The following is a 137,719-nucleotide window of genomic DNA, read 5'->3' as shown; positions in this document are numbered from 1 at the left end:
TTCCAACAAATTCAATTAATAAAAACATATTTCATTAAATAAAATAAAATTACAACTTAAAGTTCTAAAAAAAATAAAAAAACCACATTAATAAAATCCTAAAAAAATGGATCCGTGAATAGATTAAATTTGGGAGAAGAATGTAGAGTGTTTGAGTGAGAATAGAGAGTTTTTTTTGTGGATTAATTTATGGGAATGATTTGATATTTATAGAAGTGATTGAGGGCTTAAAAAAATAATAAAAAATAAAAAAATTGTAAAAAATGGCTATAAACTGCTAGTATAATTTTGGAATTTTTTTATTTTTTTCTGAATTTAAAAAAAATACATTTTTCAACGGAAATAAACGACGCCCACTCGCGGGCCAGCGAGTGGGCGTCACGGACGAACCACAGCTCGCCACGTCGCCAACGCGGGTGGCGAGCTGTCTCGCGGACTGTCTCTCCGCGACGAGACATGCGACGGGCTGGGGACGAGACGGTTCCCACAACGCCGTCTCGCTGGCGTCTCGTCTCTCCGAGACGCGTTGCGGATGCCCTTAGGAAGGTTGTCTTGTTTCCTTTTTTTTTAAATGTTTTTTGGGGGGCTTTAGCTTTTGTATTTTTGTAACAAAGTTATCATACTTACATGTTTAATTTTCTTTGGAATAATTGGAAGAGAAAAGACTACTTTTCTTCTCCCTATTAAAATCCAATACCGTCGAGATAGCAAAGTGGGGAAGAAGATAGAGACACTTGTCAACATCTCCATGTGTGAACTAATTTTCTTATAGAATTACGAAACAGAACAAATATAAATAATTAAATTGAACAGCATACATGTGTGAGCTAAGCTAGCGATCAAGTATGAATGCATGTTAGAGCATCCGCTGCGGCATCTCGCTGCGGGCTCGGTCTCGTCCCGGCGAGACGAGACTGCGGCGAGACGCCGCTGCAAGTGTTCCGTCTCGTCGCGTGTCTGGGGGAGGGGAGGCGTTGATTTTTTGATATATATTTTTTTAATTCTGAATAATAATAAAAAAAAAATTACCGTTTTTTTTGCCCGTTTTTTTTACCGTTTTTTTCCCACATTCATCTATAAATAACACTACACACAATTCCCCCACCATTTTTTCCACACACAAACACTACACTCTCACAAACACCATCTCTATTTCCTCTCCAATTTCTGCAAAAATATCCGGTGACGGAAACTCCGGCGACGAGGGCGGCGGCTACGACTTGAACGCGTTTGCCGATTGGGGGGCATGTACAATGTTTTGGGTGCTTCCGGTTCGTCGCTGAGCATCCAAGGCTCGGCGACGCTTGCGTACCAAACACCATCTTTTCCAATTGATGCATACTATCGTCCTCCCCCTCCCTTGGGTCTGAGGAGCTCGCAAACGCAGGGATTATCCCAAATTAGGGAGGATATTCCGGAGAAACCCACTCCGGAGGCGGTGCCGGACGATGGCTCTGTTCGACGCTTGAATCAGTACGTCGAACGATCACATCCTCGGGAATCAACAAAACCGCAAGGTTTTTTGGATAAAGTCACCATCGTATACAACGCAAATAAGCCGAGGGGGGCCTTCCGCCGCAACCTGAAGATGCTTCGCGTTCATTTTGAGTGAGCCGACATAGATGTCAAAAGATTTTGTGGGATCTACAAGAGGGAAGTGGAGCAATACCAAATGCGGAGCCAGTGGATCCGGCATTCTGAAAGCGGCTTTGCGAATCTTCAAATCCGACACCGATAGGTGAGCTGGCGGTGTCGATTCCTCAACGGGCTCGAGCTCGAAACGCACGAAGCATACGGCTAGTGGCCAATACTCGTCTAGTGAGGGCGAGGAAGCCAACGCCTCACAAGAGGTTGAGTTCTTGAAATCCGATGCAGGGGGCTCCTCCGGTACACGACGTCGGCCGCAAGGGAACAAGGCGGCGAAGGCGGCTAGAGGGAGGGGAGGGGCCGAGGCGAATCAAGCCAGGCGGGCTCCCAAGGGCCGCCGTCCTCCCTAATGTCCATATACTTGACTCGTGCTAATTTTGCATTAAAAAACGTCACCCACAAGTGTACGGGCTAAGTAGCATATGACAAGCTAAAATTATCGATCCTCGAAGACTAAAAGCCGATTTGAGTATTACGATGCAACTTTGAACACTATTTAGACTACTAAAAGGGGTTTTTGGCTTTCTATAACTAAGATCAAAGAACAATTAATCAAGTAAAGACAAATAACTAAGCAAGACAAATAAATGATGATTTTTTACACAAATTTGGAAAGGTAGGGATATAGATCTGTTAGTATGGATCACAGGTTTCACCTAGGGATCATGCTCATCTATTAGTTCTCATGTGTGGCTAGGAAGGTCGGGTTAATTGGTTAGACCCTCTCGGGTGCATCTAACTCGTGGATTACTCCCTAGTGTAGGAGTCTCCTCCATACAATTCAAGATTAACTCCCTAGAACAACGGACCCAAGTCCTCTCTCTAGCTCATGCATCTCTCGATTACATGTAACGCGCGTAGTTGTTGATTACCTACCCATTTTAATCATGCATCTCTCAATGTCATTAATTAGAACACGATATATCAAATTGTTAGCTAGACAATTGGATAATAAGAGCTCAATAATCAACAAAAACCAACACAAGAGATAGATAGCATAAATCAAGGATCAACCCATGGATTCCATACAAACATCACAACATCCCTAAGGAAAATCTAGTTACTCGTGTTCAAAGATGAAACAAAAGGAAAAACAAAGGAAATGGAAAAATAACATAATAGAAAGATAAACTAGAATTCCCTATAAGTGGGATTCATGGTGGGGAGTCTTCTCCTTCAATCTCTTGAGAGGAGAAGCTCATTGGCCTTTAAATCCTCTTCATTCTCTTGTTTCAGCTCTTGATTTGGTAGTGTGGAAGTTAGGGCTCCTAGAATTTAAATATTTTTTTAATGAATTTGAAGTTTTTAATTTATTAATCAATTATTATATTAATAAAAATTCAATATATAGTTTGTATATTTAATATAAATTCGAAAGTTATTTTTTTAGTTATCTATATTATAAAATTAATCTATTAAGTGTCGAATTAGGAGTAAAAAAAATAGAATAATAGAAATTTTATCGGGTTTTCGGGCCAGCCCATCGGGTTTTCGGGTCTGGCCCTAACGGGTTGCGAGTTAATAGGGTGCGGGCTAATCGGGTTTTGATTTTATCGGGCTATAAATTTCCAGCCCTAACCCTATAAATTTGGCGGGCTATTCGGACCAACCCACGAGTTACGGGCTATATTGACATCCCTACATGCACATGCACATGTTACTTACACTTTTCATTTTAGGCCATAAATTTTGGATTGATTTTTTAGCCTAATTAAATTAAAATTTAAAGTGTAATGAGATGTCGCTTAATAAGAAGCTTTTAACTTAATCTAATATATTAATTAAATACATTAACTCTAACTTCAACTAGAAATAGTGTAAGTAGTTTGTGACGAGTTGAAATGGAACAATGCAAGTAACGTGAGATAGAGAGAGTACTAAGTATACTATTTTTGAGTTTTTGTCGTTGTTACATATGAGGAGTAGTATATGTTGTTAAGTTTAAAAAATAAAAGGATTAGTGTAAATGAATCAATCAAAAAGTGGAGGATTGGAGAGTAATGCAGTCTGTGCTTGGGAGGCAAGATATCAGTGGAGCAATAATTATTATGGGGCAAGTGAAGTGAGTGAGCACGAAGCCATAAAATTGGGAATTTGTATTTCGAATTAGGGCCATGTCTTTGTTCCCACTTCCCACCAAATGGTCTTGCCCTCTTACAATTACAGTAAGATATTTTATCCATATTACAATTAAATATCCCCATCTACAAAGTGTCCATTAAAAAGTTTTGTTGTTTCGAAATACTTAAGATTTACAATATAACAAATTTGAAATAAACACAATCATTTTAAATGATTGCTAGTTGGATAACCTTTGTTAAAAAATCAATTAAAGATTACATTTGACAGACCCCTTTGGACGTGCTATTTGCATACATTATATATTTTTATTTATATTTTGTAATATTAATAATAATTAGTTTAATTGTATTTATTGTAGGTGGTTTAAATATAAAAATATTACCACTATTATTTGATTTGAAAAAAGCGTAAGCGCATGGATTTATTTTTAAAAATAATTTTTTTAAAGGTATTTATAGCATTTGTTTTTTAAGGGTAAAATGACAATTATATTTATACTGTTCGCATGAATTATGCTTTGTAACGTCCTTTATTGATAATTATTAAAATACATTGGAAATAAAGATTACATATTGTAAATTGTAAATAAAGGAAAATTGATAGAATTAGAGATGGATATAACAAAAAACTGGATAATTATCGAAATAATTTAAAATGAGTGGCTTCGCCCGGGTCCAAACCGGAGACCTTCAGTGTGTTAGATTGACATGATAACCAACTACACCACGAAACCAATGATGTTAAGTAGCCCTCCGATTCGAATATTTTCTTTGGTAAATTGATCTCTTCATAGAAAATATATTCCAAGCCTACAACTAAGTAATGAACCTGACGTTTAGAAGAGCAAAGCCAAAAACCCAAGGGAGGGGAAGCATAGCACAGTAGTACTAAATAATTTAAAATATACTCCCTCCTCATTCCACGAAAAATAGGGCACTTTCATTTTCTGCACTCGTTTTAAAAAAATGATACTAATAAATAGTTAAAGTGGAGAGAAAGAAAAGTAAGAGAGAGAATAATATAGATAAGAGACTTCTCTATATTATTCTCTCTCGTACTTTACTTTCGTTCAATCTTGTCCAATATTCGTTTTAAACGGTTACTAAATCGTTGCAAATTCTTAATTTTAAATCTAGATTAAATTATTTTAATTGGACGTCAAAACCTTATATGAACCTTTTCTTCTCAACGAAACTTTAATCAAACCTTGTTGTTATATACAGAAAACCTTTAATCAGGCCTTTTTCAGTTGGGAACCTTAATCAAACCAGTTTTAGAAGGAAATCATAACTAAAAATTTTTGTCTTAAAGAAAACATTAATCAAACCTTTTATTCATAGAAGGGGCACTTCAATAAATTAAACCTTATTAATCAAGTTTTCTCGACAGTCTAATCATAGTTAATCTTCAAATGGGAAGGGTTAAAGAGAATATATATATAGAATGAGAGTGGAACGAAGGGATAGTGGAATAAGGGCATCCACAATGGGGCGCCCTAAGGCGCACCCTATGAGGCGCTACGTCAGCAGTTTTATCCTTCTACCTCCACCTGCAATGGGGCGCCCTAAGGCCCGCCCTATGCATTTTATTTTATTTGAATATTTAAATAACAAAAAATTGGGAAAAAACTTCATTTCATATATAAAAATTAATACATTACAATACGAATTAAAAAAAATACGCAAACTCAACGACGGCGGTTACGGACCCACACTTCTTCAATCATGTCGTTCATGAGTTGCATTTTGGTATGTGAGATAGGTAGAAATGTGAGAGAGGAGCGAAACGAGAGAGGCGAGATGTTCGTATGAACAAGTGAATGAGAAACGAGGTTTAAATAGAAAAAAAAATAAAAAACGCGTGGCATCGCCCGCGACCATCGTCCCTCGATCCCGCAATGGGGCGCCCGATGGCGCGGACGATGGCCTATCGTTCGCGCCCATCGTCCGTCGAGCCCACAATGGCGCGGGCGATGGCGCGAACGATAGGCCATCGTCCGCGCTTCAACCGCAGACGATGCATCGGGCGTGGGCGTAGGACGCGGACGATGGCGGACACCCACAATGGGGCGGACGATGGCACGCATCGGGCGTGCCATCGGGCTTCCCATTGTGGATGCCCTAAGGTGAGAATTAAACAATGGTATTTATAGATAAAATAATATACTTCTCACAAAATGCGACGAGCAGCTTAGACAACGGCTGAAAATGGACAGTGGAGAAATATGATGCATGTTGGCAAATACGGCCTTATTGAGAATGCTCTTACTATGATAGATATTTTATTACTCCTATATTACAATCAAATATCCCCATTAAAAATTACTACATGCCATTTCGAAATAAGTTTTATTAGCATAAAATATCACGAAAGCGAACCAATCACAATCATTTTAAATGATTTCAAGTTGGATACAAAGTTTTATACAACCATTATTAGAAAGAGTTCGACAAAAGATATTACGTTTGACAGACCCTTTGGACGTGCTACTTACATATGGAGCATTATTTTTTTATAGTATTTTGTAATTAATACTAGTAATAATTAGTTTGATATAGGAGTATTATATTTATTTTAGGCGGTCCGCTTGTGTATCTAAACATATTTCATTTCAAAAAAGCGTAAGACATCTAGTTATCTTAAGATGAAGACTGCAGATAATATATTTATAGATTTATTTTTGAAAATAAAAAAAAGACAATATTTATGTCATAAACGTATTTATATATTTAATTTTCAAGAATAAAGGGCAATATATATTGTAATTAATTCACATGAATTATGCTTTGTAACGTCTGCGCAGATGCATTACTTTATTACTGATAATTATGGAGTATATTGGAAATAAATGAGACTTGAGAAAAATTGAGATGAGATTCGCAAGTGGCCAAGTATCATACTCCTATTATGTTAAAAAAATATCTACTCCTTCCACTCCGGCTCTAGTATATAGGTTAAACATGAGAACTAAGAATATTGAATATTAAAAAAATTAGAAGCAAATTAAAAATTGGCTTCGCCCGGAACCGGAGACCTTCAGTGTGTTAGACTGACGTGATAACCAACTACACCACGAAACCAAGCTTGTTTATTGGCCTCCGGTCTATTAAATCAAAGAAAATTGGTATATTTGATGATATCAGGACGAGGCCAATTATGCAGATGAAATAATCTATTCATGGAAAAAAGAAACTGCATCTAAACAATTGACGTTTACAAAACCAAGCCCAAGGCCCAAGGGAGGGGAAGCAAAGCATAGCACTAAAGTAATTAAAATGGAAATAAAGTAGAAAATCGAGCAAAATTCAAAACAAACAACATTAAATGTGATTCGAACTCAGTGTAATGTGTAGTATATCATTTTCCCATATAATGATTTATTTAAACTTATAATATCACAAAAGCTACAAGTTGGAAATCTACATTTTCAATATCACTAATAATGATTATTCAATTTTGTCCATTCATTTTAAACTATCACTAAATCTTCAGAAAATTTATAATTTTAAATTTGGATTAAAATTTGAAGTTGGACGTCAAAACCTTATTATATAAACCTTTTTTCTCTAATAGAAACTTAATCAGACCTTTTTTTACACAAAGGAAACTGATACGAGTAAGGAGGCAACTTTATCCACCGATGTGGCACACGAGGGAAGGGACAAAGACTTGGAGGTGAACAAGGAGACGGGACCACCGAAAGAGAGACAAGGAAGACGAAGGACCGACCCAAACGCGAATACCCGGAAACCCGACAGATACCAAGACCATGTCTCGCGTTGACTTAGTTATTTTAAATATTTTACGTTATTTCTTTTTGAACTATTTTAATTCAAGTATTTCGATTTGAGCATAATTATAAGCTCCGTTTCTCTTTGTTGGTTCTTTCCCAAGATACTTAGAAGGTCGAACCTTAGTTATTATAAATAGGAATTATGTACAATGAGATCAATATTAATATACAACAAAAGTAACCTAATTTTTTCAGAAGGAAGCCATAATCAAACCTTTTATTCATAGAAAGGATACATTAATCAATTGAACATTATAAATCAAGGTTTCTCAACAGTCCAATCATAATTAATCTTCCCCAAACTACTGGGAGGAGTTTTTAGTTGATGGCCGGTGGCCGGTTTGGCTTAACTTAATGAGCCACACGGTGGCAAAGCCAGAAATTTTAAAATGGGGCCCAAATTATCGTTAATATTTATAGGATTTTTTTATGTTCCTGACGTCAGAAGTTCGAAATAATCAATATTTTTAATTTTTACATATATATTATACTATAATGGATAGAAACAAATTTTTTATGATGTTTAAATGTCACAATAGAAAACATCAACAAAAATATAAATTATTAACAAATACTAGAATACAATAATTATTTTCAATTTTTTTATTATAAGTATAATGATGGAAGAAAAATTACGAAGTGACAAAGAATTAAAATTGGCATAATTAGTGTAAAAGAGAACAAATAAAAATTATGTTAAGCAAAACAAAAATATTCACGTATAAACAGAAAGAAAAATAACAAAGTTTTATAAGTTGAAAGATAAAAAGAAGAACAAAAGAGCTGTAGTCTTATAGAAAAAAGAAATGGATAAAAAAACGTCACAACACGGAAATTGAAGACGGGACATATTGGATAGCAGACTATATATCCCACCAACCAAGCTACTGAATACACATGTTAGTTTTTATTTGCATATATAATAATACTTAATAGAGAAATTGATGGGGGGACCTGGGCCCCCCGGCCCCACGCCACTGGAGGAGCCACATAATCAAAATATAACGTGATTACTTTAATCTAACATGATGTTACTAAATCAACCAAAATATTGCATGACTTATCTAATCTTTAAGTGGTTATATTAGTCTGTCTATTAATTATGATTAGTTTATTTTAACGACTTTAGTTATAGGAGTATTTTATACTAACAATATTTCAACCATTTTCTCTCTTCTTTATCTGAAATTTAAAATGGAGTTATGTATAGAATGATTAACAGTCATGCATAGGGCTGGGAAAGTATAACGAAATACCGCACTTACCGTACCGAAAAAATATCGAAAATACCGAATTTTCGGTATACCGTACTTTTCGGTACGGTTGCATACCGTACCGACAGTTTTAGGTACGGTAAAGGTATGCAGTTTGCATATACCATGGTATACCGCATCATACCGCACCATACCGCAATTGCGGTATATACCGTAAATTTGCAGTATATACCGCAATTGTGGTATGGTTCGGTATGATGCGGTATACCGCAAATACGGTATATACCGCAGATATATACCTGGGTTTTTAATTTTTATTTGGATTTTTCTTTAATCGAGAAATTAGGATTAAGAGTTAATCTGCTGACGTGGGTGATTACTCATTCTTTAGTCATACGCGCGCTATATAGATTATCGAATAGTAGTAATTATTTTTCTTAATAACTCGATTTGTTTAATACAGTAAGTTGTACAAAAGTATCATTTTATCATTTGAAACTATCATTTTATCCCGTCAAAGTAACATTTTATGATGCAAAAGTATCATTTTATCATCCAAAAATCTAAAACTATCATTATTAAACAAAAGTATCATTTTATCATTTGAAACTATCATTTTATCCCGTCAAAGATTCATTTTATGATGCAAAAGTATCATTTTATCATCCAAAAATCTAAAACTATCATTATAAAATAAAAGTATCATTTTATCATTTGAAACTATCATTTTATCCCCTCAAACTATCATTTTATGATGCAAAAGTATCATATTATCATCCAAAGAACTAAAACTATCATTATGAAACAAAAATATCATTTTATCATTTGAAACTATCATTTTGTCCCCTCATACTATCAATTTATGATGCAAAAGTATCATTTTATCCAACCAAAGAACTCAAACAATCAATTTATCATGCAAAAGTATCATTTTATCATTTGAAACTATCATTTTTTGATGCAAAAGTATTATTTTATCATCCAAAATTCTAAAACTATCATTATGAAACAAAAGTATCATTTTATCATTTGAAACTATCATTTTATCCCCTCAAACTATCATTTTATGATGCAAAAGTATCATATTATCATCCAAAGAACTAAAAGTATCATTATGAAACAAAAATATCATTTTATCATTTGAAACTATCATTTTATCCCGTTAAACTATCATTTTATGATGCAAAAGTATCATTTTATCATCCAAAAATCTAAAACTATCATTATAAAACAAAAGTATCATTTTATCATTTGAAACTATCATTTTATCCCCTCAAACTAACATTTTATGATGCAAAAGTATCATATTATCATCCAAAAATCTAAAACTATCATTATAAAACAAAAGTATCATTTTATCATTTGAAACTATCATTTTATCCCCTCAAACTATCATTTTATGATGCAAAAGTATCATATTATAATCCAAAGAACTAAAACTATCATTATGAAACAAAAATATCATTTTATCATTTGAAACTATCATTTTGTCCTCTCAAACTATCATTTTATGATGCAAAAGTATCATTTTATCCAACCAAAGAACTCAAACAATCAATTTATCATGCAAAAGTATCATTTTATCATTTGAAACTATCATTTTTTCCCCTCAAACTATCATTTTATGATGCAAAAGTATTATTTTATCATCCAAAATTCTAAAACTATCATTATGAAACAAAAGTATCATTTTATCATTTGAAACTATCATTTTATCCCCTCAAACTATCATTTTATGATGCAAAAGTATCATTTTATCATCCAAAAATCTAACTATCATTATGAAACAAAAGTATCATTTTATCATTTGAAACTATCATTTTATCCTCTCAAACTATCATTTTATGATGCAAAAGTATCATTTTATCATCCAAAGAACTAAAACTATCATTATAAAACAAAAATATCATTTTATCATTTGAAACTATCATTTTGTCCCCTCAAACTATCATTTTATGATGTAAAAATATCATTTTATCCAACCAAATAACTCAAACAATCAATTTATCATGCAAAAGTATCATTTTATCATTTGAAACTATCATTTTGTCCCCCTCAAACTATCATTTTATGATGCAAAAGTATCATTTTATCATCCAAAATTCTAAAACTATCATTATGGAACAAAAGTATCATTTTATCATTTGAAACTATCATTTTATCCCCTCAAACTATCATTTTATGATGCAAAAGTATCATTTTATCATCCAAAAATCTAAAACTATCATTATGAAACAAAAGTATCATTTAATCAGATTATCCATAGTGTTTAAGAACGAATTAATCAATGTCAATATCACTCTCATCTCATGTATTAAATCATTCCACAATAAGAACACAAATCTAACCATTCAACACTAGCTACTGAGCTAAAATATAGAACTCCATTCTATAAGAAAAAATATATGTTTAAAATATAGGGATTAAATGTTTTTTTTCATAAATAAAAATTTGAATATTCGCCTTCAATATATTCTATTGTAAATATGTAAAGCCCGAATTCAGAAATGATTGTCATTATCTTTATAAAATATATTATTATATACTTTTATTAAACATAATACATAATATAAAATATATTATTATATAATTTTATTAAACATAATACATAATTGGGGAGGAATTCGGTATTCGGTATAACGTACCGTGATTTCGGTATACCGCATATTGCGGTATACCGAAATCACGGTACGGTATACCGAAATGTCGGTAAGGTATCGGTATCGGAATTTTGGTATACCGACTTTTCGGTATACCGGTATGCGGTATACCGAAAAAAACGGTACGGTAAATGTATGCATTTTGGTCATACCGCACTTTTCGGTACGGTATGCGGTATGGCCATTTCGGCGCGGTATACCGTACCGTTCCAACCCTAGTCATGCAAATTGAAAATGTAGCACACAACTCACATTGTGCACCGACTAAACGAATCCACCAAATATAATGCAAAGCAATTCCAGTAATCCAAAACAAGGGTGAAGAGATGAAGCAATTAATTAGGCACGTGGCAGTGGGAATGACGGTGATAGTAGTGCTATCGGCAATTCCGGCGGATTCGTCGACGGACTGCAGCACAGTGACGGCGTTGGTGTCGTCGTGCTCGAGCTTCGTGAAAGACGGGACGCCCGATCCGATGCCCGGATCCCCCTGCTGTATGGCCATGACCACCCTCAACAACGTCGCTGACTCAGCCGACAACCGCCGCAGCGTCTGCCGCTGCTTGATGGACTTGATTACCCAAAACAACCCTAACGCCACCGCAATCGCCACCTTGCCTGGCTTCTGCGGTGTTTCTCTCGGATTCACCATTGATCCTAATACCGACTGCGAATAGTACTCTCTCTCTCGATCTCGATCTGGATTCGCTGTTAATTAATGGAGTAGTATGTGTGTGTAATTAAATTCAATTTTGTGTAGCATCGACCAATATGCTGAGCTTGAAGGAAGGTGATGGGCAATGCCGTGGATGGACGCAGGGAAACTGCAAATATGTTTTCTGGTTTTTTTCTTATTTCAAAAAATGGAACAATGTATCGAGTTTTCAATTTTTAGTGGAGTATTGAAATAAAATGGGCTAAGTAACTTGAATTCGAATGTATTTGAAAGATTTTCTAATTTGGGCTAAAAGCCAACAAATATACTACCAATTTTTGATCAATTAACGTTTTTATCATAAACTTTAAATATGGTCATAAAATACATTAACTTTTAATTTGTGGTCAGTTTTCCAAAAAATTCAATACGTGGTGTACCGGGATGTCTGCTTTATGACCGTCGGTAGTTCATATAACGAACTTATAATGTATTACAAAAAAAATACAAACTTCAAAATACACTCTTAAATTTGCTGGAAAATTTAATCGTGGGAAATTTACTATAATAAATTATAAGTTTGTGGGAAATTTACTTATAAGTTAAAATTCGTTATAAAAACAGAGTGTATATTTTGCTATTAAGTTTATAATTTCAACAATCATGCGTTGTAGATTTCATTAGAGTAATTCATAAGAAAGATGAATCTGAGAGAGTGTAACTGTAAATAGTAACACAGACGTAATAGATACTCCTTATTTATTTGAGTATTTCACCTTATGGCTTATGAGCATGTGACAGAATTTAAAAAAACATCCCGTGAGCTAATAATTCAAGACTCACTTTCAAGAAATGACAAATCTCAACCCTTTAAAAAAAGTAAAAAAAAAAAAGACAAAGGAATGAACGTCTTGTCATTTTGAAATTTGGTTCCATGCTTTTTTAGCAATTGTTGTTTAATGGAGGAAAATAGATGGGAGATTTGAATTGTATTCTATATAAAAACTAGAAAATGGGATTTCATTGTATAGAGTGAATTTTTCCAACGACCCCCTAAATAGGCACGGTAAATTTCAAGAAAAAACTCGCAGTGTCCAAAACAATTTGATGGAATTTTGAATTCAGATTTACTATCTATTTGTGGGGTATGTATTATCATGTTTTAACTTATTGTTATAATTGTCATTGAAATCATCATGGATTGTTACTCAAGTCAAAAGTGAAATTTTGTGTGATTGAAGTAATTAGTAATCCAAGTGGTCACAGCCTTTGTGACTTACTTCATTTTGTTTTAAATATTTAATTTTGAAATCCTTGTCCAACTTCACTAGCTTTTGTAGCATGCCAATTGAGAGAGTAAGACCATCCCCAATAGGAATAGCCCAGCAATAGCTCAGCCATAGCCTAGCCACTGCCACATCATCAGCACTAAAAATCCTCCTGTCATATCATCAAAACAAGCAAATAGCCCAGCCATAGCCTAGCCACATAATATCCACATCACTATTAACAAATATATACAAAATGAAATAATTAACAATCACACAATATACGAAATTTAATTTACGAGACATATACGGGAAAAGTTTAATAATAATATTAAAATTTTAAAAAGTACAATAATTTAAAAAAATACATTAATTTAAAAAAAATACAATACTAAAAAGGAGTGCCAATTCACTCCTCGTCTCCGTCGTCGCCGCCTCCGTCGCTGTCGCCGCCGCCGCCGCCGCCGGTCTCCCTCCGTGCCGCCTCCAACTCGTCCTGCAGGCTCATGAGCAAGGTTTGAAGCACGCTCTTCTCCACGGGATCCGTCGCCACCCGCCATTCGGCCATCGTCTTGATCAACTGAGCGCGCGTTTGGGCGCGAGCGAAGAATTTGAGATCTTCGGTGGATTGGCCAAGGGGGGATGCCGACTGGACCTCCTGGGAAGCCCCGACGTTCCCCCTCGCCTCCCGCTGAGCGCGCTTGCGCCCTATCTGGCGAGGTCGGCCACCGACCGAACGCGGCGTGGGGAACTCCTGTGTCGTCTCGGGGAGGTCGTGGGAACCACCGCTGCTGCCGCTGAAATCGTCGGTGTAGCTCAGTCGTTGCTTCTTCGGCCAGCCAGAGTCGACACCTACTCGGAACTTCTCGGACTCGTTTAGCACAAGATAGCAGTTCCAGTAGGTGAAGTCTTGTATACCCCCTTCAGTGGGAAGGCTTTCTCAGCTATTCTCCTGCAGTCCTCCTCCGTTTGGCCACTGCTCATCATGCGGAGTGCGTTGGTGTACAAACCCGAAAATCGGGAGACCGCACTCCTGATTCGGTTCCAGGCCTTCCGGCAATCCTCCCCGTTGCGTGGCCTCCCCTCCGGGCAAAATCTCATGTAGGCTGCTGCTATCTTGCCCCACATGTTGACGATCCTCTGCTCGTTCGAAACGAGAGGATCGTCGCAAACACTCACCACGCCTTGCAGAGCGCGACGTTCTCCTCGTCCGTCCACCTCCTCCGTACCTCCTCCTCACCCGGCTGCGACGACTCGCCGACCTTCTTCTTGCCCTTCTTCGCGGGGGCGCCACGCACCCGCTCTGCCCCTCCCCCTTCAACGAGAGTTTCCGGAGCTCCCGGAGTATCAAACACCAAGTCATCTAAGGAGAAACTATCAAACCCCAAGGGCGTTTGGGTCGATGTGTGCGATGAACCAGTCGAAAAATCTAAACTGGGGCGATAGACATCCCCCGCCGTCGCCGGGGACCCCCCATAAGTCCACTGTGTAGCCGGTACTACCCCCGGAGTCCCCTGTGTCGGCGGTACCCCCCCGGGCATCATCTGCATCCCGGGTGCCCATCCCGGTGGTGCCCACCCCGGTACCGCCGGAAACCCCCCGGCGGACTCCCCCCCGTTGGCATCCCGGAATACATCTGCTGCCACTGGTACATGTTGTATTACCCGGGCATCTGACCCCATCCACTTCCCACGGGGATCGACGGAGTTTGTGACCCGCTACTCCCGGAACTAGGCTCGTTGTTGAGATCTATTTCCCTTGTTGATCTTGTACAGAGATTAAGATAGAGAGAGTACTCGTTAAAACAAGTGGTGCGAATGAAAATGACGAGCAAAGCGCGTATATATAGTGTTTCGGAAAAAAAAAAATTAAATTTCGCGCTAGGCGGTGCGCTGGGCGATCCGGGCGCTGCAATAGCGTCGAGCGGACCGCCCAGCGCTGCGCGGTTTCTCTCTCCATTCGCCCGCTGGGCGACTGCAATAGACCGCCCAGCGAACCGCCCAGCGCCGGCGGTCGGCTGGGCGGCATTGTGGATGGTCTAAGAGAGAAGTGAGAACATTCATCAAATCACAAATCATAATACAGCAAATTATCAATCTTCTACAATAGTATGTTATAAACAACAGCACAAAATACAAATCAAATATGTGCAATATTGTTTATTATGGTTGGAAATAAACACGAGCTCAATCTATTCTTACAAACAATTTCTGATCACAAACAAAACACACTTACGAAGCCAACTTCAAGAAACAAGAAAATCATGAGCTCTTTTCTCCAAACTACTCCTTAGTTCTTACCATAAGTTCTACCAACAATTTTCATGCCTTACAATACGTGAATCTTCTGCACACACAGACTTTTATGATGTAGCTCAGACAAAAATCATGGCAAAGAAATTTATCTGTAGGCCCTACTACTGTAGCCAGCATTGTTTCTGGGGGTCCCCGGCCTCTTTAAAAGACCAGAGTACATATATGTGTTGCTAAATGCAGATCCCCTTTCTGAGATAGTGTCCATATTCCAAGGATCACAGCCATGTGTAGCGTTCAAGGCGAGCTCCTCCTGCTTTGTTGTTCTCTGCTTGGGCGCGCTATGAGACCTGACTTTAGCACGAGATGACTCGGTATTTGCCATGTAACTGGGGTGGCTAAGATAATCACCAAAAACACTTCTTGAGCACTCGCTCCGCGCAGGAGTGAATGGGCCCCTTAGGTTGCTGGTTCGTCTGGACGAAGCTGAGTGTACTCTTGGGCTGTTGTCAGCAGTCCTTGCTTCCTCGGATGATATGCTAGGATTCGGTTTTTGAAGCTTTGAGAAAACTCTCTTTGAATAGTCATGTCCTAAGTCATTATTCTTCCATGCTGAGAAATTGTGGGAGTTAGGAATTGCTCTGTTGTCACCACCGGTTTTCTGGCGAGGCTTCCATGTATCTATCTCCAGTATCTTGTCATTTCTCTCATCATCAGCATTCCCACTCTCTAGGGAGGCCTCATCATGAAGGTTGTTCCGCGCGTTTTGTTCCATCCAGTGATTTAACCATCTTGAAGCTTGATGTGGCTTCTCTTTGTTGACGTTGTTTCCAATATGTGATCTTGAATGCTGTTGCTGCATTTTCAGTAAGCCACAAGGCACAATAAACGAATGTTCTTTGCTTGATTTCTTTAATATCGTGAGTAAGTAGAATCGGGATTATCATCAGTAAACTACCTTAATAAGAGATCCACCATGTTTCAAAGTATTTGACATCTCTGCGTTTTTTCCAATGCTTCCCACGCCCTGCAAGTATTTTGAACACAAGAACAGAATGTTAATGAACAGCACACTCCGAGTCATAGAAGTTCATTAAAGCAGATGTCTTTTGCAACTCACTAATTCTTGAACTGAACAAAACATGTCCCTACTTAAGCACTGAAAAGTAGACTCACTGTATGACTAGAACTACTGAAGAAGTTAATTCTGGCATCTGTGTAAGATCGATGTGCAGAGGCTCGAGCCTGGATCTTGGCCATTGTTTGCATGCGGTAGAGCATATCTGTGCTTTGCTTTCTCACAATGTGCCCTCTCACCAGGGCTTGAAGCTTTACTAATCCCTTAAGGGCCTTCAACGCTCTCTTAGCCTACAAACACGCATTAGACATCATACCATCTTTGCTTTGTCACACGACAAATATGACATAAATAATTTGTAACAACTAACAAGAATTGACCTTATAGATGCTTAAAAAGATAGTAGCCACAAAAGAGCAACAGAGTTAAGCCAAACGCTTATGAATCAAGTATTTTCAGGAGTTTCTCGCTTGCTCTGCAACGGGATTCCTAGAACTGTATATCAAGCTTATCACCAGGTCCTTACAAGAAAGTCTTAAGATTTTCATTACAAGATTCTTGAGATGTATCTAGTAAACAGTCTTAGTCAATTCAATAAGCAGCAGCAACTGTTTAGATCAGGTGATCGTCCATTGTTGCGTCATTCAACTTAAAATTGGTCACTAATGACATCTAAGTCTCACTCGCCACTGTTTTACACGCACAAAGGTAAGAAAACTTGTGATTCAAAATAGTGGGTCGTTAACTGGTAAGCCTAAAGAATGCTACCAAAACTGTAAAGTTGTTTCGCCTGTGCACAGAAAAAGTTCAACTTCACATGTTATGCATCACATGGAAGTTATCCTAAAAACTATGCCTTCATGTCTCATACTGGCCAAATAAAAGGACATTTACAAACTTCACCATCAAAGTAAAACACAGAAGCCCCTATTCCATTACCAAAGGATAAACCACAGACAATAACAGGCATCGAAAACTCCCAAAAGAAAAACGGAAATATTCATCACAGCTCAGAATTGCTGCAACATCTGTGTTAGAAGACAAAGGAACTAATTGTTGGCGATTGTGAAATGTCACGGCCACTAGCTTGGTGGAATTGAGTCCCTCTTTTTCTCTACCACTCCTTTACTTGATGACCTATAACATCAACTAGTACTTCCCCCAAAATCACATACCGTATTTGTTTATTAGAGGTGAAAGTCGAAGAGCATCTACTAATATGGTGCATGTTGTCAGCATGTGTGAATCGAACTAGTGGTATATGATTTGCTGTCATTCCCCACAAAATATATACTCGTATGACAAAGACTGCATCACATAATCCAAGAAACGGAAGAGGGACTCCCATCCCCCCAAACTTCCTGGCCACAAATTGAAGTCCACAACCACAACTCAGTTATTGCTTCCACCCTCTTCGGATTCATTTCCATAATCAAACAAATCACGCACTTTTTTAACTAAAAGAGAATACCAGAAACATAAATTGAGTAAAAGACACAATTTTTATAGTTAGAGGTGAAAAAAAAAGCAAAATTACGAACCAAATAAGCTCGGAAAGCAGACTGAATCTTGACTGCGGCCAATACAGACCTCCGATCAGCAATGTTTGGTGCAGTTCTCCCACTCCCACTGCCGCTGGTCAACCGAACCACCTGAGCGGCGGCCTGGGCTGCAGCCAGCGCCGCCTCGGCGACAGCCGCCGTGGCAGCGGCCACCGCTATTGCATGCTTGTTGGCGTCTATTCCGTCAATGTAGGGACTGGCCATGGGGTCCTCGGCGTAATTCTTGAAGTTGAGGGAAGCATCGAGGGAATCGGAGGGATTCCACTTATTCTTCTTGTTTCCCTTCGCCGGGGGCTTTTTGGAGGTGAAAAGCGAACGGAACCACCTAGCAGCCTTACCCATGGCGCATTATAGGAATTGGAGATGAAGAGATGGATTGAGGTTGAGATGCGGAGAGCATTTTGGTGGAGAGGGCATAGGAATTTGGATGAGAAGATCAATCGGTGGTATTTAATGAAGTGGGGAAGGTTTAAACTTTTTGACAGAGAGGGAGAGAGTGATCATCACGCACGATGCTGGTGCTGTGGTGTTAATATGAAAATTTAAAGTGTTTTTTTATTGAAAAAATAACTTGAAAGTTGAACTTTTTGTAGGTAAAAAAGTCCAGTGAGAACTCATTTTAATTTTGACTCTTTTAACTAAGGAGATGAAATTTTTTTAGCTCTATGAATTGATAGTGAACGATAACTTCTCCCACTGCTACATGCATTAATTTTTCTCGGTTCTTGGTATAGAGATCAGCAAGTTTTATACATGGACCAAGTTTTAATGCAAGGATTTAATAAATCGATATGAAAGTGCTAAAGTTTTGGTGCAAGTCAAAGTGCAAGTTAATGTTATAACTAAGTTAAGGACACAATTTTGAATAATTTAAAAATGTGAGACTCAAAACAGAATTTTACTACAAACTAAAATATTACTTTACTCTAGCCGAGTGAATTTGAATCGTATTCGCATAAAACTTTATATGAAAATGAAGTGCTCCCAATATCATTTCATGATTTTAGTTTCGAACTTTTGGACACAATACTTTATAATCCTCATATCTTAAGATTATCTGGTCATGAGCCGGAAAGATTAAAGATTTAAAAATAAAATAAAATAAAATAGTATATCTCTTTTATTTACACAAAGTGCGTAAACTATTGTTTTCTAGTACTCCTAGTATTTTTTTTGAAGTACACTTTACAGACGTGTTATCTTTGCTCTTAAAAAATAAAATTATTTTTATGTGTCAAAGTACTAACTTTAGTTTCTTGCTCAAGTCTTTATGATAAACCGAATTAGCCGGCGTGAGGCTTTAGTTTGTAGTAGTATTTATTAATTGATTTTATTTGAGAGCGAGGTTTTAGGTGTTTCATTCTTTTGAACGAACAAACTGGTACTTGCAAAAGGGCTTGATATGTCAATTTTAAAAAAGAAAAGAGGTGTTTTTCAAAACAATTGGCGAAGAAATCCCATAATTAGTTTGGTTGGCAAAAATCTTGCACTTGAAGAAGTACCAAGAGTGATGATGATTGGAACAAATAAATGGGATGATTATGAAAACAATTTCACACGTTAAGAATTAGGTAATATATTTTGGTGTTAAAAATGATTCCAATTTCCCACTCGTCTCATCCACAGTAATAAAAGAAAGGTAATGGGCACACAAGACCCAAAGATGGGTAAAGCTAACAAGAGCCACTAACTAGTCCTAGTAAGTAACCCATAGGCCCCCCCACCCCCACCCCCACCCCTACTTATGAAAGTGAAATCACACATTACTGCACCACCTAACCAAATCTCCTTCAAGGCTTCAACACACAACAAACACAAACATCTACTCCCCATGTTATGCAACAACAAATTGAAAATCATAGATTCCACCATCACAACCTCAGATGATTGAAGTGGGCCGAGTTGATATACAATAACTCTACACCAACTCTCTAAGCTCAGGATTTATTTACTACGTACACTTACTTGACACAGTCATCAATTTGCACAACTGTGAATTGCATTTCTGAATAGTTTTATCCAATGGCTGATCCATAAATTAAAAATGGTGGGGTCAGATAAGGAGTAATATTTAAATATATAAAATATTAATAAAATACATTGCAAATGAAATATATCTATTTTATATTAAGCGCGATAATTGACTTCTACGAGTATTCATGTTTTGAAGCTAACTTAAAGTTATTTCATCGGAAATAGCTACGAATATATCTTTTAGTCGTTGTTCGTGTTCAACATTAGTACTAGAAGAATATACGAAAGCGCAAAATCTTTATAAAAGAAATGTATCCATTAATCTAAATGAAAAGTAATTAAAATCAAAGATCAAAAGTAATTATTATATTTATTAAAACTAGATAAAAATTTTATTAGTTACTACTCCTACTAGTTTAAAATAAAAGTAAAATATAATAAAACAAGATTAAAAGATAATCAACAAACTACTAAAAAATAAAACTAAAAAGTAATAAATCATGATTAAAAGATGATCAATAAACTAGAAACCGAGAATTCTTATTTATAAATAAAGTTTAAACACTTATATAAAGATAAAATTGTTAAAAAGAAAAGTATAGATTGTATTTTTTTAATTAATAAAAATCCCAAACCTAAGCCAAATACATAAAAACAAGAAGGGAAAATGAATCGTGGGGCGGAGTTCCGGATGCCGTGGGGTCGGGGGCTGTTGAGAGGAGTCTTCCGGCGGTTCTCCGGGGACGGCGACCCCACCTGCATCCGCAGCTGGTTTTATCCTTTCATATTGATGGTGTACAACATGGGCCGCCGAAAACACCATCAGATAAATTAACCAGCATCGAGTCCGGTCCCTTGATCATCAGAAACAGAGAAACTCGGGCTTTCAAATGCAAAAAAAATTATAGGGAAAAATTAAGATAACCTTTAATTACACCCAGGACGAGCAGAGCCAAGCTAAGCTCCTCAATAAGGCATTTCCGCTGTCTTGACTCCTGTTAGCAGTATGTCATCTCCTGGCCCCTACCTCACTCGGGGAAGACTGACTCGATATCAGTTGGGAATACTGAACCATGTACTAGGACCAAGGAAAAATTTCCCAATTTATATCCTAAACACCAGCAGCTTGAAAGAAGAAGAAGACGGATGTAGGTGCTGGCTGTCAACCATTACCTACACATGGATCAGGAGAAGTGAATCTTGTCAAAAAAGCATCACTCCCATGAGATATAAAAGTTCCATGCCGTCTTAGCAGCTATACCTACCTGTTTCAATTGATCACCATTTGACATGGGATCCTCAAACTGGCTATGAATCAATGAGTCCTGCATCACAGAAGTACATAGCAGGTTACTGAAAGCATTTATGAAGAGTATGCAATAGATGGCAGGCGTAAATGTACTTACTTGAAGGAATCGAGCATGGCTAGGAGAATAATGTTGGTTAGTGTAAATATTGGAAGGTTCATAAATGTTAGGATTAGATTGTGGGTTAATGGTCAAATTAGATGCTTCATACATACTCTGCTCCATATGAATGGATTCAATGGTGTATAAGCCCTTCAATACAAATAAAAATACACAGTAAAACATCTGGTTTTAATAGGAAGGACACAAACAGCCAATCAAGAAGTTTTTCAAAATCCAACCTATATACCTGTGTAAGGGGGGAGTCAGTGAAGGTGCTGGATTTAGAGAAGAAATATACGAGGGAAGAGCACATGCAACAGATAGAACCGTCCCAGTGGTTCCCGTTGAACGGATATTTGGATTGCCACTCACACCAGGGATTTGTTCACCACAGTGATTCAGTTGATCTTTATCAGGTACTCCTATACATTCTGCTCCAGTGGTTCCTTTAATCACATCCACATCCTCATCCTCAAAGTCATTTCTATCAAGGCCAACATCTGCTAATTCGTTGTCTGAAGCACGAGGACCTTTCAGAGCATGGCTTCGCAAAAGCCCAACATGCTCAAACTTCATGCAGTTGCAAGAAACAGTGCCATCGAAAGAATTATATGCAACCAAGAAGTCTTTAATCAAGGACTTTTAGAGCATGACTTTCCATATGTTTTGGCTTTGTAATCAGTTCTTGTATCATGCTCACCACGCTTATCAATGATGACATTTAAACATTTCTCGTATTCTCTCTGAAATACTTCAAAAGCCTTAGGGGTATACGTCTCACTAGGATGCTTGAGTAAGATTGCATTAGCCATTAAAACCGGAGCATGGCTTCCCATGTCAAGGGTTGACTCTAGCTCTCTGTATCTTTGTTCATTGACTACATTCTCAAAATGTTTAAAAAACTGAAGAACATCAATATCCGGCGATAAGCAGCTTCTGAGTTTATCAGACACAAGCTCCACTAGGTGTGTGCCATTTCTCTCAACAAAGAAAGTATTTCTACCATATGCTACAGCCCATTTCTCCTTCTCTCTATACATCCATCTCAACCATGCATTATTACACAAGCCATGTCTCACCAACATAGAGTCCCACGCTTGGATGAAATCTTCCACTTGGTCATGACCAAAGATACAACTTCTAAGATCAATCACTAAAGAATCATATTCCTTAACCACATGGCGAAGATGTTTAAGGGCAATCAGATACATCTGCCAGGCACAAATGCAGTGGCTTGTTTCCGGTAATACTGCATGAATAGCTTGAACAACCATTGCATCCTGATCTGACATAATGAACTTAGGTTTCTTACCAGACATCGCTTCAACAAAAGTATGAACAAGCCGTGTGTGTGAGTTGGTCAAGCGGTAGAGAGGTTAATAATGCCTGAGGCCAAAGGTCTCGGGTTCGAGTCCTCCATGGCACGGTCTTTAAGTATATGTTCGTTTAACCATCAAAAAAAGAAAAAAGTATGAACAAACCACTTGAAGGAATTAACACTATCATTATATAAGAAGGCAGCACCAAAAATGCCGACTTGCTTATGATTATTTAGTCCAACAAACTGAACAAGAGGACAGAAGCTTTAGTTTCTTATGCACGACGTATCTAGACAGACAACATCCCCAAAATGGCCATATTCCATTATCATATTGTCATCGGCAAAAAATATATTGCTAACCTTATCATCAATGTTAAGTTGTAATTGGTAGAAGAATGAAGGGTTTACAAAATGCTCTCTGGAAATAATACATCAGGCATGCAGCATCTCCTTCCTTCATATCTCTTGTTCGTTTGGAGCTCAAGAAAATCGCATCATCTATTTGAAGGCCATTGAATTTTTCTGGAGGGCAAAACCGTATACCAAACGTCTAAAAGGACAGTTTTGACTGAATCTCGGAGTTCTTCAATGAGTCAGTTTCAGAAACTTCAGTAGATTCCCCCTTACCTGATAGAGATTCCAGTAACATCTCAGCTTGAGTCAGATTCACATCCTCATGAGCTTCAAATTGAGTAACAAGGTATTTTCCATCAGTTTGACGAGTTACTACCATGTAAGCCAACCAACCTGTTCTTGTTTCCTTGCGATGTTTCTTCACATTAACATCCCTCGGTGACCTTGTCTGGAACAAGTAAACTTTCTTGACATCACCCGTCCATGGACCTTGCTCCTATTGACCCAGTCTTTTCTTACACTGAACCCTACCAACTCAGCATATGTATGGTAAAATCTATATGCTTGCTCATCAGAATCAAACTCAGTGCCCAGTTTGAGTACATCATGTTTCAAAGAACGACGAGAACAAACCCCATTGACATTGGATGATTTTGGACTAGGACAGTCATGATCCACATTCAAGTCCAAATTATTTGAGATGCCAACATCTGCATCATTATCATGGTTCATAACTTCCTCGCATTCATTTACATCCATGGCCCTGCAAAAGGCGAGAATGAACAATCAAATTTTGTTTTCAATCAAAAAGCTCCCTAGTAGACTTTCTGTTTATTTCCTTCTGTTCCCCTCTGGTTCCTTCAAATAGAAAAGGACGGAAATCAATTAAACGGAAGCAAAGACTGAATCATAGTAAACAATAAATGAGATAATATAATGAGTTCAGGGCAGCTAAAGATCTCGTATTCTTTCCCTAGAACCGGATTTGTCTCTCAACAAACATGATATATTAGGAAACTGACAAGAATACGAAAAAAGACATGAAACCTTATGATGATAATTTATTTATTTGCAGTACATACTGGACAGTGCAATATATAATGCCACCAACTGCGTCATTTTTAATTGAAATGAAACCACGAATGAATCAAATTCCAGCAGTGTATAAAGGGTTCTATTCTGCTCTGCTCTGCGCTTGTTAGTATGTTAATCCTATATAAAATTTACACTTTTCAGTCTATAACCATATATCATGAGAACACACATCTTGACACAACCAAATAAGTATGGATTTTCACTAAACAGTTGTAGTTTGAAGATTCCTTCTGAACATATCGAATAATATTTGAAAAAGATGGGGAAGGTTCCTTCATGACAAACACAAGACCATTCGAAAGTAAAGTTCATAAAGTTTTGGGGAAATGGTGACAATCGATAGTGCTAAATAAAATCCAACCGTGCATGTTTTTTGGGTCAGTTGCTGTCTCTTGGATACGAGTATACGACCCTGACCCGCTCGTTCGTTCGATTTTTTTTTTTTTAATTTGTATACAAGATTTCATTTTATTTTATGCATAATATTATTGTTTAAACATAATTATCTTACCAAAAAATGGTAGATGAAACTTTGATAATTATAGGTTGTTTTCTTGTAGAATATTTTCTATCAATACTTCCTAAGAATCGACTGTGTTTCTAGTTAAAAATTGATGAAACTTTGCTATCATAGTTTGTTGGTGTCTCATCTTAGGTTAATTGTGAAAGCATTCGAACTTAAATTTTTTAATTAATTTTTTGTTAAGAAGATGGGGTAGCATTTATAAGAAAGGAGCGTTTATTTCACTATTCAAATTGGAGTTAATAAGGAAATTCATGTAATAGATAGTAGTACTTTTGAAAATAACAGAATCTGCAAACTCTGAAGATAAAATAGTTTTATTCCTGGAAAAAGGAAGCCATGTTTATTTGTTATCTGATCACAATGGATCTTGCATGACCGAACATTACACGAGGAGAAAAGGATATAAAAGGAGATTGCTATGATCGAAATCTGTAGAGCATTATTGTTGATGATCGAAATCCCAGGGTCAGTTTGCTGTTGCACGAGAAACAATTTATAAGTATTAATCAAGCAATATATTTAATTTTACATGTGTTCAACTTTTACGATATAACAGTTTTCGACGAGTCGCCATGTTTTGTAATGTCTGTTTTCGTCTTGTCGGGTCACTATTTATGTTTTCCGCGATAGATTCGACACTTGCAACATTAATTCTTTCTTGATTTATAATCGGATTCGGAATTGAAATACTACTATCATTTGGAGCACTTGTAGTTGAATCATTCCTTTGTATTTTGGAAAAATATCGATGTATAACTATAATTAATAACAATAAGATTAATTAGTGTAAGATAGTAGTATATATTAATTCAGATGCTAATAAATTCACTAACTACAACAAGATTAATTATTGTTAAATAGTAGTTTATATTAATTCAGATGCTAGTAAATTCACTAACTACTACAATACTACTTGCACAATACAGTTCTAATTTAATTAAAAAACTATCAAGTGGTTCAAATATAAAGACCAATTAAATTAATAAGAATTGAGGCAAACAAAGTACTTATCAAAAATCACGTACTGCACTACGCTATTGCTGCAAATAAGATAGTAAATTATTTTTACAATTCTTTCAAATAGTGAATTACTGAATTACATAGTCATGATACATACATATAGTTCTTACCTGAATCAGCGAATAGCTGCAAAATCTCCTGCGGACGACAACCGTGCGTTAAGAATTTCTGACTTGTGAGGATTTGGGCATATTATGTCAACGACTTACATTATTTTATTATAGCCCAAAAGGCAAAATGGCAAAAATAAAAACAGCCCAACAATAAATTATTCAGCCCAAAACTAATAAGCCCAAAGTTGTCTTCTTCCCTAGTTCTAATTCAATTTTCAATTCAGAAGAACGGCGCAGCAGCTGGAGTGCAGGGCTGCTCTAGGGCGGAGGGCGGCTGTATAGGCGGGGGTCGGGGTTTGGTGCCGGCCAAGCCCCCGCTGGCCCTATGTAGTTCCGTCACTGGATGCGAGAGGCGATGAGGAGAGTGCTGCACAAGCAGTCACGGTCAATGGAGCTGGGGTTGCCCACTGCGCCTGGCACCACAAATGGCGTGCACACGTTCAGTGTCGACAGCGCCGTGGAGCACGTGCTCTGTGGCTGTGCCCAGCTTCCACTCATCATACCCACCACACAAACACACTTCACTATCTCCATCTTCTTTATATGTTTGATTGTGTTAAACTAGGTTTGAGATCGGTAGAGAGGAAAAGATCTTATTCATTCATATTGAATTGTCATACATAAGGTACTATTATATAGGCCTATGGTAAGCTATACAAGGAAAATAATAAATTTACATTAATTGGTATCTTCTATGTTTGGCAGGGTATATTCTTGCACATCTTCCGTGATCTTCCGTAATTGGGAGCCGATTCTTCGTGATCCTCCAAGATCTTCTCCAACCCTCCCCCTCAAGTTAAGTAACGGGATTCCCGATACTCAACTTGCACAATACTTCTCGAAATGACTTTGAGTTCACCGCCTTAGTCAATATGTCCGCCAACTGGTCTTCGGATTTGACATAAGGCATCTCTACTATCTTTGCTTCAATATTGTCCTTTATAAAATGCCTATCCACTTCCATATGTTTAGTACGATCATGTTGAACCGGATTCTCCGAGATACTTATCGCAGCCTTATTGTCGCAGAATAACTTGCAAGTTTGAGATGAAAACATCTCCAACTCCCTCATAAGTTTCCGAAGCCACAATAGTTCAGTCAGTCCACTCTTAATACCACGAAACTCGGCTTCTGCACTAGATAGTGCCACTACCTTTTGTTTCTTGCTTCTCCTTGTTACAAGATTTCCTCCCACAAACGTGAAGTATCCCGCGGTGGATTTCCTATCATTCGGATTTCCAGCCCAATCAGCATCAGTAAATCCATGGATCTGTAGGTGCCCGTGTTTCTCAAATAGTAGTCCGTGTTTGACAATCCCCTTTAAGTAACGAACAATCCGTAGAACTGCCTCCCAGTGTTCTTCTTGGGGTGCGTGCATAAACTGACTCACCACTCCTACAGCATAAGCTATGTCTGGTCTTGTATGCGACAGATAGATCAACCTTCCGAACAATCGTTGGTACTTTCCTCTGTCAGTCAGCTTTGCCCCTTCCTTCATCTGAAGTCCATGATTTTGGATCATTGGAGTGTCGACTGGTCTACAATCTAACATCCCAATTTCGGCTAACAAATCCAGCACATACTTTTTCTGATTGATGAAAATTCCCTTTCTCGATCTCAGAACTTCTATTCCCAAGAAATACTTTAACGGTCCCAAGTCTTTCATCTCGAACTCACTAAATAGATTCTTTCTTAGTTCGGCCATCTCGTCTGTGTCATCCCCGGTAAGTATCATGTCATCCACATATATGATTAAACATGTAATTTTGTCTCATCTCTTCTTCATAAACAGTGTGTGGTCAGAGTTACTCTGCTTATATCCATACTTTTTCATCACCTCTGTGAACCTCCCAAACCACGCTCTCGGGGACTGTTTTAGCCCATAAAGCGTCTTCTGCAGCTTACACACCTCTCCACTTCCAAACTCACCCGTGAACCCCCCGGGGGGGGGGATCCATAAACACAGGCTTTGGCAGCTCCCCATGCAGAAATGCATTCGTTACATCGAACTGATGAAGGGGCCAATCCTTGTTGGTAGCAATCGAGAATAGTACCCTCACAGTATTAATCTTTGCCACGGGTGAAAACGTCTCGGCATAGTCGACCCATACGTCTGGGTGTATCCTTTTGCCACAAGTCTGGCTTTATACCTCTCTATAGTGTCGTCTGGCCTCCTTTTGATAGTGAACACCTATCTACACCCAACAGTTCTTCCTCCTTCCGGTAGCTTGTCCTTGATCCAAGTATTGTTTCTTATCAGTGCCTTCATTTCAGTAAGCATAGCCTCCTTCCAGTGCTTATGCTTCATTGCTTCCTCGGCTGTCTGCGGGATCTCTTCTTCTTCTTCGTATAAGGCAGCTTCAAATGCCCTTGCCATTTTTGCTAGATTTCCTTGCACGAAATTCGTCACTCCGTACCGGCTGTTCTTCCCAATTTTCTCAGGTGAATACCTTTTTGGGGGAACTCCTCGTGTGCTCCGGGGAGGAAGAACGTACCTCCCCGTGTCACTGTCGACTGTATTGTCTTCTTCCAATGGTTTTGCACTTATTGGATCAGTGGAAACTCTATAGAGATTCGGATCAGTAATTACCTCGGATATCGGTGAAGGAGGATCGAGGGGCGGATGAGATGACTCACTGGCCGAGGACAAGACATGCTCGGCAGTAGTGACAACTGGTTCTGGTGGATCCTCAATCGAAGAGTTTGGAAGTGGCACAACCCAACTTAGATAGTCCACGGAATTATCGGGATTACTCTCCCCCTGACTACTAAGGTGGGTGTGATAGAAGTACTCGGTTTCTAAGAAGTTACAGTTCATGGTGGTGGTAATTTTCCGGGTATAGGGATCGAAGCAGCGGTAGCCCTTTTGGTTTACCCCGTACCCCACAAAGACACATTTGGTAGCACATGGGGATAACTTGGTCCTCTCATGTTCAACAATATGGAAGTAGACAGTGCATCCAAAGACTTTTGGTTGAAGGTTCAGGTGTTGAGGGATGTTGGACTGGGAGGATAGTATATCAAGGGGGTTTTTTTGTTTAGTATTTTCGTGGGTAAACGGTTCATAAGATAGACGGAAGTGGCTATGGCTTCGGGCCAAAAATGTTGTGGAACTTTTGATTCAATCATTAGGGCTCAGGCGATTTCTAGGATTGTCCTATTTTTTCGTTCGGCTGCCCCATTCTGTTCTGGTGTATACGCACAAGAATTTTGATGAACCATTCCCTGGTTTTGGAAAAACTGAGTCATGGGGCTATTGATAAATTCCCTCCCGTTATCGGATCAAAGGATTTTGATCGAGGTATGAAATTGGGGTTGAACCATTTTACAAAACAAAACGAACTTATCAACAACCTCAGATTTATGCTTCATAAAATAGATCCAAATCATTCATGTGCAATCATCAACAAATATAATAAAGTAACGGAAACCATTCCCCTCGGCAAAAGGTGCCGGACCCCACACATCAGAGTGAACCAACGAAAACATAGATTGCATACGAGTGTTTGAGGTTTAAACGATTGTCGATGGCTTTTTGCCAAAACACAAGTCTCACAAAAAAAATCCGCAGGAATAGAAAGGTTTGGAAAAAGTAATTTAAAATAACCAGGGGAAGGATGTCCTAGTCTTCGGTGCCACAGCCAAATTTCTTGTCTCGTGGATCCGTGAGCCAGCATTGCACTACCATGTTGAGCTATCTCGTCCACGTAGTAGAGTCCACAGTGCTCAGTGACATGCCCAAGTATCCTCTTCGTCTGAATATCCTGTAGAATGCAGAAAGTGGGATGCATCAGAAGAGTACAGTTCAATTCCTTTGTCACATAACTAATTGACATCAAACACTGAGATAAGGTCGGAACATATAAGCAGTTTTGGAGACGGAGTGTGGGAGAAATTCTATAGTACCCGACCCTTCAACTGTAATCAATTCCCCATTGGCGGTTTTAATATAGGTTTTAGTAATTCTACTCATGCTAATAAAATCACTTCGGTTTGGGGTCATAGTGTCAGTGGCCCCACAGTAAAAAATTCATCCCTTCGTCATATTCGTTCCCGTGTTTACATGGAATACAATGGGCATTTTTCCTAAGGGAGCAAAGGGGTTTTTTGTTACATATTCACAAATATATGGGCTAATTTCGGAATTTTCAGCAAGATATGGGCCAAAACATAAATTAGAACAGTCTTGGGGTCTGCCTTGCAAACAATGGGGTTGAATGTCTAATTTTCGAAAATTGAGGGGAGGATTATCTAAATAGAGAGAGTTGCTAGGGCTTGGTGTATAACCAAGCCCAATACCTCATTTGTCCGGCGCCGTCCCCTCTCTTCCAGCAAAATTTCCGGCCCCCCCTGATGCTGCCGCCGCCGCCGGTTGAGACCTCTGTGCTCACCGTGGGTCCATTCTGGGTTGTTCCCCCACGCCCTCCGTTCTGATTTCGGGGTTGATCGTCTTCGGCGATTCCGACCGCGATTTTCACCGCCCTTATCTTCTGCCTCTCCTCCCACCATTCGGGGTAACCTAGCCGTTTAAAACACGTCTCATACGTGTGTTTGGGTTTCTGGCAGTGAGTGCACCACAGCCCTGATTTGTCTGGTCGGTTTCCCGGTCGGCCGGTAGCGGTGGGGCGCGGTGGTCCTCCACTCCGATATGCTGGACGTTGGCTTTGTGCAGCCAACCCACTCCCGATGCTATCCCCAGATGATGTATCCCCGGTATTCACGCTGACGGTTTCGGGGTTTGGGGAAGACGATGTCGGTGCCATGATCTGTCGTCGAGCCGCCTCCGTCTTTACCCACCCATAAGCCGACTCTACTGATGGGTAAGGCTCCTCCTTGAGGATGTCCCTCTTGATCGAATCATACTCTGGGTTTAGCCCGGCCAGGAACTTGAACAACCGTTTCTCGTTCAAGTGGATTCGGTATTGGTCGACCCCCTTATCACAACATGTGATTGGCTTCTTCTGGCAGCGGTCAACATTGATCCATAACCCATGGATCCTTCGGTAATACGTCTCCAAGTCCATATTTCCCTGCTTAATCGTTATAATTTTCTCCTCCAGGTCGTATATTAGGTATTTGTCCGCCTTGTTCTCGAACGTCACGGCGAGACTATCCCACAGTGCCTTGGATGTTTGATGGTGAGCGAAATCGGCGATAATTTCATCTTCAATGTTGTCGACGATCCACGAGAATACCACCAAATCGTCCTCCTCCCAATCATCGTACCCCTTGCTCCCTGGCTCTGGGGGTTCTTTTCGGATGTGCGAATATGCACCTCGGCCGCCTATCTTGACTTTCATAAGTCTCGACCACAGCGGGTAATTTTTCCCGTCGAGTTTGAACGCCACAATGACATTCTTACTATTCTTCAATCTTGATGGTTGTTCTGGATCAATTTTGTTTTCGACTGTATCTGACATTTTCTGTAGGATTGGTTATTCTGGTTTCTTGGCTAGAAAGGGTCGGGATTGGTATTTCTTCGGCTATGATGAGATTTCTCTGAGCCGACATCTAACCTGCTCGGATGCCATGTCAAACTAGGTTTGAGATCGGTAGAGAGGAAAAGATCTTATTCATTCATATTGAATTGTCATACATAAGGTACTATTATATATGCCTAAGGTAAGCTATACAAGGAAAATAATAAATTTACATTAATTGGTATCTTCTATGTTTGGCAGGGTATATTCCTGCACATCTTCCGTGATCTTCCGTAATTGGGAGTCGATTCTTCGTGATCCTCCGAGATCTTCTCCAACAGATTGCAATGCACTTATGTTTCTCTTTTCTACCTCCAATCCTTGTAATATATTTATAGACATAAGAATTGCTCAACTTTTGCATGGCCAACCTAATTGCAATCTATGTGTCATCACATCTGTGCCTTTTGATTTTGGAACTAGGAGTATCAAGCAACACACAACTAACAAAATAAAATTAGCAGAATATACAAATAATTTAGGATTAATATGTGGAGACTATATTTTTGATAGAAAGACAAAATAAAAGAGATAGATATGTCCCTGTAGAGTGTAAATACTGGATCAGCATGTATTAGATCATGTGTTGAGGCCGGGCTGGAGAGGATCCAGTGCCCGCCCGGCCTCAAAATATTACAAGCACTAAGTAAGTTTCTAGATATAGAAGATGCATTTATGAGCCCAGGGAATGAGCAGCCATGTCAAAAGCTGTGGATGCATGGGTAAGGAAGCCTTTTTGCTCCAAACGCGAACTGCACCCTCCCAACCTACACCATGTGTATACATGAATGTGTTCCTCTAACTTGAGGTTGTTTATGGCTTAATCTTTATATCATTAACACCTTCTCCAGTTTCCCCAATCTCAGATGCACTGCCTTTTATGCATCCTCATAATTCAGACCATCTCTCAGTTCATTATCTCATCTTCGACTTCTTGAATTTTTGGCGTGTTCGTTTCTCATTAGGTTCAATCAGTCAATGATAATCAAAAATATTAAACAACGCTATGCGAAATAAAGCCAAATGAAAACCATTAAAAAGACGAGAATAATAATTCTTCTGTCCATGCAGACACAGGTAGAAATTCTTACACCAACAAAAATGATACTGATTCGTATCATCGGTCTACATTAGCCAAAGGCCTTTGTAAGAAAACCATAAGCCAAACAAACACCTCAGACTGGAACGAGCAAGCTCTACAGGATCAAGGAACATCCAAAAGAAAAAAAACTAAAGTAAAACCAGCCTACACAAACACATACGTAATGTATACACATAAATGAAAGGTTATCCCTTCCAACTGAAGTTCATGCTTTCATCGAGATCATTGTTAAAAAAGCCATTTTCGATGAATTGGTGGGCAATGTCTGGAACCATCTCAGCAGAAGAATGAAGGCTCTCTGGAATATATGCTGATTTCTGGCCATATCCCATATGACCAACAGATGCCGTAGATTCACTGTTGAATGAACCCGCTTTTAAACTATTGCTTCTGCTTGGTGGCTGTGCTTGAGCATTCCCAGCTGCGGATGTTGGTGGAGAATTTCTGATGCCAACCCCACCAGGAATTTGAATGGAGTAGGTCTGCTGCATGGCTGCTCCCTCATTATTCTTTTTGTTCATATCATGTAGAAACTGATGAATCATCTGATGGTGTAATGTTTGGTTGTTTTGAGAAAGCAGAGGCTGACTTTGCTTTCTTTGATGTTGTTGTGGTGCTTGGCTACTAGAAAAGCCACTCATCTGCGGATTCTGAAACATTCCCGCCAAAGCGCCTGAAGACCCTGGAGTTGTGCGCGGAGGATGACTGGAAGTATTGAAGGGAGAAGAGCCGTCATACTGATTTACACTATTAGCTGAGTTCATTGAGTTCTGCCTCATCAGCAAATTTTGGTAGTCATTCATTGCAAGACCACCATGTGTCGATCCAGTCAAAGCTCCTCCACGACTCCCCGCAGGTTGGCTATTGCTATTGAGCCCGGGATGCAATGCCATGAGCTTGTTGAGTGTGTTCTGATCAGTTGGAAGACACTGAAGGCCTCCCATCTGATGTGTTTCATGCATCTGGACCCGGGGTGCAGAAGAACATATGGGGAAACTGTTCAAGCCCTCTGCAAAGAGAATGCATTGGTGATCGCCAAATGACTATTCAATCTTACATGGGTTTAAGCTAGTAAATCTGGTATTAGGCAACAATGTCAACATTATAACACAGAGAATGGCATGCACATAAACGTTACTACTAAGAAATTTGTTACAACTACACAGGATAGGCATACATGAATATACATATAGGGTTGTGATCAATTGAGTTTTTTTAACCTAATTGAGAATTGAGATGCATTATCAGCCACACATTTTTATTAAATGAGTGGTCTAGAATTTGCCACATAGAAAATATTTTTAGATTAATTAATTATGAAATGGCAGAATGGTAATTTCATGGTACATTTTATTCCATAAATATTTTTTTAAAAATTTTAATTTTTTTTAATTTTTTTTTGAATTTTTTTATTTTTTTGTCAACTTCATATACAATTCATGTCAACTACACACATATAATGTCAACTACATATACAATTCATGTCAACTATACACATGTAATGTCAACTATAAGTTGTTGACATTTGATGAGCAGGCTATTGACATTTGATGTGCAAGCTATTGACAATAATACCCTGAGTTGACATAATCTACTTGCAGTTGACATTTCGAAAATGTTGTGGATGAGTGACTGAAAATGCATCTCAATTCTCAATTAAGCTAAAAAATCTCAACCTAACAGGACCCTATATATATATATATATGTCCTTACCTATAGGTCCTTTCTTCTGGTCTCTGCAAAAATCCATCAAATCTTTTATGCTATTCACAACATCAGCTATCTGCTAACAGAAGACAAATATAAAAAACTGGATGAAAGGGATTGTTAGCCTTAAAAAGTGGTATGTAATGGTTAAGACATGCCTGTAGGCAACGGACATATCTTTTGGAGAAGCCGAGATCATTTAGTGACTGTAACTCCACACTTATAGCAAGTTGGCGCCCAGCTGCTAACACCCTGCAATAATGTAGCATTAAATTAGTACCCAAGCACAATCCCATATGGAAGTCAGTACCACCAGACCAAGATGAAAGAAATCTACACCAATCAAAGTCCTTAATTTTGACTCACATAGCACTGTTTGCCTGTAAATCTGGCTGAGAAACATTGTCTGCCCCACTCTCAGATAATGTGCTCTGACATTTCTGGGCAACCTGGAGCAATTGATTAACCTGCAGCAGATTTTTGTCCTATAAGCTCCATGATCTAAATGTAACACTGTCCTCATGCAAGATCTTTTCTATAAGTTAAATGTATACTGTTTCTCTCTATTCTCAAGAGTGCACAACAATGTCGAACAACTCATTGAGATGTTAGATGACATGAAAATTCAAGATGAATGAACTTGCTGCTATAGCATAGCAAATACCCAAGTGAGTACTGTTGAAATGTGTGGGAGATGAAACTAATTGCCATAATGGTATTGCAATTTCAAAACACTTTAATAATTAAACAGGTCATCACTGTAGTACAGGATTCAAGTACATACAACATGATGCACAAGAGACGTGTAAAAGATTGTGCACAACTCATGAGCTAGTAACAAACCCACTTATCACTGTTATTATTGTTAAAACTCTTAATTCTTGTCCCATATCGACTTGGTGATGATCTTAGCTCCTCTATATAAGTGTGGATAACTCTCCCTCTTATAAGGCCTTTTAAAGGGTGAGTGGCTCATTTCTAATATAGTATCAGAGCAGGCCCAAGTCGATGATGGATTTATCTCTTCTCTTGCCTACCCACGTGATGGAAGTCCGATGTGTCATCCCCTATGTGTCATTCCCTCCCAAACGTGAGGGGGCGTGGGAGTTGGGACGGAGTATTACTTATTATAGAAGATTAGGTAAATATGTTGTCTTCTGCTGGCAACAAGACTGTAGGGCTCAGCCCATGTAAACTCAATCAAAAGATGTCTACCTGCAGCGCAACAACCCGACGTGGAAGAAGTTCTTCATGATGCCGTGCACAAAACTCCCAAGACAAAATCTAAAAAAGTTTTGGTGAGGTAAGTGTTAATCAAATTGAAAACAAGAACAATAAATCCCAACCAAACTTTCAAGTCAACTAATATTGCAGTTTACCTTTAAATCAGGAGTGAAAAAAATGCGAAGATGACCCTCACGAACCACGTGAAGTTGCTCATATACACTTTCTTGAACTGCCTTTGCATACTCAAGCATCATTACTCCCGAAGGGAATCTACACTCACGAGGCAAGTCGAGGAATAGAAGCTCATCGATTACACCACTGGCAAATTTGATCTCATTGAGTCTAGGGAGCACTTCAAAAGTTGCCTCTGATAAAACCACAAAAGCAGGCCAAATTTTCAGAGCGGTAAAAGTTATCTCACTCACAAGTTAGTTAGCCAACTATGCATGTTAGATGGTGTATGATATGGGTAGAATATTATTTTAACAATTAATTAACTCAAGCAACATCTACAGGTTGCGATTAACACGCACCAAACCCCCTTCCAGATTTTGAGCCACAAATGTCACATTGCCATGCATCCTGTGGAACAAAAGCAAACAAATTTCATGATCAGCTTTGAAGGACACCAAAAGACAGAATAGCAGAAGCAGGCACAGGAATAGGTCACAGACAGAAAATAGGAAGTACATGAATTTCATTTCATGGGGATGCTGTGTTTCTTTGTAGGCCAATAACAAAATAGTCAACAGAATTATAATAAAAAAACAATACCATTGCAGCCTGTGGAAACACCCCAAGTGAATGGTGCCCAACATTATTATACAAGGATAGACACCATCTCTTCTTCGCCCGTGGAGAGTAATACTCTGCCACAAATTTTCTCCAATAGGCAATAGGATTGAAAGGAAGCAAGTAAGTCCAGCCATCATAACAGGGTATGTACAAGGCTTCTGACACAGGTCAAAAAAGATGAAATTTTTTAAATCAACTAGCAATGACATGAGACCTGTATATCAATACGAATAGGAGAACAGTAGACAACTAAAATACATGGTCCGCCATATGTAATCAAATGGGATTAAAGTTCTCACAGTAGGACGTTGTCTTTGATGATACAAATATTGCATTAAACGACGCGAGCATACACCACCATCATAAGGCCGTTTAACTGCAGTTCCAGATGGCATTCCCTGCATATGAAGCTGCTGGCTTAACTGCAACTGCTGCTGTTGCTGCAATAGCTGAGCCCGCTGCAGTGGTGGCATAGCCTGTAGAATCTGTTGCTCTTGCTGCTGCCTTAATCTCTGTTGCTGGATCAACCCTTGCAATTGAGGATTAGAGTTCTGTAAATGCATGGAATCTTGTCTCTGCAATAGCTGTTGCAAAACCTGTTGTTGTACAATATCTTCCTGCTTGATATCCAAACGGGGTTTTTTCTGTAGCTGAGACATAGCAGTTTGGTCCTGGGCAAAAGAATTTCGCATCCTTGCACCACCAGGAAATTGAATTTGCCCCATGCGTGGCAAAGACGTGGCACTGGAAACTCCATGATCTTGATTAGAGCTTTGGTGTACAACTGAGGATCCATCCATGACAGAAGAGCCTGAGATGCTAATATTATTAGATGAGAATGACATGGGCGAGGCAGGCAAGCGCATGTAAGATTCTGTATTAACACTAGCACTTCTTTGAAGTCCTGAGTTGGCATCAGTAACCAAAGAACTTGCCCCAACACTGGGGCCAGAGCTAGAAAAGGGGCCTGTTTGTGCATGTGCACGCCCAGGTAGAGAGCTTGAACTGAACTGGGAATTTCCTGGAATCTGGCCCCGCCCATCCCCTTGAAAGAAAATTCCCGAGCTTGAAGACGATTGTGCCGTTCCTCCTGCCACCTTTGAAGGCACCATCCGTGACAGGGATCTGAGTTCGAGTACTTATAAATTAGAGGCTAACAACAATTCACACATATCCGGCCATCATATATGCCAGTTTTTTCAGCGGTAACCCACTCAACCAAGGAATCTCAAAATGGTTTGTTTTGCAGCTGTCAGCAAGCAGAGTATCAGTATACAACAAATACAGCTAAAAGTAGCACGGAACATGAGTAACAAGCCATCTACACAACAAACGGAAACTTCGCCACAGCCACCTTGACTACACACCCATAAAAGATAAAACCATACCCTAATTTCCAAACCCTGAACTTCAACATAAATTTACACACATCTTAAAAGTAAAAGCACCAACTGATTCCGCACTCAACTGAGCTACAACAGCAAACCCACCTTACAGCCCAGGAATTCCAATCAGAAAAGCAAAGGAGAATTTTAAGTTAATTAATTCGGGTTCCTCACGCAACAATATTTATTAGATAAAACTACTCCATATTAAGCTTAACCTCGGACGAGACAGATTATAACCAGAGATCAACAATTCACAATCAATCCAGCTTCGGGAAGGCAACAAAATTCAGAGATCTGCACCTAGAAATGTTCACCTTAGAAATTTCTAAAAACTTACTTCTGATTTCTGATATATATAGAGAGAGTTTTCACATAGTAGAAAGGGAAAGCAAGTTGAGCTGGTGATCGGTGCTCAGCTCAGCAGCTACCTTGCGGGAAACAAAAGGGAGAATTATCGGCTGCAGCCAGTCGAAAATCATGAATCACCGGTTGCAGGCGGTAAGATACACGTGTCAAACAATTTGTCGTAGGAATACGCGGCAATATGTCATTGGATGTCATTAGAGCTAAAAACGAAATTTGGATGCATTCACAACCAGTCGTATATGAGTATATCATAATGTTCTGTACAAGCAGACCTACAAATTTTTATTTAGCTATGAGTATTGTATTTAATTTGGTTTCCTTAAAATATCTTTCAATAAATGTCCTATATGAGTATGAAAATAAATGGAAAAAGAAAACCACATTTGTTAAAAGAGTACTGTATTTAATTGTAAATGTTAGAACACTGCACGAAGCATATTGTTATTACTAGTATACTACTATTACCTACAAACATATTGGACATTAGACAAAATGCTTCACCTTTTGTTATTTATTTAGCGCATCATTTTCAACGCATGCTTTCCATACACACAAAATTTATTAATGGGGAATTGTTTTACATTTTACATCTCAAACACTAGAATTCCTCGTTAATACTTCCAAATATTAATTCGATCTTTGTATCAAATTATCAATCGATTTCTTGAATTAAAAGCCACATAACATCAATTGTTATTAGGAGGCCCATATATTTTTTCGGATCCTGCTTTAAGAAACGGTTAAGGCCCATCAATCAATCCACATTCGGGCTTATCCCACTTTGAGTTTGGGCTAAGGTCATTTTCAACCCAGCAACAAATTTGTGTTGAATTAAACCCACACACCCCACCAAATATAAGCTCTAATAAAACCCACACCCCCCACCTAAAAATAAGCTCTAATAAAACCCACCCACCCCACCAAATATTGCTCTAAAATTGGTCTACATTTAAATTTAATTTGGGAACCATTTGATAAACATTAATAAGAACACAATTAAAATAAATTAAATTAGGTAATGCATAATTTAAAGCCACATTACAATTTACTAGTAAAAATTATTCTTAAAAACACTAATAATACCATAAAATAAAGGAGTTTAACTATTAATCGCATTTAAAATTTTTGTAAATTACATCACAGGTACAATACATTACTATAATGTCTGTAATATACCCTAGCGCACACACTCAAAATATGTCCTTTACGAGTGTCTGTTGGTTCCTCAGTTATCACTTAGTCTAGGCTTCTTACTTAAATTTAAACGTAAAGGTTGGAGAAGTAGTTACTATTTTCCTCGTGAGTGAAACATTGTTATCTATTACATCCAAATCTCATTCAAACAGGTTGGTTAAATATGCTAGAAGGTAGAACTGAAATCGACAAGATTGATAAAATAAAATTAAAAAAAAAGGCACAGTTGAACTCCAATATACAAGTACTATGTTTTTCATTAATCACCAAATTTGTGTATATGATGTAGTAGTACTATAGACAATTAATTTTGAAACTTAATTTAGTTATGCATTTATTTTTCTCGTGCACTATTATAGACAATAAGATATTGGAACATATTTTATTTATTTAGTAAAGGAACAAAAAAAGTGACCAAAATAAAATAAATACCGGCAGTATAAAGTTTGTTTCATACTCCCTTCGTTTCTTCATAGTTGAGTCATTTTTCCATTTCGAGAAGTTTCTTCATAGTTGAGTCATTTCTATATATAGTAATTATTTTCTCTTTCTTACTTTTTTTCTCTCTACTTTATTCTCTCCACCTTTTTCTCTCTCTTACTTATCTTATCTTATCTATTTATTCAACACACTCAACATTCCGTTCTTAAACTCTGTGCCGAAAAGTTTCGTCTCAACCATGGTGAAACAGAGGGAGTATATTATTTCTTCTAAAAGAATATTATACGCCTCACCTGAAATAGTAAATGATGTAACAATAGTTTCCAAAGTTGGCAAGTAAATAATTCTGCAACCGACGGTAGTGTCGGTGGATGAGATGTTATAGGATTTCAGCTTTTCAACTTCAATTACTCCTATTATTATCATCTAAACTTATACTAGCATCGTGAAATTTTTTATCCAAACCTTAATTAGTTATTTCATATTTGGAATAATAGTTAGAATTTAATAATGTACAATTGTGCTCTAGTACTGAACATAATCGCGATTTAATAAGCCATAGTTATAATTTAATTAAACTCTTAATGATGTACGTATAAGATTACAATTGGTGCATACCTTTCAATTAGTATAAGGCGGGAACGATATTGATTCATTTAAATAGGTAATTTTATGTGATAATTATTAATTAGTACTTCTTCCCTCCAGTGTAATTGAGTCACTTCTTCTTTACTCTCAGTTTAAAAAAATAACAATAAATAAGGAGTACTTAAAATTAAGAAAGAATAAAATAAAAGAAAAAATAATATAAAGAATGATCTTAGTTACATTATCTTTCTTTTATTTTACTTAATTTACCATTTTCTCAAAACGTGAATAAAAAGAATGTAGCAATTACTTTTGGACGATATTTTAATTTACAACACTTTATTGTCAATTAGTTATTCATTATTATCAACAGATAGCATACAATTAATTAAAGAATGAAATACCATTACAAAAACATTCGAAGACTTTAGATTCTGTTTATTTATTAGGCTTTTTGGCTACTGACAATATTATTTGTATTGCCTATTTAATAGTAGTACTGTAGTTTTGTTACCGTATCTGTGCTCTATGAATTTAATTTGAAATATAACTTATATTTTCACATTAATAATTTTCTAGTCGGTTTCTTCTTCTTCTTCTTTTTATTTCTTTCTCTTGTTGAACAGACCAAAAATACACATAATTGGACCATGGAGGCATGGACTTTGGAGTATTTTCTTAGATGTACATTTGTTTCTGAAAGGGATGTTTAAATTCATCTATAATATGTCATAATTACATTTATATAATGATTAAAATATCTGCCAGTAATGATGTATCCCGTCAGCGACATTCCGCGGTAAAATATAGGTTGAAAACTTGAAATCATTAACAACTTTTAATTGATTAATAACTAACAACCGACAATGCAAATTTTGTTTTCTACCTCTGTTTTGTCTCCTTTCTTTATTAAACTCATCGTCATGTACTCTTATTATTTTGATATGTTGATAAAAAATAATCTATTTCTAGTTATAAACTTTATTGTGCAAGAGATTATTTTTAATATATTAAGTTATTTTCATATTTTCTATCAAGGTATAGTTATAAACTTTATTGTGCAACAGATTATTTTTAATATACTTATTAAGTTATTTTCATATTTTCTAACATACCTTGATAGGACCACGATCTATTAAATCACATCACAAGACAGGCATATTTTTTATTTTAGTCAACTATTTTTAGGTAATTTTTATATTTATAAAGTCTAGTTCGTATTTTATAAATTGGAAGTCAATGTAGTTCTTTATTTATTGCAAAATAAAACACAAATTATTCTAATTCACGGTTCAGGCAGAAAGCGCCCTAGACCTTCAACTAGGGTTATTCTATTTTCTCTCTACAAAGCTCACGTTAATTAATTCTCTTTACAAATTGGTGTTTTCATTGTGTTCCAATTAACGCAATTTAGATTTTCACTCTAGAATTTCAATCATGGAATCGACTAAGATATGGTTGGTGTTCCCCATCACTTTGATAAATCTAATAATTGCCATGAAGAATCTTGTGGAGACAATTGACACACAAACTTTAATAATCGAGTCCATGAACCCCGGTCCGTGTTAATGCGCCTTCAAAGGGCTGACTTTACCGATGATTTAACCAAGCTTGTTGGCGATAGTCCCACGATCTCACTTGTTGAAGAGTATGCTCCATCTTTGTTCCTTCAATCTCGATGTCAATACAACACTTGATATCACAAAGGATGGCGTCATCAACATGGAGCCAACGACACAAATGAACAAAAAACCATTTGGGGAAAAAAACAATGGTCGTTCCCAGCTACATTGTTTTTGTTGATGACGATGTTTGCAGCAACGATGTTGTTCCCGATGATGACATCGCTCTTTCTGTTCCCTCGGTCCAACAGCCCGCTGCCTTTGAGATAGGTGAACCAAAGGATCTCCTTCTTAATGAGTTTTCTGTGGATGCACCACACTATGTGTTCCTTTTTCTTTTGATTTCACACAAATCATAAATCCATCATAAGAGTCCACCCCTAACCCAACTTATATGGAGTTTTGTCCAAAGACACAAAAATTTGTTTAGTTTTGATATATGTAAATTGTTTCGAAGGGAACAACCAACCACACACCATTGGTTAATAGTGCTTGCAGCTGATGGACGCTCGATCTCACCTCTTGATGATGTCACCAACATGAACCAAGATGCTATGAGAGCAGGAAATTGAACATATTCATGATAGGTGGAAAGGTTTCGGCTAGCCAAAGTCTGGTCAAATTAAAGCAGCGTCTAAGGTACTTGAAGAAATATCCGAGAGAGATATGGCTTTATTCATTACACGCTACCTTGAGGACAAGATGATTTTCGTCTGTGGTGGAGTTGATAGGGCCCTCGATTTATCAAATCTTGTCCAAGATAGCATCACAATAATCTCCATTTTGTCTTTCATGATTTTATTTGATTTACCATATAATTGAAAGTCAATGTAGATCTTTATTCATTGAGTAATGCTCCCTCCGTTCCATTCTAAGTGGAGCATTTCTAATTCGGCATGAGATTTTATGTAGTGTAGTTTTGTGAGTAAAGTGGAGAGAATAAAGTAAGAGAGCGGAAAAAATAATAAGAATGATGTTTCTATATTTAGAAATGAATCAGTTAGAGTGGGACATAATAAAAAGAAAAATGTATCACTTAGAGTGGGACGGAGGGAGCACAAATTATTCGCTTTCACGGGTATGGCGGAGATCACCCCTAGAACTTCAACAAGGTTTTTCTTTCTTTTTCCTACCAAATTCACGTCAAACTCTCTTTTCTACACAAATAATGGCTTGTTAGGAAATAATCTCATATTAATTCCTATTAATTGGCGCTTTCATTGATTTACTCTTCTCCATCATCTCTGTCATGCTCTCAAGCTCCCCTCGTGCCCCTTGGTTCCTTGGTATTAACCTAGTAAGATGGACTTTAGATAGTAAAGAATATTTTGATTATTTCGAGTTATCGGAGACCAATCGGTTGTTCTTCATTGGGATATTTTTTGACCATCTAGTATTTGAATGGTTCCACTACTATCGAAGCTCGAATCTTGATTGTTCATTCTAAGAATTTTTGGAAGCTGTGTATCGGTAATTTGATCCATCTGTCATCATCTTCAGCCAGATGACTCAAATTCTCAATAAAATGATAGATGTAATTACGTATTTAGCAAAAAACCAACGTCAAGTTTGATCCCATCATCTAAGAGACGGTCAAGAATGACGACGAATTGCCACAAGCAAAGGACAAGACAGTGGCTATGGTGGAAACTAAATTTCCTCCGAAATTACATTGCCCAAAACTCTTTGTCGTCGTCATTGGTTATGTTACTAAAGAAGTCTCACGTCAGCTCAATGATGCAATATGATTGCAAACAATGATCAAAACAACGATAATGAGATGGAAGATTATTTTTCTAACTTCCACCTTGAGGGCAATGTGGTTTTCAATTGTGGGGAGTTGATAGGGACTTAAACTTTTATTTTATTCTAGAAGTGAGCTGATATTCTCCGTATAATTATTTTGCTTATTTTATGATTTATTGTTATACTTTTACGATTTGATTTGATTTGATTTTCATAGTAGTTACAATTTGATTTGTTTTTCGAATTTATTGCAGAACTTTTTTTTTATCTCACATATATTATAAATATGTTCAAGAGTATTATAATTATTAAGGAGAATAAATTAAATAAAATATTTATCGTTTTTCTCCCTAAACGAAATCACTTTGGATCTTCTACTTCACTCCTCCTACTCCATTCCGACTCCACCTACTCACAATAAAATAAAATAATATTATAATTTTAATAAGTGATGGTGAATTATTTTATTTTGATATGAGTGTGGTGTAGGAGTGGAGTAGGAGAAGTGGATTAGGAATTCCGCTCCAGAAGGAAACTGATTTCTCTCTTTCTCTAATCAAATTCACGCCTATTCCTTCTTTTTGCTCTCTCGTCAAATACTTTATCCGATATGTGTTAGTTCATAATTAATATCCTATCCATACCTCTTTTACAGTTTTTTCCATTTATATTTTAAAAACTTACCATAAATGTACTATTTCCTTAACAAAATAGTGAAAAACAAACATTTAGTAATGCATATCTTAAAATGACAATATAGACATTTAATATATTACCAAGTATTTAAAAGATTGACTCTACTAAATATCGTTACTAGTATTTGAAAGATAATACATAGTAGTATTAAACAAATTTAAGTTATCAAATTAGTGACTTCAGTTTTAATTTTGCCAATTCAATTTTAATTTGGTCGGGATTTTAAAATGGAGAAATTGATTACAACGTCATAATTCATAATTTTCCATATTCTTAAGTTTATGAAAGATATTAGAATTCAACCATGCAAAGTTAATTATTTTAGCGACAAATACCTCTTATTTTCTTTATAAAAATTGGCACATAATCACTTTTTAAGCAAGCATGATTTGAAATTAGAGCTATAACATTGAAATCACCATGGTCAGTTGGCAAAATATTTAACGCTTTTCGATAAAAGTGAACCAAGTAGTTAAATTAACTTCAAGGCAAGAGTTAAATAATTAATTAGCCTTTTGAACTCACAAAATAATTATAATTATATAGTAACAACACAATACCTAGCTACCCTCCCCATCTATTAGTTCTTGTGATTTATTATTAGGCAGTTGCATTTTCGTTTTCTCCTGCTGTTTGCTTCTCATTTTCATCATTAAGATTTTTTATTTTTAAATATCCCTTGATCTATGAAAAATATACGAAACATGTACATTAACCATTCCACCACAAGTGCTCTTGTGAAATGTTATGACCTTTAAATGTAAAATATTGAGTTTTTTATTCGATAAGTAATACTAGTAGTAATTCTTACGGAGTATTTAATTGTACTGTATATTTATAAAATAAATAATTAAATTTTAATATTTTATACTACAGTATTTATTTAATTCTGTTTTGTAATTCACTAATCTTATTTTATTTGCTATAAACTTTATAGTATTTCATCTCAACTAGCTAGTGGTCAAACCAATCCAATCAGTTGAATCAGAAATCGATGGCTTCATCAGAGCGATTATCGTGTAATCTTTAAATATTACCCAACTCCCATTTCTATGATAACAACTTGATGTTACTCCTACTATTAATATTAGTCTTAATAAAAATATTGGACCTGGAAGCGTGGTCTTGCAAGTTTGAATACATCAAAACTCGAAAAGGATACAAAATGATTGCATTTTTTCATAATTAAGCGAAAAAAAGTAATGCTCGAAGAAACATATCTACTACTATTTTCCCACCCTAAAGTAAAATATAAAACACATTAAGATATGGAAATATATATACTATGAAGGAGATAGAGTGAAGCACCTTAATTTCATTGATTATAAAGAAACTAAACCACTAAAACCCTAGGCCCTATTTAGAAAAGCAGCGCCAGTAATAATAGCATTTCAATTGTAGCAAAACAACCTAATTATATTATTACTACATTTTTTTACTATTAACTAATAGCCGTAGGTGTACGTATGTAAATATATATGTGGCGATTGAGATTTTTATATAAATCTTTAGTTATAAATTTAGTTCCATAAGAAATACAAATTTCATTTTTCCGAATTCAATTAAGTTTATGTACATATAATAATTTTATAGATTCAATACTATGATTATAATTTTGTCACATAAACACAAAAAGTTTAAGTTAAACTCGATCCGATAATATATTTGCAACGCAACAAAACAATATATTCATAAAAACAACAATAATTATTTGTATATTGCAGAAGTTCCAATGTACCCATCCAGTGTCGGCACACTGTCATCGAACCTACCTACCAAATAGAAAGCCAAAATTGCAATATTTGGTCGAAGATTAAAAAATCACTAAACAAATAATTAAGCTTAAAATAGTCAACAAACTACCGCCCCTGTTTTGTTATTCAGTCTCCATCGAAATATCAAATACGTCGACACCGAATATCTTTTCTTTTAATGCACGGTTCACAACACGCCACGTGTCCAATTGTTGTGGCAAGGTGTCGGTGGCGTTTAGTGTGTCGTAGTTCCCTATTTTAGAAGGGTTGTGGCTAATGACGTACTTACCCCTGATTAGATGATACCTTTTCTGGCTGATAACTTTTACAAAAAGACAATTACTATCTGTTTTTTGGGTTGTTTTCCATTTTGAAATTTAATTTCAAAGACATTCAACTTTAGTTGGTAAGCGCTTCAATGACCATGCGTGCTGTGACATAAATATTGCCAATGAACAATCCACCATTGTTAATCTATGTAAAATTAATAAATTAATCGTTAATCACCTAAGTATAAATAATCGTATAGTCAGTAAAATTGTTAGTACATGACTTTGATGAGCATTTTTTAATTGGAATTTAAGTCATAAATTGTAGAGGTTGCTTATTTTGTTGGAGTTTATTAAAGTTGTTCAGTTTGGTTGATGATATGTTTGAATTGAATTGAAGTAAGTGAAGTTAATTAACCTACTAACTTAGAAGAATATAAAGATTCTTTTGAGTATTCTATGTTTTGGTATAAGTTGTGATTAAAGTTGTTCGGTTCCGTTGTTATGACTAATTATCATATTATTATATATTCATATAAGATTAAATTGAGATTGTTTTAATTGAAGATGAGTGGTTATAACTTATTATCGTATAATTATGTATCTAGATATAAGTTGGGAGATTCAATCACAAGAACAAAACATAATATACATGTAATCATGTGATATACTCTTTTAAACCGAACATACATATATATACATCCTTTTAATTCACCCATCTATGTATAATACCAAAAGATATATAGTCCAAATTGGCAAATTTACTTATGTATTAGTACTAAAATATAATTGATGGCATAAGAGATGATTTATTATTTTGGAGGAGTAATTACGTAGTATTTTGTTGTATTGGGAATAATATGCTAATGATTTTTTTGAGGAAACGCAATATTCTTTTTCTTAATCTCAATTCGGGAAGTAGAGGAGGACTTGACATAATCAATAATACAAAGGAATGCATCGTTCAAGTTTAAAGGGGGCAGAAAGTACAAGGTTCCATTATTTCATTCAAAAAGCTACATATATATGATTAGTGATTATATGACGACCACAGTAATTACTGCCCAGCATTTAAAAATTGGCAGGTTAAACAAGTGTTTAATATGACAAAAAAAACCTGCGTAAGTTTTCACCACAAGTTCAAAAAAAGAATTACCATTCATATAAATAGAAATTATTATTTTTATTATTAAATATCAAAATTTGTCTCAAATAAAAAAGTGACATTCCCTGTGATAAAAAATTCTTATTTTAATATAAAAAAATACTATTGTTTAAAAAACGATTCTAGGATGTATTGAATCGAACCAACTTTGATTTAATCACGCACACATCACACTGCAAAAAACTTACTATATCTTTTAGGGACACAAAGATTGAGATGCAATACTAGCGTTTGTAAAATTTTAAAAATAACCATAATCTGGGACGCAAAAAAAAAAGCGTCCCTAAATTAAGGGTAAATTATCTTAATTTTTTTCTTTTTTAGGATGCTTTTACTTTTTTTAAAAAAAATTAACTCCTATACGAAGGAGGAAATTAAAAATAAACTCCTATACTATAGAAAGGAGGAAATTAAACTCCTATACTATAGAAAGGAGGAAATTACAACTGATGTCAAGAGCGCTCGAACTCGGCACCTCATACAATAATGTCTAAGCTCCTAAACCCTTTTACTTGTGTCCCCTAATTTTAGTTGGGAACTTAAAATAAAGACACTTTATGAAGTGTTGGTCGTATAATTAGACACACAAATTAACATCTTTAATAACATTAAAAAGTGTTTTTATCTGATTTTTTTGTTGCACTGTCAGTATGTGCCAAATTTAATAGATATCGGTACCAAAATTTGTAGTATTATCTTGACTTTATCCATTTACTCATAATTGAAGCCTTGCAGTTGCATGTAATGTCACTCTTAAGGCCATCCACAATAGGAATAGCCCAGCTATATCCTAGCCACAAACTCCTCATGTCACATCATCAACACTAAAAATCCTCCTGCCACATCATAAATAGCACAGCCACATCAATAGCCACATCACTCAAAATTATATAAAACAAATAATTAACAATCACACAAAATACGCAATTTAAATTATGAGACATATACGATAAATAGTTAGAGTTTGATGATCTTCATTGTCCAAACTTGCAGGTATCATGCACTCAACAGAGAGTTTTGAAAATATGGAGTGCCTTTAGAGCATCCACAACGCGTGGCGTAACCGGCCCGCGTTCTGTGCCGGAGGAACGAAACCGCGGAGAAACGCGTTGCAGCCGGCCGTTCCGTCCCCAGCCCGTCCCGAGATACGCCACCATGAGACGCGGCACGAGACGTCTCTCCACGCACCGAGAAGACGTGGTGAGCTCCCAGGCCATGCGTGACGCCCACTCGCCGGCCCGCGAGTGGGCGTCGTCACGATGACGCAATAAATATATTTTTTTATAAAATTCGATTTAAAAAAAAATTGTAAACGGTAATGTTACCGTTTATAGCCGTTTTTCAATTTTTTTTCTTTCTTTACTCTATAAAATACTCCTATTTCATACTCATTTCACTCACAAACACACATCTGTTCCTCTCAAATCCTCTCTATTTCCACCCCAATTTTCATCTCAAATCAACTCTATTTTTCTTCTCCCAAATTTAATCAAACTAATGGATCATTTTGAACAAATGCGTCAAATAATAGAACAATCACTTGAAGAATAATGGAACAAATGCGCGCTTCAACATCATCAAAACCCCGGCTCGTACGTGGTTCATTGAAAACATGGTCGACATCATGTATACATGTATAATCTTGCACAACATGATTGTCCAAGACGAAGGACCCGAGGCGGGAAATTGGTTCGACCCCGAATCCCCCGGAAGCTCAACCGCAAGTAGTCTGCCTCGAAGTGGAGCGCATCCGTATATACAAGAACGATTATCTATTCGTGTAAGGACACGCGACTCTAGCGCCCACACCCAACTACAAGAGGATCTAATTGAGCACATTTGGGCAAACTTTGACCGATGAAATTATTAAATTGTGTGCTTTTATTTTTTAGGAAATTATTAAATTATGTTTTTTTACGAATTTTATGTTGTAAGTTTATTTTATTTAATGAAGTGTGTTTGTTTTAATTGGATTGGGTTGGAAATAAAAATAAAAATGAAATTGAATGAATAGTAATTTAATGAATGGTTAAGGGACGGATAAGGAACGGAGGGTTGCAGGTTCCGTTCCTTAGTTAAGAAATAGAGTTAAAAAGTACAGTAGGGCCCACAAATAATAATTTAAGGAACGATATAGCAACAACGTTGTGGATGGCCTTATAGCATCAATGTGCAACGATAAAATGCTGACAATGATGGAATTGAATCAGATATACTCCATAATAATACTACTAGTAAAATTAAGTAATTTTGCATCATCAATACAAGCATTGACGGACACATAGTAAACCATTGAGGTACTTGTCTTTATCAAGTTAGTATTTTTTTTGTATTTTAAGTAACAATATCAGAATTTTGATATTTTATGCAAATTATTATGCGAAAGTCATAACAAGAATTATATGCGAATTATTCTCTTAAAGTTTTAAATGTTAAACTTAGAATATACTCTCCATAATCCTGCTGGAAGAAATTTATGTGGGTACCATAAGATACAATTCGAAAATTTAGATAAATTTTCGGAAAACATCTTTCCTTATACTCCATCCGTCCACGAAAAATAGAACACATTTGTCATTTTTTGTTGTCCACAAAAAATAGAGCACAATTAAAAAAAGGAAAGTTTTCAACTTCTGCTCTCTTACACTCTTTTTTTTTCTCTCTTACTAATAATATGGACCCCACATTCTACTAACACTACTTCTCTCTTACTTTTTTTCCCTTATTTTTTACTTTACTAATTCCACATTAAAACTCGTGTCATTCACAATGTGTCCTATTTTTTGTGGACGGAGGAAGTATAAAAATGTAATAATACGACAAAAATATTGAAAATCTAGTAGACGGATTCGTGTAGATTCGCAACCTGTATCGACTTTTGCTTGAATTTTACTGCTGCAGTAATTTACCTCTAAATTGTCCCACCATCTACTCTCTAACTCCCAGCTCCATTATAATCGACATCCATGTCCGAAAAGAAAAAAAAAGTTACAGAAAACAATAAAGAAATGAAATGAAAAGAAAAAACAAAAAAGAATAAAGAAACCAACAATCATTAGCGCGCTAAGCATGACCTAGCAAAACCTACTGCGCATCTTCCCAAATCCCACACTTAACTAATTAAGCATCTACCTAAATCCCAATCATTACCCTATTAATTAACATACATATCTTTGATCAATCTATTAGAAAGATGCTAGATGTTTATTTTATGATTGATATACAAAGAACTTATATCTAGTTATTAGTTATTCTCATGTTTCATCTTTATACTGAGATACGGTTATGGATTCACTAAAAAAAACCCATTGATATGAACTAGGAGTATAATATATATATTTTCTAAAGTTTACTTGAAAAAACAAATTTTAAAATTATGTTCGATTCAGTAAGGGATTAAGCCCTATCATCTCCTCATATGGGTTCTGTCAATCAATCAATAAAAAAAGTAAAATTATCTTAGATGATAGAGTACATAAGCCTAAAATTTCATACTCCTATATAACAATCCATCCAAGTAAATAATACTTGTCCATTCATTAACATGATTTATTCTCATATGATTATTCATTTAAGTTTAAATTGTGAGATTTTTTTAATTAAAAAATAATTAAAATTAATTATTAATTATTCATCTAAAATTAAGTTATGAGATTTAATCTTATAAATCAAACACATACATATTTATCCGTATAGACTAACCCTCAAGGTAAGTACATAATGGCATGCATAAATTTCATTGATATTCTGCAACACAAATGTATGCTAATTTATCCAATGCGCATTGAACACATCGGCTTCGAGATTACATAAGAAACTGGTGAGCTCAATTATAAAAATATTGATGACATTTATTGTTATCAAGCTATATGGAGTATATGTCTAATTTCCCATGACGCCAACTCCACAATAAAACATCTTGCTGGTGAAACTGTTTGGATTTTATTAAAATATATCATCCATTTAATTGTTGTTTCAATTCATATGTCACCCTGTATTCTTGGTGCATTTTTACTTAATTTTTAGACACCGAAATTGCTCGAATGCTAGTATTAATTGATAATAAGGCCACATCAAGCAAGGATTTTAACGAATTAATTAAAATCCCCAATTCCACATAGAAAATTATGTGTGCCAATATGTTGGTTGGACCTTGTTTAATTTATTCTCTCATTTACATCCATGCACATACATTTATTTATTTCATAACTACCGAAACTTCAACTGACACATATCTTATGATCCTTAATTAATATTTTGTTCTTAGTTTCTTAGAAAGTCATGTTTGTTATGAGCCTATGACTATAGTCTAAATATATTTATGAAACTCGTTTACCTTTAGCACTAAGATGTGGACTTTGTTATATGCATGCATATACATTACTATAATTAAAATGCTAGTATAATTTGTTTTCTTGCGTTTGTCACATTTATTTATCGTACATTTATTTAAACCTCATTCTTGTTGGTCAAATATTCCCTTGCCGCGGAAAAAAAATGCATGATCTTATATTTATTCATTTCGTCACAATATCTTATTAGTTGTATTAATACATCAAATCAAGTCCAGACCGATTGTGATCGCGACGTTAAACCATAACAAATCCGTGGGAAAAGTTAAATCTTCAATGTGTTTGAGATAATTGGGATAACAATTGCAATGGTGAATATATTTATCAGCATTCTATGTTTTGAAGTATATACGAAACATAACAAGATGATTTAAAGATAGTTTAATCGTTCTATGATTTTATTATTATTACTATTACTATTACTATTACTGTTTCAGGTCAACTTATTACTACTTCTTGATTTATATATGTGGAATTTTAATGGCATTTTAGACATAATTGTGCGTCTCAAATAATGGGTCGATGCAACTAACTCCGTATAAAAATAGTAGTATATATAAATTAAACATGCAAACATTTAAAAAGAACGGATTAATAAGCTAAGAAGAATTAGTTGGTTTTCATCAGAAGAAGATAATAGACTAATTCATAACATAAAAATACGACGCCCAAATGATAATGATATACCTAAAACATTATTGTAACTTTTTTAATAGTACAAATGTTGTCATGATTGAAGAATTATATGCGAGTTCTTTATTTAGTATATTAGTAGTAGTAATAGTTTATGAGATTTTAGCGGCACACGACTAATCTACTATGCAGAGATCAAATTTCATAAGTTAATACAGCCGACAACACCCAATATATAAGTGCTAATAGGAGTAGTAAAATTTAAGTGAAAGGATATTAAAATAATATACTTACACCTTAAAAAATTGATATATTGTATTTACTTCAATTGACTATTATTCTAAAGACTAAAGACCCATTTTGATCCTTAACATATTGCGATTTTTTTTTGGTCCAAAACATTATCTTTTGAATTATTCGGTCCCTCACAAATAAAAACGGGTCACATTTGGTCCATTTTGGACGGTTCTGTCTAATTTGACGGAAACCCTAAACCCAAACCTCCCTCACCACCTTCCATCATCCCTCAGCCTCACCCACCGTCGTCATCGTCTCATCCCTCAGCCTCACCCCCTCCTTACATCATCTCCCTCACCACCTCCGCCACGGCGTCCACCTTCCTCGCCTCACTCAACTCAGCAATCAATCCCCCGTAGACGCCTTCCGGTGTTGCCGCAGCCATGATTTGAGAGGAGGTGGTGGAACTGTGGCGGGGAGAGGCAGCCGTAGCGGAGGGTGCCTGGACGACGGCGAGGGGGAGGTGGTCGATGGAGGGGTCGAGGGTGAGGGAGAGGAGGCGAGACGACGAATTGACCGATTTTCGAAAGAGTCATAAATAGGTAATTGCAGGTGCCGCAATCGGGGGTGTATCCGATCGATTTCATCTCCGGCAAAATTAGCGACGATGACGCCTTCCGGTGTTTCCGCAACCACTATTTGAGAGGAGGAGGTGGAACTGCGGCGGGGGGAGGCTGTCGTAGCGGAGGGTGCCTAGACGACTGCGATGGCAAGGGGGGTGGTCGATGGAGGGGTCGAGGGTGAGGGAGAGGGAGAGGAGGCGAGACGACTACTTGACGGTGAGCAGCAGCGACAGAACACCGGGAGTCGGTAGCGGGCATGTCCGAGGAGAAATGAGGGTGCCACGAAATCGATTCTGAGGCAGAGGGGGATGACACCGAGAAGGCATTGTTTCAATTTGGAACTTCTAATTGAGAAGAAAAGAGCGAGAGAAGGACATGACAGAGATAGAAAGAGGGAGGAGGAGGACCGAAGGTGATGGTACGGCGGAGCTTGGCAGCGAAGATGCTAGAGGGGGGAATTTCCGTCAAATTTTTTACGGAACTGTCCAAAATGGACCAAATGTGACCCATCTTTATTTGTGAGGGACTGAATGATTAAAAAATAATATTTTAGATCAAAATAAAAAAATCACCCTATATTAAAAATGAAAATATCATTTTGTCTATTTTAAATGATTAAACAAATTGTATCTACTTTAATTTGTACTTTCGACCCTATAACCAGAGGCGTCGGCGGCTTTCGTGGGTCTTCTATTTTCCTCACTTTGATTTTTGTTTTGTAAATTTGCAATTTGGTATGGGTGATTTGAAGAAGTTACTGCATATTTATATAATCTGACCTCAATGCTGTTGTGTTCGCTGTCCATACAATTTTTAATATCTTTACGCTTCTCTCTCTTCGCGTCTTCTTTCTCCAGCCTTGCAGAGAGAGAAGCACGCAGTAACCAACTCAATATCCAGTTTAGAGTTTTGGCATTGTGTTTTTTTCGAGGGATTTTCATCGGAGTTTTTCAACTTACGGAGACTAGATATTAGTATTTGCAGATTTCACTCTGTAACTGATTCTTTCGAAATTTTTGTGAGAGATCTGATTATTTTTTAATTCTGTCGGGCAATTCAGCCTCAACCCGACGCAATTAACAACCTTTCTCCGCCGATCTTTCCCGAACACTCGAGATTCCCGTGTTTGACTTTTTACCCTTTTCCTTTTTTCCCCATTCGAGTTCAAACTAAATCTTTGTCCCCATTTTATTTGGTGATTTCCTCTCACGAATTTGCGATAACATTCAGACGCCTGGATGCGACGTTGTGTTCGTGTGATGATGAGATTCAGAAATTTGTGAAGCTTTCGCCTTTTTTGTTTTATTTGCGAGGGTTTTCCTTTTCCGAGTCAACCCGTGGATCAATTCGCAGTTTGTTTTTGATCTGCTGAATTCCAAAAAGTTATCGGGATTTCAACCGTATTTCCTCGGCTAATTAATAGTAGTATCTGTGATCGAAGATGATGCGGATGAGGACTAAGAATGAAACGTTACCACCCGATTTTAACGGCGGCAGAGGCGCGGAGAAAGAGTGGGAGATGAGGCCCGGCGGAATGCTGGTCCAGAAGCGTACCGACGGTGGAGAAGAGAGCCGAGTGCCGCCGCCGCCCACCATTCGAGTCCGCGTCAAATACGGTTCACTTTATCATGAAATCCGCATCAGCTCTCAATCAACCTTCGGTAATTTCCTCATCGTGATTCGCTTTTATATGTTTCGTTTTAAAAAAAAATCATCATAGGAGTATCTGTATATGTTACTGAATTTAGGGGAATTGAAGAAGATGCTGTCGGCGCCGACGGGGCTGCACCACCAGGATCAGAAGCTGTTTTACAAGGATAAGGAGAGGAATTCGACTGCGTATCTAGACAGTGCCGGAGTGAAAGACAAGTCCAAATTGGTGTTGGAAGAGGACGCGATTAGCAAGGAGAAACGCTTCCTCGAAATGAGGAAGAATGCTAAAATGGAGAAGGCTGCAAAAACGCTGTCAGACATCAGCTTGGAGGTTGATAGGCTCGCTTCGCAGGTAATTACAAGCTTCATTCTGTTATTAGTATGAATTATTCAGTTATGAAAAAATCGCTTAATTTGTGTTGTATGGAATATGGATTGGCTCAGGTTTCTTCTCTTGAAACTGTTATTTCTAAAGGCGGGAAAGTGGTGGATAAGGATTTAGTGAACCTCATTGAGCTCTTGATGAATCAATTGCTCAAATTGGATGGTGTCATTGCTGAGGGCGATCTCAAATTACAGAGGAAAATGCAGGTAGTTTATTCGATTACATGAATGTGTAGTCTTGTCTGTTGGAGGTGTGGTGTTACAAGTAAGAAGCTGATTCTTGAATCTTGAATTTTATAGGTGAGAAGAATACAGAAGCATGTGGAGAAACTTGATGCGATGAAACTCAAGAATTCGATGACTGGAAACCAAGTTTCATGGCAGAAGCACTCGAATGGTACTGATGTGCCTTCTTCACCTGGTCAGCATCAACCCCGGCATTCCCTGGGGGAGTCTTTGATCGACTGCGATTCACCAAAGCTGCAGGACGAACATCAACCTTCAAGGGGCTCGGGCTCGGGCACTTCTGTGGTGATCACAACACAATGGGAGACTTTTGATTCTACTTCAAATCCATTTTTAGGTAGCCCTTCGACCTCCAGTACAACGGAAAAAGGAAACAGTCGTCCAGCTTTCAGTTGGAACTTGCTGTGAGTTGGTAGTAAGATCCAACGCGATGCTGTGTCTAGTGTGGATTTGTTTGGAAATATGTTTGGTATCGATTCTCGATTCTTTTCTGTATTTAGAGCTCGTCTTCCCATATGTGTTTCTCTTCATCACAAATAAATGGGGCTACTTGCCATGCTTGATGATCCCCATTGAGTTTGTTTATATTTTGTAATGTTGGTGATATACATCATGTGTCGTGACTACTTGTACTTATAGATTGAAATTGCATTTGAATGAGTAGTTTTTTCTTGATGCAACAGAATCTTATTCTGAGTTGCAAATTTTGTTTAATACTCCACATATGAGTAGTTCAACCCTGGTGTGATCATGTTCATCCCAGTTCCTTGCATTATTCAGAATTAATCATTCGCCTATATACCTTTGCTTTCTAAACAATACATATCTGTTATTCATCCATCAAAAAGTTGACAGTTATTTAATTAAATTGTTATAGTATGTAAGTTATAAATTGGTGTACAAACATATGGACAAACTTATGATATGATCATAGCTTAGACTAAGTTTCTAACAATATTCATAATTCTTCATATTAATTTATTATTATAATTATTATGAGTATGATTTTTTCCGTTTACAATATTTAACCACTTTAAAACAGCTTGTTTGCTAGTCCCGACAAGACTAGGACAGATATATTGGTGATGATGTTTCCTTTCTTCTCTCTTTTTGTTTAGATAGAGTATCAAACTATATTATTGCTTGAAATACAATAATGTGTATGCATAGTTAATCCACTATAAGCCATAAGATGGCATTTAACCTTGTTCATGAAATTGCAATTTTGTTTTAAGTTTTTATTGATAACCCACGATAGTATTAGTATTAATTGATATACAAACAAATGTAGTGATACATGGTAGTAATAGGTCAATTCCTACTAAATTTTATGTTTTTAGTGCACATGACATGAAATTTAGAAATCTAGAATCAAACATAGGTAGGCAAATGCATAAAGAACCCTTTTTTCCCTTTTGATATTAGCATAAATACATACTCGTCATCATCCTGTAAAATGTAAGCGGACAAACTGAAAGTGTTTCGAACAGTTAACTCTAAGTTACCATTTGCTTGGATCAGTAGTTCAACTATTTTTCGACTTGAAACCAATTAGTATGTACAGCGGTTAAGGTGTTTCCGAAGCTGCTGAATTCAAAGCCCTTCAAGGGTTTGGATTTGATCCTCTCCAAACAGTCCAAAAGCAAGTAAAGATTCCAGAGCAGCGTCGTTGTAGTCGCACTGCATTGAACAAAAGTCGGTCGTAAGCATTATATCGGGCGCAGTAATAGAAGATGATGAAGTTACAGAATAGCATGCCTGATTTGTAGAATCAATAGCTTTATGAAACTGAGAAGAAGTAGTGCCAAACACCACAGAGTCTATTGTTCCTTGTACCTGCTGTTTGTAAATAACAATTGTGTAAATAACAAAGAAACTCTGAGAAAAAAAGTTTTGCTGAAGAAAGTAATGTGTGTTTGGACTTGCACTTGCCTGGTAGCCAGCTAGATCATAAGATGAACTATTCATGCCAATGCCATCATATAAGAGGGAGGAGCTTTCAGTATATTCACATCCATGCTGCTGTCAAATTCTTCACTTAATCGACAGTTTCTAAAAGCTGTGCTAATGTAAAAGTGAAGAGCAAATAGAAAAAGTACCTGTTGGAAGTTGATGAGTTGATATGAGGGAATACTGCTGTGAAGATGAGTTGGATTCAAGTTGAAGGGCTGTTGTACATTTGAGGCAGGCAATTCATAAACAGAACAAAACGGCGAATCATCAACTATCCCTCCATTGAACTGCTGGTCTTGGACCAAGGACAGATTCGACCAAGGCAGTGGTGGCAGCAGCAACGGTTCATTTAAATGTTCCGCGTAACAAGTTTGGTCAATATTGTTCAGCAACTCATCAATAGCAAAATTCACAGAGTTTCCTGATTGTTGGTGCACTAAATGAGTAGTAGAAGGCAATGCAGAAGTAACTTCAGAATTTCTGTTGATTGAATTTGAGCCAAGACTAATATAGGATGTGGGATGTGTCTGATATGAATCCGGAAAGTTCTCAAACCGAAACTGAGGTTTGGTTAGTCTGTAGAGAGAATAATTTGACGCATAGCTTGTTGTCCGAATCATAGCCTCATCATCCTCAAGTTTGCAACTTGCATCCGAAACTCGTTTCAGGAACATCCTATATTTCTGCAAATGGCTAGCTACATTTTCTCTGGTTAATCCAGGGACGTCCATCAGTTGAAGAATTTTCTTTGGCACAGCTCCTACATTAATTTAAAATCAAAATAAGTTAATTGTGAAAATTGAGATTGCATAAATATGAATAGAAAGTAGTAATGCTTACTCTCGAGACCAATGCTTCTAATAGCCTCCAAGAAGCGATAATGCAGTGCATTAGTCCAGATAACTTTGGGCTTTTTAGTATTAGCATCACCACATTCAAACCTCTCTTTATTGTGTGGTCTTCTCTTGGAGTTTTCATTACTATTTGCTTTCTTTTTGATGGCAGCAAATTGCCATAAATCCTTCAAGTCATTTGGAGACACTGGCTTTGAAATGAAAAGTGCAGCGCCACTCTTGTTCGCCTTCGAAAGCACAACCTCTTTGCTATCAACCGACATCACTGCGCCATACCATAAAAATATTCAAGCAATGAATGAATTAAACAAGAAAATATCTAGTATATAAACACAAACTTACATATCACAGGCAGATTGAATTCATGTGTGATGGCTTCTCGAAGCTGGAAACCGTTCATGTCTGGCATGTTGACGTCCGACACCACCAAATCAAACGCACCGCCCTTGATCCGAAGCGCGCACAGCGCATCATTAGGGTGCTTCGCCGTCACAACTGGAATTCAAATTCAAATACATATTCATGTAAGATTAATTAGTAAATACAGAGTAGTAAATTTCAAGAAAAATAAAATAAAAGATAGAAGTCAATTATGAACCTGAATATTTGAACTTCTTAAGCAATGCTGCAACCACTGCAAGGCATGTTGTATCATCATCCACCACCAAAATACTTATCGAATCGCATGATCTTCTTGGCTTAGACGAGCGCTTCAAACAAATATTTTCACTTGCCATTTTTGTTTTAGGGAAATTGGGTTGACAAATGTTGAAGATGATGATATGGTAGTGAAGAGCTCAGGCTAATGAGAAATAATGTATGCAACAATGTTCAGGAGGTCTTTTTTAAATATTTATTTTGGGGCCCTAATAATCTGTATTTGGAAATAAATAAACAAAATTTGGAGGGAATTTCATTTTAAATTCTGTAGTGGTGGTTTTGAAGTTTTTTTCACGATGTAATTAATGTTGGGAATCTGAGTAAAATATCATATACCATACATATTATAATTAAGATGTATGTTCATATAATGTAGTCTTCTTTTTTCGGACCGGTTAATTATTTTGATGTATGTCGAATTTAACATTACTCCTTTTGAGGTTATTAATGTCTATATTAGATAGTGCGCATAATTTTGGATGAGTTATTGTTATTTAGTTTGAATTGATATATTTAATAGATCTCCTTGTAGGGCTAATTTATTTATAAGTAATTATAAATAAAAATAGTAATAAATAACTTAATTTACAATGTGCGTCTAGAGAACGGTTAGAAAATCTCAAAATTCATTTATTTAGATTTAAAACAAAAGAAATTTTAGGGAATAAATGAGAAAAAAGAAAAAAAAAGTCTTCATTTACAATCAAATAACACAATTAGATGATTTGTCACCTTTCACCACATAGATGATAATAAATCATATACTGTCCACGTCATCTTCAATTTGTTCGAAATTATTTGTAGAGAAAAATTAGAAAATTAGAAAATTCATTTACAAGAACATTCCAATTATACTTGATAGAATGAGACAATGAGCACGTGGGTCACGCGTTTCCGTGGGAAATCACCTGATTAACTGTCATCCGTGTATTGAAACCCGGTCAACCTGCCTTCTCGCCCAATTTTTGTCCCTTGCTTTTTAAGATGAGTGATGCTAGATGGTCATAATGTGGTCGGCCATAAAGAGTTAATTTAGTTCATTTACATATATAAAAAAATTAGAATTACCGATATAAACATATATGTGTGTGAATGGACTTGTGAGTTGATACTTATCTTTGAATTTCATTATGTAAAACACATTAATATCACGAATTACTGTATACGTTGAGCAACAATCAAGAAATGACAGTAGTAATAAGTTGAGTAAAAACTATGAAAGAGCAACACTAACATGTTAAGCAACATATATGAAGATGATATAAAAGTAAAATCAAGTAGTATTAAACCAAAAATTTGAAAAAAAATCAATTTTTTTTGTTATTTAATTAATTTATAGCTGGCCATAGTGTGGCCGCATAGCATTATTCTTTTAAGATTCCAATCCCACCAAACAATATGTAGCTTATAAAAATTAAATCCACTAATAATATTCTATAGTCTAATTAATTTAGTTATGAAGCTTTTACATACACATATCAATTGTGCGGCCAATGTTGCATCAACTCTTTCGGAGTTGTTTAATTTATTTTTAATTTATCTTTTATATGATTATAATGAGTCATGATCATTATCTCTAACTAAAATAATTTTACAATTTAATTTTTAATAAATTATTATTATAAATTATGATTATGGTCATAGCAACCAAATGACATCATACGAAGGAATATGTATTGTGTTTGGTTTATGCGATTAAATCTCACAAATAAATACTAGATGAATAATAATATGATATTAAGAGTTAGCCACCCACTCCAATTAAAATAATCTAACAACTAAATCCCAAATGAATAATTATACAATAATGAGTCATAACAACCGAACAATATCATAGTGTCATTAGCTTACCACATTACTGTGTCCGAAAAGCTACAAATACAAAACATTGTGAATAATTAAAAAATAACTCTCTCTCTTCGTAGCAGACACCACGAGATTCAAGATACAAATAATCTAGTAAGCGAAAGAGAAAAATGTGACTGAAATCAATAGTAAAATACTCCTCCTCCATCCCATCAAAAGTGAGATGCTTATTTTAAACACTCATTTAAAAAAATAGAATAATGAAAAAAGTTATTATAAATAAATATAGTAGTAATAAATTCTGACAAACTAGCTTAATAAAGACAGGTGGGAATTGGAAAATAAGAAGTTTAGGGTGCAGATGCTAAATGGCCATATTATGGTCAACCATAATCTTAAAATATTATTAAACTTTTGTGCAATTAATGCTTAATAGTTGAAATTGATGCATCTAGAGAGTAACAATTTTTTTAAAGACTAATCTATTCTCAAATATTAAATACTTATGTAGTAGAATATGAAGTATTTACTTATGTAGTAGTAGAATATGGAGTATTTAACAATACACTTTAGTTACGTAATTTAATTATTTTTTTTATCAATTTTAACTATTCTAATATTTAATTATTATAAAATTATTTAGTAATCAACATGCACTTATTTGTAATCAAACACTTACATATTTTGATTATTCAAAACGAGGTAATAAAAATTATCCATATTATTTAATAGTATGTACTGAATAATTAAATTTGAATCATAATAAATATATTCCTGTTATTTCACTTCTATTATTAGTGAGTATTTATGTTTAAATTCACTTGTTTAATAAAATAATTTAATTATACTATATATTATTTACTCTATATGGCAGGCGAAATATTTACTCTGTATACTTTATTAGTGATTATTTACTTTATATACTTTATTTTAATATATTTAGCTATTAATATATCTTTATTATTTAAAAATCTTTTGTCCCGTGCATAGCACGAGTGGTAAAACCAGTACTACATGTAAATACAACAGTGTATTGATATAAAAGCAATTATTTGAATATATATTATATTTAAAATTAATTATAAATTTTAAAATATAGTAAATAATTATATTTGAATTATTTTGACAAATTATTATTATTGTTATTATTATTGTATCAATTTCACTATAAATTAACAGTAAATTAATCTATAGTATAACTATTTGAATTGTATATGTATATATATTTAACCTTGATGTTACTATATCACAAACTACTCACTAATAAGGAAATGTAATTCCACATAGTCATCACAATCTACTCACTAATTTCTCCCTCTTTATTCCTAAATATGCTATACCATAATAAAAATAAAAACAAAGTAGTAAAAAAGTTGAGTAACAAATTACTCAAAAAAAAAGAATGGAATAAATAAATTAAAAAGAAACTACAATTAAAGACTAAGGGTAGTATTGTCAATTGAATTAAGCATTAACTGAGACAATTAAATTATTAATATCTAAATATACCTATATTTACTGAAATGCCATTTATGGCCAGCAACGTTAACGTAGCTTTACCCTTTTTGGATTTGGGAAAATGTCATAGTCAGAACAAGTTTAGTCTTAGTTAAGAGTGTTACACGTGGTGAAATAGACTAGTTCAAAATTATGAAAAAGAAACAGCTGTCACTACACTTCACTACCCTTTTTCTTCTCTTCTTCCTCCAGCCTGGCATCTTAAATCCACATCTCCGAGTCCGTGTGTAACTAATTTATAAAGTAGGAGTATGAGTATCACACAAACTGAAACAACTGAAAAACACACCTCAATTTCTTCGACTCACTGCTTTTTGATGAACCATTTCTCAGTCTCAGATGATCAACTAAATCTAGCTTCCAACAGCCCCAAGAAGCGGGCCGGCCGGAAGAAGTTCCGAGAGACACGCCACCCAGTCTACCGCGGCGTGCGTCGCCGTGACTCCGGAAAGTGGGTCTGCGAGCTCAGAGAGCCCAACAAGAAGTCAAGAATCTGGCTCGGGACCTTCGCCACCGCCGAGATGGCCGCCCGTGCTCACGACGTTGCAGCGATCGCCTTGAGAGGGCGGTCGGCTTGCCTCAACTTCGCGGACTCCACCTGGCGGCTGCCGGTTCCGGCATCGTTGAGTGCTCAGGACATTCGGAAGGCGGCAATGGAGGCAGCTGAGGCGTGCTGCTCTGATCAGCCGGCTGAGGTGGCCAGTGAAGCGTCTGCGGAGCAGCCGTGGCTTATGTATGATGATGAGGAGCAAGTGTTTGGGATGCATGGATTGGTGGCGGATATGGCTGAGGGGCTGATGCTGCCGCCGCCGCCTCCTCCTCCTATCTACTATCATGACGTGGAATTCGGTGCTGATGTGGCACTCTGGAGTTATTCTTTCTAGTAGCAATGTAGCATAGCCATATTTGCGTATCATGGTGTGTTTGATTAGGTAATATTATTAGAATTCGCACTCCACTTTTTTTCTGGAAAGTACTTACAAATGTAAAAAGTGATCACAAATAAGACCAATTTAAGGAATCCATGGTTCATTCCTATTTTTTGAAATCAAGGTTATGAAATTTTCATAGCACTATATGAGGAAAAAGTCAAAAAGAACAATGAAAGCCGGTCCACGAACGTGTCATGCATAGGAGGAAGAATTTAGAAATACTCCAATTTTTGTGATGGTGCAAACATAATGAAAGGCTAAAATATAGAAACTTCTTCATCTGGAAGTGCTACCAAGATTACCTTTGTTTACTTAACTGATAATCTACATAGCACAAACTGAAGTATGATTCATTTAACAAGAAGAGCTTTGCAGTGTGCTTACCATAGTCAAACTCATACAAGTTCATAAACAGATGTGGATTGTTAGAATACCAAATACTGGAGCTGCGATCATGACCCTCATTGCCTCCTCAACTCTTACTTAAAAAGCTCGTATTGTAGCTAGAAAGGGGAATATCCCTGTAATGTTCCCTCACGCATCCAGTCTTCTCGCATTGCCAAACACAAGCCCTAGCAGTTATTCAAATTTTTAAACCAAATACAAATAAATTCATTGAACCACATCAAAATATAAAAAGCTATTAATAGGTGAGGCACGGAATTTTACAGCTAAGTCAGCCAGTTAATCTAGAACGTGCCATCACCCTCCTTTCCGAAGAAGCATCTCAACTCCAGACTATTATTTTTAACCACTAAGCCTACATCAATCCGATTTTCTAGAAAGTTCTGAGAAATTATGCGCTATATCATTCTGAAAGAAATTAAATAACCAAACAAATCCTACTGTAGAATCGACAGTTCAATCCAAAGTTCTGAACATGAGGAAAGTTATGCTGCAGAAGACATAAGTCCAACTGCCATTAGTCTAGCAACACTATTTAATTGTTTTAATATCACGTAATTTGAAGAACTTGTGATAAGAGAATAATGCTTTTCACATAATAAAAAACAACAATCTAAAAAAAGCTTACTGGTAAACAGAATTGGCATCGCCGGGGCTCTCTCAAAGCAATCCAAAGAAGCAGGATAGAGCAACCGCAAAAGGAAGGATCCAACTTGGGGCCATGAGATTAGCTGCTTTGTTCAGCTTCAAACAGACACACACAACAAGACTTGATATACTGCCGCTGTTTCTCATGTTCTTATTAATTTGATCAATAAGGAAAGAGAAATAGTAATAAATTTGTGCCCTTTGCCTTTCTTTGTGATAAGTAGATGATAGTTTATTTCTGCATTAAAAATGGAGTTTTTTGTTTAATGGATTTGGTACCTACTGAATACGGGTTGATTGCTAAAACAAGCAATTGGATGTAAAGTGGTGAAGATTTAGTTCAAGATCTTCGTCAAATTCGCTTAGAGTTAGTGGGATGCAGGAAAGACAAGGGCCTTGGAGACTAGTTGACATACTACGAATGATACCAGACAACTAAATAGTTTTTTCATCTTCTCATCCTTAATTATGTACATGAAACACCAAACAACTAAAATGTGTATTGACTACAGGGCCAGAATGACTAGTTCGTATCCTAATTCTTTATAATTTTTAAAGAAGACACTTACTCGGAATGTGGTTGGTTCCTACACAACTCCAACCTACCGGCTTGGGGATGTCCCTGCTGCCCATCAGTTCCCTCACTTTTATAGCATCATCCCATCTCTCTGCACTGGCATATGAGTTGGATGAGAGCACATAGTTTGCACCATTACCCGGATCCAATTCCAGAAGCTTCTCAGAAGCAATTCTTGCTAAAACCAGATTACCATGAGTTTTACAAGCACTCAATAATATCATCCACACTGCAGCACTGGGAACTATAGGCATCTTCCTTATGAATTCATACGCCCTACTAAGGTCGCCAGACCGACATAAAAGATCCACGACACACCCGTAGTGTGTCATTTCCGGTGCCAATCCATGATCCTTTTGCATACTGCAGAAAAATTCCAACCCTTTCTCCACCAAACCCGAATGGACGCAAGCCAGCAGCACCCCAACAAAAGCTCCATGGGTCGGTCTTAATCCTCCTCCTCTCGACATTTCCATGAATAATTGAAGAGCGCGGCCAGAATTTCCATTCACAGCAAGACCAGTGATGACCGAACTCCACGACACAGAGTCCTTCACTTTCATCTCATCAAACACCTCCATTGCCTCTTCAACAGATCCACATTTGCAATACATGTCTATAAGAGCATTCTCAACATAGATATCTGATTCAACACTCTCATTGATCACGTAATCATGAATAGCCCGACCCATCTCAAGCCTCCCTAGACGCGCACAGGAAGATAGCACTGTCGCTACTGTGATTTTATCGGGAATGGCCTTTGCTACCATCATCTCTTTTAAAAGACTGATAGCATCATCATGTTGGTTGCCCTGAGCGTATCCGGTGATCATGGAAGTCCACGAAATCACATCTCTCTCCGGCATTTCACTGAAGATTTTCCTGGCTGCAGCTAAATCGCCCGATTTGGCAGTCGCAATAACCATCACATTCCAAGAAACCACATTCCTTACAGTCATCCTGTCAAAAATCCTTCGAGCGAATCCAATCAAACCGCGCCTTCCATATACATTAATCAGTGTATTTCCCAAGTACACATCAATATGAACACGATTATTCTCTATATACTCCACCACATAATCCAAAAATTTCCACGCACCTAAATGGTTACAAGCTAAAACAACTTTTACCAAAGTCACAGCATCAGCCTTCACATTTTCCACTACCATCGCATCAAAAAGGCCCAAAACCTCATAATAATTCGCGCATTGACTGTACGAACAGATGATAGAGTTCCAAGAAACCAAGTCCTTATCACCCATTTCATCAAACACTCTTCTCGAATAAAACAATTCACCACAAAAACCGTACATATGAATCAAAGCGTTGCACACATAGAGATACGACTCGAACCCAAGTTTAAAAATATGAACATGGACCATTTCCCCGAATGTAAAATCCAAAACCCTAGCACAAGCTTTGCACAGAAATATAAAAGTGAGATTATCACCACGCAATCCTGAGTGATGCATTTTACCAAACATGTGGAGTGCAGCAACAGGGGTGTCGCCTGCGGAGTGACCGCGTATCATGTGATTCCAGATGGGCAGTGTGGGTTGGTCGATATCGTTAAAAGAGGAACCTGCTTTATGGATAGATATTTGAGAAAGGGCGTAGGATTTGATGACTGGTGACATTGCATTCGAGTTCCTGTGATGGTGGGTACGGACAAGGTGCGCGTGCAGCTCCCTGATTCGTTCATGGACGATCCGGTTGCCGTAAAATGGATTGGACTTGGTGATGTTCGAGGTGGAGAAGCGGCGGGAACAGACTGCCGCGAGTTTCATCACAAGGGAACAGACTTCTAGAGTTAGTGGCTGTACATTTTGCATAGCAACATGTACCTTTAGCTGATTTGGTAAGCGTGCGATTTAAAATATCACTAGATAGAAGCAATAAATACTCCATAAAAATAACAATAAAAACAAATAATTAGATACTACAAATTTATGTGATAAAAAGCTCAAAAAGATTAAAATCAAAATATAAGAGTGAGATATTTCATAACCTAAATTATTTAAGACAACAATTTTTGTTTTTATCTCACTCACTAATACTGGTTAGTGGCCACTTATTCCTGCCCACATGACGTAGAAATAATCACCATATAATCAAACCACTACTCAACCAAGGTTATTAGGCCATCCGCAATGGGCGGACGATGGCACGCCCGATGGCGCGCATCGTCCGCGCCATCGATCGTCCGCGCCCATTGCGGATACGGACGATAGGTCGCGGACGATCGTCGCGGCCGATACTAAGGGCGCGCCATCGTCCTCCCCATTGTGGCGTACACGGACGATAGGTCGCGGACGATGGCACGCGGTTTGGTTGTTTTATAAATAGAGTTCATTCGTTTTACATTTCATTTCACAATTTCACTTTCGAAACTTACATTTACATAATTACTACGAAATGGCTTCAAGTCCAAATAGTCCTATGTTTAGTGGAGATGCGCGTTGGCCGGGTACAGAACCCGGCCAATATCGTTCGTTCGACACCAACGCCCAATACGATCCCGATTTCAGTACGGACTCGTATGGGTTGTCGGACATGGAGCCGTCTCCAACCCGACCAGTCGCCCCCTCCCGACGTGACGCCGCAGCGGCCGATCCCGACCCCGCCGCGACCGCTTCCGCCCCAGCCAAAAAGAAGCGGAACCGGCAGCGGGCGCAGAAGTTGCCGCCTCCCGGTGATTGCGATGAGTACGCCCCCGGTCGTACAAACTACACCGACGAGGAAACTCTCATTTTGGCCCGGTGTTGGGTAGATATATCGGAAGATCCGATATTCGCGAACAACCAGAGGCAGTTCGCGTACTGGGAGCGCATCGCCGACCTCTACAATGCGGCCAAGCCGCCGAACGCGTACAAGCGCAAGCGTGAGCAACTCCGCAAGCACTGGGATCAAGTGAAGAAGCAAGTGAACTTGTACGCGGCGGAGTTCGAGAAGTGCGCGCGGGCACAGGGGAGCGGCGAGAGCTGGGAAGACGTGCGTGCTAAAGCGATATTGTCGTACCGGTCGATGTTCGGCGAGTTCAAGCACGAGGCCATCTGGACGCTTTTGAGGGACAAGCAGAAATTCCAAGGTGGAATTCTGCACACTAGTGCGCCAAAGAGGATGAAGACCACCGAAGTTGGTGGTTACACGAGCAGCGGCAGCGGCAATCAACCGGTTGACCTCAACCGGTTGTACGTGGACGACAGCGGTTCCGGCACACCGATGTCCTCCCGACGTCCTCCCGGCGTCAAGGCTGCGAAGGCCAAAGGGAAGGCGGCCGCGACCTCATCCTCGACCGCTGCAACCCCACCTCCGCTCCCGGAAATGCTCCCGCCCCAGGCAGCCGAAGTGTATTCGTCGTTGGCGACAGCGTCGATGGCGAGGACGTTGTTGGAGACGCACAAGGCCCTCAAGAAGTGTACCGACCCCGACGAAGCCGAATACCTCCGGGCATTGATAGATGAACTGCGTCGGAAGTTGGGAATTGCACCGACTTAGTTTTTTTTTTTGTAAGTTGAACGGTGTAACTTCTTTTTTTATTAATGTGTCCCCGTTTGTTATTTCGACCTTTTTATTTACTCGTTATTAATTGTTAGTTGAAAACATTTAAATCAATTAAACAAATAAATAAAATGATGATGTGGCGCGCCATAGGGCGCGCCTTAGGGCGCGCCTTAGGGCGCCCCACTGCAGGTGGGGAGGTAGGAGGATAAAACTGCTGACGTGGCGCGCCATAGGGCGCGCCTTAGGGCGCGCCTTAGGGCGCCCCATTGCTAATGCCCTTAGGGGCTTAAATAAAAACGATAAATTGTAAAAAATAAAGTATATAATCAAACCATCACTCAACCAAATCAACATCAGGGCATCCACTACGCGGCACGCTACCGTCCCGCATTCCGTCGCGGAGGGACGGAACGCTCGCGCGACGCGTTGCGACACGCCGTCCCGTCCCGTCCCACGCCCGTGCCTGCGAGACACGGGACGAGCTGTCACGCCACGCGCCGTGGCGCGCCCCTGCGCCATGCGTGACGCCCACTAGCCAGCCCGCGAGTGGGCGTCGTCACGCTGACGCAATAAATCAATTTTTTTAAAAAAAATCAAATTTAAAAAAAAAATACTTTTTATTTATAAAAATTGTTTTAATATTTAAAAACAATTTTTACAAATAAATAAATATAAGAAATTCATAATAGCACACATATATTTGATGGGCTTGCGAATTTATGAAACTCATTCTTGGTTACTTCTCTTTTATAGAGACAATCTTGAATGTTTTATGTTCCACTTTCGATGTGGGACAAAGTCATTCATGGTTGCTTCTCTTTTATAGAGACAACCTTGAATGTTTTATGTTTCACTTTCGATGTGGGACAAAGTCATTCTTGGTTGCTTCAACCTTGAATGTTTTATGTTTCACTTTCGATGTGGGACAAAGTCATTCTTGGTTGTTTCTCTTTTATAGAGACAACCTTGAATGTTTTATGTTCCACTTTCGATGTGGGACAAAATCATTCTTGGTTGTTCTTCTTTTGTAGAGACATCCTTGAATGTTTTATGTTTCACTTTCGATGTGGGACAAAATCATCCTTGGTTGTTTCTCTTTTATAGAGACATCCAAGAATGATTTTGTCCCACATCGAAAGTGAAACATAAAACAATCAAGGATGTCCATATAAAATTGTATTTTAAATTATGTCATTTTTATTTTTTTAAGATTTTAATTATATATATTTTTAATTTTAAGTTGTATTTTTATTTTATGCTGTAATGTTATTTTAATTTTAATGAAGTGTGTTTGTTTTAATTGAATTGTGTTGGAAAAAAAAATGAAATTGAATGAATAGTAATTTAAGGGACGGAATAAGGGACGGTTAAGGGACGGAGCGTTGCAGGTTCCCATCCCTTAGTTAAGGGATGGGGGAATAAAGTACAGTGGGGCCCTCAAATAGTAGTTTTAAGGGACGGTTAAGGAACGGTGAGGAGACAGCGTAGTGGATGCTATCACAACTACAAAAATGTACAAAATATCAACCGTAGAAGATTGAACATGACATGTCTACCGCCACACTGAAATTAAGGTGGAAACAAGCTGAGGTTGAGTGGTTGATCGTGCAGTTGATTAATGTTCATAATAAAATTCTAATTTGACATGATTAATATATCAAGCGGTTTCCACATCCCCATCTCACCAAATAATTACTCAACAGCCAATTCTGAAGAATTTATGGGAAATTATAACTTGCCCCTTCGAGTTGATGACCTTAGATTCTTTCGAACTGAAAATGGAAACCAAAATGAAAAATGAAAGCAAAGACAATTATGGTTAAGGGTGATAAGATCCCAGATCGAGATCCAATATCTCTTATACTAATTTCAAGATAAGATGTAATTTCTACGTGCACTTCCTATGGCAAAATAAAAAACAAAAATTACAAATAGCAACTTTTAAAGAATGAAAGCTTACCTTATAGTAACTAATACTACTACTTAACCTACTTGACCAAACTTTCCTTCAAATGAAATCAATATTAATAATTTGAAGGCACTCTTGGATCGAGTCGGTGTCTATAGATGCTTCACACCTAACATATTTCCAATTACTATATATTGGAGTACCAACAATCAATATCACAATTGTGACTTCTTGTAGCACACAAACATAATGAAATCAAATTAGTAAAATAATGAACTTCACCACACCAAAGTGCTGCTTAGATTGGACCATCTATATAATCCCACTCACCAATACCCTAATTCGATTAATTGAAGTCATCAAAATTATTTTCTCCTAACGACGAATTCGGAAGCGGCGGTGAGAGGAAGGGGGCAGTGGCTGGTGGAGAAGCCGTGCGACGAGATATACGTTGTTGGAGAAGGGGAAACCCTACACACTATCAGCGACAAGTGCGGCGATCCTTACTTAGTCGAGAGGAATCCGCATATTCCAGATCCGGATGATGTTTTTCCCGGCCTTGTCATCAAGATTGTGCCTCTCACTCACATGTAAATGTAAAGCAAAAGCACACACCACTCAATATATAGATGTGTCGAAGTATGCCAAGGAAAGCAATCATAGGCATCAGTTGGAGGAGAAGATTGTGGGAATAATTAATTGATATCAAAGAAAATATTTTCTAGAATAATTTGATACAATTTCCATAGATAGTGACTAATTATTCCTATATAATTGAGGATGTAAATCATTGTAAATCAACCAAGCAACACACGAACCTTCTACTCTCAATTCTCTGTGTTCCCCAATGTCGATCAATACGAGTTCCGCCTCTCGATTACCATCGTTAAGATGGTATCAGAGCAGGTTGTTCTTGCTTGGGACTCAGAAAAATATCATCATTGTCCGGAAAATACCTTTCCCGACCTTTAAACAACATCGAGGCTAGTCTCGTGAATGAAGTTTCACAGTACAAGACGGCCAGGGATCTATGGGACGGTCTGGCCACTACATACGGAAGCGGCGCATATCCGTTCCAAGTATCGAACCTGCACAGACATTGCGGGGGGAAGAAACATACCAAGGATACATGTTTCCTGTTACACGGGTATCCGGAGTGGTGGGAGGAGATGAAGAAATCAAGGGATAACCGGAATGCAAACCGAGGAGGAAGCTCAGGCCGAGCGTCCGTGGCTGTTGGAGAGCGAGCTACCTACACCGAAAATCCTCCGGTGGGCAGCATCGCGCCTCCGTCAACCGCAATCGAAGGGGACAGAACCAAGGGAAGCAACGACGAAACAGGGGTAGTGGCATCGATATCGATGGCTAAGACGTGGTGGGAAGGTATGAAATCAGCGTCTACCTCCGACAGCGGTCGGACGTCGGCAGCCGAGACGCAAATCAGAAGGGAGGCCGGCGGCGCCAAGGTCTCCCAGGCGGCTAGGGTTTCCGAGGGAGAGAGGGATTTCATATTAAATACCCCCAACTTCCGAAATCCAACTTTCACCCACCAAAAATCCTTATATTCCATAAACCACCCCAGCTCCTCTCTGAATCCTATATACCACCCACAGACAAGTGTAAATTCCAAAAATGACCCCATTTATCCCAAACATACCAGAAAGCACCCCAGAACTTTGATAAATCTCAAAATCCACCTAGAAAATTTCCCAACTCTCAAAATAACCCCAACACAGCCAAAACATTACAAATTACACCCCAGCTACCAAAACAACCCGGAATTCAGTCATCCATTCCATGCAGAAACTCTTTTGAATCCCTGGCATGTTCCTCTACCTCCCAGACACATACCAAAGACATCCAATGGATATTTGATTGCGGAGCCACCGACACAATGTCGTTTGATGCCTCGGATTTCCTAACAATTTCAAAATCCCAAAAATCCTATGTCCAAACCGCCAGTGGAGACCTTGCGCAAGTCCGGCGAGCGGGAACGATTAATATTTCCCCTACTTTACACCTGTCCAACTGTCCTTATGTTCTGTCATTATCACATAAACTGTTATCCATTAGTCATGTGACTAAAGAACTGAACTGCAAATTACTAATGCAACCAAAATTTTGTATGCTACAGGATATCAAGACGGGGACGATAGTTGGGCGTGGCACTGAACGATGCATACTGTACTATGTGGATGAGATAGCCCAACAGAGTACTGTGATGCTGACTCACGGACTGACAGACAGGCAGGCTTGGCTTTGGCATCGTCGGTTAGGACATCCATCCATAGGATATCTTCGTTTACTTTATCCTAAGTTAGTTACTACTATGCAATCTTTTCATTGTGAAGCTTGTTTACTGGCCAAAATCCATAGACACTCTTTTAAGTTGAACAATACTAGAATGAAAAAACCGTTTACTTTGATTCACTTTGATGTGTGGGGTTCCGCACCCATTACTGGGAGACAGGGGTTTCGTTATTTCGTGTTGTTTGTGGATGATTACTCTCGTATGACTTGGACATATTTTAAAAAAAATAAGTTTGAAGTTTTCAAAAAATTCACAGAATTCTATACACTTATCCAAACCCAGTACAACCAAAAAATCCAAATCCTTAGGTCAGATAATGGGGGAGAATTTGTGAATGGGAAAATGCAAGACTTTTTTTGAGAATATGGGATAGTACACCAAACATCATGTGCCTACACTCCAGAACAGAACGGGGTAGCAGAAAGGAAAAACAGATATATCCTTGAAATCACCAGAGCCCTCTTAATCGAATCTAAAATACCCAAAGCCTTCTGGCCTGAAGCCGTAGCCACTGGAATCTACCTCATGAACCGCCTACCCACTGGAATCCTCCAATTCAAAACTCCCTATGACATTTTCTCTAAACATTTTGAGTTACCATCATCTCTTTCTTTTGAACCTAGAATCTTTGGCTGTTCGGTTTTCGTCCATATCCCTAAACATGATCGTACTAAGTTTTCACCGTGTGCCCTCAAATGTGTCTTCTTAGGATATGGGAAAAATCAGAAAGGGTACATGTGCTATAATCCAACCACAAATCGCATGCACACAACTATGAATTGTGACTTTGTGGAAGGGGAATACTTCTACAACCAATCTAGTAGTCAGTGGGAGATTTCGCCGGACAACAGTCCCACTAGTGACCTACTAAATTGACTACCTACACCTATGCCTACCCAGGGGAGAAACCAGTCAGGGGGAGAGGATCAACCTAAGCCAAGTCCTGTCATAGACGTCGGTCCAATAGAGGAAAGTATTGGTACCGCTGGGCAATTAAATCCCACATAACAGGACGTGGAGTTAGGTGACATTCCTCAATCGTCAACCCCTTCTTTGAGTCTTGAGGTAAACAATTCAGTTATGGATAATGTATGACTAGAAGATACTAATGTTGACAGGAACAATGAAGAGGTAGACACATGGCAACCATATTAATTGCCCCCCAGAAGTACAAGAGGAGTTCCTCCGTGGAGTTACTCTCCAGACTGGAAAGAGAGGAAGGCTAGATATGCAGTGGCGAACATGGCTCGAGGCCAGCTTACTGAAATGGCTTGTGCATTCGAAGCCGCCCTATATGAAGAGGAAGAGATACCACAGTCATTCGAGGAGGCCTCAAAACACAAACATTGGAGAGAAGCCATGAAGAAGGAAATAGATGCTCTTATCAAGAACGAGACATGGGAGAAGTGTACCCTACCGACAGGGAAAAAGCCAGTTGGATGTCGATGGATATTTACTATCAAACGGCGTGCTAATGGTTCAATCAAGAGATATAAGGCAAGACTCGTGGCCAAGGAATATACACAAGTGTATGGAGTAGATTATGAGGAAACCTTCTCCCCAGTTGCCAAATTAGACACTATTCGAACATTGTTTCCGTGGCAGCTTGCAAAGATTGGCCTCTACACCAATTTGATGTAACTAATGCATTCCTACATGGTGAATTGGAGAAAGACAAAGAAGTATATATGGAAGTTCCCTCGGGATACTCAGGAGAGTTTGGAGCAGGACAAGTGTGTCGCCTCAGGAAGACACTGTATGGATTAAAACAGTCCCCAAGAATCTGGTTTGGGAGATTCTGTCAAGCGATGTTCAAACACGGTTTTAAGCAAAGCCATTCAGATCATACACTCTTCACCAAGAGAAGGGACAGAAAAGTGACGTGTCTAATCATCTATGTGGACGACATGATCATCACCGGAGACGATACTGAAGAAATCCAAAACTTGAGGGAAAATCTAGCTAAAGAATTTGAGATGAAAGATCTAGGAGCACTAAAGTACTTCCTCGGAATTGAAGTGTTGAGATCCAGACACGGGATATTTCTAAGGCAGAAAAAGTATGTACTAGACCTTCTTGCAGAAACTGGGTTGTTGGACTGCAAGCCTGCGGAAACTCCGATGATTCCCAATCATGGATTGAAGATGAAAGAGGGAGCTGATCTTGCAGACCACGAGAGATACCAACGGCTAGTGGGGAGACTCATCTACCTCTCACACACTAGGCCCGACATAACCTATGCGGTCGGCATTATTAGCCAATTCATGCACCGACCCCAAGTCGACCATATGGAGGCTGCATTGAGGATCGTGAGATACCTAAAAGGAACTATTGGCTATGGAGTGTTCCTAGCTAAAAGAGATGATCTGGAAATCGATGGATATACTGATGCTGACTGGGCTAGCAATCCAATTGATAGAAAATCCACCGGGGGATACTTCACGTTCATAGGAGGGAACTTGGTCACTTGGAGAAGCAAGAAGCAGAAGGTGGTTGCTCTATCAAGCGCAGAGGCAGAATTTCAAGGAATCAAAAGTGGGCTAATGGAAATCATATGGCTAAGGAGATTGTTGACAGAAATTGGCTTTCCACCCACACGGAAGAGTAAATTGTTCTGTGACAACAAAGCCGCAATCAACATTGCAGAAAATCCAGTACAACACGACCGAACCAAACATGTTGAAGTTGATCGCCACTTCATCAAAGAGAAACTCGAAGGAGGAATCATAGAGTTCCCATTCGTTCGGTCAGAAAATCAACTTGCAGACATCCTAACCAAAGCAGTGCATCCGAAAGTCTTCAAGGAAATTCTGGACAAGTTGAGTATCGAAGATACCGTTGCTCAACTTGAGTGGGAGTGTCGAAGTATGGCAAGGAAGCAATCAAAGGCATCAATGAGAGGAGAAGATTGTGGGAATAATTAATTGATATCAAAGAATATTATTTCCTAGAATAGTTTGATACAATTTCCATAGATAGTGACTAATTATTCCTATATAATTGAGGATGTAAATCATTGTAAATCAACCAAGCAATACATGAACCTTCTACTCCCAATTATCTGTGTTCCCAATGTTGATCAATATGAGTTCCGCCTCTCTCAATTACCATCGTTAAGAAGATGTACCTGTATATATATGTAATATGTTTTCATAGATTTGATACTGATTAATAAAGCATGACTTCGAGCTATTTATTGCTTAAAGGTTGTACATATAATAGAGGAAGAAATTCAATACTTTTCCTTCTTCTTTTGCTTCTGTCAAGGTGAATGAAGGATGACAGTATTTTGATTTAATTTTCAGTTTTTAAATATCTTCTCATTCAACAACATATATTAATATTTTTAATACTCGTTAATTATGATTGATTATTGACAGTTGTTTTTCTTCTAGCCACTGGAATCACATTTTGAAGGTAAGAAAGACTAGATGAAAGAGTTGTTGTGGGTAACCATGTATATACGTCACTCTATCATACTGAGAAATGGGCTTCACACCATTTCGTAATCCACGACTAATTCATTAGAGCATCCACAATGGTCTAGGACCTCCCATAGCCCTCATATAGCCTTTACACTGCCACATCATCCAGCACTAAAATCCTCCTGCCACATCATCTGGACATGCAACTGGACATCAAATAGCCCTCACATAGCATATCCACATCACTAATAACAATTATATAAATTTAATTTACAATTGTAGCAACATACGGAATTTAATTTATGAGATAAATACAAGAAAATTGAATAATACTATTAAAATTTTAAAAGTACAATAATTTAAAAAAAATACATTTAAAAAAATTACATAAATTTAAATAAAACCTAATGCCTTCCAATCCTCCGCGCCCACAACTCTTCAATTAAATCCTTTTGGAGTCGAATATGAGCCCCCGTCTGACGCATGTCGGCATGTGCTTGGAGGAGGGCTTCTTCATCGTGAGGTACCCCACCTCGTACGTTGGCGGCGGCGACGCCGTGGCTTGGACCGGCTTCATCATCGTCATTGGCCCAATCAGTCAGTTGTACACCTTCATCTTCGACAATCATGTTGTGCATGATAATACAGGCGTACATTATATCAGCAATGCAGTCGATATGCCACAAACGAGTTGGTCCCTTAACTGCAGCCCATCGCGCCTGAAGCACACCAAATGCGCGCTCCACGTCCTTTCGCGGCGACTCCTGCCGCGTCGCAAAGTAGGCCTTCTTCGCATCTGATGCGCACCGGATCGTCTTCACAAAGACGAGCCACCTAGGGTATATCCCATCCGCCAAGTAGTAGCCCATATTATGCTGGTTGCCGTCGGCGACAAAACTGATGGCCGGACCGACGCCCTGGCACTGCTCGTTGATAAGGGGCGACGAGTTGAGGACGTTTAGGTCGTTGTTCGAACCGGCTATCCCAAAATACGCATGCCAAATCCACAGCCGGTAATCAGCAACGGCCTCGAGGATCATCGTGGGATTCTTTCCCTTGTAGCCGGTCGTGTCCAGGCAGCGGGACAGTTCTTCCACTCCCAATGCATACAATCTATGCTGCCTAACATTCCCGGGAACCCATGCTGTTCCCCGTGCATCCGCAGCAGATCCTGGCAATCTTCGGGGGTAGGCTTTCGGAGATACTTATCACCGAATACTTCAATCACGCCCTGATAGAAATACTTCATACATTCAATGGCAGTCGTCTCGCCGATGTGGAGGTATTCGTCCCACATGTCTGCCGAAGTGCCGTAGGCCAACTGCCTGATTGCCGCAGTGCACTTTTGAATAGGGGTGTGGCCGGGTTTGCCAGCCGCATCGTGCCTGAAGCGGAAATACAGATATCGCTGCTCCAAACCGTTAACAATACGCATAAACAAGTCCAGCCTCATCCTAAAACGACGCCTGAAATGGTTGGCGTTAAAACGCGGCTCCTCTGCGAAGTAATTTGTGAACAGGTGCTGATGTGCAGCTACATGATAACGATCAACCACTTGTCGACGGCGGACAACTGGTCGTGGGCGAGGTACCGGCGGCTGCATATAACTCTGCATCCATCGATTAACCTCACGACTCGTATAGGCATCTAGCTCTTCGTTCAGCATACGCTCGTACTCATCAGCATCCCCATCACTACCACCACCACTACCACCGGCATTACTCATTTCTTAAATTGATCTTGTACAGAAAGAAAGATTGAGAGAGTACTCGTAAAAACAAGTGGTGCGACTGAAAATGACGTCCAAAGCGCGTATATGTAGTGTTTTCGAAAAAAAAAATTAAATTCTGACGCCGATCCCGGGCCTACAATGGTGCCGTGAGGATCGGCGTTAGAACCGGCGTCACCACACGAATCGGCATGGGTACGCCGAAATTGACGCCGATTTCGCCGACACCGGTCGCAATGGTTCGACGTCAGAACCGGAGTCGGCGAAAAATCGGCGTCGCGGTTTTGACTCCTCCATTGCTGATGCTCTTACTACCTCTGTTGGTGATGACGTTTATTAATTATGGTCTTGCAGTTCAGCAGTCTCTCTTGGGATTGTGATAGATTATTTCAGGATATAATTTAGTGTTAATTATCTGTGTGCCATTTTGAAAAACAAAAAAGCTATAAATGATAAAATTACATATAAAAACATACTTAATTTTTATTCACTTTTTGTGTAAACACTTAAAAAAAAGCACTAGATAGTAACGGCGGTTGCTAACTCAACAATTAATGACAGAAAAAGCGTCAGTCACAAAATAGTGACAGGTTATTCCATCACTAAGAGAAGCAGCCATCTATATTTTCTGTCATTTGGTGGGATTAATAGTTTTAGTGACGGAGAAATCCTTCACTAATACTTTTTATTGACAAGTGGATCTGTCATTAAAAAACTTGCCAATAAAAAATATTAGTGACGGATTTATCCGTCACTAAAGGTATTAATCCCACCAAATGACAGAAAATATAGATGGATGCTTCGCTTAGTAACGGAATAATCTGTCACTATTTCGTGACTGATGATTTTTCCGTTACTAATTGTTAAGCTAGCAGCCGCCGTCGCTATCCAACGCTTTTTTTTAGTGAAAGATATTGTTTTACTCTTAATGACTTTAGTAATAGAATATTATAAAATTAAATTAAATAAAAACTAGATAAAGGAAAACAAAATGACAAATAAAAAACTTACATATTAAAAAATATAAATAAACAATAAAATCGAACAAACCATCAACACAACTCTACGCTGCCGCATGCAGTGGCGGAGCCACGGTAGGGCGGGGGCCCTTGGCGTGTATGCAACATTAATAATATCGGTAGCTAGCGCACTTGGCGTGTGTATGGGTCACTCATTCAAGAGATATCGAGTTCGAATCACATTTCTCATATTACTATTTTTTTTATTGATTTTGTCTCTAGCAATTTTGCATAAATGATTTAAATTTGTATTTTTTTTATTGATTTTGTCTCTAGTAATTTTGCATAAATGATTTAAATTTGTATTCATAAAGAATGATATATATTTTCTTAGTATCTATTTCTCACTTTACCACTTTCTTATTAAAATTCGTGTCATCCATAAATGAGACTATTTTTTGTAGACGGAGGAAGTAGTTGTTTGGACCCATTGTAAAAAGTCTGGCTCTGCCACTGATTGGCTTCCGATTGTTAAATACTCCAATTTTTAAATTGAGTTATCATTTTTTTAATATTATACATTGTCAATGTAAAATAAAGGAAAAGTTAGTATATGAAAGCTGGAAACTAAATAATGAGAATTAATTCACTTTGGGTTAATCTTATGGGGCTTTGGATTAATGTAGGATCACTCCTATCGGATCGCGGGCTATTTGGTTTAAGGTCATTTTAATTTTTTCCAATGTTACAAATTTTCAATCTTTAACTCTATTAATTTGTTAGACTATTCAGACCAATCAGTGGAATATATGGGTTCAGTTGATATTCCTACTTGAAGGGTATATTAAGCCAAGTTATGGAAGAGGAAGATAAATAAACTCGAGTTGGAAAAGGAAAAACTATTCCATCCCCTGCTAAATTAGATCGTTACAATTTATGAATGATTAATCTTAAATAAAATCGCCAAGAAAGTTGGTAAATATGAAGCCGCATGTAATCAATGTCCAATTGTCCATTAGTTCTTCGTTAAGTAAAAGCGGCAAGCAGAAGAAACACGTGATTTATAATAGAATGGTCCAAATGGTTGATACATAATTTTTTCTACTATAATTTTTTTAGTATTTTTATTAAATTATGATCAATCTCTTTCAGTAAATTATACTAATTTTGTCCCTCATTTATAGTCTAATTTTGACTCGCCACGAGTTTGAGAAAATTGTGACTTTGTCTATCCTTAAAAGTGAGTACTAAAAATTAATTAGGTGTGGCAACTTCAGCAAATGCACGCATACTAATTATACGTAGAAGCATATAAACAATAAATTAGATGTCAACAGATTTCATCAAGCAGTACACTTATGCATATATCACTAAAAAAAAAAAGAAATTGGTGACGGAAATTAGCGACAGCTATTGAAATTTCAAAAATTAATGACGGAAAATGAATGAAAAATGCCAGTCACTAATTCGTGATACAATATTCTGTCACTAATTTAAACTTACCAAGGCAACTGCATTTCATTTCAGACGAATCTGTCACTAATATTTTTTAGAGACAAGAATTTTAGTGATGGATCTGCCTAACGTACTTGTCATTAAATTCTTGTCTCAAAAAATATTAGTGACGGATTCTTCCGTCACTAAAATTACAATGACGGAAATGAAATTCAGCTGCGTTGGTAAGTTCAAATTAGTGACAGAATATTCTATCACGAATTAGTGACTGACGTTTTTCATTCATTTTCCATCATTAATTCTTGAAATTTCAGAGTCCATCACTAATTCCCCTTTATTTTTTTGTAGTGTATATGATGATTTAGCACATGGATGATGAACTTAATCAGCTATCTAAATTGTTGTACACTATAAACTTCATGGAATTGATCACTTATTGCTTAGGCCATCGACAACGTTGTTCCTATACCGTTCCTATACCGTTCCTTAAACCACTATTTGAGGGCCCCACTGTACTTTTTTACTCCATTCCTTAACTAAGGAACGGAACCTGCAACCCTCCGTTCCTTAACCGTTCCTTAAATTACTATTCATTCTATTTCAATTTTTATTTTTATTTCCAACTAAATTAAATTAAATAAACACACTTTATTAAAAAACAAACATACTTTATTAAAAAACAAACATACTTCATTAAAAAACACACAATATTAAAAAAAATTACAACTTAAACGTGGGAAAATAAAAAAACTACTCCGCCGGCGAATCATCCTCCGGAGGCGGTCGAGGTTTAGGGGGAGGGGGAAGACCAAGTAGTCCTGCCATATGCACAATTCCGTTCCACCAGGCCGTGTATTGGGCGTACGAGAAGCGGGAAGTGTCCGCCATTGTGGCGGTTATGTACGCCACCATAAGTGTGTTCGAGCCTCCTTGTGAGCCCGATCCCGAGGCCGACTGGCTTGATTCTCCTCGGCCATTCCTCGCTCTAGCCGCTTTCGCCGCCTTCGTCCCTTGCGGACGACGGCGCCCACGGCTAGATCCCTCGTACTCGGCGGCCGTAACCCCAACCTCCTGCGTGCCACGATCACTGGGCGCATCGGTGTCACCAGACGAGTACTGGCCGCTCGTCGTGTGCTTCGTCCGCTTTGAGGTTGATCCCGAGCTGGAGCGGACACCACCGGCCCACCTTTCCTCGTCCTTGACGAGCTGCCAAATATCAACATATTTGAACTGTACACCGGTGTCCTGGTGGAAGGCGCGCATAGCCGCCCTCAGTATGTCGGCGCCCGAAGCTCCGCTTTGGTAGTGCGCCGCTTCGGTGGAGTAGATCCCGCAGAATTTTTTGACCTGTAAATCAACTCGGCCAAAGTGAGCACGAAGCATTGTATATTTGCGCTTCCGGGCCCCTTTCGGCTTAGTCTCGTGGTAGACATCACGGACCTTTTCCCAGAAGCACTTGGCGGCTTGTTGGTTGCCGACGATGGGATCATATGAGACGGTGAGCCAGGCGGTGTACACCGCCTTTGTTTCTTCGTTGGTGTAGGGATGCCGGCCCAGATCCTCCGGCTCCTCCTCCTCATCCTCCTCGGGTGCCTCAGACGCAGCCCTGTAGCTTCCACCGCCTCGGCCTCCTCCCTGAGTGGGTTCAACGGGGATATCCTCCCGAATCTGGGACAAACCCTGGGAAAGCCGCGAGCCGGAGCCTCGAGCGTAGGCATCCACATCGAAAGTGGGTGGTTGGTACCCACCCGGCGTCGCCGACCCCTGCGTGCCCGGCGTCGATGACCCAGAACCACCAAGTGTGTTGTACATGGTCTCCCAATCGCCGAACGCGTTGAGATCCCACCCTCCGGCGCCGCCACCACCGTAATTGCCGTCGCCGGACATTTTTTGAAGAGATAGAATATGAAAATTGGAGAGAAATTGATGTTGATGTAGGAAGAATAGATGTGTAGTTGTGTATAAAATGAATGAATTAGGTGTATTTATAGAATAAGAAAATAAAAATAAAAATTAAAAAAATTAAGAAAAAGTTAAAAAAAACGGTAATGTTACCGTTTAAAAAAAAAAAATTTTTAAAAATTCGATTTTTATAAAAAAAAATAATTATTGCGTCATTGCTGACGTGTCCCACTCGCGGGCCGGCGAGTGGGAAGCACGCACGCACGGGGATCGGCCACGTCGCCCAGGCGCGTGGCGGCTTGTTCCGTGCCGCGTTACGTGCCGTCGGCACCCGGCACGGAATGGGAACGAGACGGGAGCGGAATGCAGCGCCGCAACGCGTTCCGCGGCGAAACCGTTCCGGCGGAACGGCACGCGGAACGGTTTCGGCACGCGTTGCGGGTGCTCTTACAGCCTACGGCAACGAATACTTATCTATTTTTCAAGGTAAAAGAAGTACTAACAAACATGTAAAACTGGAAAGAAATCTCCGAAAAAATATACTCCAAGAAGCAGTACTTGTATCTTTTGTACTCCATTTCAGTTAGTCGTTTCTCACCTACTATTTGGCATTGCACCAGATTCTTAGAACTCTAACTCTCAGCATAAAAGACTTGTCAAGTGAAAATGAGGCACCACCAACACCTCTAGGATACGTATAATAGTACTTTTCTTTCCCGGTATATTTATTTAAATTATATAGTGCACAGTAAATTTGTCGAATAGAGTTATACTGTATTAATGTACTTATGTAATTATAACTATTTTAAGCTAGATTAAAACATGATACATGAAGAATTTAGCTAGATTATCAAAAGTTAGTCAATCACATAAAATTTGAAATGCATACTTCGCAAACAATAAATACAAAAATCCTCATCATAAGTATATTAAATGTATGGTACGGTCGGTATAAGATAGCAATAGGTTAATTATAGCAAAAGGTACAAATTGGCAATGCTTGGTCCGAAAGCACAACAATAGTAATTTTCAACATGTTTTGCCTTAGCATCAATGAGTAACTTAAAAGTATTACACTCTAAAACCTCATGCATTTCCAAATATTTCTCTACTAATTAGTTTATTGGCTTGTTTATTCAGACCTATATAAACTACACCGAGTTCTGTAGCCAATCATTCCTTCATCTCAATCATCCTCATAGTAATTAATATCTGTAGCAAATCCACACAATGGTTTCAAAAATGAAGTATTATATCAGCATTCTTCTTGTTTTAGCCGGAATTTATCAGTCGAGAGCTGCTCTTGATGCCCATTACTATGCCGAAACATGCCCTGAAGCTGAAAGTATCATCTTCGAAGCTGTTCACGACGCATCAGCTCATGATCCTAAAGTCCCTGCTCGTTTACTCAGAATGTTCTTTCATGATTGTTTCATCAGGGTACTCTCTCTATTCCATAATTAAAAATAATAACGAGTATTTCTCTGTCCCTTAAAATTAAGCACTTATTACGTCAAAATATTTTTCTTTCCAATGAAGTGAGACTCATTCACTACTAACGATAATTCAATCACTTTTTCTTTTTATCGATCTCTCTCTTATTTTACCCTATCGATATCGTATTAGGGTTGTGATGCATCGGTGTTGGTGGATTCGACCCCAAACAATAAAGCGGAGAAGGATGGCCCTCCCAATCTCTCACTGGCTGCATTTTATGTGATCGATGCCGCAAAAACTAAGCTAGAAAAAGCTTGCCCCAAAACAGTCTCTTGTGCTGATATATTAGCAGTAGCAGCTAGAGACGTCGTCGTGCTGGTACTAAATTCATAGTCCAAACTCATAAGTTATGATAAAATTTGCTATTTTTGAGAGTTACGGGATTAATGAGAATGAATACACTTATTCGTGGTCTTCCTGCAATTTGCCCTTGTTTAAATTAGATAAATACTTATAATGCTGTAGTAATATTCTAAAAGGACAGTTTGGTAGGGTAAATAATTTATTTGGAGTTATATGAACTAAAATGACCTAAAATATATAGTATATGTTTTTGTCATGTTTTGTTTATTTATCTTTCCTGCCAAACGGCTCATAATTAATAATGCAGTCGGGAGGGCCCACATGGAGGGTGGCGGCGGGAAGAAAAGACGGGAAAATATCAAGCGCAAACGAAACCATAAATCTGCCATCGCCATCATCCAACACATCGCAGCTGATTCAAAGCTTCGCGCAAAGAGGGCTATCGGCGAAAGATCTGGTGGCGCTCTCCGGCGGGCACACGCTGGGGTTCTCGCACTGCTCCTCCTTCGAGGGCCGCCTCCGCAACTTCAGCGCCGCCCACGACACCGACCCCACGCTGCACCCGAAGCTGGCGGCGGAGCTGAAGAGGAAGTGCCCCAAGCCCAACGGCGACAGGAATGCGGGCCAGTTCCTGGACGCCACGTCATCGATCTTCGACAACGATTACTACAGGAGGGTGGCGGGCGGGGAGGGCGTGTTCGTGTCCGATCAGTCGCTTTTAGGGGATTACAGGACGCGGTGGATCGTGGAGGCGTTCGCGAGGGATCAGGGTCTGTTTTTCAAGGAGTTTGCGGATTCCATGATTCGGCTTGGGAATGTCGGAGTTGTTGAGGCTGGTGGACAAGTCAGACAGAATTGCAGACTTGTTAATTGAGAAGTGAGAACCCTCTCTTTGCTTTCTTTTCTTATTTGTTTTGAGTTGCGTTGAGTTGAGCTCAAATTCATGTATTATTAAACCTCGTTATACTGCCTCTTTTGATGGCCGCCCGGTCACATATAATAAATCATGTACGGAGAGTATTATTTCTTGTGAAATTATCTTATTATTACTTTATGCGATATTCATAGATTAACTATAGTTCACTTCCGTTGTTACTTATTCCGTTGTTACACAAAAAACTTATAATTAACTAAGAACATTCATAAATGCTTTTTTGGTGAATTTCTCAATTTTCTTGCTTACATGGCAATAGCCTATACTCATAACAATAGATATTGCAATTTTATTTTGACTGTTAGGTAGAGAAAATAAAGTAAGAGAGATGGAATTAAAGTAGAGATAAAGAGGTTTTTATTTTTAAGTAATTGGTCATTTGGGTGGACAAATTTAAAAGGAAAGTGATTTATTTTCGGTAGACAAAGGGAGTAATTTTTCTCTAATGAGCCATACAGAATCAGTTATAGTCTTATACAACCGCATATGCAAAATAAAAAAGGAGTAAATTCAGTGTACGCTTTAGCAAACATTAATCCGTTTTAGATAAATTTGAGGTCCAATAAACTCAGTCTTCTTTGGCGAATATATAGACAAACCACCAGCAGCAGCATATCTGCATTGCAATGGAAATCTACACAAACGTAGATGGCGACTTATAGATGCCTTAATCATGCAAATGCTACATCAGATCGTAAGATATACTTGATGCCCTTACTCACATTTCGAGCTTCATGCAGCATGCACTTATCACCATGAATGTGAAGTAGAGCCATGCCTTCTGTCGGAACTACCTGCAGATATTTTATAGTTCCATCATCTATTTACTACATGACATCATCTCTGACGTGCAACAAAATTAGCTTGATAATTCGGATAATGAATACGGTAAGGCCATTATGCTTAGGTGAAATTTATTGCAAATACAAGGGATCTTAGAAAGCTTTTATTGGCTTTTGCGCGCAACATGTGTAAAACTAGAGAGGGGATAGCACGGAGGGAGGCAGCCATATGATACCAAAGAGACTAAGGATTTACACAGTGTTAGTAATTCATCATTGCATTTTGCAATGTTCGAGAGTCAGTGTTGTCATTCTGGAATCTGAAGAATAAGATGAAGTGCAGCACAAGATCAGAGATGAGTGGACAAGAAAGGGAAAGTTGTTTTGGTATTTAAACACTCAGTGAAAGATTAAGAATTTGTAGGAATGGTCTTAGGATCTCAGGCACAGGTTTTCAAGGATACGAGAAAGAGTTTTAAAGGTTTATGATTAGGGCTGTCAAAGGCAATGCTAAAGAAAAGATGAGAATTGAAGTTTCCCTCCTGAAGTCCTTTAGGAAAAGACATGCTTATCAACTAAACCTCAATTTTATTTCTAGAGAGACAACATCAGAGGAATTGAACTAACAGAAATTTTAAATTTAATCTAACACTGAAGGCAAAAAAAAAAGTTATGTAGGATGTACCTCAGCAACCAAAGCATTTCTAGGACCATAAAACACAGTCTCCCCTCCAACTAGTGGATCCAAAGAGTCTTGAGAGCTACTGTCGTTTTTAGATTTGTCTTTACTTTTACCAGGAGCACCACTTAGATAGATCAATAGTGTATAATATGTACGTCCTCCTTCTCCCAGATCAACACTCTCATCAATATGTCGACCAAATCGTTGACCAGCAGTGTACCTGTAACTTAGATTATTAACATCAACCACAAGCATATAGACATCTTCTAATATGGATACATGATTTCCACCACAAGCACACACACAGGAAGATCACATTGAATCAAAGGATTCTCAAATCTTCAGCATCGTAGAAGACAATATCTCAGTGACCACATAAGTGGAATCCAAGTCTGCAGATGGTGCACAAATGCCACATACCGATAAAACCTTACATTTGGATTCAACCCAACTGCAACTTTTCCTCGAATCTTGAAATCTGAAAAGAACTGGTTGAGTCCAGCACCCCATATTGCTTCTGCAAGAGCAGGATCATTAACAGCTATCCGATCATTGTCTCTATAAGCCTCTCCCATTGTGGGACCAAGGCTCCCTTGGTGAACAAAACCAATTGCCTCAGCAGCATCTCTAAATGCTTTTGACTCGGCAGAGGTGAGATAATTTTGGATCTGAATACCTTGAACAGAAACAGGGGAAGAACAAAACACATAACGTCAGACGAGTTCCCAACTTCTATATACAGCCGAAAGTATTTCAGAACTCAACATCATCTGATATCTAAGTCCAAAATCCTTTAAATCACAACCTATTTATGAAATCAATAGAAACACATAAGCAACTCAGATACAACTTTGTTCTTAAACATATCCAGCCCAAATTATCACAAAATCGAACAAATTTATTCCCTGTTAAACAAGGGAAGATTGCAGAGTATCAATCACAATGATACTCCAGGAATAATTGAACACAATTAGAGGAATAGATTGATAGCATTGAATTAGATTGATATTATTGATAATATTCCATACATGTACATTGTGTAACACCTATAAAAGGGGGCAGACTATGTAGAAACGAAATATCAAGCAATACTCAATAAAACTATCCTATTCTTCTCTATTTTCCTATACCATGTCCGATACACATTTGAAGATGGTATCAGAGCAGGGGTGAGACTCAGAGTAGTCTCATCACTGTCTCGGACCAATCCCGACCCATCGACTAAAACCCGGCAGATCCTGCCAAAAACCATAAACCATGTCAGAAAACGATGAACCACCAAAGCCATCGGAAACAGAGCAATTTGCTCGAATGTTTGCCGAATTCATGCGCACAAGTATTGCGCATAGCCAGAAAGAGATAGTTACCACCAATGTCTCACCAAACCAAAAGATTGAACCTTACAGAATAGATTCATCACCGTTAGTTATCGGAGAGAAACTAAACGGTGAAAACTACTCCACCTGGGCCGTCGTCATGAAGGCGGCAGTCAGCGGAAGGGGATTGATATCGCACCTTACGGGAGTCCCAATTCCCCCTCTAAGGACCGACCAAGCCTTCGAGAGATGGCAGCAGGCAGACCACTGCGTGTTTACGTGGTTGATTCAAAATGTCGAACAAAAGCTAGTCAGCCGTCTGACCCAATATCCAACAGCCAAAGATATATGGACGAGTTTGGAGATCACATATGCAAGCGGAGGAGACAAGATTCAAGTGTACGACCTGTACGCAAAGGCAATAACATTAAAACAGAAAGAAGAATCTCTGGAGGACATATGGACGACGTTGAATGATCTTTGGATCTCCATTGACAGGAGACAACCGAATCGAATGAAATACATCGAAGATATCGAAATATACAACCAAGAGAAACAAGAACAAAGGCTGTTCCAATTGCTCGTAGCCATAAACAGCAAGTATGAGGGCATAAAAAAGGAAATATTGAGGCAAGAACCACTTCCCTCGGTGGAGGCCGCATACGCAGCACTCCGGAGAGAAGACGCCCGGTCGGCCGTCCTACAGATAGGAGACTCCGGCGCACAAGGAATTGGAGCCGGATTGGCAGTAACCCAGCCGTGGAAAGCCCCGGTAGCACACCGCAACCCCCCTCAACGAAGCGGCGAAAATGGCGGAAATTGGAACAGACGACCAGAGGAAGACAAGTCGAAGATGCTATGCTCTCACTGTGGGAAGCGAAAACATACACGAGAGACGTGTTTCGAGTTACACGGCTACCCAGAATGGTGGCAAGAGAGGAAATCAAAGAGCAACTCGGCTCCGGCATCGTTCAAAGGGGGGCGGGCAGCTGCAGCGGTGGCCGGAGGAGAAGCTGTCCCTGCCGCCGCCGCTACTACCAACCGATCGGGACCGGAGGGAGCGGCAGTCAGGACTGCATCAATCGCCAGAGGAGACACCGATTCTGAAATGGAGGCGCCTAATTTAGACGGAGGTAATTCTAGGGTTGGGAATTTGTTCCCAAGCCCCCAAACTTCTAATTTACTCCACCAGGAACCCCACACACAAAATATTTCGAAAAAACCCCCCCATGATCCTGGAAAATTACAAAAGACGCCCCAGACTGTTAATAAACTCCAAATCGGGCCCAGAATTTCGAAAACTGCCAAATCTAATCCTAAAACTTCCAGAAATCCCCAAACAGCCCATATACTTTGTGAAAATAGATTTCAGATCCTCGAACAATTACCCACATCTTATGCCCTATCAGCTTCTTCCTCTGGAAACAAAAATGACAAGTGGATTTTCGACTGTGGAGCCACCGACACGATTACTTATGATATTGCTGATATGTCTAACATGCATAGGGCACCAAAAACTCATATCCAAACAGCCAGTGGAGAGTGCACCTCTGTGGAAGGAGCAGGAACTGTCAGAATTTCGTCCGCTTTGACTTTATCCAACTGCTTATATGTCCCTTCCATGTCGCACAAATTATTATCTATCAGCCATGTGACAAAAGAGTTAAACTGTACTCTCCTAATGCAGCCCAACTTTTGCCTTTTGCAGGATATCAGAACAGGGGTAATCATTGGACGTGGCACTGAGAGGAACGGGCTGTATTATGTGGACGAAATAGATCAACAGGGAACTGCCTTGCTAACTCGTGGATCATCCGAGAAGGACGCGTGGCTCTAGCATCGTCGTTTGGGACATCCATCCTCGGGTTATTTAAAAATTCTATTTCCTAAATTTAGTCAAGAAATGTATTGTGAGATTTGTGTGCTGGCCAAAAGCCATAGACACTCTTATAAACCCAATAATACCCGAGTTGATTCGTTGTTTTCTCTAGTTCACTCTGATGTGTGGGGTCCATCTCCGGTTATAGGGGGACAGGGGTTTAAATATTTTCTTCTCTTTATAGATGATTGCACTCGCATGACATGGGTTTACTTTATGAAACACAAAAATGAAGTCTTTGAACATTTTAAACACTTTCACACCCTGGTCCAAACACAATTCCATAAAACCATACAAACACTTAGATCCGACAACGGAGGAGAATTCGTAAACTCGAGCATGAAAACCTTTTGTCACGATAAGGGTCTAGTCCACCAAACTACATGCCCATACACCCCAGAACAAAACGGTGTGTCTGAGAGAAAGAACCGAACCCTTCTAGAAATGGCGCGTGCTATGCTAATCGAATCCAACACCCCCAGAAATTTTTGGCCCGAAGCTATTGCCGCATCTGTCTATCTCACAAACCGACTACCCTCTAGCACGCTGAATCTAAAAACACCACTAGAAGTCCTCTCCACAAAAGCCCAAATACCTCTACCCTTAACCCTTCAGCCTCGAGTGTTTGGATGCTCAGTTTTTGTTCACATCCCTAAACATGAACGTACCAAACTATCACCTTGTGCCGTGAAGTGTGTTTTTGTGGGATATGGGTCTTCTCAGAAAGGATACCGATGCTTTGATCCTAAGTCTAGACGCATGTTCACCACCATGAACTGTGATTTCCTTGAAACGGACTACTTTTTTAACCACCTTAGCGGTCAGGGGGAGAGTGACCATGACCCACTAAGCCGGTTAAATCCAGCGGCGGAAACAGCAGGCCCACCAAAGGAAGTCATCAATGAAACAACGCAGTCCCCTGAAATACAGCCCGCAACCCCAATCAGTGACATCGCCCAGGAGAACCCTGTACTGATATCCACTGTAAGTACTCCCGATACTCCTTCTGAATCTGGGGATAATATCCCTACTTTACGTGAGACTGACCCTGAAACAGATGTTGAGTCTGAACCAGACAACGGAGTTGAACCAGAAATCTGTGATCTATTGGAAGAACAAATGAATGAAGGAGTCGGAGGATATAAACTACTTCCACCGAGATCCAACCGAGGAATTCCACCAAAAAGGTACAGCCCTGAAACCTTAGGCAAGAAGGCCAAGTATTCAATTGCCAACATGGCTAAAGGACAACTCTCCGAAATGGCGCATGCATTTGAAACAGCACTGTATGAGGAAGAGGAAATTCCCTACACGGTGGAAGAGGCTTGGAGACACAGACACTGGAGAGAGGCAATGCTAAAGGAAATGGGTGCACTAGAAAGGAACAACACTTGGGAAAAATGCATAATACCAGACGGGAAGAAGGCAGTCGGGTGTAAATGGGTGTTCACTATCAAACGTCGACCGGACGGTTCCATAGAAAGGTACAAGGCGCGGTTGGTAGCAAAGGGGTATACCCAAACCTATGGAGTAGACTATGATGAGACATTCTCTCCAGTAGCGAAGATGAACACGATTCGAGTGCTATTATCCATTGCTGCGAATAGAGATTGGCCACTACATCAGTTTGACGTCACAAATGCTTTCCTCCATGGGGAGCTAAAGAGAGAAGTATACATGGAAGCACCACCAGGATTCTCACAGGGGTACAAGAAAGGAGAAGGATGTAGACTGAAGAAAACTTTGTATGGACTTAAACAGTCCCCCAGAATTTGGTTCGGAAGATTCACTGAAGCAATGAAAAAATATGGGTACAAACAAAGCCATTCTGATCATACATTGTTCCTGAAGAAGCGAGAAGGCCGGATTACATGCTTGATCATCTATGTAGATGACATGATCATAACTGGAGACGATGTAGAGGAAATCGAGAGACTCAAGGGAAGTCTGTCCCAAGAATTCGAGATGAAGGATTTGGGAAATCTTAAGTACTTCTTGGGAATTGAGGTACTAAGATCTGAAGGAGGGATCTTTCTAAGGCAGAAGAAATATATACTGGACATCCTGGCTGAGACAGGACTTCTGGATTGCAAACCTGCGGATACACCAATCTTAGTTAATCATGGTCTGCAAATCTCCGAGGGGGCGGAGCTAGCACACCAAGGCCAATATCAACGTCTGGTTGGGAAGCTCATCTACCTATCCCACACTAGACCTGACATTGCCTACGCTGTCGGAGTCGTGAGTCAGTTCATGCATCGACCTCAGAAGGATCATTATGAAGCCGCATTGAGAATAGTTAAGTACCTCAAGGGAACAGTCGGACATGGAATAATATTCAAGAAAAGTGAACTCCGAGGAGTGCATGGATACACGGATGCTGATTGGGCAAGCAACCCGGTTGACAGAAGATCTACGGCGGGCTATTTTACCTTTGTTGAAGGCAATCTAGTCACTTGGAGAAGCAAGAAACAAAAGGTAGTGGCATTATCTAGTGCCGAAGCAGAATTCAGAGGGATCAAAAGTGGGATAATGGAAATATTGTGGCTAAGAAGACTAATGAAGGAGATTGGACTCACTTTAGAAAAGAGTCAACTATTCTGTGACAACAAAGCAGCCATCAGCATATCCGAGAACCCAGTACAACACGATAGAACGAAACATGTTGAAGTCGATAGACACTTCATCAAAGAAAACATTGAAAGTGGAACAGTAGAGCTACCCTTTGTTCGATCCGAAGATCAACTGGCTGATATTCTCACCAAAGCTGTTAACTCGACAAGTTTCAAGAATGTGTTGTGCAAGTTGAGTTTTGGAGATCCCACCACTCAACTTGAGGGGGAGTGTTAAACAAGGGAAGATTGCAGAGTATCAATCACAATGATACTCCAAGAATAATTGAACACAATTAGAGGAATAGATTGATAGCATTGAATTAGATTGATATTATTGATAATATTCCATACATGTACATTGTGTAACACCTATAAAAGGGGGCAGACTATGTAGAAACGAAATATCAAGCAATACTCAATAAAACTATCCTATTCTTCTCTATTTTCCTATACCATGTCCGATACACATTTGAAGATTCCCAATTCAGCAACTATTTAGTAAATACAGAAAGAGCGTAGAACAGGATAACTTCTATTACAGCCATTGCACGCATACTGACAGCATAAAATGCAAAACCAAATTGAACCTCACAAAAGAAGAAACTGCAGTACATTAATTATTTCACATGATTAGCGAATTCAATCATTAATATCAGCAACCGATAAACTTTTCAATAACAAGGGGGAGTGGAATCAAATATTCAAAAGCGCAATTTATCCAAAAAAGTGATACAGTAAATGAAAATTGCTGTTGAATAAATGGAAAGGGTAACTCACAGTAATCAGATCATCGCCTTTGAGGTGAGAGACCTTCAAATTGGACTTGGGTTTTACACATGGCCAGTCGGATTTTGATTTCTTGTTTGGCATGGCTGTTCTTTTTCGGTCTCCGATTGTTCTCTTCATTTTCTGGAGGCCATGGAGTTTAGATGCCTTCAAACGGAGGAAGATTGATGGGCCAAAAATGGATCAACAATGTAGCTGATTATTTGGGCTATGTGTATTCTGATGATTGGGCTAACTTTGGCCCATTAATTTGCCAGCAAATTTATCTGAATTTTATCTTTTGATGATTTTGAAAATTCTAATCTTTTATATTCCTTCTTTCGTTTTCTTAGTATTATCTACTTTTCAAAAGTTTCAGCTTTTCTTATTCTTTCCTTTTTACTCTAATGAGTGAAAATATTACTATCATAAGTTGTCGTGTGAAAATATTTTTCCCCGTTAGAGTGAAAATGAGGAACATAAGGATTTACTTTTATAAATGAAGAGGAAAAAGAAATTAGAAACTTAAAATGCTATAGTTTTCAATTCTATCGTTTTCTCATATTAAATTACAAATGAAGAAAAAAAACTCAAACTTTGAGTAAAATTAAACGTGTGTAGAAACAATGACCCAATTTTGATTAAAAAGTATGCAGAAAAATAACTCAACTTTGATTAAAATGTACTACATGTAATCTCTTCAGCATCAAATAGGGAAAAATGACTCGAACTTTGATTGAAACGTATGTAAAAAATGACCAACTTTTATTAAAATGTATGTAATCTTAGCTTCACTTGTGCCGACATAGTTGACTCACAGAACTGATTTTAAATTTATAAAATTGTTCCAGAAGTCGGATTTTTTATTGATAAATGAATATAAATTTAAAATTAGGGGGGACTAACTTAATACCGAGACATTTGGCCTCAGATATTAACCATTTTATCGTTAGGCTAACACACGCGCACGGACCATTTTATCGTTAGGCTAACACACGCGCACGGAGTAAGAAAACTTTTATCTACGCATCGAGGTTATATGAAGGCATCAAGAAGATGACATTTCTTCATTAATACAAGGTCTTATCATAATAACTTATTTCAACAATAACTTTATTTTCAATATTTAGCAAATATAGATGTCCAAAAATATTTCTAACTTAAAAAGGACTTAGGCATGGGTTTTAATTTCTACGCTCGTCTGAAATTTAATTGAGAGGCTGTGTTGTACTAAAAACTTATGCCTTAATCCAGATCATTTTTCCAACTGTAGAAAAAAATGGATGTGTTTAGGCCATCCACAACGCTGTTCCTATATCGTTCCTATACCGTTCCTTAAACCACTATTTGAGGACCCCACTGTACTTTTTTACTCCATTCCTTAACTAAGGAACTGCAACCCTCCGTTCCTTAACCGTTCCTTAAATTACTATTCATTCAATTTCATTTTTTTTTTATTTCCAACCCAATTCAATTTAAATAAACACACTTTAAAAAACAAACACACTTTATTAAAAAAACACACAACATTAAAAAAAATTACAACTTAAACGTAAAAAAATAAAAAGCACACAATTAAAATCCTAAAAAAGTAAAAGTACACAATTTTAATAATTTCATCGGACTGGTGGAGCACGTTTACGTCGTTGTTCGACCCGGGGACCCCGAAGTACGCGTGCCAGATCCAAAGGCGGTAGTCGGCAACGGCCTCAAGTATAACGGTTGGGTGGGTGCCTTTGTGGCCGCTCGTGTAGGATCCCTTCCACGCCACCGGGCAATTCTTCCATTGCCAGTGCATGCAATCGACGCTGCCGAGCATCCCGGGGAATCCGTGCACTGTTTCGTGAAGGTTGAGCAGGAACTGACAATCGGTCGTGCTTGGCCTTCGGAGAAATTCGTCGGTGAAGGCTGCCCGGACGCCTTGGCAGAATTTGAGCAAGCACATTCTCCCAGTGCTGTCTCCGATGTGGAGGTATTCGTCGAACATGTCGGCCGTTTGTCCAGTCGCAAGCTGGCGGATTGCTGCAGTACATTTCTGCAGCGTCGTGTGGCTGGGACGGCCGACCGCGTCGAACCCTTCCTGGAAGAACTCTTCCCGGGCTGCCAAAGTATTCGCGATGTGGAGAAATAACGGTTTCCCCATGCGGAAACGGCGACGGAAGTACGTATCTCCCCAAACCGGGTTATCGCAGAAGTAGTCGCGTACTAACCTTGCGGCGGCTTCCTCCCGGTTACGATGGATGTACGTACGGGAGCGTCGTTGGGGTGGCGCGGCTTCTTCCGCCTCCCGTCGTCGATCTTCTTCAAGTGATTGTTCCAATATTTGACGCATTTGTTCATAAGGATCCATTAGTTTGATTAAATTTGGGAGAAGGAAAATATAGTTGATTTGAGATGAAAATTGGGGTGGAAATAGAGAGGAATAGATGTGTGTTTGTGATTGAAATGAGTATGAAATATGAGTATTTATAGAGTAAATAAATAAAATAAAAATTAAAAAAAATAAAAAACGGATATAAAAAAAACGGTCTCATTACCGTTGCAAATTTTTTTTTTTTATTAAATTCGAATTTTTTTAAAAAAAATTAATTATTGCGTCACCGGACGAAGCCCACTCGCGGGGCAGCGAGTGGGCTGCACGCGTCGAATGGGAGGCCGCCACGTCGCCTCGGCGCGTGGCGGAACGTTCCGTTCCGCGTTCCTCCGGAACGGAACGCGGCACGGCATAGGAATGGCGACGGTACGGAACGGCGACGGAACGCACCCCGCAACGCGTGCCGCCGCGGAACCGTTCCGCCGGAACGGCATAGGAACCGCAACGGCACAGCGTTGCGGGTGCCCTTACTTCACTACAAATAAATATGGTACTATTATTGTTGATATCAATTCAAAATTATTTATCTTTTGCAATTAACCCGTTCATAAACTGACTGCCTTTAACACTTGAGATAGAGTGGACATCAGTTTGCTAATTAATGAGTTTTGTTTTAATGCATATTTACGACCTTTACCTCCTAGCAATTGAGGTTATAAAATTATTTTTTCTAGCAACGATGTCTCTTTTCTTAGAGTGTTAGTTCGCATAATGATGATATATATCTATATAAGCTTTTGAGATAATAAATTAATAAAGCTAATACTAATATATTGTACGTCTAGAAATTAAGTGATACTACTACTATAATTTATCTGGTCCACACTTTAGATATTTAACAAGTATCTTAATTTCTCATTAATTATAGCGAGCTATCTTTTTAGGCTGTCTTTGTCAATTGTCACTGATAATCACTAATCAAGGGATAAGTTGATTATCTTAGACATGAATTGATATGTTAATTTGGTCAAATGATTAATCAACGATTAAGTTGATAATGTTAGACAGGTTTGTATGTTAAATTTTAAAAATCCAAAATCCTAATAATTATAATAACATCTATTTTATTAGGATGAACATTAAAACACCTTAGTAATTTTTAATGATATAGAAAGAACATCCAACCTATAAATTATGTGTAGTATACATTGTGAAGGTGTATTAGTTTCTCTATTTTTATTATGAATGGAGTCTTGGTCTCTTATATGATCTGTCGTAAAAAATATTCGAAATGACATTTTTATTTATTTCATGTGAGTAACTGGCATCGTATTTAGTACAAACTCATCCTATATCGGGAGTTTGAGGGAAGTTGGAAGGAGTATATAATTTATGTCCAACCTCAATCAGTTTGAGCCTTTTGGAGTGATCTCCCAAAAACAAATTCGTGTGGGCTTGACAAACTCAATATTAAACTACTGTTGCAGTCGACAATTTTAAAATGTTTTTTTTTCTAATTTTTTAAATTTTATTTTAATTATATACAAAAATCCATATTAATGATCTAAATTATCCAAAGATAAATTTTCAAAGAAAATTTTGAAAATATAATGTCTACTAGTGTCATTTTCTGCGTCCCTGACACTACTAAAAAACTTAACTTTGAAGGACACAAAAATTGAGACGCAATTACTTGCGTTGGGAAATTTTTATAAATAACAATAATTCAGGATGCAAAAGAAAACGTTCCTAAAGTAAGCATAAATTAACTTAACATTTTATTTTTTAGGACGCTTCTATTTGCGTCCTCTAATTTTAGTTGGGACACTAAGAATAAGAATACTTTTTGAAGCATTGGTGATATACTAAAAATACAAATTAGTATCTTTAATTGCATTAATAAAATGTCTTAACGGAATTTTATTTTGTTGCAGTGGCCCATATTGAAAATGATCACCTTGTTGGAAGAGTATTTGCCGCTTCTCTTGCTCCTTGTTTGTTATTTGCCTTAGTCTTGATGGCTCTTGATTGATGTTTTTGGTGGTTAGATGCATGGTTTATACTTTATAGGTTAGCTTTTGATTTCTTTCTCTTTGACTTTTTGCTCTTTTGTTGCCTTCTGTTTTTTAGGTTTGCTTAGTCTTTTGTTATTTTGCGCTTCACCAATCCTTAATGATCTGTGGTTTTTGAATTATGAAAAAAAAACATGCATAATTAGAGATTTAGAGTAGCCGTAACATTGTTATGAATCGGTTTAACATATCAGAATATGATTTGTAAATATACTTACATTTCAACACAAATATTATAATTGGCAAATATTGTAAGGTTAAATGGTATATATTACCATTTTATAAATAACACATACTGACTCCGGAAATTTTCAGTTAAAAGGGTGCTTCATTTATAGAAAATTAAATTTATTTAGAAAAAAATGGTTTTTTTAATTAATAGTAGTAATATAATTTGACTATAGCTCATACTATAAGTAACATTGGGCCCGTGAACTGGTAAAAGTCTGTACTTCACTTAAAAAATGCTTCCATTTTAAAGGTATATTCTACCCATAAACCTTATACTCCATAAAATACCCATAAAATTTAGTTCAAGAGTATATCTTAATTTGTTACTACGTATATTGTATTTATAAAACTGAACGAGTCTCGAATGGAGAAAGTTAGTGGTGGTAATTTGAGAAATTAAGAACAAAAAATTAAATATCTGTAGTGAGGCAGTGTAGTGTGGGTTTGAATTGAAGTTTTATCTTTCATTTAGATAAGAACATAATTATTTTGTAGAAATGCTTTTCTTGGTTTTCCATTCCCATGCGTGGTGCTTGAATTGATAATATGCTATCTATAGTCCTTAATATCACATATTTGGTTAATTGGTTTACTATATAAAGCCACACTATAGTAGAAAATTCCAAAACTATCATCTGTCTTTTTCTATATTTCCAAGGCTGAGGGCTATATTATTAAATTCCACATAATTTAAGATTGATATAGTGTTGCACATATTATTATCACTCAATTTTCCATGATAATAAAACACCTTTTTTCAGCCTTAATTCAACGGGCTCTTACCCATTGAACGGGCTACACAGAAAATTTAAACAACATATCAAATACTAGATTGAACCATTAAATGCTACTAATTCAAACACACCGGGCTACAAACTAGATTGGACCATTAAATGCATTATAAAACCTGCCAAAAAAATGTACATTTCTTTAGGATGAAGTAAATATTATAATACGATGGTCCATAACAAATTAACCTGCATATATAGATTCATTAATTACTTAAATGCAGTAATAAAGACAGCCAAATCAAGAAAATTGTCAAAAACAATTGTATTCCATTCATTTTTCAAGTTGATCCACGTTGTATTTTATGTATTGATTTACTTCTCTAGAACTAGGACAATAATACCAAAAAGGTAGTACTCTACTCCTAGTTCATTTCAAATCTAATTAAGTAAGCTTTTGCAGTAATAAATATTCAACACCTAAAGTATTGGCTAACTTTTCTTATACAGAAAATTAGTCATATATCTCAAGCAAGCGGAAGATGACTTTTGTTAAACTTAAGTTAGAAATTTGCAAAATTCAAGTGAAGTGTTACTAAAAAAGAATGAGATTAAAAGATGGCTAACACCTAATTATCAATATTTAAATTCTTAAATTAGATTTTAATAATAGAATTTTAAAATAGCAAATGATTATAATTTAAAAAATGCTATTTTTCGATTTTTATTTAATTTTCTTCATTTGTTCTCTATAACTATACAACTCTTCGTGAGTCAAACGTTAGAGCATCCACATCGGAGAGCAGACTCCGTCCGTCCGTCCGTGCCGCTGGCAAGGACACGCTTGTCCGCCGTTGCGTTATTGTCGCTGGCATTTTCTTTTTCTTTTTTTTTTAAATCGAAAATAATACCAAAAATTAAAAAAAAAAAATCGGATTCCCAAAAATATACAGATTTTATTACCATTTTTTTTAAATTTTTAAAAAAAAATTTAATCCCAAAATCATATATAAATACACACATTCATCATTCATTTGGGCGGAAGAGCACGGATGCGGGTGTTGTACTCTTGCCTAAGAGCAGGGAGTAAAAGTGGGGCCGGACCCATATCCATGCTCGTTGGCAAGAGCACGGATGTGGATGCTCTTAGTTTTTTATTACCTAAAAAAATATTATGTTTAAAAAACTTTTGTGTGATTCACCATTATTGCTCCCAAGTCAAATAAGTCATTTCACGTTCCTTAATCTCAACAAACTTTTGTGTGATTCGCCACTATTACATTCTGTTACAATTTGGCTTTAACATTATAGCATCCACAACCGTGCTCTTGCCAGCGGCACGGTTGTGGGCCCGGGCGGTACTATTCATGCCTGCTCTCTGGCAAGAGCACAACACCCACAACTGTGCTCTTCCGCAAGGACGAGCACAATTAATATAAAATTCAATTACACAACAACATTTTCATAATACTAAAATTCATTAAAAAAACCACAATAAAAATTACAAATTACAAATAAAATAAAAAGACATAATTAAAATCCTAAAAATTAAAAATTACATAATTAAAATACTAAAAATTAAAAATTACATAATTAAACTCCTAAAAATTAAAAATTACATAATTATTGGCTAATATAACCCGAGGAAGACTACGCATCCGGCGGCACCAACCCCAATTGTTTTTGGAGACCCAATATCATGGACTCGTGCGTTTGAAGTTGCGTGGGGGTCATAGTTGACCTATCGGCCATATTGATAGCCGCTTGGGTTGTCGCTTGGGTTGTCGTCGTTACCGGACATAGTGGTGTTGTAGGGTGTGAGAGGAAGATGAAAATGGATATGAGAGATTGAAGATGAGAATGGAGATGAGAGAATGATGATGAGAATTGTGTAGTGAAAGTGTGAATTTTTGGGAGTGAAATTGGGGGTATTTATAGATGAAAGTGTGTATTTTTGGGGTAAAAAAAATAAAAAAAAATTAAAAAGTGGGGAAAAACGGTTATAAACGGATATAATTTTTTGGGGAAGTGAAAATTTTTTTTTTATTTTTTATCGGGTTTTTTAATAAAAAACCGATTTTTTTTAAAAAAAATAAAAAAATTGTTTGAAACCAACGGCTATGCCGTTGGCGAATGGGAGAGTGACACGTGTGCGTCCGCTGGCACGGACGTGCTCGATACATCGAGCAGCGCCGTGCCAGCGGCGCGGTTGCAGCGGTGGCGGTTCTTCGCCTTGCCGCTGGCACGGACGGCGGTGGCGCCAACCGCCACCGCTGCGGATGCTCTTATAATGTGATTTTGTGTTCATAAATGCTATTGATCATCTATATAAGTCTATAACGTTCACAATCTCATTCCTTAAATCAGTGCTTTACTATACTAGTATTATTTTCCATTTAAAATTATCATTTTTATTCAAATTTAATTAAAATGCAAAATTTATTAGATTTTAAAATTATATTTTATTGAAAATAAAACATACATAATTGAAATCTCAATGTTACACTTTTATTCCAATTTAGTTAAAATGCAAAATTCATTAATTTTTGAAATTACTATATTTTACTGAAAATAAAACTTACCGGAGTACATCATTGAAATCTCATTACACTTTATTGAAAGTCCAAAAAAACCATAATTAAAATCCTAAATTTAGATTTTATTGAAAGCCAAAAATACACACTATTGAAAATGTAAAAGTATTTGTACATTTTAGTGGAAGTGATTAGGGTAAACGCACATCGCGAGAGGATTTTTTCATCTGCTTCTTTACAACTCAACAACTTCTTCCTAAAAAGCTTTCACTTTTTGGTTGTTTCCGATAGCTGGATCCTTCGAAGTGTCGATATACACTTCAAAAATCTTCTAGTTTCCTCTGTCTCACGTGAGTGCCAGATTGATCTTCGATGGTCGTCGGAGACATGGTTTGGATTTTGTCTAACGATTACGTCGAGGCCTCCAACATGTTGGACATATGAGGGATGTAGACATTTTGGGTTGCCAATGGGTGGAGCGTCACATAGCCGGCAGATCCAAAGATGCCCATTGATGCCTACATTGAGACATCTCACATGTCTATTGATTGTCGGCGTTGGACATAATGCAAAAATTTAGAGAGTTTATTGAAGGTAAAAGAGATTTTTAAAATGTGAAAAAAGTCATGAATTATACTCCATAAGATAATAGAAGAAGATATAAGGAATTGAGGGATAACAAAATTAAATTGATAGAAATCCGTTTGATAACATATACTCCATGTTTTTAAATAATGAATTCGATTTTGAATTGAAAATTATTTCGTCAATTAATAAAATTAAAAAATCAAACAAAACAAAGGCAAGTCGCTGATCCATTCCGGAACGGGTGAATCGTTGCGGATGCTCTTTATACAGTAAAATTGTGTGCCACGTGACATATGGGATACCCAATTGCCCATTGGCCTCGAAATAAGATGCGCTGTCAGAAGCGGATTCGTTGACGCATCACATCAAAGTCCGATGATGATGTTGATGTAATACTTAATAATGCCTCCGTTTATCATTAAAATTTCCTCTTTCTGCAAGCTCACCATCTTCCCATAGCTGTAAACAGTCAAGTTCCATTTCTTTCTACTAGTCTAACAACATTTTTAGAAAACTAACAAAACACGAATTTATTTTTATTTATTTATTTGGGCATTTTCCTCCTTTTCGTTGGATGACCGGGGTGATGATGATCAAGGTTGGATTCTTTATTTGCGGTATGAAAATAAAGAGATTGTCTTCATCAATAAATGTCAGATGTTGAGATAATTAAAATTAAAAATAAATCCTTTGTATTATTCCTGTTGCTAAAATATTCTCGGCTCATTCCATTTGTTGAAAGGGTTTCTCTTGTTCTTATTCAGTGTATCTCTCTCTACCTCTACTTCCCCATTGTTGTTTCCAGCTCAATTAACTTCTTCTTCTCCGTACTACTCATTTATTGCGGTCGATTTTGATTTTATCGTTTGTTAGTTTTCCTATTTGGCGTAATCCTGCCCGTATTTGATTAGTCAATTCTTTAAAAAAAAATCTAGGGTTCATAGCTTGTAGCGCCTTGATTGAGCAGCATTTTGATTTCTTGGCTTGTAAAAATTAATTAGGGTTGATAGGGGTCCTCCCCCCAATCTCCTGATCTACAATTTCTCATTTTTTATCCATAAATATCTTGCTTATTTCTCCATATAACTCTCTCATGTTTCTCTTTCTGGGATTCATGGGAGTTGTTCTTTTTTCCTTTTTGTAAAACTTTCCCACAATCAAATTAAAGAGGGGGGGAAATGGTGAGAGGGAAGGTGGAAATGAAGCGCATTGAAAACCCAACAAGCAGGCAGGTGACCTTTTCAAAGCGCAGAAATGGGCTATTGAAGAAGGCGTATGAGCTCTCAGTGCTCTGCGATGCAGAAGTCGCTTTGATCATCTTCTCTCAAAAAGGAAGACTTTATGAGTTTTCAAGCTCCAAGTGAGTTATCTTATGCTCTTCCACTCATTTTTAATCATAAGACTACCATTTTTTTCTTCATCTTCTTGCAATTAAGTCGGATTTTAATTATTTAATGTTCTTGATTAACTTTGATCAGTGTGCACTTGTTTTTGCTTTTAATTCCACTTGCTATTGTACTACTCTTATTCACTTGTGGTTCTATCTCTATGATGATTCAAATATTGACTCAGTACATTTGGGACAGTAATTTCTCTCAATATGGCTGTGTGCCTAGGTACTTTTTTCAGAAAATAAGGGTCTAATATCAAATTTTACTACTAGTATCTAGTATAAGGAGTGAGGAAAATGATCGGAGTACTATTTATTGCCTTATTGGAGTTTACCATAGTATTTTATCAACTTGAATAAAATTAAATTAGGTTACAAGTTCGAAACGTTTGCATGTTTTGGAATTCTCATGCGTAATTTGGAGCATCAATAACATTAGATTGGTTTCTAGAATTTAGTTCAAGAGTGGCCTAAATGATTATGATGAATATTTTATTTGTACTTGCTATAAATTGAGTGGGGTAGTTGCATTAATTTACATGTTTCCTGAGCATTTTACCTGCTGAAATATGCGTATTAGCACTCAATCAAATGACAAAATCTGCCGTTAACTAGGATGATTTTTTATGAGCCATTACTGCCTATGTCTATTCACATACTAAACTAATTTATGAGCTATCATTATTGTACTTAACCTTCGAAACTTGGTTGGTTTTAGGTTTATATGGTGTGCACGGTAACTAGATTTCAATTTTTTCCAACATTAATTGTACACTTAGACTAGGTAGCTGGCTGAATAAGTAACAAGTTTTCATATGTATTTGCTACCAACTTCTGCTACATTACATCTGACCACAGTTCTTGAAAATTATCTGAGTTCTTGAGCACACTGTTTTGAAGCTGCGCATGGTTTGGTATGTGATTATTTCAATTGCAGAGGGAGGGAGTATTTTTTTGGTTGTAAAGTTTCCACTTTATTCAATATTCTAATCACGGACGGAGGGAGTATCACTTTTTAAGTTTTACCTTGATTATTTGGTTGCCTTTGGTGCTAGATAGGTAAACTAAATATGCATGAAGTCACTTATTTCTCACTTTTTAAGATATTGGTATCTGAACTTTGAATTTTATCATTTTAATTACCAAACAATAAAAGTGTAGAATAGCAATAATAGAATTTAATTAGCAATTGAAATAGGTAGGTATGCTTATACAGCTATATATCTCTAGAAAATGTAAGGTTAGAGAGAGATTATGGTTTACCAATATCAATTGATAAAAAGATCAGAGAACATGATAAAAACCAGTGCCAGTTATATGTTTAGTAGCAATATATAGTTAGGTATCTACAAGTATAATTTTCTGGTATTTTCCTATTCATTTATCCTCTTTATCTTTTTTTGTAAATACCATGCTTAATACTGTATGTGGCTGTAATTTCATATTTTCATTATGCTTTTAAGCAACGGTATATATCTATTTATATAGGACTTGAGATCAACAATTCCACTTTTGGTGTCTCATCTTGTGTTTCACATTGTTTTTCATCAATTTATTTTTCAGACCAAATATACAATTCTTAATTAGCTAGGGTTCGTTATATGCATTTAGGATTTATATTTATTTATAAATATTATACTTTCCATTCTTATTTATTACTCCCTCCGCACCTTAAATTTGGTCATATTCTGACCGAGCATGGATTTTAAGAAATATAATAGAAAGTGGATTGAAAAAGTTAGTGGAAAGTAGGTTCTACTTTAAATATTAGTTTTATAATAAAATGTGACTGTGAATGAGTTAGTGGAATGTATGTGCACTACCAAAAATGGTAAAAAAAATGAAATGTGACAAATTTTATGAAACAGATGAAAATAAAAATATGTGACAAATTTTCAAGGATAGATGGAGTAATTTATTATTGCAATTTCAAATATAGGGTACATACTACTTTCATATTTGTAAAAAATTTATTTGAAATGGAGTAGGATATTTAATACTAGTAAGACATGAGTAATTTGAACTAAAAAAAAGCTATGGGACAGAATTTAACCACTTATATATAATCTAAGTATATGCAATGACCAATAAAAACCTCCTACTTTCACCTACATTTCAATACTGTTATTTTATCTCACCACATCTAATTTTGTCTATCATTTTTAGCATGCAGAAGTCAATAGAGAAATACCTTGAACGTGCCAGAGAAGAGCGGGGCAATGAAGTTGAACAACGCATGAAGGTTTGTTAAATTATTATTGCAATTCTATATTTATATCTGAATGTCTATCAAAACTATATACGACTCTTCATTAATTAACATGAATGATGGAGGAAATTAGTTGGAGTGGTTTGGAAGTATTTGTTATACTACACACTAATTAAATTATATTGAATCTCAATGAAGGGTTGGAATGCCACTATCAAGACCAAAATATATGCAAGTTGTGATCCTTTCTTTTAAAGGCTCATATGCTACACCAATAACAATGAGCATACATTAATTTAGAAGATCCCTTTTCTCCTTACTTTAATAAATGAAACTGGATCTTGTTTGAACTACAGTCTACAAGTGTGTGCATTCAAGGCTTTGACATATGAACCATACATTTCAAACTTTTTTTATATATGAATAAATCAAAATATTCCCTAGCCTCATGGCTTATTCAATAGCATACTTTATATTAATACAGTTGCAGTATTTAAAGCATGAAGCAGCGTTGATGAAGAAGAAGATAGAGCTACTAGAGAATTCCCAAAGGTTGTCTTGTCTTCTTAACCTCTTCTCTTCTTTCACAAGTTGTAAAAAGTTGCTTCCTTCAAATTAAATCACTAGCTATTTATTATATTTGGATGAAACAGGAAGCTTTTAGGGCAAAATCTTGGAGCTTATTCATTGCAAGAGCTCCACGACACCGAAAACCAGCTCCAGCGAAGCCTACACAATGTCAGGGCCAGAAAGGTAATTTAATCATACCATTTGATCAAGGCTGATGATCTATGTGTAAACCAGCTCTATCTAATCTAGTACTATACTTTTTCTTGCTTATTTTCTAGGCTCAACTATTCCAAGAGGAAACAGAAAAACTACTTGCAAAGGTATGATCGTGTTGGCTTCTATAGACACATTGTCATTTGATAAGCATCATAAATTTTTAATATACTTGATTTGCAATTTCAGGAGAAGTTTTTGTTGGAAGAAAATTCCAAGTTGCGCCAAAAGGTAACTTTGTTACATCATATATACTCCATGTTGGATTTTAAAGTTTAAATTAACTTAAAATATGGAATGATTGTGCAGTGTGAAGTGAGGGAAGCAGAAAGAGGGAGTCAGAGCCAAACCACCCTGAGCTCTGAGGTTGTGACCGAGTTGTTCATCGGCCCACCAACTACAAGGAAGGCCCAAGATTTCTGAACTTTTACTTACAAATAATAATGCTTTTTTCTTCTTATGGCATACATATTTACCAGTATATTTATCGTAAATATATACGTTAAGCAATAAGTGTATTTTGTTGTTCAATATATAAATGGGCCATTAGAACTAGCAAAATAGAATGTGACATGACATCCAATTGTAATGGGATATTTCATTGTTCAATAAGGGATTGGACATCCTAAGATTTATTGGGCCATTGCGGGCTGGAAATTCATTTGGATACAATCTTTAATCTACTTTTTCTCACTATATTACATATTGTGCCATAATTCAACTCCATGGAAAAATTAACAATAGAAATATTTTCAACTCTAGGTTTGATTGAATATTGATTTTTTTGGAAAACTGATTTGAAAGATAGTGAGAGGTCTAAGTGTTGGGTTCTGAGTTTTCAAACAAGTCAAAATACTTGTTTATTTATGTGTTTAATTATAATACTATTGTCAGATAATACACAAAACAGCACATGACTTTTTAAATTGGTCACACAATATGAGGTTTTAATATGTTCTGATTTAAGAAATTGGATCCACCTTCTGCTTGTTCACTCTCTACCAAATACTCAATTACTTGCTCAGATTTTGAATTGGATAATCTGCAATCAACACACCCAAATCAGCTAAAACATAGCCATCAGCACTAGAAAATTGAATTGATTGCATGAGTTTGAAAAGGAAAAGTGGTATTAAAATATGGTCACACAAGAACATGGTGATGCACCCCAAATTATAGAAAACATCTTGTGATATAACTGACACAATCCTCCGTGAAATTTGGACATAGTAGTTGGTAAGAGATGTCAATAATTCATTTTCATATAATTGATTAGAGGGTGATATTGATACATGAAGTAGTGGTTTGGGTACCTCAAACTTTGTTTGCTTCGAAAAAGGCTAAAATGGCACGTATGCATATATGTGGGATTTGCTGTTATTGAATGTTTGTACTCTAATCTTTCATTCCATCGCACCTACCTTATCTTACATTTCATGTACTCAAAATTCACAGTTTTAAATTTTTTGCACTTGTTTGTATGAACATATACTTCATTAGTATCCTTCAAAGTGACACCTTTTTTAAAAAAATGTCTCTAACCTTTTCAAAAAATATAAATATCACTTTCATTATTTTATTATCTCTTTGGTTAATATACAGAACAATATGGAGTATTACATAAAATCTTGTGTAAGAAAAATGCTCCACTTCAAACCTAATTAAGAACACATATGTTTCAATCTTTTGATGTGTAGTATATACTAAATATTCTACGTTTTATATAATTTAGATTATGATGGCTTTTGTCTCTCAATGATTTTTAATATAGAGTATGTACATTAATTTATCTCGATTTACACCTTTACGAGTTATGAAGCCTTCGGTAGTTAAAGAGAAAGTAAAGAAAATATCGATGAACGTTGAAATTCGAAAAGAAGCTTTTTATGTTACGTAGGAATTGTTGGCAATAGAAACTAAAAATATAATATATAACTGTCTCACATCGGTGTCAAGAGAAAACTGAAACTAGTATATAAGTCTCATGGGCCCCTCCTCCTATCACCAATTGGTTTTAGGATGGAACCCATGGATTTCTATCAGGAATACCAATCAAATTAGTCACGAATCAACTCTATTTGGATTGTGAGCTATAAGGTGCAGTAATCAAAATATAATTTTATCATGTTAGAAATTTTCGACCTTAACCCTAATCGTTCAAGTTTTGGGGTTGCCTAACAGGCTACTTGAAAGCTGCTAACATGTATTGATATTAAATACTACTCCCTCCGTCCACAAAAATAGGATACATTGTGAATGACACGAGTTTTAATGTGAAATTGGTAAAGTAAAAGAGAAAGGATAAAAGTAAGAGAGAAGTAGTGTTAGTGGAACGTGGAGTCCATATTATTAGTAAAAAAGAAGGGAACAAAGTAAGAGAGAAGTAGTGTTAGTGGAATGTGGGGTCCATATTATTAGTAAGAGAGAAGGGAAAAAGTAAGAGAGAAGTTGTTGAAAACTTTCATTTTTTAAATGTGCTCTACTTTTTGTGGACATCCAAAAATGACAAATGTGCTATATTTTTCGTGGATAAATGAGAGTATAAAATAAAAAGATAATCGCACATAAGTTCAATCTACCAGGCTGGTCCTACTTAGAGTTATAATTTTTATTGCTATGCATTTTTAACTTTAACACTCTAAATTTAGCGAACTGTTCATATCAATCCATAAGTTTCGGACCGTACAGAAATATCTAGACATATGAAGTGAATTGCAAGTCATTATTTTACATAAATAAGAGTGGGGATGGCACATACAACCAATCTTAGCTTAAATTTTTTTTGAAAAGTTGTGACGTTGGAAAAAAGATCCTCTAAAAAAGAAAAACAAAAGAATAATCAATTAATCATATTAATAAATTTGAAAAAGGAATAAATGACAGGAAAAGGGAACAGTGGTCCTACAGAAATTCTAAATGTTAGTAGCTATGGACTATGTATGGGGACGTGGATCACTAATGCTCGATCACATCGCCCCTCACACCACACGACTCTCATGATGGGACATACATACTTATATCAATCCTATTATCTTTTACTGTTTTTATTTATTTTTTAAGGTACAAATTGATTGTTTTTACATTTTAATTAGTATAATTTTCTATTACCTCCATTTTCTAAATATAGAAACTTTTGAAACAATATAAGTTTAAATGTAAAATTGATAAAATAAAAAAGAGATAGAAAGGAAAAAGTATTTTAGTGGACAATATGTCTCATATCATAGAGAGAAATAACTACGCAAGAAAGAAAGAGTTTCTATTTTTAAAAAATGGAGAAAATAGTATGCGTTATAAAACAGTGCTTCTTCCGTCCTATAAAAATATGAATATTTGAAATGGCACAGAAATTAATGTGCAATTGGTCAAGTAAGAAAGTGGTAGAGAAGAATAGTTAAATTATTGTTAGTGAATAGTGAGATCTACATTATTATTAGTGTTTAATAAGTTGTAATGGTTGGTTATAGTGATATAAGTTGTAAATAAATTGATGTGTATAAATAATGAGGTGGAGAAAACTTGCCATGTATGGAAATATCCATAATTTTATAAGACAAACGGAAATAGAAAGTGTACAAATTCGTGTGGAACATAAGAAAGTAGTATCTACTAGGACTCTAGGAGCGTTATGTTATTTGAATAATAAAAATTGAGTCTTGAAGCCAAACAACACATTAGACTATTATGGATAAATAATTTGTTGTTGCAAATCAGAGCCGGTGAGCAAAGATTAGGGAGAAGAGGTGGAAGTTATTTCTAAGCTATTGATTACTCCGTTTCAGAAAAGGTGGTGGTGTGTTGGAAAAAGATAAGCAAAATTTTCAGTCTTGAATTCAATTAAACCAATCCTCACATTAAAAATAAAGAAAAATAATAAAACAATATGGAGGTATTAACAGCTTTTCTTGTGGTGTGATTACATTAATTAGATTCTGTGCTGTGCGTCCAATATATTAAGATTTAAGATATACTAGTAAAACAACACAAGATTCAAATAGATTAGATTGGAAACACTGACTTATTAACGGTCATGTAGTGGCGAAATTTGAAAAAATATTATTGTAAAGAAATGTGGTGGTGGTGAGGCATATTGATAATATTGCAGATCCCAATCCTTAAAATTATGGCACACGCACATGACACACACACAATATTGATTCATCCCTTCTACAAATATAAATCCAAGAAAGAGAGCGTGGTCATTTCGTCATCCTTCCTATTCCCAAGACCACCAAACAGAGAGACTGAGGCCCCCCCTCTCTACAAATAATAATTAACTGTTTCATTACCATATGCATATTTAGTTACTATATTTTTAAGTGAGTATCTCCATCACCACTGCGCCCCCCTCCCTCTCTTCCTCATTTTCTGCGCTTGTCTCATTCATTCATGGGCAGAGAGTGGCTTTACTGGATTGGCGGCACCTCCTCCAGAAGGCGGAGGGCCAAGCAGGAGGAGAGCACCTCCGCCGGTTGCATGTGTGCCGTTTTTCAGCTCTTCGATATCCCTCTCAATCACCAACATTCCCTTCATCCTTTTCTTCAACAAGAAGCCACCACATTTCAACTTAAAGGTATCATCTTTTCCCCTCTCTTTCTCAACACTCACAAACACACAGTAGTAGTAGTAGTAGTTGTAGTAGTAAAAATATATCTGTGTCCATGCAGGAGTGGAGGCGCCAAGAAACAGCTTGGAGCTGGAGGAGCCGCCCCCCATTAAACAAGAAGACAATTCAAATTTCCCAGTAAGTACTACTCCTAATACAATAGAAATGAAACCTGAGTTCATTAGTTTCCATTTCAAGAGCTGAAATTGTAAGGTTTAGGGAGGGATACAGATCAAAACAAGAGCATCGATTTCAAGAAAAGAGGATTCCGAGAGCATTGATTCACCCTCAACGAAGACCCCAAATCTTGTAGCCAGGCTAATGGGGCTTGATTTGCTTCCAGAAAGCAACAACAGCTCCCCTTCATTCTACTCTCCGAATTCCAAACCCGCAGCAAAATCCCATCTCAATAAAACCAGATGCTTCTACGACGACGACATCAAAGTCGGCGCTCGCTCTCTGCCGGAGACCCCCAGAATGGAGTACCACCGCCTCTCTCTGCAAATTAGCAAAGACAACAGCAAAACCAACGATGAATTCAAAAGCCCAAGGTCCAGATTCCGACAGCAGCAGCAGGATGAGAACAGAAGCCCGGGACATTACGCGAAGCAGATTTTGAAGCAAGTTAAAGAGAGCGTGAGCAGAAGAGTGGGGCTCGTCGACATCACCAACACAAACAGAGACGAAATCCGAAGAGATCAAAATCTCATCACCAAACACTCCAACAAGAATTCCATCGCCGCCAATGACGGCAAGCAATCATCGCCCAAGTTGAGGATTTCAGATACCAACAAAAGTCCAAGAAACTCAACTTCTTCCGACACTAATCCGCCACCACCGCCCAAGCCTAAGCATCACCCTCCTCACAAGGAAAACAGAAAAATGGGGGTGAAAATAGGCCCAAAATCAAGCGATCAAGCCATCAGAAACAAGAAAGAAGAGGCATTTATCCGATCGCCGGCGCCAAACAAAATGATCTCTTCGGAGAAGAAGAAGAAGAAGAAGAAGTCCAAGAAAGCTCCATTGTCGAGTGAGCTCATTCACTTAAGTGGTCCCACAATTGTGCCGGTCAAGAAAGGCCCTTCCCCTCCTGCAACTAAACTACCTCAAAAACAGGTATTCAAGGCTCTCTGTTTTTTTTCACCATTTTTTATGGCTTTCTTGTTCATATCTGCAGCCTTTTTTTTGGAAAGATTATACCTTCCGATAAAATACAATACACCTACTCATTTTCAAGCCCCAATCCATACATGCTAAATCACAAAATTGTTAGCTTTTCTGGTCAAAAGGGTCATTGCTTGTTTATTCTTTAAGTACTCCATATGTTTTTACTCGATAACACAAGTGGAGTATTTAGGTAAATCATAAAAAACGCGGAAATCATGAACAAATTTAGGCTAGAAAATTCCAAAAATACATGTCGTTGTCATATCAAAGTAATGATTTTTATTTGCATTAATAATTTTAAATAGTCAAAACTAATTTAGGTTTTTTGGGTTGCAGCAGCAGCAGCCACAGGTATCAGATGCTCTTTCATCGAAAAGGAACACACAGTTATCTAGTTATACGAGCCGGTCGTACAAGCAGCCGGATAAAATATTCGCCACCGCGCCAGGCCCCGCGGAGGACTACAGAGGCTACATCCAGAAAATCCTCAAACGCTCCGGCATAATCGACAAATTAACCCCGCTAACCCTAGGCAAATGGCACACCCCTTCCCACCCCTTGGATCCCTCAATTTTTTACTACCTCGAGCTCTTCCACCCCGCCGCCGCCGTCCTCAGCCGCCGCTGCAACCGGAAGCTGATTTTCCAGCTGGTGGACGAGATCCTGGCTGATATTTTGAGGCCGCACTTAGATTACAAGCCCTGGATTCATAAATCTCCGCCCGATCAATTCTCTTTGGTCGATGATCTGTGTGAGAGGATTGGGAATTTTCCGGGCAAGGACTGTCAGGTGCTTGAAGATATCGATTTATTGGTGGAGAAGGATCTCAGGAAGACGGCGGTGAACGGGTATTTTGAGGAGGAAGGGGAACGGTTGGTGCGTGAGGTGGAAGGTGAGATTGTGGAGCGGTTACTCATTGAAACGGTGGCGGACGGAGTCCGTACGGAGAGGCAGAGGAGGTGGGCGGCACGTGACCAGATTCCACGTCAGGGAATCATCCACGTGGCTTAATGGATTCTTGTAGTATAAAATTACCAATAACTACTTTTTTTTTAAAATCTATATACTATGTTGGTTTTTTTTGTTAATCTCAAGCTCACTTATTATGATTAATGTACTTAATTAAATTCCTAGCTATGAATCATAAGGTTGTGTTAACTGCAAAATTAGTTTTAAAATACACAATGCAAAATACTACGGAGGTCAATGTTAGGTAACATGAAGTTTATTACTAGTAATTTGTTTTTAGTTCATTTAAAAAAAATCTGTGTAATGGTATTTAAATAAGTTCTCCACTGATCAAACTCCATGAATAATATACTCCTACTTAATTAAGAAAATACATTCTAATTAAATTTTACAAACTTTAGCTAAAATGTGTATCGTACATTTAGAAGTGCACAAATTTCCATCCAACGTATATACACACAAATGTGAGTGTCTCATGCATATATACCCTAGCACAACAGCAGTGCAGCATACTACTGATTTATTAATACAAAAGATTCAAATTGATTTGTTTGTTTCTGTAAAAGTAAATAACGTTGGGAGAAATAAATAAATACCAAAATAGATGAGTTTTGAGAAAATTTTATGAACCTAAAATTATCCAAGCGCTTTTATGAATTACTTTTCCTCAAAAGTGGGCACAAAATGAAGAATCATGAGCATATGATTCTCAATTTATGGAAAGATGAGCTAGCACCAATATACAGATATAGTCCAACCTCAATAAAATCTCTAGTAGAAAAGATAGAAAGTTGATTTTCTCCCAATAAATTCTGATTTAAAAACCTTACTTTTTCACTTTTTTGTGTCCAGCAATGAAATCTACTTTTATGTTGAGGCCCTTTTATCGTATAGAAGGAAAGACAGAATACAAAACATCGTGTCATCTCAAAATAAGGATGTATTCTTTCTTAAACGATTGCATTATTTATATTGATGCAGAGTAATTAGTTGATTTATTAAAAAAGAAGCGTATAAATAGGTTTGGTGTATATGCGTTGACTAATTTTTAAATTCACAAGTTATCCAGGTTGCTACTTGCTATCATAAAACATCAATTTCTTAAAACTTTTTTATTTAAAAAAAAACTATACTAGTATATTTTAATTTGAATTTGTTGAAGATATAAAAGGGAGGAAAAGCACTCACCAATTTGAAATTGGGGATAAGCCCGACCAGACACAAAGCACAGTTATCTCATAATTATAATTAGGAAGGAATATTTTTTTAGTCCACCAACTTTGTCAAAGTATCATTTTAGGTCCGTGAATTTTGAAAATATCATTTTAGGTCTGTTAACTACAAGTTAATATCATTTGAGGTATTTTGAACTTTTTCCGGACGAAAATGCCCTTAAGGCCTTCAAAGGGCAATTTGAACAATTGTTTCGCCACTCATCTTGCGTCAAACACCTAAAGTCCAATAATTTTTTTACTACTATTTAATTGAATTTAAATATAATTAAAATTTTCCGTAAAAAATGGTACTATGTGTTAATTTTTCAATTATTAGATGACCAATTATATAGGGATAGTGAATTGGGACTTGATACTTTATTTTATTTTTTCAATCTAAACTCCATTTTAAGAAGTTACTATAGGTGACTTGTGAATTATACTTAGTTTATTTATCTTGAAATTAGTATTAATTTGGATGGTCATTCGGAGTATTATTTATATGAATTTCAGAATGGAGATCAATTACCATCCAAATTGAATTTAATTATAAAAATTTGCCGTTAAAAATTGTTGGACTATAGGCTTTTGGCGCAAGATGAGTGGCGAAAGAATTGTCCAAATTGCCATTGAAGACCCTAAGGGCATTTTCGTCCAGAAAAAAGTTTAAAATGCCTCAAATGATATTACCTTGTAATTGACGGACCTAAAATGATATTTTCAAAGTTCACGGACCTAAAATGATACTTTGGCAAAGTTCGTGGACCTAAAAAATGTTCCTACTATAATTAATTATATATTTGTAAGTATATATAATAATACTATATACTGAGAGTTTCTACCGGTAGATGTCAGTGCAGATTGGAAGAAACAAAACATGGAGAATATATTTAATAAGCATATCATCATTTCTTGCACTGAATAACCTCAGTAACCATGGGCCATGCATAATCATCTATCTCAGTACTTCCTCCAAGATAACATTAATTTTTATTTCCATCAAATTAAACTATATACCTAAGTATCTTTCATTTCAAAATAAAATGGACCGTAGTGGAACATGAAAAATTCAAAAACATATTTTATTCCATCAAATAATAATACATACATACACAGGGTGCAGGGGGAGTATTATTGAAGCATACGAATGAGTGAGTGCGACTGACACCCACCATCAGATTCAGTCTCTATTTATCTCTTTCCTATTTACTTAGGGACAAAAGGTGATTCGCTCACCCCAGGCGCCCCCATAACCCGGCCCGACATCGCTATGGAGGGGTTCAAACACGGTACCTCAGCGGCCCATTAGGTGGGAGGAACTTACACTGGTAACCAGCACACAAGGAGCCACCACAGTGGTGAAACTCCCACACTGCGGCTGCCAGCATTCGATCCTGTCTGCTTAGGGACAATCTACCACCCAGGAACCAACTGAGTTAAGCCCGTGCGGGCGTCTTTCCTATTTACTCACTTTATTTATTGTGGTGTTTTCTTGTATCACCAATCCATTGCATGTAAGTGCACATCATATGTGAAGCTTATGCACACATTCAAAAGATAAATTATGAGTTGCACATTTATTTATTTGATTGAAATACAATTGCCATAAATGTAAAAAGTCAAATAAAGAGGGGGGTGGAAATGATTTACCGGATAGGAAAAAGATGAGAAATGGAAAAGGGCACATGCAGGGTTAAATGCGAATTTGAATGTAGTGAGCACATGGGTTATTACAGGGCAGAGCTTGGAATTTGTAGGGAGAGAGGGGGGCAAGTTTACATATGAGAGAATTTTAAGAATTTGAGGAGGGGCATTTAAGAAGAAATTGAAAACATTAAATTGTAAAATACACAATATATATATATATATATATATATATATATGAATATGAATATGAAAATGTGAGGTGGGGCAATTGCCCCTCTTTTCTTGTATGTAGATACGCCCCTGGGTTATTATAACATATGACAAGAAATTGGCTACCACATTAATGAGGGAAAGAGATCCAAGAAGAGCTCTCTTTATTTCAATGTTGCACCATCAATTTTAATAAATTACTTGTTTTTGTGAAACTAGGCTATCAATAGAATAGATGGGGTCAATTAATAACACATTTTAAACCATCAATTACTTACTTGTCAGTCTCAAACAAGGATGGTTGCCAGTTTCCATTCTTCAGCAGGAAAAATCTGGCAGCTACAAACGGATCATCAATCACCCAAGTTGAATCACATTCACATTGATGAAAAAATCATTTTAATTTGCAATTAAAATCTACAACTAACAAGGCTAACTACTTGTCAATAGATGACGGTCATACTCATCACTTCAAGTGGAGTGCCAAAATATTTCATTTTTGAAATATGGACAAGTTTATTCATGTTAGATAAATCGAATATTACATGATCAAGGGAAAAGAGATTATAACCTGTTAGTTTACTAGAATTTGTCCAATAAAATAAAGGAGAAATGGATTTTAGAAAATAGCCGAACGCCACACTTTGGTAAGGATTTGTGTTCACCCTCAACCTCTGCCATCCACATCAAAACCAGCTCCAGTCCAACTAGGTGCTGCATGCCCTCTGCCCTTAGGTACTGCCCCTATTCCCCTTATTCTTCCTTGGTTTGAACTTTTCTTCTTTCCTCGTCCCTCGCCGTCGCTAGAAGGCTGTCGGTTTTGCTCAGTTATTGCGGTGTTCTGTGCTTTAACTTCAGTAGCTATGGTTCTCATAGCTCCACTGGGTGGTCCACATGTACTTTGAGCAGCAGGAGAAACTTCAACTGTACTACCCTGTGGCAACCTTTGATTTCCCTCCTACACGCTGTAATTAGCCGAAAGTTGTCAAAATTTCTAAACTAATGCCTTGTTAGAGTTATTAAATTTTTGTTAGTCAGTGATTTATGTCACAGGGAATGGGTGAGGATCAAGTATTTACAAATGTGCTATGTATGACCATAAGTAACAAAATAATTATTTCTGCCATTCAAATTTTGGAATCCGAAATGTGAAATCAAATAGGATGTAATGATATAGGGAGGTAAGTCATATTTGTTCACTGGGAATCTCAAGTATATGAACCATCAACAAATGCATTAACCATACACAAATTAGGTGCATATGAATAATCGGAGATGAAGGTACATGTGAATCATACTGAGGGTGTGTGTGTATTGGAAGATCTACTTGGGTTCAGAGACTCCATACGGCGCTTCAGTTCCTCCAGTCTAGCAAGCTGGCTGTTGCTACTTTCCTGGACCTGCAAGAGAATATAATTATGAGATAAAAGTACTAAAATAAACTAACATGATCCGTTTCCATTAAATATCAATACCGAATTATTTAGATCGTCGCAAAGCTTCTGTTTGATTGCTTCCTCATCCTGCACATCTTTTGCTGCTTCCCAGGCCTGTGATAAGCAGAATATTTATCAGATAATACACAGAAAAGTAAAAATGATCATCTGAGACATTCAGAAGAAAACTTCATCGTTGGAGAAGAATGAAATCTTGGAGATAAAGTATACACCAAAGACAACATTTTCAGGTAAAAATGGACCCACTTAGCATAGCACAAAAACAGAAGATTACAAATATTATCTTGTATTTTTCATCCCATTTATGAAGAATATGACTGGGATTTGGGAAAAGTGAAGAGTTATGCTGACTACCTTTAGTTCTCACTAACAGCTGACAATAGAAACCCAAGAAAGAAATCAGATTTTTAGTTTGCTTAATATTCTGAAGATACCTTCTAAAAAAGATTCCTAAGATACAAACTACGTGTCTGATGAGTAATGCCAGCAGATGTAATCAGTTTATCTCAAATAACCTTTGACCGTGTATTTGAACCTCATTCTTTTCAATTAGAAACAAACATAAATGTGTATATTACTAATCAATTAGGAGTTGAAACATCAAACAGGTAGAAAGAATTCACTATGTCCCTTAAAGTGTACTTGAATAAGTTCACATCATGGATCTTGTAGTATATATACATTGGATAAATAACAAAGATCAGCTCCTTTACAGAAAGAATCAGTCGGAGTAGTACCTTTTTAGCTTGTTCTTCTTTCACCTTAGCCAAACGAATTCTCTCTGTTGACATTTCTATTTTCTTCCGTAGGTGTTCAAGTGCTAATAGAGCAAGACAAGAATGACATTATACTCTACACATGCGAAATTATTCTTAGTAATTGTTGACAAAAAAACATACCAGCTTTCTTTGGACCGGCAGTAAGCTTCATTTCCATTGAGAGGTTTGCAAGTTCTCGTTCAACATCACGAATCTTGGAATAGTTTTCTTCAATGTACCTGAGTGGACATATGATACATTAATCACACACCTAATAAGTTGATATGGATATTTGTGTGGTCAGGTAACTGGATAGGAAATGCCAAACGATAAATCTGCCCAGTGCGAAAGGAATATACATAATATAATAGAGTACACACATCTGTGAATTCTAATATCCTCAAATTATAAACAGAGCAATGGTAACTCGATTGCAGCCTAGAACTGAAGCTTCCTTTGAATTCTTTTATATGAACCATTATTGGTAGAAAAATAAGTACCGCAGTTTCATTATTGATATGGTAATCTAATCAAACTCTTGCATTCAAACTAAACTTGGTTTGGGCGTCAAGAACTTTGATATTGTGAATCACTCACTACTCACAAGTCAAATACTTTTCCTAAAACATCACTTACACTTGCAAAAATATTTCTCTGAGAAACTTCAAGATCATAAATGCATCCAAATGTTACATGCCACTAATGAATAATCAGCAACGTCACTACTGATTTCAAATTTTAAACACAAATAAACTACACCCGAGAGGAAAGTATTCATAAGCTATCACATCACACACTCAAAGATCTCTCGGATCAACGCTACATTTCAATAAATACGCAACGCTGGCCAAGTTTGACTTGAATCTCGATCATCACTAATCACTAATCTAAACTTAAAGAGAATATACGAATTCTACTAAGAGAAATTCACATCAAAATATTAATAAATATAAAGAGAAATTAAGCTAGCGTACTTCCTCAACTGAAGCTGCTCTTCTTCAATTATCTGAACCCAAAATTGACAACAAAATAAGCAATGAAAACAGTAATTGGTGATTTGGCAGTGATATCTAAAACTGAATTTGGGAACTATACCTTCTCGGTGTAAGCTATGACAGGAGATTCTCGGGCCAAGCCATCCGGCCCGATCTCAGGAAGCAAGATTGTAGCCGCATTGCTGTTAGGGGTGGGGTTCTGATTCGTCGACATGCCAAACAATCCGACGCCCAATTTGCCTCTCAAAAGTGAGCTTAAAACTTCAAATGAAAGAGAAGAAAAGTAAATAAAATAGGACTATTTCTGCTGAATTACTGCCTAATTCTTCTTTACCAAAAACGAGTGAGTAAAATGGTGGACGGAGGAGTTATTGCCGGCATAATTCAGGGGCATATCAATTCATTTTAGTCAATTATATACTACTACACAATTCATTCATGAATTAATATTACTAATAAAAAATGTAGAAAAAAGAAATACTCATTAGTATTTAGTTTTCTTGTTTTGTCAAGAAAATAAATCTTAGAGATAAATATGTGTACTTTATAATTTACACAATTGTTCCTCGAATTAAAGTGATGCATTAACAGGCAAATAGCTAATCTAGTATAGGTATTTAAGATCTAATGGAAGCACACCTTTTATTTTTCTTTTCCTTTTCCTTTTATCGAGAACAACACCTTTGTAGAATAATTAATTATTCAAAACATATAAGTAACTGACTTTATTTTAGCAAGAATCTTAGTGAATTTTTTTTACCAAACATATGAATGTAAAGATGATGTGTAAAAGACTGCTGGAGCTGAAGACATCAACTCAATCTGATTAAAACAATATATATAATCCAAATGAAAACAAAAACTGCAGAGAGTTAAATTTTTTCCATACAACTTCTACATTCTTCTACTCTGACCAAAATTTCACCTTTGAAGTCATCTGATCAGCTCATACATGGAAAATTATGTTTATTTTAGCATCAACAGCTCTCAAGAAAGAGCTAGCTAATGCCACAGCTACTTCATATTTTCCGTATAATTTTTTCAATTTCTGGTTTTGTGGGCAGAGCAGGAATGGCGCCACTCTTTGTAACGGTGAGTGCTCCGCATGCATTCGCAAATAACAGAGCATGCCTCAACCTCGTCTCGTCCTGTCATTAGCAAAATAACCAGTCACATATAGTCTTTAGGTATCACAGCTTATGAGGATATAAAAAGATTCTGTCACCTTCAAAATATTCAAATCTGCAGCTAAACAATAAAGTATTGCTCCAGTAAATGCATCACCAGCACCAGTTGTGTCAACAGCTTTGACTTTGATACCAGCAACTTTTCCCTTGAATTGCTGTCAAGAAAATTTGAATGATATCAATGAAACCATAATTGATTGGAGAGGGATATATACACAGTTGTTTCGACTTCATGTATAAGTTACAATCAGTACATAGACTGAATGAAATATCTCAAACAAACCTTAGTGTAATATCTGCAGCCAGCCTTTCCTTCGGTTACAAGCAAAAGACTTAGATTGGGATGAAAAAGCTTCTTCAACACCACCTTATCGTCATTTGGATTATCACCTTCAGTCAGAAATGAGATTTCATCCTCGCTTATCTGTGATGTTGAATAAATTATGTTATGGCGGAACATAGAGCCTCTCAAATGGACATCGTTTCTAGGATTCACCTTGATGATATCTGCTCGATTCCATATGGACATTATATTCTTGCGAGCAGCATCTTCTGAGGGCCACAAGGCCAATCTAAGATTTGGGTCATAAGAAAGTATACTATTGGATTGCTTGGCAATGCGCATGGCAGCAAGATGTGTCGATCTACATGGTTCATCAATCAAACTGATTGACCCATAGTGAAAAATGGACGCCTGCATCAAATACTTGTCACTCAGTGTACCTGCATACTATTAAGTGTGCCTCATTCTTAATGACATTGAGCTTTGAAAATCAAACCTTATTAACAAGATTCTGATCAAGCTCTGACTCCTTGAGAAGCATGTCAGCACTTGGATGGCGGTAGAACATGAATTCACGTTCGCCATCTGCTCTGAGTGTGACAAATGCCAGAGCAGTTCTTGCGTAGGGGTCGAATCGCACACCAGAATTGTCAACTTTGTTTTCTTTCAACATGTCAGCAAGCATTTGCCCGAATTCATCCTTGCCTACCTGAGAATGTACTACTGATTTTTAGGTATGTAGTTAATCAAATGTGAAGTTTGACAAGAAAAGTAGTGTGCCATATTCAGCATGTCGAAATTGGAGTAGTAAAGATAAAAAAAAGGAATTTAAAAGTAGTGTTACAAAGGAAGATCAAAGAGCATGACAGCAACACGAAAATTGTGGTAATAATTTGAACTCAAGTCTTCATGTGTCATTCCACTAACTAATAATAACACATCTCTAGGTTGCTTCTTTATCAAAACATGCACGCCGTTAAAAGGTAAATCCTTAGACTTTACTGATATCTCACTAAGGTACACTGAGAACTGCTCGAGTAAAATTACGGGCAAAGATAGCAGACAATGTCATCACCTACAAAAGGCTTCAAAATATGTTCATTATTTCGTATCTGACAATAGTTAATTAGCAGGAGCACAAACTTGGTGATAAAAGAAGAAGAAAATAAGCTATTAATAAAACATGCACAAGAGAAAGGGGCAGAAGAGAAACGCACCTTTCCGATAAAGGCAGCAGAACCTCCTAGTTTTGCTACACACACAGCCACATTTGCAGGAGCACCACCAGGAGCCTTGTGAAAGGCAGGAGCTTCAGCAAGTGAAACTCCACTAACCGTAGGCACAAAATCTATCAACATCTCTCCGAAGCAAACGACAAGATGACTTGTCTGAACTGAACCTTCACCATTCATGGAAAGTCTACTAAGATCACCTATAAATCATCGAACAAGTCACAAGGATGCACGATAAGAGTGATCTGTATAGTTACAAGAGACAATTCAAAGCACATACAGAGCCAAACAAGATTGCATGCTAACGATGACAACTGACATTTTATTCTCTGATCCACATTTTGAGATTCTTAATTCTAGGCAAAGAACATTTTAAAACTGATCCATCGTCATCTAGGAACTCAAAATCAATGCCAGTTGTCCTGCCTCTTTCAGAATCTACTACTCCCATGGGCTTATTCACAATCCAGTTATCAATAAGATTCAATGAGAAGAATTCGGAATCTCATTTATTGATAAGTATGCCATATTTACAAACAAGAAAGTTGATAAGCTTTGTCAAGTTTACCATATTAATGGCTATAAACTTTGTGATGCATCTAAAACAGGAAGCTGAAATGCCATATCTAAGAACAACCCATAAAGACAATCCAAGAAAGTTGTTATCTTTGTCAAGATTCAAAAAAAGAGATCCTTATTCAACTGTCAGCTCATTCAACAATCAACTAGTGAAACCCAATTTTTCAAGAAATCAATATAGTAGTACAATTTTCTCATGTTTAGTCAGCAAAAAAAAACACTACATCCTAACTTCAACCGAAGCCAAACTGATCATTCATCCAGGCAAGTTAATAGCAACGAAAGAACAAGAACCTGAAATGGGATTTTCCGCCATGTGAAGCGGCCGGAGAAAAAAGTGAGCTTTGAGAATATCGCACGACTTCGCGCACAGAGAGAGAGAAAGGCGGTGGGATTGGAACTTGGTGCCTAGATGGCGTAATTAAAAGCGAAAAAAACAAAACAATTTTGTTTTATCGGCTACGTCTACTACTGTGAGAGCTAGATCTTGATTCAATGAAGTTGGTAAAGGGGATAAAAAAATTGGAAAAAAGATGATCAGCTGAAAAACATAAATGAATTCGTCGTATAAAAAGGGCAACTGAGTACATCCATTCATGATTCATCCATATTACTTTTCTTTGGCCGTCAATTTCGCTATTTCTCCCGCTTAGCACATTACTTGTGATCCTTTTAATTAATATATTCAATGTTTCAATATTAATTAGTTTATATTTATATACAGCACAAATTCAACCGTATATTTCATTTTCAAGATTAATAGTACTCCATATTAATTTACTATTATTACACCATTTCTTAATATAATATTCACATTTCTAAAAATATATAAATATATTGAAGTAATAGTAATTTTTAAAAATAGCTCTTTTAAAAATTAAATGTTATATTTGAATTTAGAAAATATTGATTAATTTTTGTCAATTATGCCTCAAATAAATGAGGGGCGTAGTGGGGAAAATATTAATAACGACTTGAAATATGACAAATTATTTATGGTAATATAAAACTCCTAATTATATTCATTTTGTCTATTCAAACTCTTGAATTTTTATTAAGATCCTAAAAAGTGAGTTGATATATAAAAGAGGTCCACGTCTTTGGTACACTTATTTCTTTACTTGTGCAGGCAGCTCACAACCTTCTGATATGATCAAAGAGTTAAGAGTAATTATGTGTTAATGTATAGTATTTAGTTTAATAAGAGAAACTTTTTTACGTGTGATCTTATGCCCTTCACTATACAAAATCGCAACTTATTTAATACTACTAGTTGACTAGTTGTCTTACAATTGGAAAGCAATTTCAAAATATTGATGGCCACAATCCATAAGAGGTGAATCCAACCTTTAAAATTTAATTTTAAAAGATACATGATCGTCTATATAAAACAATTCTAGTAACAAATTAACAATGTCCAAAATAGAGACACTACATCAAAAGAGTTAAATTCTCACACGAAATCTTCGCTCTTTATTTTACTAATTGCGATTTGTAGTCGGTTAAGGGCATCATACATTTTACCACTGCCCAAATCGTAAAACGTATACAAGTTATTTCACACAAAAAAAAATTTACAGAAAAATTGTGAGACAATTGATAAAAAAAAATTATATTCAAGTTTCAAAATTTATGGAACTAATTAGGAATCAAATGAAAAGTTTGTGATTTAAACAACTATCATTTTCAACAATCTTATACTAGTAACTATAATTCTTTTATAAAACTATTTTATTATAATTTAATTTAAACATTTTTTCTCTCTAACATTTTCTCTATTTAATTTAACTAATATTATTTTCTTCCATAAAAATAGTTTTCTTTTTTCATTTTGATTCATCCACCAAATTTAATATTTCTACTACTATTTATCTATTTGAGGTAAAATTCTCTCTAATAATGTTAATCTCTTTTTCTACTAGAATTCTTCGATCATTTTTTTCTGTTATTTACCATTTTATATTAACATACGTATTATTCGATATTTTAAGATAATTTGTACTTAAAATTACCTATGGGTCCCATTTAGGAAACAAATTAGAAAAAAAAATGAGCAACATAGTCACGTGGGCCAAGTGACACGAAAACCACAAAACAATCTAACTTACACGTGGCACACCCACGATACCCCCTGGGTTTGCGGACCACATTAGCTTCATGTCTCCAAATTTCTTCGTCCTCTCAATTTCTCAATCACCTTACTCCATTAATCCGCTCCACTCCCACTCTTAATACAACTACTACAATTCACAGAAACAAAGAAAAAAAGTGCGCAAATTCCTGAAAAGAAGATCGCACGCAGTAGCCATGGCTTTGAACTCAAGGCCCACCTCCTCTTTGTTATCAAGAAAATTGAGTAATTCTGCTGCAAATGATCCTGCTAAATCCCTCTCTTTCTTCAATCCCGTTCCACTTTTCTCCAACATTTCCTTCAAGAATGCTTCTCCATCTCCACTTTTGCCTGTTTCGGTTAAGGCGTCATCACCATCATCAACTTCTCCTTCCGCCACTGTTGCTCACTCCCAACAACTCAAGGTCCATTCTCATTGCAAAATTGCTTAAGCGACGTGTGCTTTTCAGAGAGAGGGATTGACGGAGACTATTTTATTGCCGGTATTTGATTGATTGATTTTTATATCAGATTAAGAGCGTGCCAACGCAGCCATTTGAGGGGCAGAAGACTGGCACAAGTGGTCTTCGGAAAAAGGTATCATCTTTGGCTGCTACACTACATTGGATTTGGGGCAATCATGTCTGGAGATACTTGAATTTGATTGTTTGATTTCTGCCACTGTTAGGTGAAAGAGTTCATGCAAGAAAATTATCTCGCCAACTGGATTCAGGTCTGACATTTTCAATACTACTAAACTAGCGGACCACATAATTTGTTAGATTGGTGGCTCATGCTGATAAAGAAAATGAATACTTGCTTTGTGCTTGCTCCTAATGAGGGCTTTGTGTGTGATTGAAGGCACTGTTTGACTCATTGCCACCAGAGGATTACAAGAATGCAGTCTTGGTTTTAGGCGGTGATGGTAGATATTTCAACAAGGAGGCTGCACAGGTGTTTTAATTTCAGATTGATTAACACGTCATGAGGGTAGTCTTGTTCCAAATGCTCATAGGGTTGCTTGATTTGAAACACAGATAATTATCAAAATTGCTGCTGGAAATGGTGTTGGGAAAATCTTGGTTGGCAAGTGAGTTTTTCCATTTTGAGAATTTTCTATATTGCTGTTTCCAAGACCTTGTATAAACCTCCAGATTATGTGTTTATGACAAGCATTATTGCTGAAGTTAATTTTGTAACTGCAGGGATGGTATATTGTCTACACCAGCTGTATCTGCTGTAATAAGGAAGAGAGAGGCATGAACTACTTGTCTCTTTTTCTGCATTGTGCATGTTATTTCCTTTATATGCTATAACTTGCAACTCGTATTAGTTCCACTTCTTTTGTTTATATAGGCTAATGGTGGATTTATAATGAGTGCAAGCCACAATCCCGGTGGTCCTGAATATGATTGGGGAATCAAGGTATATTTGATCTTAGTAATTTGTCACAAACCTTGTTTGTACTTTTGCCTATATAATTTCCTGCAGCGAGTGTGTGCCTCTCTTGAACCCTACATCATCGCGGTTTACTAATTCTTAATGTTCTCTTGGTTCCTTATTTTTCAGTTCAACTACAGCAGTGGCCAACCTGCACCTGAGTCGATTACTGACAAGATATATGGAAACACTCTTTCTGTATGTATTTGATGCTTTATCTTTTCTTCTGTAGAGCTTTCTCATTGTGCATTTTTTTGTAAATTAGGACGGTCTTGCTATAGTATATAATGATTCTCTATGTTAGTGTCTTCAAGATTTGTATCCCTTCATTTATCCTAACAGAGTATGAATTATCTGTGCTATAAATATCTAATGAGAGATTTTGTAAAGCATGTGATTGTAATTGTTTCTTTAGCAGACAGTGTTCAGCTCATGGTGAAGGGAATATTCTAGTTCATTTAAAGAAACAGAATTCTATGTCAAGCTCTCAACATTCACAAAGAAGGATAGACTCATTTTCAACTAAGAATAGACCTTTATCAAAGATACTGATATTCAAACTGTGCATAACTAGCTAGTCTCTTTCCTTCTCTCTCTTCAAAGCATAAATCTACAATGACTTTCAGGTCTACTACTGAATAAACAGTCTGTTGAATGGACTTTTCAATACAATATTGTTTTGAGAAATGTTGCTGAATGTTTTGGGTTTTATTATCTTTAGCAGTAATCTTTGGATTCAGTCAAACGATTATTAAGCTTGGAACTTCCATTTGACTTGCCTTAGTGTCCTGCAGATCTCTGAAATCAAAGTAGCTGATATTCCGGACATCAATCTCTCTCAGCTTGGTGCAACAAACTATGGACCTTTTAGCGTTGAGGTAATCGATCCAGTAGCGGATTATTTGGAGCTTTTGGAGGTGAGCATTCCAAATTCAAGTGCTTGATGATTCAAGTTCTCCTCAAACAATTGTACCTATATTGTATCAACATTTGTTTCCATTTAGATCTATTCCATTCTAAAATTGAAAGAGTTTGACACAACTTGGATTGTTTTTGGTAGTAGATGCAGTTTATAGTTCATGATCTAGCATACACTGAAACTTCATTCTCAACCTTAGAAGAATATTTGTGAAACCTTCACATTTGATTCTCTCTGATGGGAATTCTGGTTCCAACTTATTTTGCAGCAAGTATTTGATTTTTCACTTGTCAGGAGCCTTATATTACGGCCAGATTTCAGGTACACAACAAGTATTATGGTTCATGATTCTGATGCTTTTCTGCTTCTTCGTCACTACTTTGTATTGTTTCTTTATGCATCGTTTTCAATACAATGTTGTTTTGAGAAATGTTGCTGAATGTTTTGGGTTTTATTATCTTTAGCAGTAATCTTTGGATTCAGTCAAACGATTATTAAGCTTGGAACTTCCATTTGACTTGCCTTAGTGTCCTGCAGATCTCTGAAATCAAAGTAGCTGATATTCCGGACATCAATCTCTCTCAGCTTGGTGCAACAAACTATGGACCTTTTAGCGTTGAGGTAATCGATCCAGTAGCGGATTATTTGGAGCTTTTGGAGGTGAGCATTCCAAATTCAAGTGCTTGATGATTCAAGTTCTCCTCAAACAATTGTACCTATATTGTATCAACATTTGTTTCCATTTAGATCTATTCCATTCTAAAATTGAAAGAGTTTGACACAACTTGGATTGTTTTTGGTAGTAGATGCAGTTTATAGTTCATGATCTAGCATACACTGAAACTTCATTCTCAACCTTAGAAGAATATTTGTGAAACCTTCACATTTGATTCTCTCTGATGGGAATTCTGGTTCCAACTTATTTTGCAGCAAGTATTTGATTTTTCACTTGTCAGGAGCCTTATATTACGGCCAGATTTCAGGTACACAACAAGTATTATGGTTCATGATTCTGATGCTTTTCTGCTTCTTCGTCACTACTTTGTATTGTTTCTTTATGCATCGTTTTAAAATGGTTTAGCCATTACCACTTGTAGTTTTATTTTTACAAAACTTGAAAGGAAAAACTGAAATCAAACATTTTACTGTTAATCATGAGTAGCTTTTATAGCTGATATTTACTCAGCTTTTGGCTCTTAACCATGAATGATACTATTGCAGTCCTAGTGGGTAGAGACGAAAACCCCATGATACAAAATAATCGAGATGTTAAAATTTGCTAAAACATGACTTAAATAATCTCTAGAGCACATAAAATGGAAATCACTGAGGCAAATGCAAGATTTACAGAACAGTAAACTTTATTCCTGTACAATTTTATCTGATACTTTCTGGCATTCTGCCTTCCTATTCGAAGGGACAATATAATTTGAACTTTTCTGTGTGCCTTCTTCAGGCTTAAGAATAAAGTTTCTTTTGTCAAAGTCTGATTAACAGAAGAGCTACATATATATAGCACAAAAACAAAGTTCATAAGGTGATAAGGTCCACTATGACTAAACTAATCAATGATTTTTTCTGTTTCCTATATATTTTTTTTAAAAGAAGAAGAGCTGAAGGTCCTTTATCATCCAAACATTTTCCTGTTGTCTTTTATAAAAGAAAACTGTTTATCTTATCTACCATAAAGTGAAGTTCATAAACTCAATATTTGGTAGAAGAAATAAACTCCTCGTTCTACTCATTTCAGGTTCACATTTGATGCCATGCATGCCGTCACTGGTGCATATGCCAAACCAATTTTTGTGGACAAGCTGGGAGCTAGCATCGTATGTTTGTTGGTTTCATTTCTGCGTAACCAAATTTAATGAACAATGCATGATGGTTCCATATCAAATTACCTCTCCATGAACAGGATTACATTTTAAACGGAGTGCCTCTTGAAGATTTTGGACATGGCCATCCAGATCCTAACCTCACGTAAGAAGTATACTTTTGAAAAATCTAACATAATTCCTAAAATGCTGATTTTAATTTGTTGATCTGGAATAGATATGCGAAGGAATTGGTGGACCTCATGTATGGAGAAAACGGACCTGATTTTGGCGCTGCAAGTGATGGTACGTGTCAGTGTACTTCCATTGCAGAACATATTTAGTGAAGACTAACAACATTAATGGTTTCTATTTTCATAAAGTTGATTTGTAAAGACAAATAAAATTAAGGAAAAGCAACAGAAATAATTTATTCTGCCCTGATAAACAGATCTTTCATTTTCTATCGCTTTATGCAACCTCCGTATTAATGCTCAAGCCAGTCTATAATCTTATCACCGTCACACTTTTTTTAGGAGATGGTGATAGAAACATGATTCTTGGGAAAGGATTTTTCGTGACTCCTTCAGATTCTGTTGCTATTATTGCTGCCAACGCAGAAAAGGCCATCCCATACTTCAAAACTGGCCCAAAGGTTTGAAAAGCATGAAGATTCTACTACCATTGTTTTCTCTTCAAAGAGCTTACACATTCCCAGCTTATATATAATATAACAGGGCTTGGCTCGATCCATGCCGACTAGTGGTGCTCTGGATCGTGTAGCAGAGAAGTTAAACCTTCCCTTCTATGAGGTTTGGTACTCTACAACTCCTTGTAATGAGTTTTGGCTGATTTATATTATAATGGAAGGAAAAGTATATTCTGATGTCAATCCTATCTAATGAACAAACTTTGCTTTAGGTGCCCACTGGTTGGAAATTTTTCGGGAACCTGATGGATGCAGGGAAATTGTCGATCTGTGGAGAAGAAAGTTTTGGAACTGGTTCTGATCACATCCGTGAGAAAGATGGTATCTGGTACGTGTATATCAATTCACTTGTACATAAATGTTGAGTGCACATCAATTCATTTGTACATAAAGAAAACTTAATCCACTTCATCTAAAGGATTAAGCATATGATGAGTGCACATCTGATTTGATATTATAAGGAAATCTTATGGTTGATCACCTCATCTGCTTTTTCGAGAAATTTAGTTTGAGTTTGTTAACTGAATATTCTTATTGACAGGGCTGTTTTAGCTTGGTTGTCGATAATTGCTTTTAGAAATAAGGACAAGAAACCTGGGGAAAAGTTGGTTTCTGTGTCTGATGTTGTGTATGAGCATTGGGCGACTTATGGAAGGAACTTCTTCTCTAGATATGACTACGAGGCAAGCCTTAGATACTCTGCTACTTTGTTATATCTCCTTCTAATGTGTACATTTTACTGCAACTGAAATACCTCGTTCCTTGCACAATAGGAATGTGAGTCCAATGGGGCTAATAAAATGATTGACTATCTTAGAGACTTGATTTCCAAAGGCAAGACCGGCGATGTATATGGTAAGTATCGATCACTAACTACTTGACCGAGAAGTTGGCTATTTAGCTAAACGAGATTTGTTTATTGTAGGAGACTACACCCTGCAGTTTGCAGATGACTTCACCTACACTGATCCTGTAAATTGATCCTAACCCAAAATCGTGACCTTAATTTTCGACTATGGTTTATATTTATGACACGATCTTCCCATACTTCTGCAGGTGGACGGCAGCGTAGTTACCAAGCAAGGCGTGCGTTTTGTGTTCACTGATGGATCCAGGATTATATTCAGGCTATCGGTATGTGTCTTTTCTGATCTTGAGCTGAACTCAGCTCCCGGTTACAGTTTTCTACATGTCAACATCATTTTTGAGCTTCCCTTTTCCCGTTTCTCTATCCCTACTACTAAGATGATCAAACACAGGGTACCGGGTCTGCTGGTGCAACTGTTCGTATATATATTGAACAATTTGAGCCGGATTCATCCAAGCACGACGTGGATGCACAAATAGCATTGAAACCATTGATAGGTTTGATTCTTGTTATTCTGTTACTGTTTCCCTGTGTTTTTCTCGGAGTTTCTAATTGTCTGTGTGGTTAGATCTGGCTTTATCTACATCGAAGCTGAAGGAGTTCACTAGAAGGGAGCAGCCAACGGTCATCACATAGATTGGGATCTTTGAGGAAGAAACGACAGCGTTTGACCATACCTGAGGTTGGATATTCATCCTCGTGTCTGATACTCTGATTCACAATTGGTTAGTTTAGTTTGTTTTTTCTATATAACTTGCATCAGTAGTCCTGGTTGAGAAACTCATTCTATTCACATGCTGATGCAAAATCCTGTTAACATATTTATACAAATCATCATCGGAATGTATGGGACGTCGAACAGAATGCACGTTTTACCCTTGTGAGGTAGCATATGTTCTAGTATCACTGAAAGTAAACGGTCAACTAGGGATTGAGGAGTTGGACTATAGGATTAGTAGTCCTTCACTTGTGATACAGGTGTTGATTGGAGTTATATATTGTCAAAAAGATTTTGATATCTTTTCAAAGAGAGAGTGTGTGTGGGTGCTCAGATGATTTGTCTGAAAGTAAGCAACAAGTTCACGTGAATATACACGATACTTTTGGTTTGAACTTTGAAAAAGTAGCCAAGTTTAGGCACATTTTTAAGGTCATCCTGGTTTGAACTTTGAATAAAGTAGCCAAGTTTAGGCACATTTTTGAGGTCATCCTCCATCTCAACATTGTCCCCCATTTCTAGCCACACTGATTTTTTTAACTTTTTATAATAGTGCATCTCAAAACGATGCCTATAATACTCATGAAATTCATCAAAAAATCTAAGGGGCCTATTTTAAGTTCTTTATCACTTTTGTAGGAATTAGGTAGTCCATTTATTTGTATATATTGGAAGAAATCAATCACTAAAAAGTGAAGTTGAGTGTTGGCAAATCTTGTAGTGGATGTAATGAGTGCTTGATTGCAAAGAAAGACTAGAGGTAAAAAGTGGGACATTGCTATAAACATTAGTATGCTTGTTGATCAGACTCTCACTCACAATCTCAGTGATCTGCTTCGCTAACTATAGTTGTCATCTCCAATAGTTCTTGTGTTAAGTGCCCAAGAATATGTTTTGAACATTGAAAATCTACCACTAACACCACCCCCTTTCCTACTTGGAAGAGAGGCAGATTGTCTGTCTTGTCGTTGCTTGTGTTGGACTTCACTTAATTAATCATGGAGATTCACATGTAGCTGCTGCCAACATTATTTTCTTGATTAGTAGTTGACACACAAATTAATATTCTACTATATGTTTAACTTGCTTTGGACATCTTTTATATGGTCAAATCAGTTAGTCTATGTAACAATAATGCACAAGTCCACCAGTAACTAATTTCGTCGTATATATGTGATATAGTTTTGGGTCAAGATCAGATATTATCTAACCATAACACAATTTTACATAAATTTTGTGCACACGAACAATAAACAAATATTGTTAACATCGTTGGGGATAGAGTGTAAGCATGCTTTTCATTATTATGGACTAAGGCGACAAAAGGTTAAAACATACTCCCTCCGTCCCATTAAATATGCAACATTTGCTTTTCGGCACATGATTTTAGGTAGTGTTGTTTTGTGAGTTAATGAAGAGAGAGTAAAGTAAGAGAGAAGAAAAATAGAGAGAGTATTGTTTCTATTTTTAGAAACGTTTCATTTTTAATGAGACAAATTAAAAAGGAAAATGTTTCATTTCTAATAGGACAGATGAAGTAATTCTCAAGATAATAAATTAGAACATTTAATTATGCGTGAATCCAACATTAATGCCGAAAGGGAGTATAAGGAATGGACAGTGTTACACAATTAGACAAACGTGAAGCATCTTAACAAATTTTTGTGGTAATTTTTAATATCATTTCCTATGATTGGTTAGTACCTTTTTCTGACGTTTGAAATTATGTTATGCCGTTTTTTAGAGTTTCACTTTTGTACGGACCATACACCATTGGTATGTTCAGATTTTCTCTTCAATTTCATTTGTGTGTCATGATTTTGCTTTTATAATTGTTAATTAGGATTGATTACACGTAATTTGGATTTGTATTTAATTCTCAGTATTATTCAATTGGTTTTCTTATTTCGTAATTTTGATTTTATAATTGTTAATTAGGATTGATTACACATAATTTGGATTTGTATTTATTTCTAAATATTATTTAATTGTTTTTTTTGTAATTGGGAATTAAACCTTTTATTTCAATTGTTATTAGTTAATTGATGAAGGGACACATGTGTAGTGTATATTTTTTTTGTTGGTATTGTTTGATATCCAAAAGGGGCGAAACAAGTGATACTTGAAAGTTGTGGAGTAAAGAAAAAATAAATAATAAAAGTAAGAGATTCAAACGAAGAAAGAGTAACAATTAAGCAAAGTAAACGTATAGATTAGTGAAATAAAGGACGTGGGATGCAAATTTGAATCAAGAATATTGAGAGCGACAGCCTTTTAAAATTGGTGAGCCATAAGAATCCATAGTCCTCCATTTATAATAGAACCAAACCCTTGGGAATTGTTAAAATGGCAAGTCACCCCTATTTTGGAGGGTATTCTAACACGTATTCAATAGAAGCAAAAGCCACCTTTTCCATTTAATTTTTTAATCCTCACCAAATAAACAAAAGCCTTGGAAATGATAGGACTGGGGGAGCCTGCTGCCTTGTCTATCCATATATAGAAACTAATAATTGTAATTTATTTAATTTGTAACTAGTATAAATCTAGAGGCGCAAGTGTTATCATCATCACACTTTACTATAGTACTAGTATATATATATATATATATATATATATATATATATATATATATATATATATATATATATATATATATATATATATATATATATATATATATAGGGGCACCTTATTCTCCTTTTCACATCTTACATCTTTTTTCCTTCTTAATAATACCCGTTAGATCTAGGGAATCGACGGATCACATTGTTTCAATAAATCTACTTCCGTGTTGCATTATAGAAGGTTCGTAAATGCATTATAGGGGTAATCTAGACATTTTGGCCGAATATGAACCGCCATATTTTTGGAATACACGACTTTCGTGGGATTTGAAACGATCTCAATCTTCTTCTTTCTTCATTCATTATTCTTTCACCCCATCCCACTCCTTCCACTCTCTCCACAACCGAAACCCTAGACAACTCCCTCCCAGCGCCGCGTCTGAAGATTGGGGATTTTGTCGACCAAATTTCGGAGGAAATAGCTATCACCGATAACATCTACTCAGAAACACCGATTCGTTTCTACTAGGTATGTTTCCATAGTGATTTAGGCTTCTTTTTGTCGTGATTTTGCAGACCCACGTTGTTAAAATTGAATCTTTGAATGCGGCGAGGCGTAGAAATCTCTGAAATTAGTTGTTCGACTAAGGTTGTCACTGATTATCCTGACGTAGAAATTGTGTTGTGTTAAATAGGGATGGAATTAGGTCTCTTATATTTCCGTTGTATGCCAGGTTCAAAATGCCGAAAAGAGGTCGTCCGCGCTCCCAAGCATCACAGGATGCAGGTAATTTGTCGTCGCATCTTGTGCTTTTCAGTATCGGATTAGTTTATTGTGTATAATGGTATTCCCATGTCTGTGTGTTGTTTGTATTAACTGTGCTAGAGAATAAAATAGTTAACATGGAGTGTTGTTTGTATTGTTATACTGTACATTATGGAATGTATGCTGTTGTGCTTTTAGGGCATACTGTACATTATGTATCATTATCTATGCATTATATTGCTGTTAACATGGAGTGTTGTTTGTATTGTTACAGAGGATTCAGATTGAGGATTAAATATAGATTCTTTACAATGTGAATTGACAGTTATAATTATCTGGTTGATTTTATGCATTATGGCTAAGATTAGTATGCTCCATTAATTGTTCTTACATTATCAGTTTTTCCTTGCTGTACGTAGTTATCCGCATTAATCTCATCTGATTTTGTTTTTTTTATCTGCATTGCATTATGTCAAAGCATAACAGCATACATTCCAGGTTTTGTTGCATTTTAGAGGTGTAAGTAGTGTCATCTGTGATATACAACCTAATGTTAACAAAAAATTTTATGTGCATTATTTAACTTACACTATGCATTATGTAACATGACATATGCATTGTAGTCAGTATTTTAAGCATTATTGCCGGTCTTAGCTGTCGTTGTTAAGTTTAATACATTATTTATTATGACTTACGCATCATATGTTGTGGTATATGTATTAATGGTGTTAGCTGTGGTGTTTAAGTTTAATTCGTTATTCATTGTGACTTAAGCATCATATATTGTGCTATACATATTAATCAGTAATCAAATTCAGTTCATGATGTGTTTTTCGGTCCATTTCAGATAACCAGCTTAGAGTCGACAAAGACAGTGTTGTCGACGACATTATTCCCGTGGCGCTAGCCAAAAGATTTAGGGAGAGGTTAGCCGAGATAGGCCCTGGGACCTCTGGTAGTCAAGGTGAGCCTAAACCACCTACGGGGCGAAAACTTAGCACAGTCTTTGTTGGAAGACTTAGCACTTTAGATATTTTTACAACCTTGAATACACTGAACAATGTTTTTTAGCATAGTCTTTCTAATTTTGATCTTGTGAACACTCAGCCGAACCGTATGTGCATTCTTTTTAATCAGACGGATACAAATACTTTGTGTGTAATTGGTGTATTATGTTCTTTGTCTTGTTTGTAATATTTTTTTTGTCTGTATAGGTGGCCAATTAACTCTCGTAATGCTTAACGCATGCCAAATAATGCACTAATCCTTGTGCGCAATGCAATGGCAACACTAAATAATGCATTTTTATTATACACCTAATAAATTAAGCCCCGTATGTAGTACGCCTTTATTTTATGTATATCATATCTGCTTATAATGTAAGTATTCGTATTAGATTATGCATTACAAAACTTTTTTTGTGTATTTTACACAAATAATGCAACAATCGTTGTGCGTAATGCTATCGCCTCAACTAAATAATGCATTCGTTTATTGCACACCTAATAATTTAAAACATATATATACTACGCCTGAATTGTATGTGCATCATATATGCTTATAATGTAAGTATTCGTATTAGATTATGCATTACAAACGTTGTTTGTGTATTTTACACAAATAATGCAACAATCGTAGTGCGTAATGCAATGGCAACACTACATAATGCATTCGTTTATTGCACACCTAATAATTTAAAACATATATATACTACGCCTGAATTGTATGTGCATCATATCTGCATATAATGTAAGTATTCGTATTAGATTATGCATTACAAACGTTGTTTGTGTATTTTACACAAATAATGCAACAATCGTAGTGCGTAATGCAATGGCCTAGAGCTACTGTTTGAGGCCTAGGTATATGGGCCTAGGTATATGCATTATTGAACTTAGCCTGTGCATTATCAGTGATGTTTAATGCATTATGCGAATGTGTTACGCAATCATTCATGTGATCTGATTAATTACGTTGTTTGCATTAATATGTAAACATTAATATGTGCACATCTTTACACAGAACGTTGTTTGCCTGGTATTATGCATTATTAGACTTCATGTGTACATGGTTCAAAAGGTTTTAACGAGAGTTCCAAAAAATGTTTAGTATTACTCATTTGTGCATTATTTTAAATAATCTGTGCATTCTGTAACTAGTAGTATGCATTATATAGCATATATTATGCATTATTGTATTTTGTAATAGTAAAAGTCTGATATTTAATTTTGATGATTACATATCAGAGAAGCTGCTACGACTTGAAATCGACGAAACAGTCGATGATGTTATTCCAGTAGCCCTAGCACAAAAATATAGGGAACGATTGGCTGAGGCAGGCCCAAGCACGGCTCCAGAACAGAGTGAGGAGAAGAAAGCCAGGGGGGGAGGTCGACCATCTCTATTGTCGACAACCAACGTCTAAGTTTCTAACTGTAGTATATTGTTATTGTACATTCCATTAAGTGTGTGTGCATAATAATGAAAACCTTCAATGCTAACAATGTACAGTATCAGTTTCGTAATATGTTCTGGGATGCATTGTTTGTCAAGTATTTTGCATTATTATGTACATACTACACCACATGGTAACGAGTAATGGATACTAATGACTATATAATGCACAAAATGTGAACTGCAATGCATTCGAACAAGTTGTACCGTGTTACGATGTTTAACACACTTTTCTTGCTTCCCTATGGGTTTAATAAGCTTAGGGGCTAGGGTATAGTACGTAGACATTAATAACAAATTGTAAACCGATACATATAATGCACCAAATTGTAACGAGTAATGGATATTATTGAATATATAACCTACGCGCTATGCATGTGCACCCCAGATGAATTACCGCAATTTGTGTATATCAGTTAAAAAATAACTGCGCGCTATGCATGTGCAACCCCAGATGAATTACCGCAGCTCGTGTACTTGGACAACGTTTTTTTGACTTAGAACATACTACACCCTAGCCCCTAGGCTTGCTAAACCCTTAGGGGAAACAAGAAACGTGCGCCAAACATTGAAACTAAGGCCAAACTTAAATTAAATTTGTGAGTATAAAAGTACATTATATATCAAAAAACGTGCATTACAGCACTTAAAACAAGCATTATATAGTATCATGTGTACATTGTGTATATCGGCTAAAAACTACTACCTAACGGATATGATTCCTAAACCTTAGATGAACCTTAGATGAATGACCTAAACTCGTGGACTCAATGCATACTACAACCTAGCCCCAAGAATTCCTAAAACCCTTGGGACAAATAATAACCGTGCACCTAGCAATCAATCTCGGCTTAATATTTCCACATAGATGGAAGCTACTTGGTCTTCTTGTATTAATGGGCCAAGCGGTGAATCCTGCTCTCCACCAAAATCAACCTGAACTTGGAATCCTTATCCTTCTTGTTCCTCTCCAAATGCTTCCTGATGGCCATGACCTTCTTAATCAAGTGGTATAGCTTCCTGGAAGTGGTCCTTCATTAATTCCTCCAACCTATACATTGCAGATGACGTTTTATGCATTATACAGACAATATAATCCATTATGCATAATCATTTGGTGCATTATTTGTACCGGGTTAACGCCAAAAGGTATGATTCATACTCGCGGGCGATCAGTTATTTTCTCTATC

The 137,719-nt window shown here is 37.2% G+C and overlaps 16 protein-coding genes across 26 annotated transcripts; 7 read left to right on the top strand and 9 right to left on the bottom strand.

Annotated features, from left to right (window-relative positions):
* Positions 1-11,676: 11,676 nt before the first annotated feature.
* LOC121800270 (putative non-specific lipid-transfer protein 14) lies at positions 11,677-12,327 on the top strand. Its single transcript, XM_042199842.1, has 2 exons — positions 11,677-12,072; positions 12,157-12,327. The coding sequence occupies exons 1-2, from the start codon at positions 11,723-11,725 to the stop codon at positions 12,188-12,190; spliced, it is 384 nt and encodes a 127-aa protein (XP_042055776.1). The 5' UTR covers positions 11,677-11,722; the 3' UTR covers positions 12,191-12,327.
* A 3,125-nt stretch (positions 12,328-15,452) lies between these two features.
* On the bottom strand, positions 15,453-18,696 carry LOC121799021 (protein IQ-DOMAIN 25-like). Its single transcript, XM_042198329.1, has 4 exons — positions 18,191-18,696; positions 16,748-16,939; positions 16,530-16,598; positions 15,453-16,427 (listed from the first exon to the last, which is right to left on the bottom strand). The coding sequence occupies exons 1-4, from the start codon at positions 18,551-18,553 to the stop codon at positions 15,720-15,722; spliced, it is 1,332 nt and encodes a 443-aa protein (XP_042054263.1). The 5' UTR covers positions 18,554-18,696; the 3' UTR covers positions 15,453-15,719.
* Positions 18,697-20,830: 2,134 nt separating this feature from the next.
* On the bottom strand, positions 20,831-24,420 carry LOC121800043. The gene is made up of 4 exons (XM_042199597.1): positions 21,842-24,420; positions 21,592-21,744; positions 21,451-21,510; positions 20,831-21,358 (listed from the first exon to the last, which is right to left on the bottom strand). Exons 1-4 carry the CDS (start codon positions 21,905-21,907, stop codon positions 21,290-21,292), a joined length of 348 nt encoding a protein of 115 aa, XP_042055531.1. The 5' UTR covers positions 21,908-24,420; the 3' UTR covers positions 20,831-21,289.
* Positions 24,421-29,509: 5,089 nt separating this feature from the next.
* LOC121800243 lies at positions 29,510-31,790 on the bottom strand. The gene is made up of 2 exons (XM_042199818.1): positions 30,323-31,790; positions 29,510-29,787 (listed from the first exon to the last, which is right to left on the bottom strand). The coding sequence occupies exons 1-2, from the start codon at positions 31,441-31,443 to the stop codon at positions 29,718-29,720; spliced, it is 1,191 nt and encodes a 396-aa protein (XP_042055752.1). The 5' UTR covers positions 31,444-31,790; the 3' UTR covers positions 29,510-29,717.
* A 727-nt stretch (positions 31,791-32,517) lies between these two features.
* LOC121798283 (probable transcriptional regulator SLK2) lies at positions 32,518-38,197 on the bottom strand. The gene is made up of 10 exons (XM_042197200.1): positions 38,060-38,197; positions 36,636-37,583; positions 36,314-36,447; positions 36,073-36,121; positions 35,692-35,906; positions 35,528-35,596; positions 34,679-34,779; positions 34,471-34,564; positions 34,319-34,388; positions 32,518-33,614 (listed from the first exon to the last, which is right to left on the bottom strand). The coding sequence occupies exons 2-10, from the start codon at positions 37,444-37,446 to the stop codon at positions 32,791-32,793; spliced, it is 2,367 nt and encodes a 788-aa protein (XP_042053134.1). The 5' UTR covers positions 37,447-37,583; positions 38,060-38,197; the 3' UTR covers positions 32,518-32,790.
* Positions 38,198-54,148: 15,951 nt separating this feature from the next.
* Positions 54,149-56,405, top strand: LOC121798281 (BAG family molecular chaperone regulator 3-like). Its single transcript, XM_042197198.1, has 4 exons — positions 54,149-55,069; positions 55,157-55,413; positions 55,506-55,652; positions 55,746-56,405. The coding sequence occupies exons 1-4, from the start codon at positions 54,850-54,852 to the stop codon at positions 56,097-56,099; spliced, it is 978 nt and encodes a 325-aa protein (XP_042053132.1). The 5' UTR covers positions 54,149-54,849; the 3' UTR covers positions 56,100-56,405.
* An 879-nt stretch (positions 56,406-57,284) lies between these two features.
* On the bottom strand, positions 57,285-59,235 carry LOC121800583 (two-component response regulator ARR10-like). Its single transcript, XM_042200128.1, has 6 exons — positions 59,097-59,235; positions 58,841-58,993; positions 58,481-58,763; positions 57,791-58,352; positions 57,624-57,713; positions 57,285-57,527 (listed from the first exon to the last, which is right to left on the bottom strand). The coding sequence occupies exons 1-6, from the start codon at positions 59,233-59,235 to the stop codon at positions 57,285-57,287; spliced, it is 1,470 nt and encodes a 489-aa protein (XP_042056062.1).
* Positions 59,236-62,719: 3,484 nt separating this feature from the next.
* On the top strand, positions 62,720-63,530 carry LOC121798282 (dehydration-responsive element-binding protein 1C-like). Its single transcript, XM_042197199.1, has one exon. It carries the CDS (start codon positions 62,734-62,736, stop codon positions 63,364-63,366), a length of 633 nt encoding a protein of 210 aa, XP_042053133.1. The 5' UTR covers positions 62,720-62,733; the 3' UTR covers positions 63,367-63,530.
* A 213-nt stretch (positions 63,531-63,743) lies between these two features.
* On the bottom strand, positions 63,744-66,913 carry LOC121798280 (pentatricopeptide repeat-containing protein At2g29760, chloroplastic-like). Of its 2 annotated transcripts, none has more exons than XM_042197196.1 (3): positions 65,037-66,913; positions 64,448-64,705; positions 63,744-63,986 (listed from the first exon to the last, which is right to left on the bottom strand). In XM_042197196.1, exons 1-2 carry the CDS (start codon positions 66,874-66,876, stop codon positions 64,611-64,613), a joined length of 1,935 nt encoding a protein of 644 aa, XP_042053130.1. In that variant the 5' UTR covers positions 66,877-66,913; the 3' UTR covers positions 63,744-63,986; positions 64,448-64,610. The 2 variants fall into 2 exon arrangements, with proteins under 2 accessions (XP_042053130.1, XP_042053131.1); XM_042197197.1 differs by having other exon boundaries at positions 64,448-64,563.
* Positions 66,914-83,398: 16,485 nt separating this feature from the next.
* LOC121798876 (peroxidase 66) lies at positions 83,399-85,092 on the top strand. The gene is made up of 3 exons (XM_042198111.1): positions 83,399-83,678; positions 83,865-84,053; positions 84,346-85,092. Exons 1-3 carry the CDS (start codon positions 83,469-83,471, stop codon positions 84,910-84,912), a joined length of 966 nt encoding a protein of 321 aa, XP_042054045.1. The 5' UTR covers positions 83,399-83,468; the 3' UTR covers positions 84,913-85,092.
* A 272-nt stretch (positions 85,093-85,364) lies between these two features.
* Positions 85,365-93,177, bottom strand: LOC121799055. 2 transcript variants are annotated; one of them, XM_042198375.1, is made up of 7 exons: positions 93,024-93,156; positions 87,841-88,158; positions 87,567-87,674; positions 86,857-87,112; positions 86,440-86,656; positions 85,695-85,766; positions 85,365-85,606 (listed from the first exon to the last, which is right to left on the bottom strand). In XM_042198375.1, the coding sequence occupies exons 3-7, from the start codon at positions 87,580-87,582 to the stop codon at positions 85,541-85,543; spliced, it is 627 nt and encodes a 208-aa protein (XP_042054309.1). In that variant the 5' UTR covers positions 87,583-87,674; positions 87,841-88,158; positions 93,024-93,156; the 3' UTR covers positions 85,365-85,540. The 2 variants fall into 2 exon arrangements, with proteins under 2 accessions (XP_042054309.1, XP_042054308.1); XM_042198374.1 differs by lacking the exons at positions 87,567-87,674; positions 87,841-88,158 and having other exon boundaries at positions 85,365-85,766; positions 86,857-87,104; positions 93,024-93,177.
* Positions 93,178-101,936: 8,759 nt separating this feature from the next.
* LOC121797630 (MADS-box protein AGL42-like) lies at positions 101,937-106,517 on the top strand. Of its 2 annotated transcripts, none has more exons than XM_042196269.1 (7): positions 101,937-102,838; positions 105,035-105,110; positions 105,568-105,629; positions 105,731-105,830; positions 105,926-105,967; positions 106,050-106,091; positions 106,170-106,517. In XM_042196269.1, the coding sequence occupies exons 1-7, from the start codon at positions 102,657-102,659 to the stop codon at positions 106,281-106,283; spliced, it is 618 nt and encodes a 205-aa protein (XP_042052203.1). In that variant the 5' UTR covers positions 101,937-102,656; the 3' UTR covers positions 106,284-106,517. The 2 variants fall into 2 exon arrangements, with proteins under 2 accessions (XP_042052203.1, XP_042052202.1); XM_042196268.1 differs by having other exon boundaries at positions 101,940-102,838; positions 105,562-105,629.
* Positions 106,518-109,927: 3,410 nt separating this feature from the next.
* Positions 109,928-112,721, top strand: LOC121797646. Of its 3 annotated transcripts, XM_042196284.1 has the most exons (5): positions 110,055-110,179; positions 110,258-110,433; positions 110,528-110,604; positions 110,686-111,582; positions 111,970-112,721. In XM_042196284.1, the coding sequence occupies exons 2-5, from the start codon at positions 110,337-110,339 to the stop codon at positions 112,642-112,644; spliced, it is 1,746 nt and encodes a 581-aa protein (XP_042052218.1). In that variant the 5' UTR covers positions 110,055-110,179; positions 110,258-110,336; the 3' UTR covers positions 112,645-112,721. The 3 variants fall into 3 exon arrangements, with proteins under 3 accessions (XP_042052217.1, XP_042052216.1, XP_042052218.1); XM_042196283.1 differs by having other exon boundaries at positions 109,928-110,433; positions 111,973-112,721; XM_042196282.1 differs by having other exon boundaries at positions 109,931-110,433.
* Positions 112,722-116,049: 3,328 nt separating this feature from the next.
* On the bottom strand, positions 116,050-119,256 carry LOC121798229. 2 transcript variants are annotated; one of them, XM_042197136.1, is made up of 8 exons: positions 119,218-119,245; positions 118,984-119,144; positions 118,863-118,894; positions 118,030-118,127; positions 117,868-117,950; positions 117,149-117,223; positions 116,972-117,073; positions 116,050-116,638 (listed from the first exon to the last, which is right to left on the bottom strand). In XM_042197136.1, the coding sequence occupies exons 2-8, from the start codon at positions 119,095-119,097 to the stop codon at positions 116,603-116,605; spliced, it is 540 nt and encodes a 179-aa protein (XP_042053070.1). In that variant the 5' UTR covers positions 119,098-119,144; positions 119,218-119,245; the 3' UTR covers positions 116,050-116,602. The 2 variants fall into 2 exon arrangements, with proteins under 2 accessions (XP_042053070.1, XP_042053071.1); XM_042197137.1 differs by having other exon boundaries at positions 116,959-117,073; positions 118,984-119,256.
* A 425-nt stretch (positions 119,257-119,681) lies between these two features.
* LOC121801610 (probable fructokinase-7) lies at positions 119,682-122,742 on the bottom strand. Its single transcript, XM_042201137.1, has 7 exons — positions 122,459-122,742; positions 121,571-121,785; positions 120,850-121,062; positions 120,567-120,764; positions 120,354-120,494; positions 120,109-120,225; positions 119,682-120,031 (listed from the first exon to the last, which is right to left on the bottom strand). The coding sequence occupies exons 1-7, from the start codon at positions 122,478-122,480 to the stop codon at positions 119,903-119,905; spliced, it is 1,035 nt and encodes a 344-aa protein (XP_042057071.1). The 5' UTR covers positions 122,481-122,742; the 3' UTR covers positions 119,682-119,902.
* Positions 122,743-124,368: 1,626 nt separating this feature from the next.
* LOC121798764 (phosphoglucomutase, chloroplastic-like) lies at positions 124,369-135,223 on the top strand. Of its 5 annotated transcripts, XR_006050087.1 has the most exons (26): positions 124,369-124,699; positions 124,806-124,871; positions 124,963-125,007; positions 125,136-125,228; positions 125,312-125,364; positions 125,480-125,531; positions 125,631-125,699; positions 125,844-125,912; positions 126,509-126,631; positions 126,902-126,954; positions 127,161-127,293; positions 127,564-127,616; positions 128,384-128,462; positions 128,549-128,613; positions 128,686-128,753; positions 128,984-129,102; positions 129,185-129,259; positions 129,369-129,484; positions 129,698-129,839; positions 129,930-130,011; positions 130,082-130,128; positions 130,213-130,290; positions 130,416-130,521; positions 130,593-130,706; positions 134,044-134,096; positions 134,923-135,223. XR_006050087.1 is itself a non-coding variant. In XM_042197933.1 (24 exons), the coding sequence occupies exons 1-24, from the start codon at positions 124,472-124,474 to the stop codon at positions 130,658-130,660; spliced, it is 2,046 nt and encodes a 681-aa protein (XP_042053867.1). In that variant the 5' UTR covers positions 124,369-124,471; the 3' UTR covers positions 130,661-130,930. The 5 variants fall into 5 exon arrangements, 4 of the variants coding, with proteins under 4 accessions (XP_042053867.1, XP_042053866.1, XP_042053870.1 ...); XM_042197933.1 differs by lacking the exons at positions 134,044-134,096; positions 134,923-135,223 and having other exon boundaries at positions 126,928-126,954; positions 127,171-127,293; positions 130,593-130,930; XM_042197932.1 differs by lacking the exons at positions 134,044-134,096; positions 134,923-135,223 and having other exon boundaries at positions 130,593-130,930.
* The last annotated feature ends 2,496 nt before the right edge of the window (positions 135,224-137,719 follow it).

The sequence above is a fragment of the Salvia splendens genome, chromosome 4 (assembly GCF_004379255.2).
Source record: "Salvia splendens isolate huo1 chromosome 4, SspV2, whole genome shotgun sequence".
Taxonomy (NCBI): Eukaryota; Viridiplantae; Streptophyta; class Magnoliopsida; order Lamiales; family Lamiaceae; genus Salvia; species Salvia splendens.
Note: the sequence above shows the minus strand (reverse complement) of the source record. Positions and strands in the feature narration are given on the sequence as shown.

Bases quoted from the DNA above. Each gene is read 5' to 3' on its own strand.
- LOC121798876 (XM_042198111.1), top strand. From the start codon at position 83,469: ATGGTTTCAAAAATGAAGTATTATATCAGCATTCTTCTTGTTTTAGCC. The intron at 83,679-83,864 runs GTACTCTCTCTA...ATATCGTATTAG, and splicing joins TTCATGATTGTTTCATCAGG to GGTTGTGATGCATCGGTGTT. The intron at 84,054-84,345 runs GTACTAAATTCA...TTAATAATGCAG, and splicing joins CTAGAGACGTCGTCGTGCTG to TCGGGAGGGCCCACATGGAG.
- LOC121798229 (XM_042197136.1), bottom strand. From the start codon at position 119,097: ATGTCGACGAATCAGAACCCCACCCCTAACAGCAATGCGGCTACAATC. The intron at 118,895-118,983 runs GTATAGTTCCCA...TTTTGGGTTCAG, and splicing joins TCATAGCTTACACCGAGAAG to ATAATTGAAGAAGAGCAGCT. The intron at 118,128-118,862 runs GTACGCTAGCTT...ATGTCCACTCAG, and splicing joins GAGCAGCTTCAGTTGAGGAA to GTACATTGAAGAAAACTATT.
- LOC121799055 (XM_042198374.1), bottom strand. From the start codon at position 93,152: ATGAAGAGAACAATCGGAGACCGAAAAAGAACAGCCATGCCAAACAAG. The intron at 87,105-93,023 runs GTGAGTTACCCT...CAAGGTATTCAG, and splicing joins AAGGCGATGATCTGATTACT to ATCCAAAATTATCTCACCTC. The intron at 86,657-86,856 runs GTATGTGGCATT...TCTAAGTTACAG, and splicing joins CCAAATGTAAGGTTTTATCG to GTACACTGCTGGTCAACGAT.
- LOC121799021 (XM_042198329.1), bottom strand. From the start codon at position 18,553: ATGGGTAAGGCTGCTAGGTGGTTCCGTTCGCTTTTCACCTCCAAAAAG. The intron at 16,940-18,190 runs GTTCGTAATTTT...GCGTGTTTGTAG, and splicing joins CTGCTTTCCGAGCTTATTTG to GCTAAGAGAGCGTTGAAGGC. The intron at 16,428-16,529 runs GTAGTTTACTGA...CTGAAAATGCAG, and splicing joins ATGGTGGATCTCTTATTAAG to CAACAGCATTCAAGATCACA.
- LOC121798764 (XM_042197932.1), top strand. From the start codon at position 124,472: ATGGCTTTGAACTCAAGGCCCACCTCCTCTTTGTTATCAAGAAAATTG. The intron at 125,913-126,508 runs GTATGTATTTGA...AGTGTCCTGCAG, and splicing joins TATATGGAAACACTCTTTCT to ATCTCTGAAATCAAAGTAGC. The intron at 130,291-130,415 runs GTATGTGTCTTT...GATCAAACACAG, and splicing joins GGATTATATTCAGGCTATCG to GGTACCGGGTCTGCTGGTGC.
- LOC121797646 (XM_042196282.1), top strand. From the start codon at position 110,250: ATGGGCAGAGAGTGGCTTTACTGGATTGGCGGCACCTCCTCCAGAAGG. The intron at 110,434-110,527 runs GTATCATCTTTT...GTGTCCATGCAG, and splicing joins CACCACATTTCAACTTAAAG to GAGTGGAGGCGCCAAGAAAC. The intron at 110,605-110,685 runs GTAAGTACTACT...TGTAAGGTTTAG, and splicing joins AAGACAATTCAAATTTCCCA to GGAGGGATACAGATCAAAAC.
- LOC121800243 (XM_042199818.1), bottom strand. From the start codon at position 31,443: ATGTCAGATACAGTCGAAAACAAAATTGATCCAGAACAACCATCAAGA. The intron at 29,788-30,322 runs GTATTGGGCTTG...TGCATTCTACAG, and splicing joins GACGGCGCCGGACAAATGAG to GATATTCAGACGAAGAGGAT.
- LOC121798282 (XM_042197199.1), top strand. From the start codon at position 62,734: ATGAGTATCACACAAACTGAAACAACTGAAAAACACACCTCAATTTCT.
- LOC121798283 (XM_042197200.1), bottom strand. From the start codon at position 37,446: ATGGTGCCTTCAAAGGTGGCAGGAGGAACGGCACAATCGTCTTCAAGC. The intron at 36,448-36,635 runs CTGTGAGAACTT...CTTACTTGCTTC, and splicing joins TCATCAAAGACAACGTCCTA to CTTTCAATCCTATTGCCTAT. The intron at 35,907-36,072 runs GTGCGTGTTAAT...TGGTTTTATCAG, and splicing joins AAAATCTGGAAGGGGGTTTG to AGGCAACTTTTGAAGTGCTC.
- LOC121800583 (XM_042200128.1), bottom strand. From the start codon at position 59,235: ATGGCAAGTGAAAATATTTGTTTGAAGCGCTCGTCTAAGCCAAGAAGA. The intron at 58,764-58,840 runs GTAAGTTTGTGT...GGTATGGCGCAG, and splicing joins ATTCAATCTGCCTGTGATAT to TGATGTCGGTTGATAGCAAA. The intron at 57,528-57,623 runs GCAAGTGCAAGT...TACAAACAGCAG, and splicing joins ATGATCTAGCTGGCTACCAG to GTACAAGGAACAATAGACTC.
- LOC121798280 (XM_042197196.1), bottom strand. From the start codon at position 66,876: ATGCAAAATGTACAGCCACTAACTCTAGAAGTCTGTTCCCTTGTGATG. The intron at 64,706-65,036 runs GTAAGTGTCTTC...TTTTTAATGCAG, and splicing joins AGGAACCAACCACATTCCGA to AAATAAACTATCATCTACTT.
- LOC121800043 (XM_042199597.1), bottom strand. From the start codon at position 21,907: ATGTGCTCTTCCCTCGTATATTTCTTCTCTAAATCCAGCACCTTCACT. The intron at 21,745-21,841 runs GTATATAGGTTG...TTTGTATTGAAG, and splicing joins CTGACTCCCCCCTTACACAG to GGCTTATACACCATTGAATC. The intron at 21,359-21,450 runs GTAGGTATAGCT...ATCCATGTGTAG, and splicing joins ATGGTGATCAATTGAAACAG to GTAATGGTTGACAGCCAGCA.
- LOC121797630 (XM_042196268.1), top strand. From the start codon at position 102,657: ATGGTGAGAGGGAAGGTGGAAATGAAGCGCATTGAAAACCCAACAAGC. The intron at 105,630-105,730 runs GTTGTCTTGTCT...TGGATGAAACAG, and splicing joins CTACTAGAGAATTCCCAAAG to GAAGCTTTTAGGGCAAAATC. The intron at 106,092-106,169 runs GTAACTTTGTTA...ATGATTGTGCAG, and splicing joins ATTCCAAGTTGCGCCAAAAG to TGTGAAGTGAGGGAAGCAGA.
- LOC121801610 (XM_042201137.1), bottom strand. From the start codon at position 122,480: ATGGCGGAAAATCCCATTTCAG. The intron at 120,765-120,849 runs GTTTGATTTTCA...TATTTGATGCAG, and splicing joins ATCAGAATCTTGTTAATAAG to GCGTCCATTTTTCACTATGG. The intron at 120,032-120,108 runs GTGACAGAATCT...TGCTAATGACAG, and splicing joins CAGATTTGAATATTTTGAAG to GACGAGACGAGGTTGAGGCA.
- LOC121800270 (XM_042199842.1), top strand. From the start codon at position 11,723: ATGAAGCAATTAATTAGGCACGTGGCAGTGGGAATGACGGTGATAGTA. The intron at 12,073-12,156 runs GTACTCTCTCTC...AATTTTGTGTAG, and splicing joins CCTAATACCGACTGCGAATA to CATCGACCAATATGCTGAGC.
- LOC121798281 (XM_042197198.1), top strand. From the start codon at position 54,850: ATGATGCGGATGAGGACTAAGAATGAAACGTTACCACCCGATTTTAAC. The intron at 55,414-55,505 runs GTAATTACAAGC...GGATTGGCTCAG, and splicing joins TTGATAGGCTCGCTTCGCAG to GTTTCTTCTCTTGAAACTGT. The intron at 55,653-55,745 runs GTAGTTTATTCG...TGAATTTTATAG, and splicing joins AATTACAGAGGAAAATGCAG to GTGAGAAGAATACAGAAGCA.